The 120,055-nt window shown below is 35.6% G+C and overlaps 1 protein-coding gene across 1 annotated transcript; it reads left to right on the top strand.

The window, feature by feature from the left end:
• The first annotated feature begins 54,296 nt into the window (after nt 1-54,296).
• Nucleotides 54,297-111,895, top strand: MTX2 (metaxin 2). Its single transcript, XM_017675313.3, has 10 exons — nt 54,297-54,542; nt 77,521-77,568; nt 78,548-78,594; nt 98,328-98,400; nt 101,740-101,816; nt 103,070-103,162; nt 103,627-103,665; nt 104,047-104,172; nt 105,222-105,298; nt 111,436-111,895. The coding sequence occupies exons 1-10, from the start codon at nt 54,503-54,505 to the stop codon at nt 111,617-111,619; spliced, it is 804 nt and encodes a 267-aa protein (XP_017530802.2). The 5' UTR covers nt 54,297-54,502; the 3' UTR covers nt 111,620-111,895.
• Nucleotides 111,896-120,055: the final 8,160 nt, after the last annotated feature.

The following is a 120,055-nucleotide window of genomic DNA, read 5'->3' as shown; positions in this document are numbered from 1 at the left end:
TGGCTCCATGAACAAGAACCCCAACATCACTAGCAAACGAAAGACGTGCTAATGTAAAAACCTAAAGCAATGTCACCTATACCCTCAAAAGATTAATTGATATCTTCTGCCTCAATCTCAAATATGGTGAGGCCCAAGACCAGAAGAGGCTATGTCCTATTAGCATGTCAGCAAAAAATAGGAGCAGATGCAGGAGAGTTGTGTTACCTCCGAAGTTCTTAATTATTTTTCATGGCTGCAAAAATGCCCTATATTTATTGAATATTGAATTAGAAAACCTCAGGACCTAATCAGATCAGAGAGATATTTAATCTGGCCACAGACCTCTCAACAAGAAAAATGCCAGTTGTTAAAACTTTACTTGTGGTTTTAAAGTGAAACCATACTGGACATATCTCACAAATAATGATCAATCTCCATTTAAATAGAAATCAAGATTTTCATGGTTTTGACTTCTATAGCATATTTCCAGGACATGTACATGCAAAAAACATACAAAATAGTTCTGTATGATACCTCACTTATAACTGCTTCTGAAATTATACTTGTTATGGGGAAATATAATTTCAACAGAAACTTTAACTAGATTCAATAATGAGCAAAGAGGAAAGAAATCCTAAATATTGGTATGAAAGGATGGTCTATTTCTTAAATTGCAAAATTTTAAACATTATCTCTTCTACTTCTAATGGTCTTACTGATATAATTTATAAATATAAAGAATGGCCAAAGAGTGGTTATTTGGAGGGTCACTGACACTTTTGAGGCATTTGTAGGGGGTGCTAGACTATTTAGCACATCCCATTCTTAGGGGGTTTGTAGAACCTGAACTGCAACTTGTGGGGACCTCTTTAAGAAAAAAGCAACATCAAAATCATAAGTACAAAATTGCCTGGGCACCTCCCAGGACCTGGAAGGGCCAGAGTTAGAGAAGCTTTAGTTTCAGTGGGTTCGTAGTAAATCCATTTCTGCCCCTTCCTGAAACTGGTGTGCCATTCCCATTGCCCAGCCATTGCTTGTAAAATAATAGCAATGATTGCTTTTCTCTACCGTCTTGGAACCAGAATTACTGTTTGCCCCTCTTTGAGTGCATCAAAAAGTAGATAATGCAGACAAGGGCAGACTGGGGCTCTGTTCTATTCTCTGAGCATCACAATCTCACTCTGCTCAATCTGGACTGCTGGCTGGCTGATTTGCTTCATTGCCTCGCAGTGGGAGATCTGTCTCATGCTGGAGGTCCTTTTCTGTTGTGTTTCCTTCTGAGTGATACAAACAGAACAGAAATAGAGAGCTGGAGATGATACCTCCCCTGGTTTCGGTTTCTTCTGTAAAACAAAAGAGTGTTGGTCTGGATGACCATTAAGTTTCCTTATCACCTTCCACAATCCTTTCCTCTGCTGGTTATTATTGAAACATTTACTTAACAATAATATAGCTCTGTGAGATTAGCATCAACAAGAGGCTGTTATTGAAGTCATATCTGAGGCCTTTACAATCTAATCTGTCTATAGCTTTGAAGGTGTGCATGTGTGTGAACTAGTGATTTACTCACTGGTCTTGACCTGATGAACTAAAAAGCTCACAGTGATGATAGGCCCTGCCAAAGTGGCCACTTCCTTTTGAACAGATAAATTGGGTCTGATAAGAGACTTTTCAAATGAGGTGTCAAAACTTCAGGTTCTCAGTCTCCTTGTCCTTAATTCTATCAGAATAGTAAAATAATTTTGAATTCCTCTTCCTTTAAGATATGTGGGATTTCAAAGGAATTACAATGTTCTGTTGAAAAAAAGAGGTGTGGATAACCAACTTGTTCCTGCTTTTCTTTAGTCACCAAATCCTACCTGGTTTCCTGAAAATGCTCATATGTTTTTTCCTTCTCTGCTGGTTTAGGCTTTATCATCTCTCTTTTGGCTGTGCAATAGGTGCCTTGCTAGCATCCCTGCCTCCCAGGCTCCTTCCCAGACAACCCATTTTAAAGCCCCGTCTTCACCATGCTGTTCCATTTTAAATTCTTGGTTGCATCTTGTTGCCTGGGAGAAACTCAAATATTTTAGCTTGAGACTCAAGTCCCTGAACATCTGTGTCCACCCATGCTAATCTCCTACCGTTGCCTGACACAAAAACTTCACTCCATTTAGTGTGATCTATTCATTCTTTCCCCAGGCAAATTTATGCTTTTCTGCCTGTGAAGCTTTTCTCATACTATTCCTCTCTCTTGTACTCATCTCCCACCTTCTCTCTGCCTATCTAAAGTCATCTTTTATGGCACAGCTCGAATCCTATCACCTCTGTGAAATCTTTACACTATCCAAATTGAAAGCGAAGTCCTCTGAGCTTCCGTATCACTTATAGTTCAACATTTACAATCTTCTGCTTTATTAGGAGATCTCTTTCCCTTTCTCTCTCTCCTTGTCTTTCTGTTTCCCTCTCCCTCTCTATTCCTGTCTCCTTTCCCCCCACTCCCATTAGTTCTCTCTCCATGAATATATACGTTCTCTCTCATTGAGCATCTTATATGTAGTAGTGGTCCCATAGTGTACAATATTGCTGAATGTTGAACGTAATTTTATTAGATTAAAGTGTGCAGTGTCACTCATTAACTGCCTCTTCTACTACAACTTATTTGCTAAGTATTCTTTATATTTCATTTTTTACAGGAAAACACAAGCTACTCTTGACTACATAATAAAATAAAAATAGGAGGCTAGGAGGGGAAGGAGGGAGAACTAGAGACTTCCCTTGTACTTTAAGGCACATTCTTTTGATTGAATACATTGTAAATCAATAGAGTGTGAATGTTATCTAAAACAATCCCATTTATCCTTACAGAATATAATTTATAATTCATTTTGCTTGTTGTTTGAGGCTTTTTTCTATATAGCATTCATTACCTGCTACAGTCGCTGGAGTACCTTATGGGAACAGAATCACTGCAGGAGGGTCGTTGAAACCAAACAAGGTCTAGTGTGGGATTTCTTGAGAAAGGTCTGGAGACAATAATTTAGTGGTTAAAAGAGTGCACCTTGGAGGCAGAAAGGCTAGGGGGCAAATCCTGTGACAGATGATTCAGTGTCACTCAGCTTTACATTCCTCCTTTAAAATGTTTCATTGACCCTAAAGAATCCACCCCTAAACTACTAGACCTAATATCTGAATTCAGCAAAGTTGCAGGATACAAAGTCAATACACAGATATCTGTGGCATTCTTATACACTAACAATGAACTAATAGAGAGAGAAATCAGGAAAACAATTCCATTTACAATTGCATCAAAAAGAATAAAATACCAAGGAATAAACCTAACAAAGGAAGTGAAAGACCTATACCCTGAAAACTATAAGACACTCTTAAGGAAAATTAAAGAAGATACCAATAAATGGAAACACATCCTGTGCTCATGGATAGGAAGAATTAATATTGTCAAAATGGCCGTCCTGCCTAAAGCAATCTACAGATTCAATCTACCCTATAAAAATACCTACAGCATTCTTCAGTGAACTAGAGCAAATAGGTCTAAAATTCATATGGAACCACAAAAGACCCTGAATAGCCAAAGTAATCCTGAGAAGGAAAAATAAAGCAGGGGAATTACTCTCCCAACTTCAAGCTCTACTACAAAGCCACAGTAATTAAGACAATTTGGTACTGGCATAAGAACAGACCCACAGACCAATGAAACAGACTAGAGAGCCCAGATATAAATGCAACCATATAAGGTCAATTAATATACGATAAAGGAGCAATGGATATTCAATGGGAAAATGACAGCCTCTTCAATAGCTGTTGTTGGCAAAACTGGACAACTACATGCAAGAAAATGAAACTGGATTATTGTTTAACCCCATACACAAAAGTAAACTTGAAATGGATCAAATACTTGAATGTAAGTCATGAAACTGTAACACTCTTAGAAGACAACATAGGCAAACATCTCCTGAAAATAAGCATGAGCAACTTCTTCCTGAATGCATCTCCTCGAGCAAGGGAAACAAAAGCAAAAATGAACTCATGGGACTACATCAAACTAAAAAGCTTCTGTACAGCAAAGGACACCATCAACAGAACAAAAAGGCATCCTACAGTATGGGAGAATATATTTGTAAATGACATATCTGACAAGGGGTTAACATCCAAAATATATAAAGAACTTACACGCCTTAACACCTAAAAAGCAAATAACCCAATTAACAAATGGGCAGAGGATATGAAGAGACAGTTCTCCAAAGAAGACATTCAGATAACCAACAGATGCATGAAAAGATGCTCATCATCACTAATCATCAGGGAAATGCAAATTAAAACCACAATGAGATATCACCTTACACCAGTAAGGATGGCCAGCATTGAAAAGACTAAGAACAACAAATGCTGGCGAGGATGCGGAGAAAGGGGAACCCTCCTACACTGCTAGTACGAATGTAAGCTAGTTCAACCATTGTGGAAAGCAATATGGAGGTTCAAAAAAACTCAAAATAGAAATACCATTTGACCCGGGAATCCCACTCCTTGGAATTTACCCTAAGAATACAACTTCTCAGATTCAAAATGACATATGCACCCCTATGTTTATCACAGCACTTTTTACAATAGCCAAGATACGGAAGCAACCTAAGTGTCCATCTGTAGATGAATGGATAAAGAAGAGGTGGTACATATACACAATGGAATATTATTCAGCCATTAGAAAGAAACAAATCCTACCATTTGCAACCACATGGATGGAGCTAGAGGACATTATGCTCAGTGAAATAAGTGAGGTGGAGAAAGACAAGTGCCAAATGATTTCCATCATTTGTAGAGTATAACAATGAGGCAAAACTGAAGGAACAAAATAGCAGCAGACTCAGAGACTCCAAGAATGAACTATTGGTTACCAAAGGGGAAGGGTGTGGGAAGGCGGGTGGTGAGGGAGAGAGAAGGGGATTGAGGGGTATTATGTTTAGTGCACATGGTGTGGGGGATCACGGGGAGAACAGTGTAACACAGAGAAGGCACATAGTGGATCTGTGACATCTTATTACACTGATGGACAGTGACTGTATTGGAGTATGGGTGGGGCCTTGATAATATGGGTAAATGTAGTAACTGCATTGTTTTTCATGTGAAACCTTCATAAGAGTGTATATCAATCATATCTTAATAAAAATAAGGAAAAAGAAAGAAAAGAAGAACACAGAAGATAAAATAACCACAGACATTTAATATGTTTAAAGAACATATAAAAAATTAAAAATATGGGTGTGGAATAAGAAATTATAAAAATAAAAACAAGTAGATTTCACAAAGAGAAAAGAAATAAATAAAACAAAATGTTTCATTGACTTGTGAAGATGAATAGAGGTAATACATACAGATTGCTTAGCACAACGTCTGATGCTTAATGAACATTTGCTAATTATTAATACTGGCTGGATCATGAGAGTTGTAGTAGGCAGCTAGTATGGAAAGACGGGTTGAGGGAGAGAAACTTTTGTATAAACACAAACATTATTGAGCTCTTAGGTGCCAGGTACAGATTATTAACAACTAGAACTGAAGAGATACTGAGAAGGGAACAAGAATTTCAGGGCATCAGATTGGAGAGAGTAAGTAAAGGACTAGGGTTATTGATAAAATTAGAAAAATATTGGAGGTATGTGATAACATACTGAAGTAAAATGGCAGTTAGTGGGTACCTGATGAGAGCAGTGGCTGAGCTCTCACTGAATTGAGTAAAAGCCCAAGACCTATAGAAAAAGAGTGGGAAAATAAAGGCTGCAAGGAGCTTTAGACCATTAAACACTGCTTCCAATTTACTGGATTATTCCAGGTAATGCAGAAAACCTAAATCCATCACACTCTGCTCAAATTTTGTATTCAAAAGGACATAAGAATTCACATGAATAGTATTTCGAGTGTCAGATGTTATAAATTAGAATGCAGTGATGATTTATATGAGTTTCCTACATTATGGTGCCTCCACAGGGCTGAATTTATTATCCTTAAAAAGAGAGACTCTGGTTGTAGTGTTTCGTTGACATCAAAGTTTAAAAAGGATCAACTACATTCTTGACTATTGCTGCAGAAAGAAATTCCTCCCTTTATCTACTCTGGCAGTGGGGAATCATGAATTTTCTCAACTGTGCATAAACAAATTACTAGTTCCATTGTAGGTTTATGAAAGTCTGCCCTTGAACTGGAAAAAGAATTTGCTGAGAAAAGGACACTTTGAGGTCTAGTTAATTGCCATTGGATAGTCTTATGTAAATAGAAAATATTTTATTTTTCCTACATGCCTATGACCTAATTGTCAAAATAGTGTTAGTATTCAATTGTGATTCAATAGTGATTACTTTCTAATAAATAAATGTTTATATCTCTTCTTACATTTGAAATCTGAGCTATGTTTCAAATTCATGAAGTGTGTTGGCTTCACTGTAGGGCACAAGAAAAGAAATTACTAGTTCATGAAAGAATTGTAGAAAATATAGATTCCATGTAAATAAGTAAAATGAGTTCCAAAGGACAAATTAAAACTACAATATGTTTTATTCAGGCAAGGATAGCATACTCTTTCTTCCTCAAACTCTTCAGTTGACTTTAAAAGCAATTTAAACTTCCCTGGGTTAACCTGCCAAGAAACCCAATTTATTCCTCTATTTTGACTGCAAATAAAAGCCCACACAAAATCAGAATAATCTATTTTTTCTACTAGCATATGGTTCCTTTGCAAACTTCAAAAACAGCTGTGTTTGTGTCTCTGAAGAGGCTTTGGAATTTGTCACATGATGAAGCTATCCAAGAACTGTCCAAGTCCACTTTCATTGAAGGTCTGTGTTTTTTGGCTTGGCCCTTGATTTTGATTATATAGATTATAAGAAAACATTTTGGTTTCTTAACTGGTCCCGTGCAAACACAAACTATTGTAATTTACATATTTTATTACACCAATGAACTGAATGAACTTCATTCTGAATGAACAAAGATGAATAAAGGTCTTGCTCTACACTTGTCCTTAACTCAGTATGCATCACAAAGACAAGCTAGCCCCAGGTTAGGTTAGCTGTAAATAAAAGTTTCAGATTTTCCATTTCTGCCCCCTTCTAATTTTAGTTATAAAATAAAATCATCACTTTGAACACAGGACAAATAAGAGTTAGCTTAAAGCTTTCTCAGTTAAGATTTTGTAGTGTTTATTTACTTCAGTGAAATTAAAAAACACATTTGGGTTGTTAGAAAATCCAAACTTCAAAATATTTCCCCCTTTTAACTCTTTTAGAGGCTACTTGCTTAGTGTAGGGGAAACAGTTATCCAACTATTAGTTTCATCTGTTTCTCTCTTACGTTAAATTTAATCTCTTCATTTTTAAATAACATGCAAGGTATCTATCCAGTTTCATAAAATGATTTCTGTGTACCAAACTGTCTCTTCATGTGTTCATCTATTACTTCAACAGATGTCAAAAAGAAATGTTCATGTAATGTTAATAATGACTGTTTCTACACAGTAGGATTTTGCTGATTTTTTTCCTTGTAATACTTTTCTATATTCCCTAAAATTATAAAATAATGAATCATTAAATGTAGATATAATAGTTATTACTTTAATATACATGAGAAAGGGAGAAAGGCATTTGGTAATGATAGTCTTTGCATTTATTTTTGCCAATGGAAGACCCCAGAGGAATTAGATAATGCATCTCAGGTGCCCATTCCTGAATAATTAAATAAAAATGTCTGTAATATACACGGTGTACACATGAGTCAGATAAATGATAGATAAGGTCTATCATTCATTTCTTCAACAGGGAATTCAGCACTTGGGTGTCACATATGTTCAATTTTCATCCTACCAGTTGGAAACAATCTCTGAATTGTGCTGATAAAAACAGGATTCATGATTAGCAAAATAATAAGAAAAGAATACTTTTAGCTTAAGTAAAATGGAGAACCGAAAAAAAAAGGAAAACTGTATTTCAGATATTCATTTTGTGTTAAGAGAACTTTATAAAGATATAAGCAAACTTTTTATAGCGATTCATATTCTTAAAAGCTTTACATCTTTTTGGAGAGCAATACCAAAATATTCTTTGATTTCTATCCTTCTTTTCTGTTGTAGAAAGACTTAAAAAGTCTCATAATGGTCTGTGAGATAAAGAAACAGATCTAGTTAAGCCTCTAGGAGGCTTGGTAAGGGTTAGATAACCACCATGAGTAAAATGCTAGTTCTTCCATTGGTTTTATTTCAAAGATGGCTTATTTCATTAGCAACTTGATACTTCTAGGTATGTGCGAGAAAACCTGAACCCTATATACATATATTTTTCTAACCATACTCGGTGTCTTCACTGGACTGAAATTATTAAAATTCTGTGGAGCACCTACAGTGTTGATTTTGGTTGTTTTGGCTTGCCTGGTGTCTACTCCTGCCCCTACCAGCCCTTCCCTTTCCTGTGGGGAAAGGAACAGCTGATTCTCATGTCCATAGTGGCAATGCCATCCTGGAGTCTGGGCCTGGCTTTCATTCAGCACCCTGCCAGCCATGGAGCCTCCTTCAAGCCTAGTTCCCTGGCTTTCCTAGAGGTAACTACTGTTCATCAATCTCCCCGCTCTCAGCTAGCTTAAGTGGGTCTGAAGTTTGCCTCTCAGAGCCTGTATGGATGCACTGCCCTCAAGGAACCTGAGGAAAGGGAGATTAAACAAGTCCAAAAATAACGGTTGGTGCTTTGGAGGAGCTTCACATGCTTAGGACTGTCTCTACACAGCACAAAATGAAGTGGCCGTCTGGTGCATATCCAGTTGTTTTAACAAGTTTGGCAGCCCACTGAATACATAAGGCTTCAAAATCTATCATAAGATCTCTGGAGAAGGGAATTCCACAACTTTCACTGAAAACTCACTGTGAGATGCTTCATAGATGCTGGTAATCGAGAAATGGAATAGGTTTTTTTCTCCACCTCTCATGGTTTCCAAGAATTTCTTCAGCTCCATGTGGGAATTTTAGACTAAATGAGGACAAAGATTCCACCACTACCAATTACTTCTTGCTTTGTTTCATATTTTGATTATTTTTAATCCCTTCTGTTGCTAACCACTTCTGTGCTCCACATTGCACTTTATACACATATTTATTATAGAATGATTGCTGTCTATTGTAATGATCTGCATCCGTGTCTATCTCCTCCAGGGCAGGAGCTGTAATATATTCATCTTCCTAGCTCTGGATTCTCTACCGTACCTGTTTAGAGTTATGCTCATTTTATATACCATAATGAAAAGATTTTTTTAAGAGGAATTATCCCTGTGCTCCACTCTGGTCCTGCTAGAAGGTACTGCCTCCTATGCTTGGGTTAAAATGATGAAGTAAGAGAAGTCTGTCTCTGTGTCTTCTTTTTCTGAGACTCTTTCTGCTGCTACTCTGCCTACCTATACCTCACAGTCAGTGGTGGATTAAGTCAGCTCTAAGCACTAGCTGGCAAAGTTCTATCATAACTTGGTTACACAAGTGGTCACTTAGGATTGTTTTAAAACTGTACACAAAAGTTTAATGCACCTTCTGTATGTAGCCTATCTTTCACAATCAACATAAGTGAAATAATGCTCATTGAAAATGTGTGTCCGGCTCACTGGGTTTCCCTCTGAATGAGAGATAAGATTGTTTTAATATGTTTTAAGCTCCTTCTAACGGCAAGAGTGAGACATGGAGAATGTTACCCACTAAGATGACATAGAGAGCAGTGCTTTAAGACTGACGAAATGGGAAGAGGAAGAAGTCAGTGAGGCCATGTAAGGGTTCCTTGATGAGAGATGATGAAGGCTTGAGGCAATGAAGACAGAAAATATCAAACAGACAATTTGGAGGAAGGGTGGGAAGGGGTTGGTGACCGATGCAAAAAAGGGGAGATAAGACTAGATACAGACCTTACAGCTCTAGGAACAGAAATGATTAAAAAAAATAAAAATATATACATGAATTAAATTTACCATTTTATCCATTTAAAATGTGTAATTCAGTGGCATAAAGTACATTCATATTGTTGTGCAGCCATCATCACCATCCATCGCCAGAACATTTTCATCATCCCGCACTGAAGCTCTGTGCCTATGAAAGGCTAACTCTCCCCCTGCCCCGCCACCCCCCGCCCCCCGCCCGGCTCCTGGTAACCACCGTTCTACTTTCTGTCCATCAGTTTGCCTATTCTAAGTTCCTCATGTAAGTGAAATTGTAAAGTATTTGTCCTTTTGTGTCTGGCTTATTTAAATAAGTATAATTTTTGAAACAAATGCCTTTGCTGTACCTCACTTCCATTATAAGTCATTTAAGGTGAAGTTGTATTTTTCAAAATGACACCAAATTATTTATATGCTTAACTAAAAGTAGCATATTTCTTGGTTTTCTGATTGCCAACTTGTGGATAATCAAATTTCTCTCTGTGTCTGGGGTGTGAGTGGGATATGTGTGTGGGGGGGACTCTCTGCTCCCTTACTGGGTTCCTCTCCACTGCTCAGGAGACCGTGCAGCAGCTGGCAATGCTTCCCCTTCAGATCTTGCTCAAATTCCCCTGAGACTCAAATGTATCTGCCAGGTCTCCATCCCTTTTGGTCTCTGTTGTCTGTTAATAGTTGAAGTATGGTGACAATGGGTTGGTGTGCATTTCCCAGACAGCATAGTTACATTTTAATCAGGGTTTAAAAAAAATAGACTCTCATGAGCCTTAGAGACACTGTATGGAACCTTCAGGATAGAAGTAAGCTGACAGAGGAGTAGTGTGATGCTCATGTGTCCAGGGCGGGCTTGGGGGGCATCTCCCAAGTCTCCTGTGCTGATGATCACCTGGGGTGGCTGGATGGCCCCTGCACAGACCTCTAAAGGTGAGTGGTGGTACTTTAGGGAGCATGAGGCAGGGAGTGGAGGAGGATCAGCTATTCAGAGCACCATTTGGGCTGGAAAGAGCCTTTTTCAGCCCAGTCCCAGAGCATGGGCTTGGAAATCAGAGGAGCCAGGTCAGAATTCTGGCTACCCTCCTTACTGTTTGACCTTGGGCAAGTTATTTGGCTTCTTCTATGCTTCCATTTTCTTGTGGACAAATGAACAAAAGGGTATCTACCTCCTAAAATTGTTGTAAGGACGATTAAATAAAACAAGGTATAAAAAGTACTTGAGGCTATTTTTTTTGGTATATAGTAAGCACTAAATCTACGTTAGCCATCCTTCCTTTTACTCTTGAAGAAACCCAGGGCCCTGGGATACAGCGCTGACAGCTCAGTGTACAGTCAGGGCTACAATAATCAAAACCTTTACAGGCTCATGAGCTCTGGGTATCTTGAAGCCAGGAGGAGGGTAGAATATCAACTCATAATCAAGAGTCTCCCTGTCCAGGTCTGAGGGGGAAAATATACTCTGAAGCCCAAAGAGCTACATTTCATTTTCCCGTAACGGAAAGAAGGGCAGACTTGCTGAGAAGGCAGAGCAGGGCAGGGCTGCCTGCAAGTGAGGTCCATGTTCACAGACTCATGTCTTGTCATTTCACCCTTTTTTTTCTTTAGTAAAAGATTTTGGTTAAAGTATAAATGCCCCTCAAGAGGGGTTACACATTAACTTTCTCTATTATTTATCCACTGTGACATAACAAGTCACCCCAAAACTTAATGGCTTAACAGAGCAATAATCATTCATTAAACCTCACAGTTTCTCTGGGTCCAGAAATCTGCAGTGGCTTGGCTGGGGGGTTCTAGCTCAGGATTTGTTATGAGGCTACAGCTAGACATCAGTTGGGCCACAGCAGTCTGACGGCTTGATGGGGTCTGGAGGATTCACTGCCAAAGTGGCTCACTCACATGGCTGGTGGGTGGCTCCTGCCCATGTGGGCCTCTCTGTGGGGCTGCTTGAGTGATCTCACGACATGACCCCTGGCTCCCTCCAAACAAGCAGTCCAAGCAACCAAGGCAGAAGCCACAATGCCTGTATGATCTAGCTTCCTCAATGACATACTATCATCACTTTGGAATGTTCTGTCTTTCACACAGGCAGCTCTGATACAGTGTGGTGGGGACTACACAGGGGTGTGAAGACCAGGGAATGGGGATTGGCTGGCTACCACACCCATCGTCAGCAACAATCCTAGTTATGAGTTAATCCAGGAATAAGTGAAACATAGAGATGGGACGGGGTCTGGGCAGAGACCTTAAAGTAGCTGTGACTGGGGAGACTGATGATTGTCCCGGTAATCCCTGCCCCTGGCTGGGCCAGCACTTTTAGATAGCTGCTGCAGTTCCTACCAATTATTGTGTGAGAGAGCAAGTTAGTCTCTTCATGTCTTACTGTATCCATCTTTGGAATGGGTTTGACAATATTATTTCATTGGTGGTTGTTTTGAAACCAGGTTTTTTATTACAAAGACACAGCATATTTATTTTCTTGTTATTATTTTGCTTTAAAATGTTCACTAGTCTGTTTCAAAGATAGTATAAAGATCCTTATAGATGCATTAATCAACACATTTACTTTCTCATTTTTCTTTCAATTTTAGTTTTCAAAAATATCCAAAGGCTACATTCATTACAGGGTAATGGACTGCAAAATCTTGTTTAATTGCAATGAACATATTTAGTGGAGTTACAGAAAAAAAAGCAATTCTGTGAATTTCGATCAATTTAAAGGAACACCGCCTCTGGTAATGGGCAAGGGAGAGGTTCCTACTATTCTCCCCCTTGCTCCCCACCTTCCCTCTTCTTTCACTCTAGTTTTATAGACCCTGGGAAAGCAGGAGACCCTGGGTCAGAACATTGTCTATGCCCAGAAGGCCCTGCAGATCTGCAGCTCAGAACTTGTGACTCAGAACTCTTGGGAGATGCATGTATCTGATACAGATGCAGAGCTTTAGGGGTCTCACCACCAGCAAATTCCAGAGCCTTCCTCCTCTGCAGACTGAGAGTGCTCAGCAGGGAGAATGTGCAGGGTACTCTTGGGCCACAAGCATTCCCACTATGATTCTTGAATCATTAATGGAAGAATTTCCCCATACATTTAATCATGATAATTAAAAATAGATAAAGCATACACCTTCAGGAATACTTAATACACTCCAATTTTTCTTTTGGATCCTGGTACCATTACATATACAATTGTATTTAATTCAATCTAACATGATTACTTCAAACTGAATCCTTCTGCTGTCTATTTCTGGTTCCTCAGGGATCCTATGAAAAATGTAAGGAAATTTCTTGCTGATTGGGGAGATATTAAACTGTAACATGTGGCCCACATATGTGATTAGTATTCCTCTAAGGAAAAATGCAAAGGATTATATTTAGAATACAGGGTATGTGTTTAGTGGTTCTGGATGACCCAGGGGGTTATTAAGTTCTTCTTGTGGAATTTTCTATAGTTAAAAGATGAGTCAGGAATTCTGACTGTTCAGTGTGGACATTGTAGCCCATCTGTAAATTTTTGCAGGTGTGAGGTCTGCCAAATTTTCACTATTGTGTTATTTCTTGAAAGCTATTCATGTTGCTCTTCAGAGAAGATTTTCTGAGTTTCAGGGGCTCTACCATATATTTTAGAAGAGTCCTTTCACACAAGTACCTTCTGAAGTCAAAAGCGAATAATTAATGAACAGTCTGCTATCTGCCCCCAAATAAAATGGGTCGTAATAGCATCACCCATTTTGCATCTACCTTAAGTGAAATAATTCTAAATGTTGTTCTTTTTTGTTCTGCTGTTCAGTGCAGTTGTGTTCTTCTACCTCATGTGATCATGGAACTGGAGAATGGAACATGATTTCTGCTGATACTCTCATACTTGCACTGTGGTCCTGAGAGGCCGCAGGCTGATGTCAGGATTTCTTGCTGCCTTGGTCTGAGGCTTTGCTTGTCTGACATCTCAGAAGTTCCCCAGTCCCCTTCCCATATTCTGGTAAAATGTCCTGTACTGTATATGAAACCCTTGCTTTGTAGGTGTCCAACTTAAATCAGTAAAGTCCTGAAGAATGTATGGCCTTCTAGCTGCCTGCACTTGGCTTTTCCACCCAACTATCCTACTCTCAACTCAAAATCAGTATTTCCTGCCAATTTCCCCCTGCAGTAAACTGCTTCTCCTTCCCAGTTACCCAATTGCTGTCACCTTAGTGATTCCTACTTCTCATTTCCTGTCTCTCAGGTCAGATCTCTTGGGAAGGGCAATTTTCTTCATTCTCTTACACATAATCTCTAAGGTTCTTTATTCATTTTTCTCCTCGAGTGTTTAGATTCACTTTCTGCATTCTTCTTCTTTGACATCGCACAGGAAGCTTTGATTATAGCTATTTCCAAGACGCCAGTGTCCTTCCTCAGTCCTGTCATCAGTGATTCTTCAGGAGCCATACTCTCTCTGTGATGCCCATGCGCCGGACTCTCGGCACACCACAACAGCTGTGACTATTTTATCTCACTGTTTAGGGCTGCCTCTAATAAGAATCTATTTAACTCATCTGGCCAGATTTCCCACTTTTGCCTCCCAAAACCGACTTCAGTCAAGTTTATTTCCTTTAGTCTTTTTTCCTTTTTAAAATATTCAGCTCTACTTGCTTCTTCTAATTTTTTTGGGCATTTATTTTCCTTCCTGAAATACTCTTTTTCCCACCTTCCAAATCTCTGTAGTCAGACCTCTGATAATCCTACTTCTTTCTGTGTATTTGAAATCAACAAAAACAGATTGAAACCACACAAAGATGTTCATATATTCTTTGACCCAGTGATACCATTTCTAGAACTGTATCTTGAGAAATTAATAATTAACCAATTAGAAAAAGCTCTTGTGCACAAAGTTTCTCCTCCCATCCAACATTATTGATGATAATATTGATGAACTGGAAACAAACATGTCTAATAATATAACTAAATGAATTCATATATCACTTTATGGATATTTTGAATGCATAAAATGAATATTATAACAACTATGTAGTTATATGAAACATTTTTAAAAACAAAGGTAACTAAACAGTCAAAACAGGAAGTAATGTTGTATGTATATAAACATTTCAAATCAGTCCTTACTATGCAAATTTTAAATAAGCTTGATTGGTGAAAAGAGATAATTTACCACAAAAGACATTGCTGACAAAAGAAAAACACAACTATTTATAAGTTTCTATGTAAATAAATTTGAATTTCTGTTAAAAAGGACCCTACATCTTTTATGTGGCTATGACATTCTAGTTATTTTATACCTCATTTTATCTTTTAACATACCCAGTAAGGCAGGTATTATTGGCTCCATTTTACATATGAAAAAAACAGGCTGGGAGAGGTTAAATAGTTTTCCCCAAGAAATGGTAGGTTCAGGATTTTCACCTGATTCTGCTGTATGATGATCTGAAATAAATTTAAACACATCTTCCTTCCTAGTAAAATGTCCATTATTAAGGACTTGATTATTGAATAATGTGACTATTATAAACCTTGAAAGGTAGGAGACAAAAGAAAGAGAAAGAGACAAGGAGAAATAGCTTTGGAATTCTTTACGTGGACTTCTTCCTAAGGATCCAGTGATATGGATGAAAACATAAACAGAAGTCACAGGACATCACATGACAAAGGCCGTGTTGGTGGACAGAGTGCCTTCCTGGAGCTCTGATTCATCATTTTTAGTGTAACGTTTATGGTTCAGAGGTGAAAATGATAACCAGTTAAAGCGCTTGAGTGATTTGATTAGGATGCAACGCACCCTCAGATTCAGATAGAAGCCTGGGGGCTTCCATCTCTCCACAGACCAGCACTGTGGCTTGGTACGTCAGCACACTTTGGTTCCAAGCAGTGTCTCGGATTCCCAAAGAGGGCTGGCTTTCCAGGTTTGTTTCTGGAGCAGCAGAAGACCCTGTAGTTATCTCCCATGTATGGATCATAAGAGGTTATGAGGTCTTGGCAATCTTTGACTGCAAGTAACACCTTGATCAGTGAAGAATCCTGCAAAGGTAATGTTGGCAAAAAGCTGATTTTGCTGAATTCATGGAGGTGACCATCTGGGGAAGGGTATTTCAGAGCTCATACATTTTCCTCTGGGACTAAGGTATGGATTTCTGGTTAAAGAGGATGGGTGAGATGTTTTTGAGCTTCCTTCATGCTCTTCAATCTATATGGACGTGGCCCAGGTGCTGTGGGTGAAGTGCTAGTGAGAATTTGAATCTTAAAGTGATTTGATTACTAGGTGAACTTTTCTCTCTACCTAAAGTGTACTGTACTTTTCAGAGCCTACGGATATGTAATGCCATTTGTCAAAAAGATGGGGTTCTTTATGCCTAAGGGTATTCAAAGTTTATTTCATATTGCTGTGGTAGAAAAAAGTTTGGTGGTCAATTTAGTTACAAACACCAGGAGATAATTTTCCACACAGTCCATGGAGGTAGTATGAATCAGGGCAATATTGTTTGGCAACCCCTTTGTTGCTAGAGTGACCAAAATGGGCAAGGATGGAATGCACATCTGCTATGAGGGAGGGCGTCGCGGTAAGAAGACTAAAGCTTAGGTACAGTCAACACTCATCAAGATTAAAGGGGAATGAAACTGCCTCTGCCCCGTGCCCTATGCACAGTACAGGCTTCATATCGCATTGCTTTGACTTCTTTCTGCCTTTAAGTCTACCCATACTATATATTTTAACTTGAAATCCACTGTACAAAAATTCTGGAGGGGGGAGTTGTGGGGAAATTTTAACTTCCCCAGATATGGCCGTAGGTTTTGTATATCCCTTGTGGTGGTACCGCATTGGTTAAAATTTATAGTTTTGTGAAATCTTTTCCTTGGCAAAGAATGAGAAGCTCAAGGGTTGGAAGTGACTTGTGTCCACCAGTCATCTTAGCATTGTTACCCATGCCTTGTTAAATAATTCAGTTGTGTGGTGTTTGTTGATGTGGTATTAAAACCCCAAACAGTTTTAAAAATTGAGTCCTTATGTGAGCAGCTTCAAGGACAGGAAATACTGAAATTATCAAATGTCATGGAATGACTAAGAACATTCCCACCTCTCCTATCTTAAGATCTTAACTCCGTGGTAGAGAAGAGAGGACTATTGGATTTTTTTTCTTTGTTTCTTTTTAAAAATACTATTAAGCCTACTGCAAATCTCTTTTTATTATGGAAAATTTAAAACAATATGGATTCTAAGTTTATCTTAAGAATTCTACTCATTTGGGTGATTTTCCAAGCTAGATAACTAGTGATTCAACCCGGACATTTTCTAGCTTATGTTTTTGCAAAAAGGATTTAGCATTTTACTTTTGATGTACATCGGATGAGAAACTACAAGTGATATGCCTAAGTATGCTATCTAGGGATTCAGTGATGGAGAAATTTGGAGTTTATCCTGTCATAGTGCTTGTTACATGAGTGGTATTATTTTTAATAAAAATATGACTTTTGGAGATCATTTTATTTTCCCTTCACTGGGATAAAAGCAGCATCAGATGAGTTTCTTAAGATTGTGTAGAAAAAACCCTATTACTCTATCAGTGACCTTTGGCAAGCAACTGCTCTCTTCAACTGCTTATATCTCTGGAGTGTTCGACTAAGTTTCCTTCTGGTCAAGCCATCGACAATTCAAATGTCAAACAACAGGCCATTTTTCATCTTGAGATAAGTGTTTCTCCAATAAGATGATCAATTAGTCTTATTCACATTACAACACACCTCCCCAGGTATTTCTGTGCCCTACAAAGATCTCTGTAGGTCCTATTGCTTTCTTATTAAAAAACCTCTTCATTTAGATTTTAGGGTATTAGAACACATAATCAATCGAAACACACCTCATGTATGGCCTATGTGTATTGACATTTTCATTATACCAATGCATCCTCCAAAGGTGGTATTATGGGGGAAAAAAACACAGCTCTCTTCTCAAGTCTTTCATAGAAACTGTCCTGCTTTTGATAGAAACAAAGTTCTGGAGGTGGTCTTTTTACTGAAGCAAAACTTACTTAATTATAATTCCTGAGGATTTTTTTCACTTGGAAAGAATGCATTTCATGAAATGCTATATAAGAAAAATTCTAAAATTGTTTGTTTTTTGCTAGAAAGATAACAGATGCCACACTGTCTTCTAAATAAAAGAATACTGTGGAAACATTAGGTGTACATTTTGAGAAGAATTCTTAGAGCATCATTACATGTTTTAGAAAGTTTTAACTGCTTGAGTTGTGTAGATATAGCCATCACCACTACTTAAATGCAGCCAGATTTTAAATAGGACTCCTGTTTTCCCTTAGTTTCTTGTTAATGTAACATCATTCACATCTACCCGTATTTTTGAAGTTATTTTTACATTACAGTTGGATAATTCACTAATCCTACCCAAGAGATAACTACGTTTTAAAGACACCTATGCATGCTCTCATTTTTAGAGATCTTACTTTTCATGAATGAAATTTAAAAAGGCCCTTTCTGAGAATGTTACTTGGGAGCTCAGAGGGCTTACATCTCTGAATATAATTGTTCCAAATCATTTTTGAAAGCACAATAAGCATACTACATGTGTATGTGTATGTGTGTCTATGAACAGAGAGAGGGGAAAATAGTTCCATGTCCAGAATCAGTCTTTAGTAGCACACTTCAGAAATTTAGAATATTTAACATATTCAAAACAACTGGCTTAAAATAATAATAAAATGCTTTCCTACATTTGAAAGTGAAACAGCAGTTTCAATAAGCTCTATAAATAGACCAATCTTCATTGGTTTATTAATTCTTTCTTTCCTATGACAAGCCGTGAGAAGCACCTAATCTGGGCCAAGTAATGTACAAGGCCCTGGAAATTCAAAGATAAATGACTATCTGTGCCCTCCTGGAGACTTTTTCCTCCTGGAGTTTTAATGTTTAATTTTGCTCATGCTTTTATTAGGAAAGAAAGCAGAAGAGGAGGAAAATGGTTGTCTAAAAAGGGATGGAAGCTTGAAGCAGAAGCTATTATTCAACTTTTTTTGGGAGATTCTGAACTCATTCCATTAATATAGCAGTCTCACTTCTCCAACTTAACTAAAACACACACCCCTTTTGTCTCACACAGAGGTTAAATGGTGACAAGAGAAGAGCTTGGGACGTGCAGTTGGTTTTGTGCTCGAATACTAAACCTTCTACCAATTTGATTGTACCTTTCTTATAAGTTCACTTTATTAGCCGCTCTCTGGATTGGTTTCCTCATCAAGAAGGGGAATAAAAATATCAGCTGGTTCTTGCGAAGGGCTGTTTATTTTCTAGTTCCTTCCTTTCCCTTAAAGCAGTGAATATCATTGATCTGAAAATAAGGCTCCACACAAAATATTTAAAATAATTTGAAACCTGGGAATTATATCTTTTGAATGATATAGTATAATTGCTAACCTTGATGTTTTATAATGTGCTGGAGTAAAAATGATGTCAGGCCCCCAACCCCTTGGTCTGGCTCTGGATGCTTGTCTGGCACTGGTCCAGACTAAATATAGCAAGTCTTGCTCCTTGGGTCAAGGTAATTTCTAATCCCTAGGTTGAATGAGCAAATCTTCCCAGACAAGATTTAATTCACAAACGCATTTAGGTAGACACTGGATATATCTAACAGTATATTATCAAGTGAAAACAGGTCATCAGCATTAGCAGGGCTAACTGAGAAGAAGCTTGCATTAGGAAGCCAGCAATTGCCCCAGGAAATCCTGCTGGGGATTGACTAAACATAATTGTTAATTGAAAAAAAATTTTTAAATAGGGTATTAGGGATATCTTCTCCCACTGATAGTTGCACATAATTCCCCAAAGTGTTAATGGAAGCTCAGCAAGTACATCATCAGAAGACTCTACCTCTTAATATCCATGCTCATCTGTCAGTCTTCATTCACAGACTCTTGAAAGGGGATGGAAAAGGAAAGAAAATCCCATGGATTTTTCAAGTAAGAGGAATCCATCTCTTTACACTTACCAGTTCACCACACCACAGTGTTAGCATTAAACTGGCAGAACTTTGGAGTCACATGTTCCCATGCTTGAAGGATGGATTTTGCTCTCTTCACCTTTCTAGAATAGATTAATGCAATTTCATCTAACATACACCACAAAGGACAAGCTTTAAAAAACTAGGCTCCTCTGATTTACATGGGCATTAAAGGACTTCTTTTCTCTTTTTTTGGCCTTGGCCAAAATGTCTCTGAAGCCTTGAACCTAAAGTTGAGAACAGATTTTATGTGTAATCAGCAGAAGTTAAAGGTCTTAATTTTTCCATTCATTTTGATTGAAGTAAATAAACATATGTTTTCCAATTTCTTCACAAACTGAAATCAAGTGCTGTAGTAGATGAAAGTTACAATTACGACTCAGTGTGAAAAGCCAGTGAGAAATTTAAGACTGCTGTTTCTGAGACTACTTCTAATTATTGCAATGGGGGGCTTAGGCTGCTTTCACAGTGGTCCTGTAAGCCAGGCCCTGAAGAATCTTTTACATTTCTATGCAGTCCCTCCTAGCAAGACAACTGTTCAATCTAACTGAGACTAGATAAGCTGTGCTTTAGCCATTTGTCTGGCTGTGGCTTGTGTTAGATTTCTATTTCTGCCTTAGCAAATTATCACAAACCTAGTAGTTTAAAACAACCCAGACTTATCATCTTAGACCTCTGGAGGTCATCAGCCTGATGTGAGTCTCACTGGCCTACAATCAAGGTGTTGGCATGGGGAAGTCCCATTCTAGAGGTATTATGGGAGAACCCATTTCCCGGACTTTACAGCTTTTAGATGCACTTGGGCTAGTAGAAATTGCTGAATCCTATTCCCCATGAATAATGGGTCACTGGCTGGATGATTAAAAAAAAAAAAGAGCTCTTATTTCATGGGTCTTTTATTTTAATGACCTCTGTGGTAAGCAGCCTTTAAAATGGCCCCAGTGACTGCCGGCTCCTCAAGTGTGGACTGGACCTAGTGACTTATTTTCAACCAACAGAATATGGCAAAAGTGATGAGTTTTTGGTTCGAGATTAGGCTACAAAAAAGACTCTGGCCGCCATCCTGCTTGCCCTCATGTGTTTGTTCTGATGAAATCAGCAGCTGTGTTTTGAGCTGCTCTGTGGTGAAGCTGTAGGACAAGGAGCTGACGTACACTTTCAGGTGGCAACCAGAGATCTGGAGCCCAGGTCCTCGGCACAGTAGTTTCAGAGGAACTGAGTCCTGTCAGCAGCCACCTGAGCGCACTCCGAAGTGGGGCTTTCCTTGGTCACGCCTCGAGCCAACTGTTGTTCTTGAGGCTGTGTTCTTGGCAACTGCTGTTCTTGCAAAGTTGTGCCTAGATTCCTGTCCCACAAAAACTGTGGAAAAATAAATGTTTGTTGTCTTAGGCCTCCAAATTTTGGGTTAATCTGTTTCATAACAATATAAAACTAAAACAACAATGAAATGGCATTACCGAAAGTTTGGAAAATAGTGGGGGAATCACCCACACTTCTTTCATTCAATCATAACTATGGCTTTAACTTCTGCATGCTTTATTTCAGTCTGCATACATATGTACACATATGTTTATAGTGCTAATAAGCATAACATGAATAAAAATTTGCATCCTGTTTTTTTCATTTAACAGTAAGCAATAGTATTTATATGTTGCTATAAAAAATCTTTGTGCTTATAATTTTTAATGGCTGCATAATATTCTCTTAAGTAGAAGAACCATAACTGAGCTAATTTCCTCATTCTCTGGGCTTTTCAGTTGCTCCCTGTTTAATTTGCAATTAAAAATAACGTAGCACCCATCATCTTTCTGGATGTGGCTCTTTCTGTCCTTTTTTTTCTCTTACCACTTTAATTTTCCTCATGCCATTCTCTTCCTTGATACGTCTCTCAATTTGCTGTAGTAACTCCTCAGATGATACTCAGTGGTCAACAGATGGCACAATTTTTGCATCACTTCATGTCCAAAGCTATCTTTATTTTTCTCTTCATTAAATATTAATTTAGATGGCTATTGATTTTTGGTTGAAAATTGCCATGCCCAAATATATGGCAATATCACACTGAAGAAAAATTCCATCTCTCCAATAAGAATATAGTTTCAAAGTTTCCAGCTAATTTAAATATACAATTTATACATAGAAACAAAATAGGTAATGCTTATTTAGAATACTCAGTTTTGTCATTAACTTTGTAAAACAAGCATTTAAAGCAACATTACAACATCACTTTTTGAGTCTGAAATATTGCTTTCTTTTTTTCTTTAGCTTTCTATTGTGGTAGAAAATACATAACATAAAATTTATCATTTTAACAATTGTCAAGTGTAAAGTTTAGTGGCATTAAATACATTTACATTGTTGTGCAGGCATCATGACCATCCATCTCCAAAGAGTATTGTGTTTCTTTTGCAGTAGGAAAAATTCTGTGTGACTGCTGGGACAGAGTGTCCAAATCATACATTCTTTCAAAGTTCAATAATATTGTGATGTCTGAAAGCCTGGGCTCTAGAATTAGATAAACCTGGATTTGAATCCTGAATTTGAGTTATTTTACAACCTTGGAGTAGTAATCTAATTTCACTAAGTCTCAAGTTCCTCTTCTACAAACTGGGGATAAAATGATGGCACATAATAATACCTAATACCTAATAATAATTGGTATGAAATTATAAGTATACAGTACTTAGTATGTTGAGTGGCACATAAACCCATTATTTATTTAATAATATGTAAACATATGAAATATGTAAACACCTATTATTTATCATCATCACCATCACCATTACTATCATCATGTTCTCAATCCTATAGAATCAATTGTTGTTTGAATAATGTACCTTCTGACATTTTACTACTTCTTTCATATATTACACTGTAAGGAGATTTTTAACAATGTTTGTGAACAATATTTGTGTTTTGAACAAACTGTACACATCAAGATTGTAAAAGATGCTTAAACTTGGAGGATTGGCTTTTTACTGAACACAGAATTAATGGGAACGAATATAAAACAGAGAGAGATTGAAATTTTAAACAAGTGAGTAAAAAGAAGCAGGAAAGTTCCTGGTTATTAAGATATGAAGGAAGGTTATTATAGAAAAAGAGGTGGTTAACATACAATCAAGAGCTGCATATCCCCACAATACTCTCCTGAGTGAAGAGTAGATACACAAGAAAGCCTAGTAACAGAAAAAGTACTTTTCTCAGCATCACACAGCCACTTACTGGCAGCCGTGGGATTACAATATAGGCTCCTGGTTCCATGATTCTATTTGCGTTTGGCTCACTGCATTAATCTGATTAAGGACTAATTCTAGAAGAAGGTCCTTTTTACTTGAAATGAATGAGTCTTAACACAGAAACAGACTCATGGTGAAAGGATAAAGCACAGCTGTGCTGGAGAGCTGCCATCTGCCCCTCAGGTCCATGCCCACCCTTCTCCAACTCATTCTGAGTCAAAATTGCCCTATAGAGATTACATCAAAGGGCTCTCTTGCCCTCCAGCTTCCTGCTGGCACTGGCCAAGGAGATTGGAGGAAGGAGAATATTTGTGGTTTCCTTCCTGAGGGGCTTCATTTGGCTGGCAGTGCCCTGGCTCCTGTCTGGCATGCCTCTGCACAAGTTTGAGGTTCCAGTAAGTTCTCTGTTCCTTGTTACTACAGGGTGGTAACAGCCCTGGACACTGCAGTCCTGTGCCTTGTGGATTCCCTATATTCTGGTCACAGCTTTGTAAGTAGTCCTTTTACCTCTTCTCAGGTGATCCCATTTCGAGTACGTCATCTATTTTCTGATGGAACTCTGACTGATACACAAGCTTTATGGCCACCAACCAGAATTTTTGGGGAAGAAAGAGGAGGCAACCTGGTCAAAGAGGGATCTGATTTTTCACCACTCTAGACTGGGTTTGGCCCATGCTAATGGCAAAGGAAGGTTAGTGGAGTTATTCCAATAGCTATGTGTATCTAAGAAAACTAGATCCTTCCTCCTGCAGTGTGGATAAAGTGAAGGTTCCTGTTGCCAGGATTCTCACCTGGCCCTGGTCAGCTAGCTCACTACACACATGTGGGCAATACGGTGCTATTGACTGTAGATAAAGAGCTCTGCCTAGTGCTCTGCGACACAGTGGCATGGCTGCAGGAGAGCAGAGACCAGAGCGGTGGCAGCGCTGAAGACGGAGACTGAGATGGCTGTGGGAACAGAGAGGCCCAGAGGCAGAGACCGGCTTGCTGCATGCAGACTCACTCTGAGTGGCTGGGATTCTAGTGATTGACCTGCCGCCATGTGAATAAAGTTGGGTATAAACCCTTTTATCCCAAGAACGTTCTACTGTCATTTCTTTGGTGTCGTTGAATCCATAGTGAACTTGTCTGGGGCTGAAATCCACTGGCAAGACAGATTGGCAGAAAGCCAATAACTGATCTTTGTAGCTATTACTTTAATATTTGCAGCTTTTATGCTGTTTAAATCTTTTTATAACTGATATGAATTAACTGGAGTTGTGAAAAGCACAACTTTTCTTAAGGAATCTCTAGAAGAAGGAGCAATAATTTTCAAGGTAGAGAAAAAAGTGTGGGTAATGATTGAGTTCCACCTAAGATGAAATGAACCAGGAATCTATAAGAAAATGTATCAGAATTAGATCTAGCAGCAAGTAACAGAGATGCAAAATAATAGTGGCTTTAATAGGATAGAGCTTTATTTCTCTCCATGTAAAAGTCTAGAAGTAGGCAGTCCTTGAAGTCATCAGGGATTCAAGCTCTTCCTGTCTTTTTGTCTTAATGCCTTTAACACTATGTCTCATGGTCCAAAGTAGCTGCTAAAGCTCCAGATGTCGCCTTTTAATTACAGCCAACAGCAAAGAATATTTTATACATGTATCTTGTTTATATCGTACTAGATAAAATTTAGTCATATGGCCATGCCTAGATGCTAGGGAAGCTGGGTAATATCTTTATAGGAAGTGGTCATGTGCCCAACTAAAAATTAGTATTACTGCAAGGAAGGAAAGAATAGATAAATATGATATAACTGGGGACTCTTGGGGGCAAAATGATCCACAAATACTCCATGGAAACAAATCCCAAAGAATTTCTGCCTTCTGACATTTAACAAATAATTAAAAATATATGTTAAAACATTTTCAGGAACATTTTTATAATAGAACCACAAACACTAAGAACCTGGTATTAGAAGCACATCACAAGTTATTACTCTTTGTATGCGTGTTGAGAATGGAGAAGAGTGACTGAATGTTAAAAACAAAGACCTCAGAGACTTATGGATAAATGGACTCTAGAAGTGTAACAGCAACCTGGCACACCTTGAGGAGTGACTTTGCTCATTGTCAGCGGGGTAACTCCAGATCAGAGATTCAGACTTGGAGAGTTTTATTTTGGTCAGATTCTTACATGCAGCACTTCCGTACTTAGATTTTTAAATCTATGAAACTGAAATTTCAACTCAAAAGCGTAACAGTGTTTTTCAAAGGAGCATTTTTCCTCTCAAATGAGTCCTTTTCAACCTCTTGTAGCCATTTCCAGCAGCAACGCTCTATTTATCCAGGGGTTCTCTAAGTTGCCTTAGTGTGTTTAACTTGGTGTTAGGGCCATGAAAAAGGGAGTTCACTGGTTTGTGTGGAAAAAGAAAGCAAAACAAAACAACTTTCTCTATGAACCCCCGGATCACTCACCATGGCATTTGGGCCCTGCTTGTTCCCTCTGGAGAGCTTTTAGGTCCACATTCCCTGAGGTCAGCGCTCTTTCTCTTTTCGCTTAGTAGCCTCAGCAGCCAGTGGGGTTGCAAAACAGTGGCTTTATAAGAGACCAGAAATAATAGTGGCCTTCTCCAGTAAATATTTGTTGAAATAATATGATGTTTCATCAAATATAATGACAGAAAAGCACATAATAAAAATTAACAACACAGCTTTTTGTTAGTTCTGGGTCATTTCTAGTAGTTCCAAGAGAAAAGAAAATCCACAGCAAGACAGCACTACGAAGTCTTGAGTTTTGTAAAGAAGTGTTGAAGGAAAACTATTTATTTGACAACTGCTTTTAAAGTGTGAAAATCCACAGCTGTAAACCACAAGGAAGCAAAGAAACTCTAATCTGCAAGAGCCTCAGCATTTTACCATCCTGGAGTTCAGGACACATGATTATTCCTTCTGCTACTTCTGTTTGCCAGTTCTGCCCATTTGCCAAAGTAAAGATGTCCTTTTTTCAGCCAAACTTCAACTGCAACAGGGAATTGATGACTTCAGAATGGAAGACAGATGCTTCCTGCAGGAGGATTCCCAGGGCAGACAAAGAATATGTAACCAGGATTGGTTACAGAATTTGTGAGGCTCAGTGCAAAATGAAAATGTGGGGCCCCTGGTTCAAAAGTCAGGAAAAAAGGGCCCTTAAAGGCATACTAAAATATAAAGATTTTTCCTTTGTTCCACAGCCTCCCTCTTGACTTGCCATGGTGTTTTTTATTTGTTACTTAATGGTGCTCTAAGTAAAGAAAATTTAGAAGTTTAAAATTACTGGCATGATTTTTATCACTCATGTTTTTATTGTGGAATTTCAGTTTTAAATGTAAATATGAGAGCATTTGACTTGTATGCAGGATCACCACAATTATAAAATCTGAATTTTGCTGCTTTTACATGCATATATATTTTGTTCTTACTAGAACACTGGAAAGCTGCAAAAAACTACCTCCCCTGCTTTTTTATTTCACTTCCTGATGCATGCACATTCTACCAACACTATGGAAGCCAACAGCTTCCATAAAATGCTTACCTTGTACTTGGCTTTGCGTCCTTCTGAACTCCTGCCCTGGGCTTGCTGAAACTCTATGCTCGTGCAGCATTAGGAAAGCTATGTGCAGATGGGGTGGCAAGGAATGATGGACACACACGAATTGGGTGTCTCTGCTCATGCTGTGCTACACTGTCCCTTAGGACTTTACTTACAAACCACAAGTTCAAAGATAAAAATTATTCTGAATTGCAAGACAGTAACATAGAGCATTAAACCAAGTGTGGCCCTCCTGAACGTGGGGCCCTGTGTGACCCCACAAGTCACACACCCATGAAACCAGGCCTGATGTAACCAAAGTAAGAGCTATCTTTTCTCTTCTTTTTCAGTAGTTTGAAAAATCATAATAATTGGCAGAGCACAAACAAAATGAGCACATGCCAATAAGGGCAATATTGAAAAATTAGAGTGTAATGAGTAACTCAAGCTTGAGATGAATCTTGAAATATCTTCAGAGTTAATAGGAAACAAAAGAACTTGTAGTCAATGTTCAATTGAAAGTCATCTTAACACAATATTTACATAGCTGTGTGGAAAACTAGCAGATTAAAAAATTTTAAAGGAGGAAACATTTTTGTTTATTGCTGGAAACCTCACTAGTTTTAGAAAATAAAGGTTAAAAATTACAGAGAGGTAATATTAAAAAGCTACTCACACAATTTTAATATATTTTGGAAAACTTGTTGCATATATCTATAACATAACCATTTTACCCTAATTCAGGCAGACGATGTAAGAATAAGCACCAATATTGTTCTTTTCTTTTCAGGCACTAAAATTTTGTATCACTTTGTTAAGGAGAGACAGCCCTGTAACAGTCCCAAGGGCAAATCCATCTAAACGTCTTCAATTTGAAGGACTTTAAAAAACAATGATAAATAAGCCATTAATTCATTTTCATTTTAATATACCATTTTTCATATTAGGCTGAAAATTTCTGCTATATTTTTAAATGATCAATAAGAATATAAATCACTGTTAGAATTATAGGGAAAAGCATATTTGACAAGAGGGCTATGATTAAGTTCTATGAACACACAGTTTTGTGAGTATAGAAGCGTTGCTGCAAAATAAAGAGCATGTATTATTTATATATGTATATCATTATATTATATATTCACTAACAATTGTTTGTAATAATAACCAAAAGCCAGATCCTTCCTATGCTTAAAATAACTTTCCCAAACACGCACTCACACCCACACATACCCTCCCACCCTCCTATACCTTATGATTATTCATTGAACATTTTTGGAAGGACACTCAAGAATGTTGTATCAGTTAGGTTGTTTCACACCTTTGGGAGTGAGACAAATTGCTGAGAGGAAGAATTTTACCTTTGTCCATCTTCTGTATTATTTGGATTCTTTGCCATGAACATGATTTTATTACAGTATTTTTAAAAATGGCTAATTGAAAAGGGTGGTCATTGAATGAGTATGCACTAAAGCCTGTACTACAGTCAACCGGTACACATTGTACATATGCATCTCTACCATGTTTTCATTTAATTCTCAAGTTGGTTGGAGCCACTCTCTAGCCCAAGGGGAATCTTTGAATTAATAATGTCATCGGAGGCTTCCAGAGGAACAAGCGTCTGCAAAGAGAGAGGGGCTTTTTGCAATAGTTGGGCTTAATTGTCAATCATGAGGATGAGCAGTATCCACGAACCTTTTCTGACATATGCTGGATGTAAATGATATTCTTTTATGATTTTAAATCTATTTTTATTCAGATGGAAAAATTCAAACATACACAAAGGTAGAGAGAAAAGGGTCTCCATGTATCCATCAACCAGCTTCAGCAATGGTAAGTTCATGCACAATCTTGTTTTGTTTACACCTCCACCCACTCCTTGTCTCAATTGAATTATTTTGGAGCAAATCAAAATATATCTTTCATCATAAATATTTTAGTGTGTATTTCTGTAAGTGCTTTAAGAAGTGTAATCACAATGCCATTATGACATTTTAAAAAATCCTGAGGAATTCTTCGATGTTGTTAAATAGCCAGTTAGTTGTTAAAATTTCCGATTGTCTAATAAATGTGATTTTTACAGTTATTTTGTATATAGATGATAGACTGTCTTTTAGTCATAGGTTACCTCTACTTTTTTTTTTACCCTTTTATTTGTTGGCGAAACCAGGTATTTTGTCACAGAGTTTTCCGTAAGCCTGGGTTTTGTGGATTGCGTCTCCCTATTATTGTTTAACATGTTTTCAATCTCCTGTACTTCTTATAAAATAGTAGTCAGATCTGGATGCTGAGTCATAGCAGGTTCTATTATTTGGGAAGACTGTTTCCTAAGGGGTGGCGGGCTCCCTATGTGTCACATCAGAAAGTACATAGTGCTGGGTCGTCTCTCTTTTCATATCAGCACAGATCAATAGTTGAGGGGCTGTCAGCATAGCCCACTGCTATAGCCTCCTCACTGGTCTCCCCACTTTGCCCCTGCTCCCACCCCATAAGGGATGTTTTCCACGGAGAGACTGAGCTGTGTATTGGCTGGGTGAGTCTGTTGATCTTGGCTGAGCTTGGCTGGATGATTGCACTTGGCTCAGCGAGGGCTGGCGCATTAGTTGGCCAAAGTTGTCTGATGTAGGATGGCCTCCAGTGGGACAGCTCGCCTGCTCCTCGAGTCTCATCCTACAGCAGGCTAGCCCAGGCGTGTTCTCATGGCGATTAGGGGCGTCGAAAAGCCTTCCATATTTGAAGTCATTTGACTCATTAAAAAGATCATTCTTTCTTTGCAAAGCAAATTCATCATTAGACTTCCAATTAGTTTTCAGTGTGAGCATTCAATACAGACACAATATATGGTAGTGCTGACCTTTCTGAAAATTTGGCAGCTCATCTGGTCTCTTATGTAATAGGTTAAGGTTTATTAACATTTTCAAGTCCTTGTACTTTATAGACTTTCTGACCTGATTAAAAAGCCTTTATCATTTTTTCTTGAGCTTGTCAGTTCAATCCACACCAGAATTCTTTATTTCCTTTAATTTTTCTCATTGACTCTTTCACTTCCTGCCCAATTCTTCTTCTCTTTCTTTTGACAGCCCGTGCAGACTTACATGCAGTCCTGTTTTAGCTACACTGACCTATCTATTCAGTTTATCCTTGGGAGATTCAGGAGAAACCTGTTGCAGCTAGTGTTTATAAGTTTTTGTAATGTTTACTTAACATATGTTACTTTAGGAGATCACAGTAGGCAGTGACTGAGTTGAAAAAGAAGAAAAAATAGAGGGTTGGCAAACTCAGGCACAGGTAGATGGTATAGTCACACTGGAATGATGCTTATAGGAAATGAGGACTATTCCCCCACAATGTTAGAAGAAGTTCTGCCAAATGATTGATTTATTCAATCATTTACAGCATCTTGGGTCTCTTGAAGTATACAAACAATACATATGTGTATTTTTTCCTTGATTTAACCAAAAATCCAATCAATACCATGTATTTTATTTATTGCCTTATACTCTTCAAATTATTTAAAAAATAGTAGTTCATTTAATATTGAGAAAGCCTTGTGGCATACTTCAGGAAGTATTTAACTTAGAGGTAAAAAAAGCTAAGGTTCAGGAAGACAGCTTTCCTCTAGCTAGCATGAAGCAGAAGTCTAAGGGAGAGCACACAAGCCTAACTCTAAGGCAACTCCTCACTTATCCCATTTGCAAGGGCAAGATAACTTACAGCCTATACTTGAAGGATGCTGTGTAATAAAGCACTTTACTGGAAAGTAACAACTGAAAGCTTCTGATAGATTTTGCTTAACAACACAGAGATCTATGAATGTCAAAGAAGTAGAAAATAAAAGGAAAAAAATCTTGAATCAGAGCTTAGCCAACCTTATGTGGGACATAAGGACAAGCTCAACAACAATTAAACACTAGTAAGAGCTTCAGTGTCTTGAATTACAAAGACCTCTTTTATGGTGGAACTACAAAAAGCCCACTTGCATACCATTATTATACTCATTTAAAAATATCAGTTTAACACTGCTTATCAGTTTTAAAATATTTCTTGTCTTAACACTGTGGTCAGTACTTCCAAGGAATGCAGATGAAAATAAAGTTTGCCCTGGTAACTTTTAAAAAAGACAGTAACCTCTTCTGAGTCACAGACTACTTAGGGATCTTTCGAAAGCTGTGCATTTTCTTAGAAAATGCACATTTGAACATACACTCAAAATTTTGCACTTAGTTGTTGGATTTTTTGTGGGTTTTCCAAAAGCCCTTCCATGGATCCTGTAGGGGTGAATTATGGAGTTCAAATGCTCCTGAAGCATTGGGAAGAAACTAAGGGAAAGATAGGTCACATACACCCCTAAATAATGCTATCTGATCTTGACGAATTGACTCAGCATCTTCAGGACTCAGCTTTCTTATCTGTAAAAGACAAAAGAAGCTGGACTAGATAATCTTCTGCATATAACTTCACTTTTTCAAGAGCTAACAATTTGGGAAGATCAAGTGGGTGATCACAAAAATATTCATGGCAATATTTTTCCCATTTATTATGAACAATTTCAAACAAAGAGCAAAATGGAAAGAATTTTATAGTGATCACCTGTATTTCCATCACTTAAATTCTACCATTGTTTTATCACATATTTATCTATGTAGCCATTCCTCTATTCAACCTTCAATTCATCTTTTCAAATACGCATTTCAAAATAAACTAGACATTCCTACTTTCTGTCTAACTCTTCAGCATGCATATCACTGAGTTTAATATTTGTTTACAGTTTTCTTATTTTGATGTGAAATTTACATACAAAGGAATACAGAAATTAACGTCCACATTTGTTGAGTTTTGACAAACTGCAGTCACTTTTTATAACTGGTTCGTTGTTATACTCCAATTCTCTTGTCTCTTCTCTCTTTATGGTGCTCACCTGGAGACACCAAAACCCTGCTTATATCCAGCTCTCCGACCAGTGAAGATTTATCTGTGCTGTTGAAATAGACCAGACAAAAGCACTATGTTGACTGTGTGTTTTAAATTCATGATCACTAACATCAAGTGGATGCTTTATGCTTCCCAGCAGTTAGACTTCCCAGCATATTAGCTCAGTCCAGTCTCCCATTCTTCAGGCAAGTGTTCCTCAAATCTGTGGTGAAGGGCCAGCTTCTTATAATTTTAAATCCATCTTGGAATAATACTTTTGCAAAATACAACTAAATGAATTACAAGAAAAATGAAATAAAACAAAGACATACAAAATACAAGTTCCAAATTATTATTATTACATTTAACAGTCTTAAAATTACTCTGCCAATTCACTGTAAAAGCTTCTGAATACTTACTCTTAATTTCTGTATTTATTTTTTCAGGGGGAGATAACAAAAGAATTTGTGAAAAAGCACTGGTCTACAGACTATCCCTTGAGTTGCATTGCTCTAAATGAGTAGACAATTTTGTACCTTTTTCTCTCTTTCAGCCTCCGTCACCTCCTTGCCCTTTCTCACTCTCAGCTGATGACTTTGCTTCAGCCAGACACTTGAAGGAATCAGGAGTGAAGTTTCACAGACTCTCACCATCCTGTCGGCTCACCGGCCTGTATCTGTGCCCATGTGCACCATCCTTCCTCATGTCACTCTGGATGAATTGCCATGTTCCTACAAAGGCCAACTCTTTCCCATGTACACTGGGGTCATGCCCTCTCAGCTCAAGGTTGTTGCTCTGGCAATTCTCCCTGCTTTCTTGCATCATTCTCCCTTCCTCTCTTTACTACATTTTTTCCATCAGTATACAATCATGCTATTAGTTTTCCCATCTCAGAAAACTTCTCTTGGCCGGCCCTCCCTCCCTATCCAGCTACAAACTTAATTCTCTGTCCCTTTCCTGCAAAACTCCTTGAATTATTATTAGTACCAGCCATTTCCAATTTCTGTCCATAATCCTCTCTTGGACCCATGTTACTCAGACTGCATTGAACCTGCTCTTTTTTTCAAGAGCTATTTGAAATGGCATTGACATTCCCAAACCAATAGTCATTTCTCAGTCCTTGTATCTCCTGTGATCTGTTGGCAGCATTTGACATTTGATGGTAGTGTTCCCTGAAATACTTTCTTCTGTCTTCCAGGAAGCCATCCTGATTTGCTTTTTCTCTGACTTTTCTGACCTTTCCTTTTCAGTTTCCTTTGGTACCTCACTGATCTAGAAATGTTGGAGTACCTAATCCTTGGACCTCTCCTCTTTTCTGTCTACACTTATTCCCTACATTACCTCATTCAACTGCCTGACTTTAAGTACCATCTATAGACTGATGAATCTCAGGTTCCCTGAACTTTTCCCCTGAACCCCAGATTGCCTGCTTATCATCTCCCACTGAATGCCTAATGAATCTAAGCATCTCAAACTAAACACATGCAAACATAGCTCCAGATACTCCCTTTTGCCCCCAAACACTCTCAGTCCTCTCTATTTTAGTTAATAGCAACTCTATCCTTCCACAGCCCTAAAATCTTGCCATCATCATTGACATCTCTTTTTCTCACACCGCACTTCTAATCCTTCAGCAATTCTTGCTATCTATCAGTTTGCAGGAGACTCAAATGATGAAGAATTTTTGCAAAAAGATGGAAGAGTAATGCCTTTTAAAACAGAAACAATAGGAGAATGCCAATATGGCCTTTGGGCACACTGAATAAGGGGAGTAGACAATTAGCAGCCTCCACTCCAGAGTGCTGCAGAGGGCAGCTGGGGCACAGAAAATTCTCAAATTTTTCATGGACAAGACCTGGGTCAAATTTTGTGAAGAGGCTGAGAATGAGAGGAATTTGCTAACAATGGAATTACTGTTCCAGAGGGCAAAAAAAGGAGAAGGCTGGGAAGATAACAGTGGAAGGATACATCATCATCATGTAATCTAATATCCCATCAAAAGGATAGTAAGGTACACATATGCTTTAGGTGCGTCCTTTAAAAAAAGAGCAGTTTCAATGCAGTGGTGAGGTTGAAAATCTGCCAGATGTGTTTCCAAGAGAGAAGTAAGAGATGGCTGGTATGAACAATTAATTCATTGGGTGCATTGGACTGGACCCTGACATCTTGAGTGCAATATACATGTGGCAATGTTAACTTCGTGATGTTATGCCTAGATGAGGTATTCAATAATGCTCCTAAGTGTAGCTAATTTGTAAGAATTGAAGTAAAGGGAGAAATACTGTGTGATTCCACTTATATGAGGTACCTAGAAAGTAGAGTGGTGGTTGCCAGCAGGGAGGGGGCAGGGGAGTCAGTGTTTAGTGGGTAGAGAGTTTCAGTTTGGGAAAATGAAAAAGTCCTGGGGTAGTTGTGACTGTACTTCATGCTACTGAACTGAACACTTAAAGATGGTTAAACTGCTAAATTTTATGTTATGTATATTTTAGCACAATAAAGAAAAAGAGAATTGAAGCCGTGTGCCTTTTCACACTTACTAGCCCAAGTGAGTTCAGAGAATGTCCACTGCGTACCCTAAGAGGGGTCTAACACTGCGGAAAGGGTTCAATCCACTTCCTCTATTTAATCCTCCCTGCAGCCTAAGCAGGAAACTATTACTATCTCCATCACAGAAGAAAGAAAACTGGGCCAGAGCACATTCTTAAAGTCGGATAGCTGTTAAGTAAGGGAACTGGGAATTATATCCAAGCATATTTGTCTCCAGAGTCTATGTAATTTCTATGTCCTAGCTGCATCACACTGAAATAAGGGAGATGTAAACTCTACTTTCCAAATGTTCCTTAGTCCACATTTTAAGCATGTGGCACAATAGTGGACCACTGTCAAAAAAAAAGCAACAGAGGGTTAAGGCAGCTCCTTTTCAATGAAAGCCATGCCGTGCTCAAGTTGAGAAGTCAGTGGTGAGAACAGGAGCAAACTCCATGAGAAGTGAGGCCTTGAATGAAAGGACACTGTTCTGGGGGAACACCAAGGACTCATCGGCACTCATAAGGTCTAGTGGCCATCTCCACACACACAGGTGAGAATTGCTGCCATGGGGCATTGCCCTCTGGATAATGCACAACCAAAAATATCTGCTCAGAAGCAGAATGAAACGTTCTATATCTGAAATTTAGAAATATGAATATTTCATAAATACAAGGCATTAAAATGATTTAGATTCCACAAAGCAGTCTGGGAACAGGACCAGTTTTATCAGATGGGCATCATAAAGCTCACTGATGGCCCAAACAACAGTGCCACAGAGGACTTGGTGCAGACCACTCAGGGACTCTTTGTATAATGCCACCTTGAGCTTTTGTTTCTTTTCTTCCCCCACCAAATCTATGTATGTATCCTATTGTACAGAGAACTTCAAAAGACTGAAGTGGATCACTGCAGAAACCTCAGATTGAGAATACTTCAGATATTTCCAAAACACATCAGTATAAAACATCTGCACTGTAAATTAAAGATGCCAGTTGGGCTGCCAGTAAAGGCAAAGTTTAATATTCCCAGATGTCATTGTATGTATCTATGAAACGTTGGCTGAGTAGGGTATGCACATTTGTACATCATGGTATTTTTTCAAAATGTTAATCTATTCCCTGGAGATATAACAATAGCAAGACTGAATAAATTGTCTGAAAAGTAAAATTTGTGTTTATTGTTTTTACTGTTAGTTTAAAAAATGGGGGAATGGAAAGAGAAGGAAAGCTAATTCCTCTATTGGATGGTATTCTTTCTTATTGAGGTAGTACCTCCAATTCTTTTTTAAAATTGAAATATAATTGGCACATACCATTATACTAGTTTTAGGTGTACAACATAATGATTTGATATTTTATGAAATGATCACTGAAATAAGTCTAGTCACCATCTGTCATTTTTTCTTGTGATGAGAGTTTTCAAGATTACTCCCTTAGTGACTTTTAAATATGCAATACAATATTATTTACTATATTTACCTTGCTGTGCATTATAGTTCCATGACTTATTTATTTGATAACTAGAAATTTGTACCCCTTGATCTTGTTCACCAATTGGGCCCACCTCACAACCTCCCTCCTCTCTGGCGACTACCATCTGTTCTTTGTATCTACAAGTTTTGTTTTGTTTTGTTGGTTGGTTTTATTTTTTAGATTACACAAAAAAGTGAAATCATATGGTATTTATCTTTGTCTGACTATCTCAGTTAGCATAATACCCTCTAGGTCAATCCATGATGTCACGAATGACAAGATGTCACTGTTTTTTTTATGGCTGAGTAGCCCCACTGTTATTTTTGCTTTTGTTGCTCTTGCTTTTGGAGTCAGAACCAAAAAATCATTGTCAAGACTGATGTCAAGGAGCTTACCACCTATATTTTCTTCTAGGAGTTTTATGGTTTCAGGTCTTACATTAATTCATTTTGAGGTAACATTTGTGTATGGTGTAAGTAGTCCAGGTTCATTCTTTCGCATGTAGCTGTCCAGTTTTCCCAACACCATTTATTGAAGAGACTTTCCCCATTGTATATTCTTGCCTCTTTTGCTGTAAATTAATTAACCATAAATGCACAAGTTTATTTCTGGACTCTATTCTGTTCCATTGATCTGTGTGTCTGTTTTTATGCCAATACCATTATGTTTTGATTGCTATAGTTTTGTAATATAGTTCAAAACCAGGAAGTGTGAGGTTTGCTCTTTCTCAAGATTGCTTTAGCTGTACAAGATCTTTTACAGTTCCACACAAATTTTAGGATTCCTTGTTCTATTTCTGTGAGAAATGCCTTTGGAATTTTGATAGGGATTGCACTGAATCTGTAGATTTCTTTGGTTATTATGTACACTTTAACAATATTAATTCTTCCAATCCATGAGTATAGAATCACTTTCGATTTATCTCTACTTCAATTTTGTTCATCAGTGTTCTATAGTTTTCATTGTACAGGTCTTTCACCTCCTTGGTTAAGTTTATTCATAGGATATTTTATTCTTCTTGATGCAATTATAAATGGGGCTGTTTTCTTTATTTCTCTTTCTGATTGTTGTTTGTATATAAAAATGCAACATATGTACATATACATAAAACAACAGACATATATAAATCATGTCATCTGCAAGTAGAGTTTTATTTCTCCCTTTCCAATTGGGATGCCTTCTATTTCTTTTTCCTGCCTAATTGCTCTGGCTGGGACTTCCATTACTATGTTCAATAAAAGTGTAAGAGTGGGCATCCATGTCTTGTCCCTGATCTTAAAGGAAAAGCTTTCAGCTTTTTACCATTGAGTAGGATGTTAGCTGTGGGCTTGTCATATATGGTCTTTATCATGTTGAGGTATATTTCCTCTATAGCCACTTTATTGAGACATTTTTTAATCATAAATGAATGGTGAATTTTGTCAAATGCTTTTTCAGCATCTATTGAATTGATCATATGATTTTTATACTACATTTTGTTAAGGTGGTATATCACATTGACTGATTTGCAGATGCTGAACCATCCTAGCTTCCCTGGAGTAAATCCCACTTGATCATGGTGTATGATCCTATTAATGTATTATTGAATTCAGCTTGCTAATATTTTGTTGAGAATTTTTGCATCTGTGTTCATCATATGACAACTTATTAATAAGTATAGATATGAAGTGGACAGTTATTTATTTTGGCATTGATTATTCCCACGACAGACCTATGATAGAAAGCAGTTGAAACTAAATATGCCCATTTACCTAATAAACTCTTTTTGAGGCATTGATATAGCATGCCATGTTATAGCATACTCCATTTAAAGCATCCTATATTTTAAAAATATTTAATTCTATCTAGGATGTTCAAAACAAAATGCAGGGTGGTAATTTTATAACGTCAAAACAACACCTACATCACAGAAGTATTTTGGAGGATTAAGTCATTCATAGCATCCCTGCCCTTGTGAGAGTTCATAGCAAGGATAGAATAGTGTAGGCAGTTTCATTATGGATGTTTTCTCCTACTTTACTCCGTTTAGAGTTGAGCTTCAGTGGTAATACAGAATATTTTCAAGTGCAAAGTTATTTTGATTAGCCCAAAAGACAGCTTTTATCCATCACTGTCTAGTTCAATTAATCAATAGGTTTTGAACTTAAAATATCATTATTGAAAGCAGAAAAGTAAAGTCATCAAATATATATGTCCTTTATATAGGTAATATAAGTCTCCAAATACTTTGGCATTATGCAAAAATCTTCAACGTAGGGGGCATTAAACTAAGGTTCTATTGCTAGCCAGTTGTGTAACCTTGGAAAACTAGTTTTGGCTCTTTGAAACTGTTTCTTTATTTTCCAAATAACAAACTTGGGTTAGACTAGTTTTTCTGGCCTACTTCACTATCAGAGGACCTCATTTTACTTGCTGTTGGGGATTCCTAATTGGGAACCTTCAATTAGCTTTGGTAATCAATTTGAGGATAAATGTACAATGTCTATTAGATGTTAGGATGGGATCATGGAATTTCCAAAGTTTCCTTCCAACTCCAACAGTATATGATCATGACTTATTTGGTGCCTATTGTTCAATCATCAACAGCAATGAATTATGGGGTGCCTATTATTTTACCATATTGGGCTAGGAAAAAGAGATACTTAAAAGCTTAAGAGAATTTCTCTTCAGTCAGACTGGGAAGACAGGTAAGATAAATAAAATTAAGGACACAAGGTACCCATGTACTGGGTGGGAATGATAATCTAGGGCCAGAGTGCTTAGGAAGGCCTTCATGGGTGGCACCTGAAAGGGATTAACAAGGTAGAAAGGTGGAACTATGGGAAAGAGTGACAAGGTCTTTCCAGGCGGGATACATGGAGTTATCAGAAATATGTGAGCAGGAATATTCAATGCTATCTTAGAATAATGAGTAGGCCAGTTTGTCTGGAAAGATCTACATTATTGTTTAATGAGTCTTTAATCCCAAATTGTGTTTAGCAGCTTAGCTGTTATTTTAGCAAATCTGGTAGCTATCATTGCTATATTTAGCCAGTCTGTGGTACATCAGACTGTCCAACTGTTTACAATTACTTTTATTAACCCTAGGGAAACTATTGATCTGTCTCAGAATCTAACACTGACACAGTGGAATAGTCGACAAATATTTATTGAAGCCATATAGTATGCAAATCATTTTGGGGTTTCAAGCTGGATTGGAAATGTTCTTGTCCTAAGGGAACAGAGTAGCTGCTATTACAAAATGCCCTCAAGGAAAAATCAAAATAAAATATAAGACCATACAGCCAATTTAGCACTTTAAAGAATAAACCTTCAAGCAACTTATACTTACAGAAATGATCTTACCCATACCCATGATGGGAATTACTACCTTGGTGCACTGATAAGTCTAAATCTCTAGCTCTGGTCCAGGCCCCTTTTCATCCCTATGAGGTCTAAGATAATATTTCCTTTATTTTTTCACTCTGCAGATTGTCCTACAAGCACACCCAACTTTATGCTCCAATAGAATTCATAATTAGAATTCATAATCTCTCCTCAACACACCATCTCTCTCCAAATAAAATATAACAAAAGCAGGACCCACTTTCATTGTCACTACCATCTCAAAAAACCAGCCACCAAAAACTCCAAACCAAACCCATCCTTTCTGTGGCAATTCCCACCTAGGCAAACAGCACTACTTGCCACTACCCAGGGACCAGGTCAGTAACTCTGGTCCCTGGGAGAAAGGCATGAGATGAGGAGGGATTACATATATGATGTAGATAGGGATGATTGACCATTACGAGGCTAAAGGACGTGTCTCTCTTGATCACTATATTTCTACAGTATCTGACACTTAGTAATTATCCAGTAAATGTTTGGTAAACTAAGTAGAGCTTTTCCAGAAAGTGAAAATTATTGCTTTGTCAAAGGGATGGATAAATTGATATTCATCTTTTTTATTTTTCTGGACAGTGTAAATTTTGACCCACAGATTCTTAAACTGGTATTATTAGTACTTTGGTTCAGTTTCATCAAGGGCTGAATAGACTTCTGCTTACTAGCTTCAAAACCTAACCAGCATTTATTATCAGACTTCTGAGGGAAGTTGTAATAAGAGTTTCAACCGGCAAATTTACAAAGATACTTTTGGAACCCACCTTACTTGTAAATCAGGGATTCTCTGTATTCTATAAATTCTAAGTGAATGTTTCAGATCCTAGACACCGACCGTGTGCTAAAGAGGGCAAACTTGTTTTCAGGTTAAGTAAGGGAGAGAACTTTTCAAGACAGCAGATTTATACAGAACCTTTAGAATGGACAGGAGTTGAAAATGTAGAGAGAAGGAAGAAGACATTCCAGATGAGAGGAAACTTATGAACAAAAGCAAGAATTAGCAATGAGTACAAGGGGATAGTGAGTAGATGTGTAAGTTTTATGGGGAAGTATCAGAGATATGTAGAAAGTGTGTTAGAGCAGCACTTCAGGAGGATTAATCTGGTGGTGATCTGTGGCACGACTGGGAGCTAAGAGAGGCCAGAAATGGGAAAATCAATATAGAGTCTATCATGAATCCTGGCATGAGATAATGGCCTAATCAGAGTAGTACTGGATATACAAAAACTACGGGAAAAGATAACAGGGAATGAGTGATATTTTATTATTTCACAGAGCAGAAATGATATTCTAGGCTTTCTGATTTATAACAAATTCATAAACTTCAGTAAGATATTCTCTGAAATACATCATTGTAAGGTCTTGTATTATTGTATTACTGTTTACATTTAAAAAATTAAATGATATATAATCACACTGATAGAGTTACCAGTTGAATTTTTCATTATTAAAAAGGCACAGTGACACTTCTATTTCCAGCAAAAAATGTGGATTAGATAACCTGAAGAAGTCTCTCATTACAAGATACTTCAAAATCAGGATTAAATAAAACATCCCTATACACCAAAGGTGAAAAGTAAATCGAGAAAAAATACGGTGTGGTTGTGGTGGAATGTGATATTAGACCGCCCCGGAGAACTTGTTGTTTTTGTTAACCTAGAGCCTTGGGTTGATTACCCCGTGCAAGAACATGAGAGGTCTTGGGCCAGTGTCACATTAGGCACCTCCATAATGCTGAAACCCCCTAAAAGTCATGCCCTCAAAGAAAGCTAGCCTAAATCTGCCTCCTAACACAGGGTGGCAACCAGGAGTCACGACTTTTCACCTATGCTTTGGGTGGATTGACACAGTATCCACTTAGGTTTAATAACCCCAAGCCCTCATGTAGAGTTTTCATTTGAATTGACACCATCAGTAGGGGTCTGGGATTCCCTCACACTGAGAAACAAACCAAAGAAGGTGGTCTGGGCTAGGCTAGCATTACTTCTGGATTGCTTAGTAGAAGCAAATGCAAAAACTTTCTGGGGAAAATACTCTTAGTTGCACATAATTTCCACAAAGGAAGCTGCACAGATAAAAGTAAAAAATACACAAGAAAATAATCTATTATCAGTTAGAGTCAGCAAATACATCCAATAGCATGATTAGATCCCAAGAACTTCAGTTAATGGAAGCATTGGACATATATCACAAAATATATGATTTATGCAACTGTAGACATGAAAGAAAAATAAGAACAGAAGAACAAATTATAAACAAATTATAAAAAGTATTTTGAGGTCTTATTCTGGGTGAATTGTTTGGGAATGGAGAGTGATTTGGGCACAAGTAGAGGTTAAGACTAATGGTTAGGAGTTGTCAGCACTTCAAATCATAATGTCCATTGGACTGGTGAGAACTTCCATCCTATTCCATTAATGTGATATTAAAAATGTCAGATATTTTGGGTGAGGTCTAGTGGTAGGGATCTCCATGAAGTCATGATAATTTACATCAATGGGGGAAGAATGGTGGTTGTGAGATTTCTGACCAGTTGGAAGCAAGACCTCAAGGATCAGGTAGAGTGTAGGGGTCGTGGTGATGGTGGTGGTGGAGAGGATGGTGGGTGTGGAGGATGGCTGCTGACAAAGATTAGGGTGGTTGTTAAGACCCCGGTCAAGAGGGCTTCAGTTTAGGAAGGTATATATCCTAGGACAGAAATGCGTTACAAAACAAATTGGGAAAGCAGTCCTGTAAGGAAGATTAGGCACATATGAAGAAGAGAGGAAGCAGAGAAGTTGTGCTTCAGGGTTTGAACTATGGGTGCCCTGGATACCAGACTTAGAATGACAAGACTAATCCCAGACCCTACAAACTGATGGGAATGGGGTTTCCAATATGCTGCTAGGCTTGGTCAGAACTTGCTCAGAACTTGAGCAAATTTAGGACCTAAAGTTGGGTGAAGTTCCATGAGACAGGCACTGATAGATCTGATTGTATTTATGTAGCCACTTATCTTTAGACTGTGGCATCTTTAAGCCTTTCAGACTTAAAAAATGAAGACTCTTACACTAGTATTGGGTAATAAAGCAATTGCCATTCCCTTTAATTTACTACAAAATATCACGCAAAATATTTCCTCTTGCACACAATACAGCTTTTATTTCAGTTAATGCTATATCTCAATGAACAGATTTTTAAAATTAAGGCATTATTGATAGACACTCTTATGAAGGTTTCACATGAAAAAACAATGTGGTTACTACATTTACCTATGTTATCAAGTCCCCACCCATATCTCATTGCAGTCACTGTCCATCAGTGTAGTAAGATTCCACAGAGTCACTATTTGCCTTCTCTGTGCTACACTGTCTTCCCTGTGACCCCTCACACCATGTGTACTAAACCCCTCTATCCCCTTCTCCCTCCCTTTCCACCTGCCCCTCCCCTTTGGTAACCACTAGTCCCTTTTTGGAGTCTGTGAGTCTGCTGCTGTTTCGTTTCTTCAGTTTTGCTTCATTGTTATACTCCACAAATGCGGGAAATCATTTGGCACTTGTCTTTCTCCACCTGGCTTATTTCACTGAGCATAATGTCCTCCAGCTTCATCCATGTTGTTGCAAATGGTAGTGTTTTTTTCTTTCTTATGGCCGACTAATATTCCATTGTGTATATGTACCACCCCTTCTTTATCCATTCATCTACTTATGGACACTTAGGTTGCTTCCGTATCTTGGTTATTGTAAATAGTGCTGCAGTAAACATAGGGGTGCATATGTCTTTTTGAGTCTGAGAAGTTGTATTCTTTGGGTAAATTCCAAGGAGTGGGGTTCCCGGGTCAAATGGTATTTCTATTTTGAGTTTTTTTTGGAACCTCCATATTGCTTTCCACAATGGTTGAACTAGCTTACATTCCCACCAGCAGTGTAGGAGGGTTCCCCTTTCTCTGCATCCTCGCCAGACTTTACTGTTTTAGTCTTTTTGATGTTGGCCATCCTTACAGGTGTGAGGTGATATCTCATTGAGGTTTTAATTTGCATTTCCCTGATGATTAATGGTGTGGAGCATCTTTTCATGTGTCTGTTGGCCATCTGAATTTTTTCTTTGGAGAAGTGTCTGTTCATATTCTCTGCCCATTTTTTAATTGGGTTATTTGCTTTTTGGGTGTTGAGGCGTGTGAGTTCTTTATATATTTTGGATGTTAACCCCTTGTTGGATATGTCATTTACAAATATATTCTCCCATACTACAGGATGCCTTTTTGTTCTGTTGATGCTGTCCTTTACCGTACAGAAGCTTTTTAGATTGATGTAGTCCCATGTGTTCATTTTTGCTTTTGTTTCCCTTGCTCGAGGAGATGCATTCAGGAAGAAGTTGCTCATGTTTATGTTCAGAAGATTTTTGCCTATATTTTCTTCTAAGAGTTTTATGGTTTCATGACTTACATTCAGGTCTTTGATCCATTTTGAGTTTACTTTTGTGTATGGGGTTAGACAATAATCCAGTTTCATTTTCTTGCATGTAGCTGTCCAGTTTTGCCAGCACAGGTGGTTGAAGAGGCCGTCATTTCCCCATTGTATGTCCATGACTCCTTTATTGTATATTAATTGACCATATATGCTTGGGTTTATATCTGGGCTCTCTAGTCTGTTCCATTGGTCTATTGTTCTGTTCTTGTGCCAGTATCAAATTGTCTTGATTACTGTGGCTTTGTAGTACAGCTTGAAGTTGGGGACTGTAATCCTCCCAGCTTTAATCTTCCTTCTCAGGATTGCTTTGGTTATTTGGGGTCTTTTGTGGTTCCATATGAATTTTAGAATGGTTTTCTCTAGTTCATTGAAGAATATTGTTGGTATTTGATAGGAATTGCATTGAATCTGAGATTGCTTTAGGCAGGATGGCCATTTTGACAATATTAATTCTTCCTATCCATGAGCACAGGATGTGTTTCCATTTATTGGTATCTTCTTTAATTTCTCTCATAAGTGTCTTGTAGTTTTCAAAGTATCAGTGTTCACTTCCTTGGTTAGGTTTATTTCTAGGTTATTTTATTCTTTTTTCTGTAGTTGTGAATGGAATTGTTTTTCTGATTTCTCCCTCTGCTAGTTCATCATTAGTGTATAGGAATGCAACAGATTTCTGTGTATTAATTTTGTATCCTGCAACTTTGCTGAATTTAGATATTAGATCTAGTAGTTTTGGAGTGGATTCTTGGGGTTTTTTATGTACAATATCATGTCATCTGCAAACAGTGACAGTTTAACTTCTTTCTTACCAATCTGGATGCCCTTTATTTCATTGTGTTGTCTGATTGCCATGGCTAGGACCTCCAAACTATGTTGAATTAAAGTGGAGTGGGCATCCTTGTCTTGTTCCCGATTTTATCAATGAACAAATTTATCCATCCAACTCTTGGCTATCTGGCTTCCACTGTCACTATCATTTCTTTTAAGGTATTTATTAGGAGAAGCACATTTTCCTTTGCTAATAAAGTGTCTTTTGAGGAGGGATTTTTTATTTTTGAAATTAAACTTTAAGTTTTGAGTTTGGAAGTTTTCTGTCTGAAAGATGGAATCCTAGTTTTCCTGTCCGTGGCCTAACTGCCTGCCTTTGTTGCTGCCCATCTCCAGCTTCAGTCCCCATGAGCCCTGGCTGGAGCCACACCCTTCTGGAAAGAGCCTGCAGCTGCTGGACTCCCGGGGTGGAGGATCTGCTTCTGAGAACCACAGTGTCTTTCTGACCTTCCTGGGTCAGACCTCTTGGGAACTGTGCTGCCAGAACTGCCTGTGAGTTTCCAGTAGTCCTGGGCCTTGCCATGCAAATGGCTCTTTGTTCTTCTCTGCTGTCAATGGAGTCCCTGTCTTCCCCAGCTCACCCTCTCACTGGCTCTAGCTAACAAATGCCTGCTCTAGAGCAATTCATCATACTGTTCAGCTGGGGTTGTGGTGTCACAACACTAGGAATACTTTGTGGCAATCTTCCAGAATTAGGAAATTCCATTTTCTGTAAAATAAAAGTAAAATTCTTACATTCTGTATTTGATGTTGAGGGCAGAGAAGAGGCTAAGGAAAATTTTTTTTTACAGTGTGCTTCACAATTTCTAAAGTGTATTCCAAGATACATTTCATCTTGAGAAATCCTTTTGGAAAAAAATGATTCATTAAGGAAATTTTAGGTCAATTGGTTAAAAAAATGTGTATAAATCTGCATCACATTCTTTCTTATGGAAATTCATATTTCATGGAAGCATGTTAATAGCTCTGAGAAACCTGTTTAATTTTGATTAATCCAATGTTTCCCAAACTTTATGACCTCCATTACATTTTTTGAATAATACATACATCTTCCAGCACTAGAATGCTGGAGACCAAGCTTTGGAAACACTAGAATTATCTGCACCTACTGACATTTGCTTAGACTTCAATGTCTTTGCAGCTCCTGCCACAGAGGACCACTTTTGTTATACAGACCTTTCTTCTTCCTCGGCCTCTCTGATCACCCTTATTCTGATGTTGCTCTTACCTCCTCTCCTTCTCCTACACCGGGATGTCTCCAAGGTTCAGGCACGAGCTCACAGTTCCTTTTTTATAACTGTTTCCTTTGGGATCACATTCCATCTTGTGGTTTCAGTCCCGTATGTGGATTTGAAAAAAAATCAGTCCCTAGTATCTCTCTTAGCATTAATTCTGCATCTCAAGATGACTCCAGAACATTTCTGTCAGTCCCTCCCTGCCTCTGACCTGCAAATAAGGGAGGAGATGCGATGAGATATGAAGACCTGAAAAGACAAGCCAGGGGACTCAAGGCGTAACAGCACAAGAGTGGTGCTGAGAGGGCACCTCTCATATTTATTGATCACATAGTTGTTTAATAACAGTAGTATTCTGAGTTAGTGATTTCATACATACATAATTATTAACTAATGCCACACCTAGTGTTTAGCTGCCTCCAGTTTGCTGGGACACAACGTTGTCTAAAACATAAGAACAATGTAGGAACAGCCATGTCATGGAAACAGATCTTAGTTAAGATACAGCATTCCTAAGCATGCATCAGAGGTAACAGAAAAAGGCATTTAAATCACAGAGAATTAAAATGTATTTCAAACCCACAATTTCACTTACGTATTCTGCTACCACCTCAAGTTCAACATGTCTATGCTTCTCTTCCCACAGTATGTACCCTTTTCTGTACATGTACAAAACAATAACCACATACAGTTCATGAAGTACATAAGTTGATACTAAAGTTCATGTGCAAAAAGAAACATGCACGAATATCCAGGATAACATTAAAAATGAGAGAAAGGGTTTGAGGAAAGTGACCTACTTCATGTAAAAAGGAAGATTTTAGGAAAATCTCCTACAAATTTGTCTGCTCATTTGTGAAAAGAAATGCAGGAGGATAAACCAGAACTAATGAGATTGGTTACCTACAGGGAGTAGATGGGAAAGGGGGCAAAAGAATGTGTAGCTGAAATGAGCGGGGAGTGAGACTTCCTTGGGTATCTCTTTTGTATTATTTTAACTTGTAGAACCACTGTAATGTTTCCCAGGCTCCCCCCACAAATAAATAATTAAAATCAGCCAGGACTTGGGGAAACTTCAAATGGGAAATGAAGAGTAAAAATTGAAACTAAGTGCATTAAATAAATAACATAATCACACTGAAGTTGGTGAGGGAGAAAAGAACTAACCTAGCTAACCTTGGAAAATAGTTTTCTGACTATGAACTGTATGGCTAAAGCTCATAGTCAAGAACTGAAATTTTGGAAAAGATACAGGAATCAACTTGAAAGATATGCCAGTAGTCAAATCTGGGGAAATTTGAGCAACAAAATAAACAATGATACTTTTGGATTATAGTTAAAAAAGTAAAATAAATATCCATGAATGCCTACTGATATAAACAAATGATCAAATAAAAAGGGGAGAGAACACAACTCTCTTTTTTGCCATAGGATTCTAATTAATAAGTGTAGAAGGAATGATAAAAATAGAAAAGTACCATTAGGTAAGCACCAAAGTAATGATTACTGCAAGCAAGAATCATCAGTGGATACTAAAATTAGTGGACAAAGTATGATCAGGAACAGGATTTTTCATAGTCTCAGAGTGTCTCCCACAATGCACTTACTAATCACACAAAAAATTGTAACTATACAGTAGAGAAAACTCACAGACACTACTTTAACCAAGTAATCAAATTTAACATGACCAGTAATAAGATATATTGGCTTGTATCCCTGCTGGGATTTACAAAATGGCACAGTATCACTTCTGTGGTATTCTTGCCAAAACACATAACCTCAGTTCATCGTGGGAATATCAGAGGAGCCCAAAATGAGAAACATTCTACAAAATTACTGCCCAGTATTTTTCAAAAGTATCAATCTCATGAAAGACAAAGGAAAAGAAAAACCAAGAAGCTGTCACACATTGTGGGACACTAGAGACATGACAGCTAAAGGCAACGTGGGAGCCCGGACCAGGGAAAACCAAGTTGAGGAGAACACTGGAGAAACCAGGATAAGGTCTGTAGATAAATTGTATCACATCAATGTTAATTTCTTTGTTTCAGTAATTTTATGTTATATTTTACATTTACAAATATACATACATTTTACAAATAATACATTTGCAAATATGATTTTTCTTTACGCAAAGTACGTAAAATGGGAACTACAATTTTGCCACTTTTCTGCATGATTTTGAAAATTATTCAAAACAAAAGTTAAAGATAGATAAGGTAGGAAACAACTACAGCTATTAGGAGTACACACATTCATACTCATGAACTGAAATTTTGACAAAATGCTGGGGAGGCTATGATGTTCATTCATGTACTTTCTTTAGCATGCTTTCTTCCTGCAGCATGATCTGGCAGGGCTGGTAAGTTTAAAATGTTTTTTAGCATTCCATTCTTCTACTAAAAGTCTTGTCTTGCTGTTAACTTTGCTGTAAACAAATACATCAACATGATAGTGGGCATTAAAGAAAAGTTAAAAAGATAACATTTTTAGTTTATCATAAGATAAATATACAGACTACTTATATGACCTTTGAATTGTTGTTAGATACCAAAGTAAATGTATTGTTAATATTTTTAAAATTTATTCTCTTAGGTATCATCTTTGCTTTTCATCTGTCTTCATCTCATTTTGAGAGACTGGGATGCTTTGTTTTTCATATTTGTGCTTAGGTATGTGTACAACTACACTTACATGTAGGCAAGTTCTCTTTGCTTAGGTGGGGGGAGTTGAGCTACAAATCCTCTGGAGAAAACTGGATGAGGGAATCCTGTGTGGAGAAATTGAATTCTCTTATCTTTTTTTAAGCTACTGAAAGGCCTTCTTATTGAGTTTTTAATATGTTCACCTTAGATTGCAGTTTAGATGCAACTAATGTGCTTTCAGTGCTCCACATACAATTTTTTTTTTTTCCTGAATTGGGGTAGTAGTCTGATGATGCTACTAGTATTATAAACACAACTTCAAACAAAGCAGAGGCAAAAATTTTTGTGATTTTTATACTTGGAATTAGGTTCCTTACTGACAGTAAAATACAGACAAATGTAAATAGAAGATCTAGATAAAATTCATGTGTGTTCATGTAAATGATTTGGTTCAACAGTAAAGAGAGGAATATTCAGTCATTTATAAAACACTTTCTAGAGAGAAAATGGGAGCCATTTCTCTGAAAAGGAAGAGGTGTTGCTATACAGTATTAGTTGTTTCTATTCCTTTTGAGTTCCTGTGTTTTTTTTTACTGAGATGTGGTTAAAAAAAAAAAAGCTGGCAAGATACCAAACATATCACCCTGATATTTGAACTGAACAACAGCTTAAAATGGTTGCTTTTGCCATGAACAGAAGCATGTTATTCCTCTCAGAGACTGTGAGATTCAAGCATGTGCCCAAATAAGGTTGTGCATTCCCCCTTGGAACAATAAGATATTTGATTTGACTTTGGGCTACTGAAGGTGTTCTTCACACCAATTACTTTTCAGAAAAGCATTTGATATTCTGGCAAGGGCATTTCACTTATACTGAGGAGTTCTAGCTATGGTGACACAGCAACACAAACATTTCTTAGGCAACATTGCCTGTGACTTTAATGGGTTTGGACACTCTTTCTTAGTGTTTATCCCACTGTGTTGAGTTGTCTTGTTTGCTTGTTGGTCTTCTCTATTGGATTATAATTCAGAGTTGAGACTGGATTTTGTTCACCATAGTATCTCCATGATCTAGTTGAGGGCCCAACATTGCAAAAGGGGATTCAATAATTACCTGATGAATGAATGAATGAGTGAATGAATCTCATGCTCTAATATAAATTCTAATTTGAAAAAAAGGCAAAGGAAAATAGTGGTGGCCATATTGTTTGACATAACCTTTCAGATGCCGCTTTACGCCAGAGACAACCTGCATCTCCATCACGGGAACCTTTTTCTCAAAGCGGCTCCAAGTGCTCCAGAGTCCTTTCAAATGTCTTCTGTTGTGGGCCCATCTCTTCACCAGTTGTTTGTGAGATATATGCTGTAGATGCTGCTGCTCCAGTTTTCTTAATCGCTATCACCAACTCTTCAGCTTTATTTAAGGGTTATAAGTTAAATATGATAACTTAGGTAGAGTTTAAAACCAATGCCAAACCATCATCAAAAGCAAGAGTGTCTATAATCGATATATAAAATTTGCCAGTTTCTCCCTGTTAACACATCATTCAGTATTAACCAGTAGGAGTCACACAATGAAATGTGCTTGTCCATCTGTGTACAGTCTTAAATAAGGACATACCATCAAACAGTTATGGGTTTTGGATGTTTTCTCTCCGCACATGTTTATCGCTCATTATCACTGTGGGAGTGAATCTCTGCCCTGGAGCTGCTTTAATATAGGTTCTTAGCAGTATAATTAAGGCTAATGAGACCTATATCATACAAGGCCTGGATGTAGATGTATTAAAGTCACCTTTCAAGAAGCTCCACCCAGTGTATAAAAGCACTTTCTAAGTGGCAGAAGTGGCATAAAAGTATTATAGAAAGTTTAGAAGACAGCAAAAAGAAAAAAAAATCAAATCCTACCCCCTTGATAAAACAGCTTTATCACATTTGAGAAATCCCACCTAGTTTTTTTCAAATACATGTTTTTGCATAATTGTATTCACAGTAAAATACATCTCTCATTCTGCTGTTTTTGCTTAACATCGCATCATTCTTGTTTTCCATGATGTTGTATTCACACATTATTATTTATTTATTCAGAAAGTGTATATTCTTGTTAGCCAGCTTTGGAAGGGTAAATGTACAGCAAAGGATGAGACAACTGTGTGTGGGTTTTGTTTTGTTTTGAAAACATGTTAAGTTTACTGCTATAGTGATTTAGGGTTGCGTTGGTTCATTATGTGAAAACAATTACTTTCACATAAATATAATAATATAATAAACATATATAACTAATAAAATAATTCAGTTGAAGGCATCTTCTGCTCTTTTTTTAGTTATAACAATCATCTGAATTTCTTTCCCTTTTCCCTACTCCGGGGCTGTAGTTAAAGCATCTTTACACTTAATTCCCACTTTATGGAAGTGCAAAATATTAAATGAGCTCTTGTTTTAAAACAATTGGTAGCCACATTATCGTACTGTTGATTCTTACTGCAAACTGTAGTACTATGGTTTTGGCTGCCTTGAGTCCTTGTCACATTTTCCTTTTTGTAACAGGTCTCATTCCTCCCGGGCTTGGTTGATCACTGAACCCATTCACTTGGACAAAGTATTTAACCCAGAGGTGAAAACATCTAAGCAATTTCAATTCCTCTCTGGGATTAACATATGGAAGTTGAGGCTGCCAAGCTAAGAAGACGTCAAGTTGGTGCTCCTGGAAGCTATTTTTCCTGTCACTTGGGAGAAGGTGCATTCTCAGTTAAAAAGAATAAAGCTGGACAGAGATGAGCAGTGGAGAGACAGAGTGGAAGCACTAAGGCCCTTCATTCAGTTCTGTGAATTACCCTGCTATCTTTTCTGCCACTGAGGCAGTAAACTTAAACTTGCTTAAGCTACACTTACTTGTGTTTTTATAACTTGAATGAATTCAGTTCCTCTAACTGTGGATATTTATCAGACATCAGTGAAGAACACCACCAAAAGATAAATTTAAAAGACTCAGCTTCCAATAATAACACAAAGCTATGAATGTGAGGCAACATACATATTCTGCTCAATCTAGCAGAATATTCTGGAAATTCAGCATTTTAATTTCTTTTGAAAAACAGTTAATATTTGAAGAATCTTGTCCAACTATAAAGAATACTGTAGATGTTTCCAGAGCATAGTCTAAAACACCTGTAGTTGATGTGAGGGTGTGCTAACCTAAAATACAAGAGGGTGGGATCAGAAAGTGAGAAAAAGGTAAGAACTTACTAGTTATGGATTTATGATTTCTTAGGAGTTAAACAAAATGGAGGAAAGAAGAGTTGAGAAAACTAAGGATGAATGACTGCTTTATTTCTGTACCTTTAAAAAAATATTTTTGTAAACCCCAAATGTCAGATTACTTGTGTTGTCTACAGTTGCATCGTTTTTAAGAAGTAAAAACTGTTAATGGATTTACAGAAAAGCTCTGGGGTATAACTTGTTACCTTAGTATTTTTAAACTGTATTAACACTGTGTTTGGATTAATTGAATTAATGATAATTAATTCTGTTGATGGGGGTGAGGAGGGGGAGGATTAACTTGAGCACAGGGATTGAATTTATTATATCAGTGTCAAATAAACAGTATAATTTTGAAGGAATCCCAGCCAAAAATTTTCTCTTCCAGGCATTTTTTAAAAAAGAAAACATTTACATTTAAAATATTAACATTCTGTCAGAGAAAAATGAAATGCAGATAAAATGTCTTACTATTTTAATCTTAATAAAGTATATATTCATCATAATAGCTATGTATTTTCTATTTAATATAGTAATGTAAGATCTAAAGACATGAAAATCTTCCTATGAAGGACAGTTTTGCCAGAAAAGTGATTTCACTAAGGTGAACAATAAGGCTGCTGACAACATGCGTTAATATTTTATTTTAAATAATTGTGCAGTTATCCTTTTAGTAACATATGGATTCCCTAGCACTTTTGTTTTATAACTTCATTTAAAAAAATCCAGTGGCTTATTTTCTTCAATTTCCTTTAACTGTGGTAATCTTAAACAGATACTCAGTTTTAAATCTCCCAGTTGTTCTAATACAGATGCATAAATATGTTTTCTCCAGTTGGCTCTTTATTCAAAGACAGCTTGTTTGTGGGTACCATCAGGACATCTGCATTTTACTGGATTTAATTTTTGGTAATAAAGAACTCCCACATTATAGAATCTTTTCAGCCTAAATTAGCCTGTGTGGGAAGCAAAGAAACCGTCAGTCAAGGAGGAAAAGTGAATCCATATGGCACTGATTCTGTTTCCCTGGCTACAATGATGAAAGGGTATAGACAGAGTATAGGCAGTGCCCCCAGCAGATCCCTGTTTCTTCCTCAAAATCTTGCTACAACAGACTTGGTGTCAGTCTCCACTCAGAACCTTTGAGCTCAGTTCATCCAAGTGCCATGCATCAGGCCATAGTACTTAACCGAGTTTCTGACAGCACATTCTCCTTTGCTCGGTTGCTCTTGGATGTACTCAGCTCCTGATTTTTGCCTTTTCCTTCCACTTTGGGGTTCACCTGTGTCCCTTGGACTTCTTGGATTTTGGTTTCCCCAGTCTAATTCTCAGTACTCTTGAAGGACTTTGGTTTAGGTTCCCACACAGGCACTGTGATAGAGTCTTAAGAAAGACCCCACATGTATCAAAAGTAGGTAAACATTTTATCTTCAGCTTTTTAAAGGGACAAACCAAACTTGGTAATAGAATTTAAATAGCTGACAGACCTTCTGCACTTTTACAGGTTATATGTAATTGTCCACTGTGCAGAGGACAGAAATGTCTGTTCAACTGAAACCAAAATATCTGGAATAGTTAATTTCTTTTGCTCAATATCACTCATGTGATGATGAAGAGGACACAGTATACTCTGTATTGTCAGTGTTACTTCCCTCAGGACAAACAAGAAAAGCATATTTCAGCCTCTCATCAACTCTGAGTCTCAGCCAGCAAGAAAGAGCTGCTTCTTAAGGAAGTGTTTATGTCCACGTAAATCCTTGGGTAAATTTAAGTTTCACAAGTTTCCTAGTTGCAGAAGGTGATGCAAATATTGATAAGACTTATACTTAAAAAAACATTATCTACAGTAGTAGGTAGAATTCTGACCCCTGCCCCAGCACCAATATGTACAAGTTTCTAACCCTTGGTACCTGTCAATGTGATCTTATTTGAAAATAGTTTTTGCAGATGAAATCAAGTTAAGATGAGGTCATACAGGATTATGGTGGGCCCTAACCCAGTGAATAGTGTCCTTATAAAAAGAGGGAAATTTGGAAGCAAACACATGGGAGAATGCCATGTGATGACACAGATGAGTGATTTCACCTCTCTGAATATGTTTCTCATTGCTGAAAGGGGGTGTCTGCCCACTAGATGATCTCTAAAGTCTGTTTCACTTGTTAATATTTTGTCTCTAAATCTGTAACATATTCTGGTTTTTAATTGTATATGCTGAATTTAAGAAGTTTTAGGTCAAGAGGTAAAAAGTCAGTTTGGGATTTGGTATCTCCTTCCTGCTCCTCTCACCCCCAAAAGGGTAGAAATATGTTAAACAATAGTCTTATTCTCCAAGATGAGCTTCATTTCAACCGTACAGGGCAAACTATAGCTCAGCTTAGGCACTGCTCAAGCCTCCTTCTAGCTGGCAAGCCTGTTTGAATAAAGGAATAATTAAACACTAATGTCTGTCCATGGACTAATCAACCAAGCAGTATAGTGAAACAGAGGAAATTAACGTGGATTTGAATATGGGCCTAAGCAGATTCCAGAGCAGTTCATTTAAACTTTCTAAGCCTGCTTCCTTCCCTGAAATGGCGATGATAATCTCATCTTATTGGGTTGGTGAGAATGAAATGAAGTAGAATGCAGTATAAATACTTTAAAGTGCCTGGTTTCTAGCATACGATTAAAAATGCTACTTGCTTACAGAATTCCCGCTTACAGTAAGGGCACTAAAAACCTCCGCTGTCTCCTTTGCCCCACCTTCCGCTCCCCTCCCCACCCCGCTAGGCTGGAGGCCGGAGCCCGGAGACGTCGGGAACCCAGCACGCTACGGTCGCTGCTCCGCAGTCGGACGGGGCCCAGCAGTCGCGCGCCCCACGCGCCACGGGCGGAGGGAGGGGGCGGGGCTGGCGGAAGCGCTCGTGCGCCGCTGTCAGCTGCACCGGAAGTTCCTGGCCGGGCCTGGCGGTAACCTTGGGGTCTTCGCCTCCGCCGCCGGGTTTGCCTCAGCTAACCCGGGCCTCAGCAGGGGCCGGGCCTGTGAGGTGCCGCGAGCGCCCGGGTTGCGGAGGCGGACACTGAGGCCCGCGGGGTGTAGGAACCGTGGGCGCGGGGCTACCTGACGACATGTCGCTAGCGGCGGAAGCCTTCGTCTCCCAAATCGCAGGTAGCGCACGTAGCCGCGGACTGCGGACGGAGCGGGGTTGGCGCTGGGCGGTCGCGGGGACTGCGTGGGGTTTAGGGCTGCGGCTTTCCCCCAGCCTTGCTGCATTAGATACTGAACCCAGTCCTGAGGATGTAGGCGGGCACTGTGTACCAGCCTCATCTCACGGATTAGAAAACCGAGGGGGAGACACTTGGCTAAGGTCACTCTGCAGGGCGGGAGTCCCGTCTGCTTCTCCTGGTTGGTGCTTTGTCCAGCTTCCCATTCGGTCCGGAGGGACCGGGGTACATGGAGGAGGCTGTGGGTTGGTATGGCGGGGGCGTGGCCACAGGGCCGGGCATCTGAAGGCTTCCGTGTAAGAGTGGAGGCCTCGGAGGCGGGACCTGAAGTTTAAGGAGATTGTCCCTCATGATACTTTCTGTCACTTGTTACCTATTATCATTGTTCCGAAGTTCTTGCCTCCTCTCCAAGCAGGCAACACAGTAATGCCATTTGCTAGGTCTCTAGGATGCAATGAAACACCTTTAAATCTGCATGTACTTTTGAGAAACACCTTTGATTTAATGGATTGAACACGACTGATGTAAATAGATTTGTTTTCTGTTATTGAGGTTCTTACTGTAGTGAAAGAAAAAAGTGTTGAGAAAGTGAGCAGGTTAGACATAGGGTAGGTGAAGGTTGATGGGTGAAAGTATTTAAAATACATTGTTTTCAGAAAGAGAGGGAAGCTTCCACTAGTTTGCAATTTTCATGTAGGTAGGAATCACACTTATTGTGAGTAGCCATCAGTTGGTGCTCAGTAAATATTTGTGACTTGAATCAATAAATAATCTTGAATTTTCAAACAGTGATTGTTTATATTTTTAGTATTTATGTTAAAAAAAGATAGTTGATTTAATTTAGATTGCTGTTAAAAAAAAATCAACCATTTCACAGTGTATGCTAATACTGGTATACTGTATGCATGTGTCCCCATGTGTGATTTCTTCTGAAGAAGAAATGATGAATGTCTTTTAATAAGTTTAGAATTTTGCTTCCGTTAGTGAAATTTAAGAATTTCTAGGAATTTTATCTATGTGCCATCTTAGCTATTTGTAATGATCTGTTACTCTAGGAGGAGGCATTTAAAGATGGATAATCCAATAAATGGGGTTGGAACAACTCCTGAGCCGTAATGCCACAAGAATAAATTCCAGATAAAGATCTAAATGTAAAATAAAAACAAAAATAAAATTGTAATAAAATAATTAGGAGAAAATATAGGAGATTATTTTAATAATCTTAGGTAGCAGAGGAGGCCTTAGCACGATACAGAATTCAGAATCCACAGAGAAAAAGTTGGCAGACTTGATTACAGAAAAATTTAAAAAGCTTTGTATGATAAAAGATGTATGTTCTACAAATTAATAGGACAGACAACCCAACAGAATCAAGGGTAAAGGATAGAAAAAGGCAATTCAGGAAAAGGGAAATGCAGATTGACAATGAACATATGAAAAGATGCTGTCTGTCACTACCAATAGATAACAGTGTTTCCACTTAGATGGGCAAAATAGGTGTGGTAATTTCTAGTACTGAAAAGGGCTTGGGGAAAACAGTTCCCTCAAACTATTGACGAGTCTGTAAATTGTTACTACTTTTTGGGAACTTAATATAGCAGTGTTTATTTAGATACCATCCTTTGACTCAAATCCTTCAAGAGATTTATCTGATAGAAATATATGGACCAGTATTTAAAGAAATATGCAGCGATCTTAATTGTAGTGTTATTTGTAATAGTGAAAATCAGATCTGTCCTAAGTATGTATCAAATTTTGGTATGCCCACATTATTACTGATCCTAAAAATGAAGAGGTACACCTGTTAAATATATTGGCTTGAAAGCTATGATTATCTTAAGTAAAAACAAATTATAGATAATATACATATTGTATGAACTCACTGTTAAGTAAATAAACCCTATATAAACATGTGTTTGTTTATGGAAGCAAAGAAAAACAAGAACATTCAACTGATTAGTAATTTCAGGGTAATAAGGGCAGGGTGTTGGTGGAGGGTGGAGGAACTACCTTCCTGAATAGTTTGAATTGTTACAGTGAGAATATTTTACTTTTGTAATTTAAAAAATTTAAAAGATTGAATTTTGGGAAGCAGTGAAAAATGGGTGGCTAAAATAACAATTTATATGAAACCCTGTGTTTGATTTATGAATTAAAAGTGACTCATCCAGTTATTCAGAGTATTCTATTTCTGGCAGTAATACAGTTTTCTTGGAGGAGGTCAGTTTGAAGAGATTAAGATATGTATGTATGTAATCCTATTATAACTTAATAAATATTGTGAATCTGTGTTTGCAGTTGAGAGCTCTAAGTTTTAGTGTATTTAACAATTTACTTATTATTTCTTTCAGGGCGTGAGCCAATACACTGATAATTCTTTTGGAAACATTTAAAGGCATCTTGTATCTATCTGTGATACCTCTTGAGAGCCTTATTCATAAGGATGTCTTTTTGGAAGACTTCTCTGAACTCCCCAGTTTAAACGGACCGTTTCTGCCTCTATACTACCATTATATCCCCCACCAAGTTTTCTCAGTCCTTACTCCTTACTATGGCTTAGTAGCTTGACCTCTTCATCTCCATTGTTGCTATTACCTTACTTCAGGGCTTTGTCATTTTTCACTTGGATCACTGTAGTTGTCTCTGAATTTGTTTCCCTGCTGGCCTTTTTCCAATACAGCCTTCATACTGCAAGCCTCAGAGTCTTTTTGGGTTTTTGTTTGTATTATTTTATTTTAATTTTCCTAAGTTGCAAATGTGACTCCTCTTGTTTTAACACCTTCATTAGTTCCCACTTGTCAGTAGATGGAGTGAGTCGTCTAAGACCAGCATAAGTTGGTTCAAGTCCATCTCTCCAGCTTCATCTCTTGTCATTCCTTTCCTTAAACTTTTGCCTTTGTAAGCTGTTTATACTGTCCATATTTGGCACATGTTGTCCTCTGCCTGAAATGTCCATTTTGCTTGGATAACTCGTTTGTCCTTCAAGGCTCTGGGCACACTTTAACCTATAATTCTGCCTCACATTTTTACCTGTCAGATGAGAAAGGTTCATTGTTGTTGTTTTTCTGATAGTAATACTGATAATGGCCATTGTAGAAAATGAAAACAATCCAAAAGAATATAAAGAGTAAAGAAAAGAATCACCTAAAATCATAGCACCCTGATTAAAACTTTAAAATCCCATTCTCATCACTAAAACTTTGGTAAACAAAGCTATCTCATTCTCTCCCTGTATTAAAAAAATAACATAAATAATATAAAATATGCATACTTTTTTGGTACTCTGTCATAACATTGAGATCTCTTTTTGTCTCTGACTAGAATTACACATCATTTTTAAATGGTTGAACAGTATTTCATTGTAGTGAAGAAATCAAAATATACTTAACCTAATCTTACTCTGATGGGTATTTAGAATGTTGTATTAGTTCAACAAGAGAAGTCGAAGTACAATCTTGATCTCTAGCTGAAGCTCTAGCTCTGTATCTATAACTATACACACATGCACATTGTCTTGCCAGTGGGTTTCAGCTCCAGGCAAGTTTGCTATGGATTCAGTGTGACCAAAGAAATGAACAGCAAAACGTTCTTGGGGTGAAAGGGTTATATCCAACTTTATTTCCCGGTGGTAGTTCAGTCACTAGAATCCCGTTCACTCAGAGCGAGTCTGCATGCAGCAAGCCAGTCTGCGTCTGGGTCCCTCTGCCCGCACAGCCGTCCCACACAGCTGTGCTCTGGTCCTCTGTCCTCGGCTCTGCCACCACTTCAGCCTCTGCTCTCCTGCAGCCTTGCAGCCCTGCCACCGTGTTGTGCCCAGAGCACTGGGCAGAGCTCTTTTCATAGAGTCAACAGCCATGTATTGCCCACAGGTGTGCAGTGAGCTAGTCAACAATGGCCAGGTGAGAATCCTGGCCACAGGAACTCTCATTTTATCCACACACATACACAGGGAATTGGCTTAGCTGTTGTTGCAGGGGGTTGGCTAACCAAGTACCAAGTCTACAGGGCAGGCAACCAGGAAGGGGAGATCCAAGAGGAAGAGGGGCTCGTGCACCAGGTGCTGCTTGTAGTGTCTCAACTCAAAGAGGTCCTCTCTGTCAAAGGTTTTCCAACTGATTAAATCAGGCCCACTCACGATGATTTCCCTTTTGCTTAAGGAAAAGCCAACTGATTAGGGGCTTTAATCATATCAGCAAAAGCCCTTCACAGCAAGGTCTAGATTACTGTTTGAATTAACTGGGAGAAGGAGTTTCCTACAAAATAGCTGATGCCTCCCTTTTGTCTTTCCAACACCAGCCAGAGAATAACCCTTGTAGCTTGTCCTAATCAGGAACAGTAGGAAGGGAATTTTGGCAAATGTAATTCACTCTACCCAAGTTAATGCATTCTAAAGTCATCACAGGTATATATGATACTCCTCTGATGTAAACATGCTTGCATACTGAGTATTTTCTTTGGATAAATTTGTTAAAGTGGAAGAGGACTTTGTTCTTTTAACTCAGTAATATGGAAAAGAGTGGTTAATTATGATTTTGATTAATAACTTAGATGTGTAGATGATTTAAAACCTTAAAAGAGGGATAAGAGTAGTCCTGGATATTGAATGGTTTTCAAAATCTTTTATAACAGCCTGTGTATTTTAAACTTCTTGCCTTTTTTATTTGTTAATGGCAAGACTTGGCAATACATTACTTAAGTTTCTGCTTTTTAAAAAAAGAATTGTTCATGGTCAGTGGGTATGAATGTATCCTAGGGAAGGATTGAGTAGCTCTATTTGGATGTGTGGCCACATTTGGAGCGGTCCTGTACCCGGCAGGATGGAGTACTGTGGTGGAAAGGCCTAAACTCACTCATCCCTGTGCCAGGAGTGGCACAGGCTTTAGGACTCCACTCAAAGAGGGAGAGATGCTGAGCACTAAACAGCAGGAATTCCCTACAGTGTTCTTCACTTCCTTCACTTTCCATTTACACTTCCTTTGGACTTTGGAATGAGAGCAGACCTGGGTTCTTTCTTAGCTACTTGCTATAAAATGTGTGACCATGGGTAAATTACTTGGCTTTTTAAGCCTCAGCTTTCTTACTTTCAGAATGGTGATGATAATTATAGGTTAAAGATAATAAGTAAAGATACAAAGTACTTAGCATTGTGTCTGGCATATCATAAGCATTCAAAAGTGTTCATTAATATTATTTTTAGCTGTTTACTTACCAGTTTTTCTGTTCTAGTAGATGTTACCTGAAACTAACTTTTGCCACTAGGTTTGGTAAAGCTTTTGAAGGTTGTTTATAAGTAGAATACTGTGGATAAAGTGAAGGTTCCTATGGCCAGGATTCTCACCTGGTTGGCTAGCTCACTATGCAGGTGTGGGCAATACATTTATATAAAGAGCTCCACCCAGTGCTCTGGGTGATACAGTGGTACAGCTGCAGGGCTAAGGCTGCAGGAGAGCAGAGACTGGAGTGGTGGCAGCGCCCAGGACATAATCTGAGACGGCTGCAGGGGTTGGAGAGGCCCAGAGGCAGAGACCAGCTTGCTGCATGCAGAGTTGCTCTGAGTGGATGGGATTCTAGTGATTGACCTGCCACTGTGGGAATAAAGTTGGTTATAAACCCTTTCACCCCAAGAATGTTCCATTGTCATTTTTTGGTCTCATTGAATCTGTAGTGTACTTGCCTGGGACTGAAACCCATTGGTAAGACAAATACATAATTTATTTCAGTAATATAAAACATCACAGTTACCAAATTGTTAGGATAACTCCTATAACAAATTATTCTAAGATACTTATTTCAAGATTACATGTTTATCTTAATTATAAATAGAATCTTTGGTATAGGTACTCTGTATATATACTCTTGAGTCTTTTTCAATGGAGGCTTGTTTGTTAGACATTGCTGAAGAGCTCTATCCTTAAAAACTTAGCTAATAATTGGTTACTGGTAATAACAGGAAGTGTCCATTTTTGAGTCACTGTGCTAGGTGATATGTATACATAATTGCTAATATTAACAATTTGATCATTTTAGGTGTTACTCTTATTTTATAGATGAGGAAATTGAAGCTCATTAGGTAATAGAGTTTAAAGGTAGAAATAAGGTCATTGGAATAAAACAGAAGAACTGAGTTCTAAGCTGAGCTCTGTTTCTTGGTCTGTGACTTTGGGCAGACCTTTCTAGGCCACAGTTTCCTTTTTTGGGAAAGAGGAATAATGTATTTTATAATATATCAAGTGCCTACCAAGGGTGGTACATAATAAATGTTCAATGTGTGGTAGTGTCTGTTATTTTATTGACCAAGAGCCTTTGAGGATATTACCAGTGTAATATTATCCCATTACCATTTGGAGAGCATTTTGTCTGAAGTGTCTACTTTTATCATCTCTTATACCATCTTTTCTGAATTGCCTTATTTCTTCACCAATGCCCGGCTATATTTTAAGCATATTAGTTAATTTCATCATACTGTCAGGACAATATCCGTTCTGTTCTTTATTTAGAAGCTCAGTAAACTATATAAAGGATGAAAAGAAGTCTTGGAATATTTCATTTATCTCATTGCGGTCTTGTGGTGCTTAATTATTTAAATTTATTAATAACTTCATTCCAACAGTAGCACTAATTTATAGTATGATCTGGGAAAGTAGTTTTAATTTTCTTGTATGCTTTATTAATATTCCATACTCTGAAATTACATGATTTTTAGTTTTTAACTTAAAAGGTTTTAGTAATGGGTGCCCTATAAAATTTGCCAGTCTTATTTCTGTGAAGTCTTTTGAGTTATTAATGTTAGCTCAGGCCTTCCATATTTTAATGAAAATTGAAGTAAAACATCATTCAACTTAACATTTTTCAGATATTTTTGAAATTTCTTGATAAGCAGTTATCAGATGGACTGAAGATCAAATGGAGATGAGATATTAACTTTAGGCATTAAATTTAGGCTTCTCATTTTTTGTTCAAAGACAGAAGTTATAATATTCAGCAAATCCAACTATAGACATTATGTGTAGAAGAGATGTATTTGTCTTGCCAGTAAGAGAAATGCATGTTTTAATTTTTTATTGCTTTGTAAATGATCCTCTATTCGTGAATACTTTTCTTATTTTTGTATGCTCTATAAATGAATCATGGTTTTGAACTTTTCTACATCAGCAATAAAAATGAAATTTGGATAGTGATAAAGGTAGTTCTTTTCATGAAAACAATCAGTTTGTCATAGCAATTCCCTTTAACTATAACTGTGTTGGCAAAATAGAGGCCATAAAAAGCATTTTATTGTGCTTATATACTTAGCTGTGTTTTTGTGTTGATGTTATAATTTTATCTCTAAGAACTTATATAAACCAAAAAAGTTTCCTCATGACTTAACCTGCCTTTGGATTTTTTTAATGTTTTTTATTTTGTTATCATTAATCTACAATTACATGAAGAACATTATGTTTACTAGGCTCCCCCCTTCACCAAGTCCCCCCTCAAACCCCATTATAGTCACTGTCCATCAGCCTAGTAAGATGCTGTAGAACCACTACTTGTCTTCACTGTGTTGCACAGCCTTCCCCATAACCCCCCCTACATTATACATGCTAATTGTAATGCCCCGTTTCTTTTCCCTGCCCTTATCCCTCCCTTCCCACCCATCCTCCCCAGTCCCTTTCCTTTGGTAACTGTTAGTCCATTCATCAGTCTGTGATTCTGCTGCTGTTTTGTTCCTTCAGTTTTTCTTTGTTCTTGTACTCCACATATGAGTGAACTCATTTGGTACTTGTTTTTCTCCACCTGACTTATTGCACTGAGCATAATACCCTCTAGCTCCATCCATGTTGTTGCAAATGGTAGGATTTGTTTTCTTCTTATGGCTGAGTAATATTCCATTGTGTATATGTATCACATCTTCTTTATCTATTCACCTACTGATGGACATTTAGGTTGCTTCCGTTTCTTGGCTATTGTAAATAGTGCAGCGATAAACATAGGGGTGCATCTGTCTTTTTCAAACTGAGCTGCTGCTTTCTTAGGGTAAATTCCTAAGAGTGGAATTCCTGGGTCAAATGGTATTTCTATTTTAAGCATTTTGAGGAACCTCCATACAGCCTTCCACAATGGTTGAACTAATTTACATTCCCACCAGCAGTGTAGGAGGGTTCGCCTTTCTCCACAACCTCGCCTACATTTGTTGTTGTTTGTCTTTTGGATGGTGGTGATCCTTACTGGTGTGAGGTGATATCTCATTGTGGTTTTAATTTGCATTTCTCTGATGACAAGCAATGTGGAGCATCTTTTCATGTGTCTGTTGGCCATCTAAATTTCTTCTTTAGAGAAGTGTCTATTCAGCTCCTCTGCCTATTTTTTAATTGGATTATTTGCTTTTCATTTGTTGAGGTGTGTGAGCTCTTTATATATTTTGGATGTCAACCCTTTATCGTATCTGTCCTTTATGAATGTATTCTCCCATACCGTAGGATACCTTTTTGTTCTATTGATGGTGTCCTTTGCTGTGCAGAAGCTTTTCAGCTCGATACAGTCCCACTTGTTCATTTTTGCTTTTGTTTCCCTTGCCTGGGGAGATATGTTCATGAAGAAGTCACTCTTGTTTATGCCTAAGAGATTTTTGCCTATGTTTTTTTCTAAGAGTTTTATGGTTTCATGACTTACATTCAGGTCTTTGATCCATTTCGAATTTACTTTTGTGTATGGGGTTAGACAGTGATCCAGTTTCATTCTCTTACATGTAGCTGTCCAGTTTTGCCAGCACCATCTGTTGAAGAGACTGTCATTTCCCCATTGTATGTCCATGGCTTCTTTATCGAATATTAATTGTCCATATATGTATTTGGGTTAATATCTGGAGTCTCTATTCTATTCCACTGGTCTGTGGCTCTGTGGTTCTTGTGCCAGTACCAAATTGTCTTGATTACTGTGGCTTTGTAGTAGAGCTTGAAGTTGGGGAGCGAGATCACCCCCACTTTATTCTCCATTCTCAGGATTGCTTTGGCTATTCAGGGTCTTTGGTGGTTCCATATGAATTTTTGAACTATTTGTTCGAGTTCATTGAACAATGCTGTTGGTAATTTGATAGGGATTGCCTCGAATCTGTATATTGCTTTGGGCAAGATATGCCTTTTGATTTTCAAAAAAGACTTTTGTTGTGTATATTTTTCTGAGTGAATATAGTATCCACAGATATTGTAATAGAATCCCCCCCACCCCCCATATCTTATTTTATTACCTGGTCAAACTACAACACTAACTGGAACTTCACATAAACAAATCTCCTAATTTGTTAGACTTTAAAAGGCCACCATTACCCCAGCATTTATTTCTGTAAGGTAATATCGGCAACTGATGCTTTAATGATCTGGCCTTTTGTTAACTTCCTTTTCTTTTGATTATTAGCCTTTTTGTTATAGCAAAATGTTTTGGCATCATGAATCATAAGTAATGTTTCTGATTTTCTTATTTTATAAAATAAAAAAGATTATGTGTCAATAGAAATAATATAAAAATAAAAATTACTGTCTTGTCATTAGACATTGTTATTGTTATTTTTGGTAGTCATCAGTTTAATATTCTGGTTTGGCTAATGGACAAGGACTAGTTGTGTAATGTTAATTATTTAAGTGTTAATTGATATTCTTTAGTTGAGATTGTGAATTATTCTTTATGTATTTTCTTAAACAGATTTCTTCTTGTCATATACTTGTACTTATTTTCCCATTCTGTCATTTTGTTGCTGTTTGGAGAAGGTAAAATAATTTTAATATTAAAGTAAATATCTAGAAAGAGAGATACTGTTTTAGAATTATGGAGTGCAGTTTAAAGACAAATATAAAGTATGCTCCATTAATTATTCTTTTGGATTATCTTTGTATTATAGGAAAATTACTGATAAACTTTTTATAAAAAGTTCATGGTAAGATTTGAGTTTAGCTGGCATAATTCAGTCATTTTTTTTCTTAGATTCCCTTTTTTCTAATTTCTGGAATAATGTAGCAACTGCAGTCAGACCAGTTTATGATGGTGGCAGGCCACTGTGGTCACTCGGTTCCAAATTCTGGGGACTAGAGGCCAGAGAGCAGTGTTGTGGTCTGAAACTGGAGAGAGAATTTCAATAAGGAAAAGTTTCAAGGTAATGGGCTAATGAAATGGAACTGACTGGAGGGAGGGAAGATGGAAATGTCAAATCTATGCCTGAAGCTGAAGCAGTGAAGTAGAATTTATAATGTAACATGGTCAGGAGTCTGGTAACTGATTTAGATGAGCAGAGGGAATTCAGATTAATCAACATTTAATTCTGTCTTTAGTGATAATCTGTGTCTAGTAGTAACTATCAAATGTAATTATTCAGTTATTTTTTGTAGTATACAAATCACACCACAGTTTAAGGGTGTCAAACATGATCCAGGGATCATGGATCTGTGGTCAGTAATTCTGACAGGCCATCATAGAGATGGTCAAAATGTCTGGATTGTCATCTGTAAAAACTCAAGTGCTGGGGATGATCGATCCAGCAGTTGAGGGCATCTTCATCAATGTATCTGACAATTGATGCTGACTAGCAGCTCAGATGGTGTTGTCTTCTGGACTGTTTCTACCATGGCCTCTCCATATGGCTTGGGCTTCCTCAGAGCCTGGTGGGCTCAGTGACTCAGTTCTCCAAGGGCATGTTTCCAGGCTAATAGGGAGAAGCTGCATTACCTTCTATGACCTTGCCTTCTCCCATGTTCTGTTGATCACAAGAGAGTTACAGGTCTGCTTAGATTCAAGGGGAGGAGAATTGGACTTCACCTCTTGGTGGGGTTGGGAAGTTGGTGAGGTTCTAGAAGAGCTTGTGGGACATGAGATACTGTTGTGGCCATCCTTAAGAAATATCTGCCTCAGTAAGCAGGTGCTAATATACTGGTGCAGAGGGCTCAGCTGAGTCTGATTTAGAGCTGGGAATTTACTAGTCCCATTTGTGATCTAATAGAGGTTTCTGAAATGGGATTGGGATGATTGGGAGGTGAGGTGGGGGGAACAGTGTCTAGGGGTGGTAGGGTAATATTGCACATTGCTTCAGTTATCTCTGGAGCTCGCTAACACTAGTCAGGTTTACCTTGCATTGCACTTCCAAACCCACATGCACATATTCACACACACATTGTCTTTCTGACCACCAAACGCCAAATACGTGAACGTTGAGGGTAGCGCTCAGGCAAGTGTATTTTTTTTAAAACTGATTGGGCTGTGCACTTCTGGTTAGAAACCACTGAACTATTTGGAGAAAAAGTTCATGAGTTACACTGTTGAATTTAGTACACATAGTTGAGACGTTGTCATTCCTTAATTTGGTTTGATGGTTTTCTTTCCAGAGTTCTAGTGGTTTTTTGCTGTCAGATATCTTTCAGGTTTTAGATAGCAAAGTACCTGCTTGATTTTCTAAGGAATACATTTATTTGTTAGGTTGAATACCTAAAAAGGGGTATGTCCTATAATAGAAATGCTAATTTAGGAAAACATTACCCAGCATTTTACCTCCCTTCTCTCGAACCAAATTAAGGGTGTTAGATTTTGAGTGAACATCTCAATTCTGTCTGTCCCTCAACTTCTGTCTGGCATGCTTGTGGTTATTTTTTGGACCTAGTTCAGATTTCATCTCTTGTGAATTCTTTTCTGTCTTCCTCAGGCAGATGTAGTTATTTCAAGAGGATTCCTCTAGTGCTTTATATGTACTCCTGGTTTGGTGCTTATATTAATAATAATTATTGTTTGAGTACATTCTTTGAGCTAGAGACTGCGTATGACACTTTCATAATTTATCTAATTTTATTCTCCCACCATTCTTACGAGGTAGGTAATATTTTCCTGTTTTACATGTTAGGAAATTGAGGCAAGAAGACATTACGCAAATTGGCCAGGGTCACTCAATAAGTTGTAGTGTTGGGTGGGGAACCCAGGTATGTCTGACTTCAATACCTATGTTTTTTTCCCTGCATCACCTATTTTCACTTACTGTATTTTAAGTGGTTATTTGTATCTCTGTCATCTCTTCTTTCCCCTCCCCCTATTCCCTCAGACAATCAACAGTATTCTTCGAGAGCCATGACAGTTTTATATTCAGCTTTGTCTTTTTATTATAGTCCCTGGTACATTTTGGAAGTTTAATAACCTCTGTTCAGTTAAATGCCTTTTATATTTTAGCCTAAGTTATCGGCTTGTTGGTGCTGTGAATTTGTTTTCTTGACCCTTGTTAACCTCCAGATGTTTGTCAGTTTTATGAAATTGATACTTGAATATCATTTTGAAATTGATCTCTTGTTTCACATATATAGGTTTAGATGGTTCATGTTCAAGTCTCATAAAGAGTAACTTAATTTTACTTTCCTTAATGATTAAATCTAATGGAAAAACTATCATTTAACCACTTTGGTTCTAAAATAAGTGAGGCCTCAATTAGCTAATCTTAAAGGCTTATTCAGGAGCACTATAAAATGACAATATGTTACAAAGGCATGTTTCAAACATGGCTTTAAGCTGTATTCCACAAATACTGAAATAGATTGAGACGGGTCAAAATCTTTTTGAGTAAAGTTAATCTGCACAGATCCTCATTTCCATATTCTCTGAGGCAAATGAATGAAAGAGGTGAAAATAACTTAATCTTATTTGGGGTTCATTCCACCTCCTGGGGATAGCCTTTCGTTGTGTTGTTCAGAGATGGTCTGCCTCGGATCTACTGGGAGTGCTTGTGGCAGTTTTGGATCCAGGTCCTCATCTCCACAGTATCAGAATCTTTGAGTTTAGGGTTTGGTGGAAATACACAATTTTATGAAGTATCTCATGTAATGCTTACACACTAAGGGTTGAGAACCACAGCTGTAGGATGATTATAACTGCTTTATTACTAACAATTACTACCCAAGAATGTTTGTTTGTGGGCTCTGTAAGAGGTTAGCACACAGTTGTGTGCTCACTGACTTCAGAGGCACACTACCTGGGTTCAAACCTGCTTTTATCACTTACTAGCACTGTGACTTTGGGCAAATTACTTATGCTTGTATCTCAGTTTTCTTATTGTAAAGTAGAGATAATAATAATAGTGTCTATCTTATAACATATCTCGGTATGAGATAGTTAATATGTCAGGACCTTAAGTGCACAAAAATGCAATAGGAATCTTTTAAAATTTTCTACTAACCTCAGCTTTACTGAGGTATAATTTACATACCCTTTTAAAGTATACAATTCAGTGATTTTTTTTTAGTATATTTACGAAGTTGTAATTATTACCTTATTCTCATTGTAGAACATTTCCATCACCCCAAAAATTTATAGTTACTTCCCAGTCCCTTTCCCAGTCCCAGTCAACCACTAATCTACTTCTTGTTTCTGTAGATTTGCCTTTTCTTAACCTTTCACATAAATGGAATCATACAGTATGTTTTCTTTCGTAACTGGCTTTTTTCACTGGGCATAATGCTTTTGTAGTTCATCCATGTTGTAGCATGTTTCAACACTTGGTTCCTTTTTATTACCAAATAGTATTCTATGGATATCACCACATTTTGTTTATCCAGTCACGGGGTGACGGTCACTTTCTGACTACTGTGAATAGTGCTGCTGTGAACATTGGTGTACAGATCTTTTATGTAGATTTTTGTTTTTTTAATTTCTCCTGGGGCAATAACTATGAGTGGAATTGTATAATCATATGTTAATTTTGTTTAACATTTTGAGAAACTACCAAACTTTTTAAATTCACACCAGCAGTGTGTGAAAGTTCCAAATTCTCCACATCCTCAAAATCTGTCGTCTGTCTTACTGATTGTAGCCATTCTAGTGGGTGTGAAGTGGTATCTCATTGTGGTTTTGATTTGTAATTCCCAAATGACTAATGATACTGAGTTCTCTTCATGTGCTTCTTGGCCATTCATCTATCTCCAAAGGAATGTCTATTCAAATTCTATGCCCATTTAAAAAAAATTGGGTCATTTGTCGTTTCTGTTACTGAGTTGTACGAGTTCTTTATATATCTGGATGTAATCGTAGGGAATGTCACTTGCTTTTGCTGCCACTCTCCCCAAACACCCCCAAGTCATCATCTACCTTAGATAAGCCATCTGGGTAGTGTTTGACCAGAAGGAGATAGATTCTTACTATTCTCTACTGCCATTTGGGCCCCGACTTCAGTTTTGAGGGGAAGTTCTGCCCTCTGTTAGTTTGTCTGTGTTTTCAATCTGTTCTGCTTTCTAGTCTCTCCTTCCTGAGTGGTGGGTGTTAGAACCCATTTGCTGGGATATTAATCCTACTGACTAGTTCATTCATGTGCCCTCGCTTTGTGTTAATCTTTTGTTTACCATTTTGTTACAAATGAATAGGTGGTTGGAGGTTTTGATGAGGGATTTGTGAGATATGATAATGACTTACTTGCTGTAGGCTCAGTAAATTGGCATTCATTTGGCATTCTGGAGATTATATACTCTTGAATGAAATTTTTTCTTAGTTCTATAAAACATGTAACCAAACAGAATTAAGTCTTGCTATGGGTATATCAGAAAATCTTTATTGTCATAGTCAGATACACTCCAGTACTTGTCAGAGTTTTTAACTTGAAACATTAGAAAGTAACAAATATGGAGGTAGGTCACATGGTATCATCAACATCTAAGTGCCTTAAAGACAGTCACTTGATTTTCTTTATAATTTTATCTTTAGTGCTTAGAATGGTGCCTGACACATTGTATTCTGTTGGGGTGATATATTCTGTGAATATTTACTGGATGAATGATAAAACAGATTCATAGAATGCGGTTACATTTATTTTCAAAAGTGAGGGCTACATACATTTACTATACATATTTATATATAACACATAATAAAGAATATATAGTGGATTCTGATGTCAGTCAACAAGTGTGTTCTCTGTAAGAACTGATGATAATTTGTAGCCAATGGAATAGTACTGCTATGAATTTTCTTCCAAAGTCTGGGAATCCTTTGTTTTGTCTTATACTTCTCTAGTTTGTCCTAGATATCTGCTTCTTGCTTTGGTGCCGTTATTTTAGTCTAAGGCAGTCTTTAATCTTTGTATCTGTACTTGCTTGCAGTGTATTCTTTAAGTAGCTGCTGTGATCCGAATGTTTGTGTCCCCCCCAAATTTATGTATCAAAATCCTAACCCCCAAGGTGATGGTATTAGAAGGGGGGACTGTTGGGAGGTGGGCTCTGCCCTCATGACTGGGATTAGTGCCTTTATAAAAGAGATCCCAGAGCGCTCCCTAGCCCCTTCTAGCATGTGAGGGCACACTAAGAAGTCAGCAGTCCAGTCAACCAGAAAGGGCCTTTAACAGAACTTGACTGTGCTGGCATCTTGATCTTGAACTCCAGCCTCCAGAACAGTGAGAAAAGCCTCCAGAACAGTGAGAAATACATTTCTGTTGTTTATAAGCCATCCAGTCTGTGGTATTTTGTTATAGCAGCTCTTGCTATAAGCCCTAGCTATAAGATAGTTGCCTTATAGCTAAGTTACAAAATGTTACATGCCAGTTTTTTAGGTTTATGGAAATGAGCATAGCACTGTACTTTTCCATTCTCTAATATGAGCCGCTTTCTGACAAGAACATTGATCTCTGACTATTGAGGTGATAGGAGAATGGTTTTAAACTCATTTTGTGGGAAGAGTCACTTCCTGGTTACACATCCTATATAATGTCATTAAACATTACTTATGAAACAGTAACTCAGGGGTATCACTGTTTAATCATTTCATGATCAATATTTTCTGGGATTGAATTCTATTATACTTTGCATGTTGAATTGCTGTTAAATCTAATATGTAGTTCTTAAAATTCTAGTTTTTATAAAGTCCCATGTCATCATATTTTAAGTCTGAACATCTTAAAAATATATTTTAAATGAACTGCCTAAAACTTGATAGGTTTTGAACTTAGTGTCTGTATTAACATCATGAGATCATCAGTATAGTATTTATGTCAAAGTAGTAAATTTATTTCCTTCTTTTCTCTGTGTGTCTTGCAGTTACTTGTCCATGTTTAAAAGCTGCCAAATGCTCTTTGAGCATTTTGCTATAGTAGTAGTATTTGCATTTACACATTTGGCAGAAAGCCATCCAAATTTGGAGATAGGTACATGTTTCTTACTCCTTTTGTGTAACACTGTCTGCATAGTCTTTGGAAGTGAAGAGATGACATCTATGAGTTTTTGAAATCTACTTGCCTAAGGATAAACTGGGTTTGACTTCATTAGTGCACAAATGATAGGTTTGTGTGAAGTTATTATAGCATTAATCAATTTGATGGATTGGAAATATGACAGTACTGAAGTAGCGTGTAATATTAGTGCCTATTATTCTACAAATTATGTCTTCACCTACATTCAGATGCCAGAGGACTCATGTACATTAAGAATGCAGAACTTAAAAAAACAGCAGAGGGCACCTCTTTTCTTGTCCTCTTAGATTAGATTATGAAGAGCTAGACTTTGGAATTAGACTAGACCTTTGGAAAGGTCATAGCACTTTCATACTGTGAAACACCTGAATTGAATGAAATAGATAGATAATCTGCCTTCCAAACTAATACTTGAAAGAATACTGCATATAAAATGTAGAGTCTTTAAGGGTCCTAGGGATACGCGTATGTGAATTTATTGGCTAGTAATCATTTCTCTAAAAATTATAACAGATCAGTAGTAAAGAATATTGATTTCTTTTTGTTGTATTGGTTGGTAATGCTTAAAAATAGGTTCTTCAAGTGTAATTAAATGAGAAACAAATATTTATTTTGGGGGGCTGTGGCATTGCTCTACCATAGATGCATTTCGAACACTTATTGACTTATGTATGCATTTATTTATCTTATGGCTTTAAAAAGTCCAAGAGTATGCATCCTCTGTCTCTCTTTTCTTTAAAACTTTGTTCTCTTTCACATACTTACAAGAGTGGAGAAATTTTTCTTCAAAAATTTAAAAATGCTCATTTGAATTAAAAAACTCTCCATCCCATTAAAGATTGAAAATTTAAGAGGCATCTCCTTTGCTTCTGGTCATAGAGATACTAAATATAAGACAGCAATTTTGCTGGGCAAAATTAGAAAATAGGTAAAGGACTAAGTGGGTAAAAGTCTTTTAATGATGTGTATTAGAAACTTTTTTATGAGGTGCTCTGATACTTATTTTTAAATGTTCTTTATATCTATAAATTAGGAATATATTTCTTCTATATAAAAATTACAAAAACTTCCATGGATTTTTTGCTAGGGAATAAGAAGTCATCCTACTTTTAAAGAATGAGTTAATGTAGGTCACTAAGAGTATCTTAGAATAAGTTATTGCTTTGGTATGAAAATGATATAGTAGTTTCTTTTTGTGAAATAATCAATTTCTGAAAGGTGGGTAGTTTTACTTTGAAACTCTTGTAATAAAGATAATAGCTTTAAATGATACTTAGGCAAAAAATTTAGATTTTTCTTACTTTGAATTTCATATTTTGGCATATATTATTATGAATGCCATATTCAATTTGGAGCAGTTGAGAAGCCAAGTCTTTAATAAATAATCTTGGGACCATAAGAATTTTTCACAGTTTAGGAACTTGCTGCATAGAAAGGGAGATAAGATACTGACATAATAATAGATAGAGTAGAAAGTAATATATAAGACAAGTACAAACTGCTATGGACAGTATAGATAAGGAGAAGTTAGATTTGTTTAGTTACAAAAGCCTTCTTTATGGAGGTGGCATTTAAACTTGGTCTTAAAAGGTATTGGATTTGAGTATATGGTGCTGAAGGAGTGTATTCTGGACAAAGGGGAACAAGTTGAGCAAAGACATGAGGTAGGTAGGTAGGCAGGTACCCCCCACCCCCCTTACTATTAATTCCTGTGTGTTCTTTTCAAGCTTTCTCTGGTAAAAAGAAAAATGACTTCACTAGAATAGAGGAGTAGTCTTCTTTGTTCAAGTGTATGTGAGTGGCTGGGTTCCCTTTTAAAACTTCAAATGTTACTTAATTAGACCAGTATTTTCCAAACTGGAGTTTTATGTATATACTCTATGTTATACAAGACACTACTTTCAAGTACAGGAAGAAAATAGTGGAACTTGGATTTGAGGTTTTTTTTAACTCTTTCTCTTTTAGTGTATGTTTTATAATATGCATGATTTATTAGCTCAGGAATGCCAACTATATGATTTCTAAATCTGTTTGGGCCTATATGCTCAAATTTTTTATTGATAGTGATATGAGATTTTAAAGTGTGGTGATCCCTGGGTTAGACTAATAGAATGTGGAAAGGAGAGAGTGAGGTGACCTGTCAGGTGATTGAGGACCTTTTGTTAGTCTTAGGAGTGTTAACAGCAGTAATATCTGATGAAACCTATATATTTAATATAAAATATAGAAACATCTGGCCAGGTTTTGGGTCAGTGCATAGGTAAGTTTTATAGAATTAGACTCTGCCAACTATCTTAGGCAGCTGTTAATACTTTTACCATTGTATGATTGGTTGGAGTTTTGAAGTTCTCTGGGTAAAGTTTCCCCCTTTTTCTGTGTTTCTCATCTTTTCTGCTGCATTTTTAGCCTATATGGTACAGAGACTAGTAACAATAATGATAGTGGTAATAATACAGACATTTATTTAGCTAACATTTACAGATGCCAGTTGGGTACTAGGTTCTAAGGATGAAGGGGTTAGCAAAAAAATCAGACCTGAACACTGGATTTATGGTACTTACGTTCTAGCGGGAGAGATAAACAATCAAATAGTCCTCATATCTCAAATTGATTTTAAAATGTTGGCTGTGATAAATGGTACAAAGGAACGCACATGTTATTCAGGCTCGTAAAGAGAGTGTTTGAACTACTCAGGAAGGTCAATGAAGGCTTTCCTGAGGACAGGACTGGCCTCATAATTTGTAGGGCCCAGTGCAAAATGAAATGTGAGGTCCCTTGTTCAAAAGAATTCCAAGACTGTGAATGCAAAACATTAAACCAAGTGTGGAGCCTTTCTAAGTGTAGTCCCTGTCCAACTACACAGGCTGCAGGGACATGAAGCTGGCCCAGGCTAAGGAAGTGCTACTTGTGCTGAAATGTGAGGATGAGGTAGGAGGGGGAGACTGCTCTAGGGCAGAGGAAACAGTACAAATGAATCTCTGGGGTAAGAAGGAATGTGGTGCATTTGGACACTGGGTAGAGGCCAGTGTGGCTGGAGTAGAGAATAGGTGAAGTTGGGGTATGATGAGGCCAGAGAGGCAGAGGAGGTGATGTGTTAAGGCCAAGTTGAGGGTTCTGATCTTTATTCTAAGAGCCACACAAATTGTTGTGTGTTAAAGCAGAGAGTTTACTTTTGATGTGCTAATAAGACTATTACCTTGCACCTTGACAGCATTGGATAACTTCTCTCTCAATACCTATATCTTGTCAGCCTCGTTTTCAGAAACTTTTAGTCTCACCTTCTATATTTATTCTAAGCCTGGCCCTTCCCTAAGGCAGGTTTAAAAAGAAACTTCACATCAGGGAGTGATACACATTGAAAATAAGGTAGGTGAGTGAGTCATGAAATTTCTCATGACTGGACTGATAATTGAATTAGACCGCAGTCTAAAACATTTTAGGTCAACTGAAGTAAAACTTGGAAGGGATGAAAATGTCTTATTAGTGTTTTAAAAGGGTTTGTTTTAAGTGATACAGGTTTTTAAGGTCTGTTGTCAGCACTATGATTTTTAAATTCTTAATCTCCTTTTCTTTTATGCATAGTCAGGATCAAATGGCTTATTGACTGTCTGATCTTGGGAAGGGGGAGTGAGGAACAAGTTGTATTTTTGGACTTCGTCTTGCATATAATAGGCATTCTCCATTAAAAAGGCTTTGGTTATTATTATCCAAACCAAAAAGCAGGCATTGTGTTTTGTTATGTGTGGATAATAATGTTCATGATTCATGGGCTTGCTTACTTAGGAGGCAGTTATTGAGCTTATTTGCTAGAAAGATGCCTACATGGTTGATTTGTAGATCCATTGCCATGTCACACAACTCAGGACTTTTCAGTTTTGGCACTCTACTGAATAATATGCTACTCATTTCTTCTCCTATGTCATGTTTAGAATGTACTTGAGCTGGTTCAGGTAAGTGATGCGCTTAAATCAATGATGTTTGTGTACTCCGAGCTGCTCATGGATGAGATGGGCCTCTGCTCATTCCCTGCATACTCCACTATTCCTTGCCTCCTGGTCCGTGGATACACAGGCATTCCAAGCTTCTAAATAACCTGGTTATTTAGGTTATGTAGGTTTATATCAGCCTACTTCCCTTTACTTTTTAAGTGACAGGTTCTATTTGTAAAGATAAAAAGTCAGATGTTTTGGCAGTTACTTTTGAGAGCTTAATTTCTTTTTTTTTAAAATTAAGGTATCATTGATATACAACCTTATGAAGGTTGCACATGAGCAACATTGTGGTTTCAACATTCACCCATATTATCAAGTCTCCACCCCCACTCCATTGCAGTCACTGTCCATCAGCATAGTAAGATGCTATAGAGTCATTACTTGTCTTTTGAGAGCTTAATTTAAATGATTTCTGAGTTGGAATGTAGTTTGTATTTTGGATGAGGGAAAATACACTCCTGTCACCCCTTTTCCAGTTTTAGATTAATAACAGAGCTTTTAGTTTTTGTAGGCAACTTCTTTATTCGTACTTGGAGTCAGGTAATATGCTGCAAGATTTCTTTTGTTTTCACATATGTCTGTTGTGTTAGATCTGGAGAATCTGTTGTGGTCATGATAAATGAACTCTTTACTGGAATTACTGAACACATGAACTGCTATTCATATGAGAACTCTGCAGTATTTGCAGCGCTGTGAATTAGCTTCTGATTTATCAAAGAACACATTTAAAACTATATTTATGTATTTAATGCTCAATGTTATGTTCTTCTATTGTTTTTGAAAAGTCCATTGTTTTTGAAAATCTGTAGTCCATGTCTCGTATATATATAAAATAGCTAACCAAAAGTTAAAATTGCCAGGTTTAATTAGACCACCCCATTACTTTAACATAGTTGATAATAAATACTAAGTTCAGCAAAACTTTGATTAGCCAGAATGTTTAGGGAATAGGGCAGTAGGTTTAATCAATATCTCTTTATTTCTACACACAAATAGTGAGCATCAACTGTATGCAAAACATGGTGCGGTATGGCATACACAGATGCATACAACAGATCTGTGCCCTCAAGGAACTTAGTTTCAATTATCTTTAAAATTTTTAGTCCTATGCTTTATTGTTTTAATAAGATTGATATAATGCTAATTGAATCTTTGATGATACAGGATCTTACAACGAATGAACCTCATTGTATTTTTTCTCATGTAGATGTAAATGGTGTACATGTGCTGACCATACAATTTATTCTAAAAGGTTATTTTTGAGTAATTTGCTGATGCCAGCTTGTTTTTGATCCCTTGACTTTTGTTTTAAAAACTGTTACACAGGTTAATTGGGTTCTCATTGAAATTTTACTTTGTTAAAAAGTTTACAGTAACTTATAATAAATATTTAGTTTCACTCCCTCTTTCGTAGTTAAGATGCAATTCACTTGCCTTTACATATATGTAATATTGTGGGTAATGGCATCTAAAACTGTGGATGTTCCATTATTTGCTTGATATTTTCAAGGGATTATCCCTATGTATGAGTTTAATTTTATGTAGCTCAAACCAAACTAAACCAAAAATATCAGAATTTATAATAATGTTATGTTCTTCTTTCATTTTAAAGTATAAGTAAATGCAAATTATGGGTATCCCCTCCCCCGCTGCAACTGTTTTAGTGCATCTTAAATGATCAGGCTTAAGAAAAAAATGCTTCACAAATATAAATTTCTTTTAAAAAAATCAGCTAGAATTATATATTAAAAAATAATTTGTTATGTCACAGAGACTGGATTGGTTTAAACACAATAAGAAAAATACCAGTTATTATCGAGTATGTATTTCATTTACTTTCTTGCTAAAAGCAAATATAGTTACTGTGTTAGAATTAGTAATTCTGTAATTCTAATTATGGCTTTTACAGAGAACAATTTAACAAATGATATTTTGTATATTCTGTCAGTGGAGGCATTGCTTCTTAAGTGCAGTTGATTAGACAAAATTTAAATCTAGTGCTTTTCCCAAGCACTGGTAGGTTTCTAAATCTTTTGGTTCCCTTTGTTCCTAGAGTCTTTTCTGTATGAAAGGTTGAGTGTCAAGGTCAAGCCTGGCTTCTGGCCTAAAATTAGCTTTACTAGCTTTATACCTGCTGTAGGTACTTACTGCTTCTTGTACTATTTCCCTTTGTTTTTACGGAGTGGGGGGGTGGGGCCTAGATAAACTGCTAGAATATCCTAGAATACAACTTGATTCATCTGTTTGTTTAAATATGTCTGGTTTATAAGGAAAGATGCAGAGCCTGATACAGATATATTTGATTATTTCATAAAGTGTTTTTGTCTGTTTAAAAATTTACTTTGTTGAAAGTTTATAGTAAGATGTTATAAATATTGTTTCACATTTTTTTGATAGTGAACAGAAATTCAATCTTTTTTTATATGTATGAGTAATATTTTGAATATGTCTGTGTCTGAAGGAAGCTAAAGGAATAGTAGCATATAGGCTATTTTAGTTTTTAAATCCTACTTTTGATTGGGCAAGATGTCTTCCATCTCCTTCCCATGAAAAAATAAAGCACCACCAATGACCCAAACATGAATTTAAAACAAATTACCTAACCTACTTATACAGGTTACCATAGAATCTAAGGTAGTATAATTAGTTGCCATATTTAAGGTAACCTTGAAGTTTTTTAGGCAAATGTATGTGCTTATTTATTCATTTGGTTACTGGTTTATTTTTGCTTTACATGCCTAATTATCACTGCCTTGTTTCTGCAGCTGCAGAACCTTGGCCTGAAAATGCTACATTATATCAGCAACTGAAAGGTAAGTACTTGTTCATAATTAAAAATGGCTTTCTATCAAAATATATATATTACCAAAGAAACTTCTCAGTAATATAATTCATTGCAAAGAGAACATAAAACATAAAAAGGGATTCTTTTGTATAATTTGTATAGGAGATTTTACCTTAACTTGTATCCGCCAGTGTAAAGCAACTACTCATGGCATATAAGGTCTTTAGTTTATTATTGACTCATTATATTGGCTGCTGTAGGCAGTGTAAAATGATGTGGTTGCAGGAGCAGTTGGCAGATTTACTGCACCAGTAGCTGACACAGCAGATTTTTGAAGTCCTGTGGTAAAGTGGGCTCTCAGTAAAAAGGAACTGTTAAAATGTATAGGCTAGGATGGTTCAGGCTCCCTTTAGCAGCTCTTCATATATCATCAGATCACATTATGGACCCCATTTGGGGCTCAGCAGCCTGCTGCAGTTGTCAGAAGACTGCAAAGTAATGAAGACTAATAGGCAGCCGCCTTAGTCTTCTAAGCATGGAATTTTTATTGCAGCAAACTTGTCATCTTTCTTTTGTGTGACAGACCTAGACACACTGTATAATATTAACTGCAGGCTGGTTTTATATGATTTTGAATGCTTTCACTTTTAACTAGAGAGAGTTGAGCAGATACTCGTTCACTTAATTTTAATGAAAAGAAGAGGGATGTTTCTTAAAATCTTGAAAAATGAATTTTTTAGATCAGTGATTTTAATTACATATTGTTAATAAGATGTGATAAATGATCAAATAGTTTTAGAGGAAATAGTCATGTTTTATCAGGATTTACATACTATGATAATTTATCAAAATTATGATTATACAATAGTGGTGATATAGAACTTCAAAATTAGTGAAAGCTATACCTTTTGTTTTTTATAAAGGAATAGTTTTTTAGAATAAAAATATTTGTATTTTACTTGTTTAGCAGTCATACTTTTGACACATCTCTCATTGTATTTTCACAGGGGAGCAAATTTTGCTTTCTGACAATGCAGCTTCTCTTGCTGTGCAGGTAAATGTATAAATATTGTAATATTTTTTTACTTTGAATTGCAATAATTTTTTTCCTCTTCAGACAGTCAGAGGCTGTATGTTTTGTATTTTTCTTTGTGATTTACCATTATCAATATAATATCTCTTCTCTGAAGTGTAATTTTATTATGTAATATTATTCAGTTACTTGTCAGTGTATCAAATAAACAAAAATCTTAATCCTTTTTAAAAAAGTCACTTATATGCTATGAGCATTATCTTTCTTAGTAGTTGTTTTACTTTTGGCTAGATATGATAGTATTGATTATTTGGGATGATACGTTCATTCATGGATACAGCATTATTTTGTAACTTAACTTGTATAGATTTATTTACCACATATATTTAAGCATCATTCTCTCATTGTACTCATTCTAGCCTTAATCCATTTGTTAATCTTGAAGCAGACACATTCTTCTCTAACCATTCCTTACATTCTTATTGATTACTTTATTATCTGTTATTTCCAAAATACTTATTGACTGCAGTAACTCTTCAGGTTGTATATCACAGTTATGTAATCCAAAAAAATTAGTGGCTTATAAACTTTAAATTGCACTCTAGGAAGAATAGGATACTTGGGGATTGTTTGATTTAAAAAAAGAAATGTTTGTGTCGATTGTAGAATTATTATTCAAACATTTAGCATGTTTAATTGCTCTTATTTAGTTAGCTTATATAGTTTAAATTAAGAGGATTTTATTATGCAGCACCTAAAAGATAACTTAAGAGAATTCTCAGACATGTGACCTTTACTGGAGGTGAGATTGTGAACTTCTTGAAGACAGAAAGGGAAGAAAAGGAATTGTGAGCTTTTGCTGTGTTCTAGGCATGATGCTAGGCACTTGTTCATCTCATTATTTTTTATTCAATTTGATATCTTATGGGCCTAATAACTATGTCTGATACATAGCATGTCATGCAGTACATTTTTGCTTTGTTTAAGGCAGGGAAAAAAGAGAGAGATGAAATGTATTTGGACAGTAATTTATTTGAGTATGAGTATCTTTAATTTCTTTCTTTTAGAAGATTTATGTCTTTTACCAAGAATATAAATTATGTTTGTTTTATTTGTTTACCTTTATTTTACCTTTAGGCACTAGTATTGTAACTAGTATATTTTCTCTCATTTTAACTTTTGAGAAACATATTCTCAGTTGTTTATATGTAACAAATAAGGACTTAATATTGCTACATGACAATTTTTTTTGTAAAGTAAATAGAATTTCAGTTTAGCTTTCAGATACTAATAATGTTACGTTTAATGTAGTGCCTTGTGTATAGAATGTACTCAGTAAATGTTTGTTGAATGAAGGGTTTGTATGTATGGTAAAAACAATTTTGCCTGATAACTAATAACACAAGTAAATTATTTGCTGTGTATAAAGTAGTATTTTCAATTTTTATGTCTTTGAAAAAATAGTTTCAGGGCACAGTGAATATTTTGGTTGAAGCACTGATTTCTTAAACCCTTTTTTTAATTGTATTTTTTTGAATAACTCTTTCAGGATACTGATGAAAGCTATAGAACATTTCTCCATAAAACATTCCAATGCACATACACAAAAAAAAAGCATACCCAGGCTCTTCTACATATGGTTCAGGAGGTTTACTGATATCCCTGTAGAAGCTATCTGGGGATCTCTTATAAAGAGCCCCTAAAACTAAAGAATAGTAATTTAGGAAGTACTGAAGTAATTTTCACTAAATAATAGGAAGTTATTTTATGTGGAATAGACCAGTGGCTCTTAACTGAGGGAAACTGCATCCTCACAGAGGACATTTGGCAGTGTTTAGACATTTTTGGTTGTCACAGCTGTTGGGGAAGGTGCTACTAGCACCAGGGATGCTGTTAAACATCTTTAAATGCAGAGGCCAGTCCCCCACAACAAAGAATTACACTGTCCCAAATGTAAATAGTGCCAATGTAGAGAAACTCTGGAATAGATGATTTATCTGTTTTTCAGCACACACCAGCATATCAGTGTATTACTGTTAAAAAAAGTTAACAGTTTAAATAATCTGGAGAAGAGAAGAAAAAAGAAATCTTAGTGTGTGCTTTATTTAGCAACTCAGGTTTTTATGGCTTCTATTAATTAGTTTTTTTCCCACCATAACATCTCACATCATAATGGTAATTAGAGTGAAACTAGAAAAAAGAACTTCTTAAAATGCAGAATTTTGCTTCACCATTTCATTTTTTTGTTATCCTACATATGTCACTTAGATGATAAATTAACCAGCATATATTAAAAATTCTTGGTTTTGTTCAATATTCTTTGGCTTGACAGCTGATAGTAGCCATGACTATAAATGTGACTTCCAGATATCTGATGTAAACTTTATGGAGTAATTTTCTTCTATATGGTAGACCAATATCCATTTAAAAGAATCAGTTAATGTATAAAATTGAGCAAAACAGTGTGACAGGTATCCATAAACTGGATATTTTCTAGAAGATACCAGATAATTAAGCATCAGATATTTTAATAGTCTGCTAGTTAAGCCATCAGGAAATTTAAATCTTACTTACCACATGCATGGCCTTGGCATTTATTATACCTCTGAAATGAAGTGGTTATATCTTTTTTGATTAAAGGGACCTTTATGATTTCAGTTTAAAAGAAAATTATTTTTTTTCCCCGAGGCTGTTATTTCCTCTTAGAGTTGCTTTTCTTCCCTCCTCCTCAAAGTATTGGTAATACCTGAAGTGTTTGCCTGGTCATAAAATAATCTTGTTTGTTAAGTATAGTATATATAGGGTGTATACACACACACACACTCACCACAGTATTTTACACACACACACACACACACAAAGAGAAAGAGAGAGAAATCTTTTATCCCATAATACTTCCACTTGGAAGGACTTAAGCTTGTATTGATTGGGAAAAGAACTTTGATAATTCTGTTACTACTTTTCACCCCCTAAAGCTAAACCACTGTTCAATAGGTACATAATGTATATAAGGTTGGCCACATATGTAGTTTAAAGTTTTGCAGTAGCTCCACTAAAAAAGTACAATGAAACAGGTGAAATTAATTTTAATAATATATTTTATTTAACCCAGTGTATCCAAATCTTACCATTTTAATGTGTAATCAGTACAAAATTTATTAATGGGATGTTTTACATTTTTTAATACTAAGTTCAAAATCTGATGTATGTTTTACACTTACAGCACATCTCAGTTTGTGCTAGCCACATTTCAGGTGCTCAGTATTCATGCATAGCTTGGTGGCTCTTGTATTGGACAGCACGTGTCTAGAAATACAGTATGAGCAAATATGTGAACTCCACACTTTTTCTGCAAAAAATGTTTTCTTTGATTTTCTTTCTTCTTTTCTGATTCTGTATATGTTGTCCTCTGTAGCAGATTCCATAAATTATATGGGCAGTTGGTCTCTTTTCCAAATATATATATCTTAAACATTACTCTTTGTTTCAAGTTTCCTCATCTGTAAAATAGAAATATGATAGAAGCTACTATGTTGGGTGTCATGTGGTTTGAATGTGTTAATATATTTAAAGCATTTATAAAGGTGCTTTGTCTGTCGTATTACAAATATGCAGTGAATGTTGCTTATTATTTACAATATGGCTATGAATGTTGGTTATTATTTTCTTCTCTTCTAATTTGTTGACAAAAGCACACATAATCAGTTTCAGCAGGAGGAAAGCCTGCAGACCCTATAATGCCTAATAAGTGGAAGTAATTAAAATAAATAATAGGTGTTAAGAATTTTGGGGGCACATTTGAATTTGTGTGAGCATTACTAATAATTATAACCATTCTTTTATGTACATCTAAAATATTAATGTTGAATCCTTTAATTCTAAAAATATCATTTTAATAATACTGAATAAGGTTTGTTTTAAAATTGAATATTTATTGGATGTCTTTATTATATAAGGCACTCTACTGAGAGCTTCTGTGTGAAATATGGTGTTCAATCTTTACCATAACTCTAGGGTACTATTATTAACCTCATTTTAAAGATGTAGAAACTGAAGCTCAGAAAAGCTCTGTCCAAGATCCTATAGCCCACAAGTTGTGGAGGTAAACATACAACAATAGCATTAGTTGAATGCCTACCATGTGCTCATCACTGTACCGAGCACTTAATTCTTATTAATTCACTTAATTCTTACAGCAACTGTATGAGGTAGGTGCTATTTTAATCCCTATTCAGCAGATAATAAGAATGATGGTAATAACCATAGATAAAATTTACACAGCACTTGATTCCTGTGCCAGGTCTTGTTATATGTACTTTAGGTGTCAGATAATCCTCAGCAACCATCTGAAGTAGGTAGCATTATTATTCCCATTTGACAAATCAGGAAGCTGAGGCGGAGAGGTTAAACAAATTTACATAAGTAGTACTTGGCAGAGTGGGAATACAAATCCAAGGAGTCTGAGTTGGAATCCACACTCACATAACACTTTGCTGCATATCAGTCCAGTCCAGTGATACAGATCTTTGAATTTTTATGCAACAATAAGTGGACATTTATTAAAAAATAATTTCTCATACTTCCTAGCAAATTATACCTTATAATTTATAGATTACATTAAGATATGAAAGATAAACATGTCTCAGCTTTTGAACCTTTGAAATGTGATAATAGCGGTCTTACCTATATTATGAGTTATTGTGAAGCTCACATTAGGTAAAAAATGAGAAATTCTTTTGAAAAAAGTGAAAGTAATGAAAATATAAGGTGATGTCTATTGCTGAATTAGTGCCTATTTGACTTCAAAGATTTATATACATATTTTGTGAATGTCTTTATATAATGTTACTTTCTAGTCAGATTTAGAAACGATTTTTGTTTAGTATATGTGAAACCAATTTAAAAATGAACCTTTTTCTTTTTTGTATAGCTTAATCTAAATATTATAAAAGTTTGAATTTATATTTTAGAGCTGTCTCAAACTGATCATCATTATTACAATGCTACATTAAAAAGTAATCTTACTTTTTACTTAGTTTTTGCTTACTTGAAGTAAGAATGACATTAAGGGAAATATCACTGTTCTGTTTAATAGTCTCATTTTCCTCTATCCTTTGTGAATAATATCCCAAAAAATAAACATCAGAAAGAAACTAAAATTTTTATTTTAATTTGATTAAAAATTTTAGTTTTTTTCTGAATGTTGTATCATTAAAAAAAGTCAGCATTTTTATAGGCCCCATTCATGCTGGGCCATGTGCACTAACATGTTGGACCTGCTGACAAATTGTTAGCTTACCCTTGCTTTTTCCTTTAAGCCAATGATGCTTTTTAAGGTGGACATATTAATTAGTGGTTAAAAAATAATATCCTAATGTAGTGATTGGGAAAGAGCAGGAGAGAGGAGTATTCTTTACTTTGACTAAAGGTCAGTTTTTGCATTAGAGAAACAACTGTGTTGTGAAAATGCAACTACTGTACTCTTGTCATGTCAATCAGATTCCCACAGTAGACAGTTTACCTACAGAACTTTAGAGGAAATGATTTTGAATTTTCAGTTTGGTCGGATACATTTTTGCTTTAAACAAGTTGTTCATGGTTACAATTTTTAAGTATCAATTTAAACTTGATATAAATACAAGTAGGATGTCACATGGTTTTTATATTTTACTAGAGAATTAATAGAATACTGTTTCATGAAAAACATTTTAAAAATTGACATAATGTAAAGTTTCATAAGGTATAAAACTTCAGTTCTTCAAAGTTTGTTCATCTCTCCAACTTTGGTTATCCTCTGTAAAATTAGGCTTCTGTATTCATTTTTGGGATTAGGAGAAGGAAAGGAAGCTAAGGGGAAGAGATAATTTAGCGAACATTCATTACATAAGGGGACTCAAAATCCTCTTCAGTATTCTAAAATGAGCAAAATGGAGGCTGCAGATGTTTCCTTGATATCATTGAATTTAAATTCTTCAGATTGAACATCTTATATCACCTTTTATGTATGGGAAGTATTAAAGCATTTTGGTGATTTGTGCTTATAACACCTGAAATTATTTAAATATATAAAATGTGATTTCTGGAGGAGATAACTGTGAACTTAAGTTGAAAAAAATTTAGTAGATTAAAAATATTCTCCATGTTAAGTACTAATTTCTCAAAACATAGATGGTATGGTGTATATAAAACATTTAAATTAGTCATAGGAGTTGTGAAAATGAAGGACATTCAAATTAGAATTAGGTGACTATTAGAGTTGTCAGTTTTAATAATGAAATAATATAAAATGGTTATACGAAGGCAACGGTTTGCAAACATAAACATCTATTTAACTTAGCAAAATGTACACTCCTGTAGTTCTCAGAGATTGCAAGTTAGAATGTCAACCAAATACTTTTCTGTAGAAATAGTAAAAATAACAAGCAGGATTTTAAAATTTGTTGCTGTTAAACAGAACAATAAAGTCATAGCAGTAAGATGAAAAAAATGACAGTCTATTTTTTAAACAGAAAAAGGCTAGAATTCTTCATTATTAGATATACAGTATCAACATAATCGATCTAGCAACATTATATTTGAACTGAAAATACACTTAAATTTGAGGCCATACACTACTCTGTGTGAGTGAAACATCTTTCATATAGTTCTTAGATGAAATTATCCTTGAATGAATAGCATCTTCATTTATCTTCAAACCTCTTCTGTGCTTTTAGTGTATCTACTGTTTCAACATTCTACAACAAGAATTACATTATACCATTATACCAGAGTAGTTCTGCAGTGTGAAATAAATTGGTCTGGAAAATGAACCTGGCTTTGCTATAAATTACATTCCCAGGTACAAAAGAATTTGTTATTTTGTTTAAAATAGTCACAAATATAATTAAGGTCTTAATTTATGTTAAACTACAAATATGGCTATTACTTTAACGGGATTAGGAACTTAATCTGTCACTTCAAGAATGATACCTAACACTTTTCCTTTGTAACCTTAGACACACTATTTCAATTACAGAGTCTGCAGCTGTTTGATATAAAAATGAATTATTTTGTAGGTAGATTTCATGGTTTTTAATTTTAAAATGTGCCTCTTCAGTAAGGTGGAAAATAATTCTTACGTTGTCACAGATTTTCCTTTGTGTCCTGGTAAAACAAGATAGGAAAGAAAATTCACAACTGTTTTCATTTTATGTCCTGAAAATGGCATTGCATGCTTTAGAATAGTCCTTAGTGAATTGTTACATAGAATATTTCAAATTTAATTATGAGTTGAATAGAAGCTTTGTCCTAAAGAAGAAAACCTGAAGTCTGCTGTCTAAAGATAACTTAACATTGTTGGACTAAAAATGGCTTGTTCCCTATTTAGAATTTAGATACTTTGTTAATGTGATTTGCATACATTTAGAAGCTATGTTTATAATTCCTTAAATATAGTATATATTATACTTTTATCATGATATTAAATGTAAAGCACCTAATCTTTTAAAAACTTAAGGACAATTCTTTAAGATTTTGAATTACTTTAATATTTTCATTGTCAAGCGTTGATTTTACCTTTGATTTTACCTGTTGATTTTACCTTTAATTGGGTAATTAAATTAGATTCTTAGGTTACAAGAATTATTCCTTCTGTGCCTATGACTTTTATAGTTCTTTTGCTTAATTTTGACCCTGTGACTTACATTTATTTATATTTAATTCTAACAGAGAAAACTTTTACCTTTTTCTCTTCTGGTTATCTTTTTTGTTGCTTGCTTTCTGAACTTGTTTTTTCCCTCAGCTGTCAGATGTCAGTGTGTCTAAAATTGAGTCAAATATGCCAGGAGTAGTTTTCAGGTGAGAGTCGTACCAAGGAAAGTCATTTCTCTGATGTGATTTGTCTGTGCGTGTGCTATTATAGCATTTCATGTTTTTGCTAATACATTTGCTGTATTTAAAGCTTTTTATACTTATTGCATTTTCATTTCTGATGATTATTGTATAGCTAATTTAAAAAAATTGAATTCCTGTTACTGTTTTTCTGAAACATATCTGCTTATTGATATTTGTAACTTTATTGATTTTTAAAAATATCTCAGAGTTTAAGAGGAGCTATATTTAACTTTTTAATATGGTGAGCTTTGGTCCCATAAAATAACAAAATGCCAATCTTTGTTGTAGCTTACTAGTTTTCTATGAACTTAGGTATATTTGTATTTATTATTTTGAATATCTGTGGCTTATTCATTAGACAAATGTTTATTGAGAACCTATTGTCTGCTGATTATAAAAGTAGTGAACAAGATAGACATGGTTGGTGTGTACTAATGGAGCGTCTGTTTTGGAGGGGGAGGCCCTTTATCAATTCATTGTTCAGTTTCTCTTTCACCTGTGTGTATGACTTCAAAAAATTATTCACAAAGTAAATATCTTTATTTAGTTGATTTTGCCTTATTGAAAAGATTTTATATAAGATACATACTGAAAACATAGTCATCATATATTTACTCTTTATTATTCTTAAAAAAGGATTTTGGTTATATTCCCTTATCTCTGATATATCCTTTTACTGTTTATTTAGAGATTTTTATCTTAGTGTACAACTTTGCTGTTTGATAATAATATAACTAAATTACAATACAGGCATACCTTGGAGATATAGGTTCAATTTTAGACCACCACAAAGCAAATATTGGAATAAAGTGAGTCAAATGAATGTTTTGGTTTCCCTGTGCATATCAAAGTTATGTCTACATTATACTGCAGTCTACTATAAGTGTGCAATATCGTTATGTCTAAAAAACAATATACATGCCTTAATTTAAAAATACTTTATTGCTAAAATACGCTACCGTCATCTGAGCTTTCTGTGAGTTGTAATAATTTTGCTGGTGGAGAGTCTCGCCTCAGTCTTGATGGCTGTTGACCATCACGGTAGTGGTTGCCGAAGGCTGGGAGGCTGTGGCAATTTCTTAAGACAGCAATGACAGTTGCCACATCCATGGACTCTTCCTTTAATGAATGATTTCTCTGTAGCGTGTGATGCTCTTTAGTAGGATTTTACCTGCAGTAGAACTGTTTTCAAAATTGGAGTCCATCTTCTCAAACACGCCACTGCTTTATCAACTAAGTTTATGTAATATGCTAAATCCTTTTTTTGTTATTTCAACAATGTTTACAGCATTTTCACCAGGACTAGATTCCGTATCGAGAAACCACTTTCTTTGCTCATCTATAAGAAGCAAGCCCTCATCCTTTAAAGTTTGATCATGAGATTGCAGCATTTCAGTCCCAACTTCAGGCTCCACTTCTAATTTTAGTTCTCTTGCTGTTTCCACCACATCTGCAGTCACTTCCTTCATCGTTACTTCCTCAAACTGATTTATGAGGTTTGGAATCCACTTCTTCCAAACTCCTGCTAATGTTGTTAATTTGACATCTTCCCATGAGTCACAAACGTTCTGAAGGGCATCTACAATGGTCACTCCTTTCCAGAAGGTTTTCAATTTACTTTGCCTAGATCCATTAGAGGAATCATGATCTATGGCAGCTATAGCCTTATGAAATGTATTTCTTCAATAATAAGACTTGAAAATAGAAGTGACTCCTTGATCCGTGGGCAACAGAATTGACATTGTGTTAGCAGGCATGAAAAGAACATTATTCTCATATATTTCTATCAGAGCTCTTGAGTGAACAGGTGCATTGTCAGTGAGCAGTAATATTTTGAAAGGAATCTTTTTCTGAGCAGTAGGTCTCAACATTGGGTTTAATATATGAATCATGTTGTAAACAGATGTGCTGTCATCCAGGCTCTGTTCCATTAAGTGAGCATAGGCAGAGTAGATTTAGCATAATTCTTCAGGGCCCTAGGATTTTTGGAACGGTAAATGAGCATTGGTCAACTTAAAGTCACCAGCTGCATTGGCCCCTAACAAGAGAGTCAGCCTGTCTGTTGAAGCTTTGAAGCCAATCTTTGACTTCTCCTTTCCAGCTATGAAAGTCCTAGATGGCATCTTCTTCCAACAGAAGGCTGTTTCATCTACATTGAAAATCTGTTTTAGTGTAACCACCTTCATTAATGATCTGAGCTAGATCTTCTGGATTACCTGCTGCAGCTTCTACATCAGCATTTCCTGCTTCACCTTTGACTTCTGGTTACAGAGATGGCTTCTTTGCTGAAACCTCATGAACCAACCTCTGCTGGCTTCAAACTTTTCTTCAGCTTCCTCACCTCTCTGAGCCTTCATAGAGCTAAGAGAGTTAGGGCCTTGCTCTGGATTAGGTTTTGGCTGAAGGGAATGTTGTGGCTGATCTTCTATCCATCCACTAAAACATTCTTCATGTCAGCAATAAGGCTGTTTTGCTGTCTTACCATTCATATGTTCACTGGAGTAGTGCTTTCATTTCTTTCAAAAACTTTTCCTTTGCACTCACAACTTGGCTAACTGGCATAAAATGCCTAGCTTTCCGCTTGTCCTCGGCTTTTGACAGTGAAATAAATTTAAAGGCAAAAAGCATCCATTTCACCTGGCTTATTTCACTGAGCATAATATCCTCTGGCTCCACCCATGTTGTTTGAAATGGTAGGATTTGTTTTCTTCTTATGCTGGATAATATTCCATTGTGTATATGTACCACATCTTCTTTATCCATTCATCTACTGATGGACACTTAGGTTGCTTCCATTTCTTGGCTGTTGTAAATAGTGCTGCGATAATAGGCCTTCAAGCCTCCTCACTAAGCTTAATCATTTCTAGCTTTTGATTTACCATGAGAGATGTGCATGTCTTCCTTTCACTTGAATACTTAGAGGCCATTGTAGGGTTGTTATTTGGCCTAATTTCAATATTGCTGTGTCTCAGAGAATAGGGAGGCCTTAGGAGAGGGACAGAGATGGGAGAACAGCTGGTCGGTGGAGCAGTCAGAACACACGTAACCAACATTTAAGCTCACTGTCCTATATGGATGCAGCTTTGATGCCCTAAAACAATTAAATTAATAACATTAAAGATCACTGATCACAGATTAGCATAACAAATATAATAATGTAAAAGCTTGAAATATCACAAGAATTATCAAAATGTGGCAGATAAAGTGAGCAGATAAAGTGGCACGGATAGACTTGGTCAACACAGGGTTGCCACAGACTTTCAGTTTGTAAAACATGTATTATTTGTGAAGTGCAGTAAAGTGAAGTGCAATAAAATGAGGTACACCTGTATATAATTGGTTTTTTGTTTTTCTGTTATGGATGTGTGGGGAGGATGAGTGGGAAGGGAGGAATAATGGGAACAAGGGCATATAATAAAGAATATTATATTTCTTTAGAAAATCAGACTTGAAGAAACTAGATCTATGTAATATTTGAGATGTTTTGTTTGATTTGCTCATAAATGTTATTCTGTTTAACTACTTATATTAATTTTAGGACCTGCATGCTCATTTTAAATCTGATGATTGGTCCATAGTTGCTGAGCTTTTAAAGGACTTCTGCTGACAATGACTCCTTCATGTGTTACTTCTCAGTAAATTTTCAGAAGATAATATTGCTCTTACTGGATGACTTCTTAGCTTCTTAAAGCTTCTTATTTAACAAGGTGTTAAAATGACTTTTCAGTTTTTAAACCTGATGGGCTATAGATACAGGGGACTGAAAAGCCCAAAGATCAAAACTGTCCTTGGTTGTGTTTTTATTTCTGCATAGTACCTGTAGCTTTATCCATTTCTTAATACCTTGATATTACCATACTTACAGAAAAGTGTTGACAAAGATTATATTAATCTGAAGGGACTTCTGACATCTTTGTCCACAAAAGAGATGGGGTGGCCTTCAAGATTGGGCTTCTTACTGTTTCATTTGGTGCATATTGTCTTTTTTTTTGTTTTGGTATCATTAATATGCAATTACATGAGCAACATTGTGGTTACTATATTCCCCCCAATATCAAGTCCCCACCACATACCCCATTACGGTCACTGTCTATCAGCGTAGTAAGGTGCTATAGAATCACTAGTTGTCTTTTCTGTGCTACAGTACCTTCCCTGTGCCCCGCCACAACATTATGTGTGCTAATCATAATGCCCCTTGTTCCCTTTATCCCTCCTTTCCCACTCATCCTCCCCAGTCCCTTTCCCTTTGGAAACTGTTAGTCCATTCTTGGGTTCTGTAAGTCTGCTGCTGTTTTGTTCCTTCAGTTTTTTCTTTGTTCTTATACTCCACAGATGAGTGAAATTATTTGATACTTGTCTTTCTTCGCCTGGCTTATTTCACTGAGCATAATACCCTCTAGCTCCACCCATGTTGTTTGAAATGGTAGGATTTGTTTTCTTCTTATGGCTGAGTAATATTCCATTGTGTATATGTACCACATCTTCTTTATCCATTCAACTACTGATGGACACTTAGGTTGCTTCCATTTCTTGGCTATTGTGAATAGTGCTGCGATAAACATAGGGTGCATATGTCTTTTTGAAACTGGGCTCCTGCATTCTTAGGGTAAATTCCTAAGAGTGGCATTCCTGGGTCAAATGGTATTTCTATTTTGAGTTTTTTGAGGAACCTCCATACTGCTTTCCACAAAGGTTTAACTAATTTACATTCCCACCTGTAGTGTAGGAGGGTTCCCCTTTCTCCACATCCTCAGCAACATTTGTTGTTGTCTTTTGGATGTTGGCCATCCTAACTGGTGTGAGGTGATATATCATTGTGGTTTTAATTTGCATTGGTGCATATTGTCTTAGGTAATTCAGTAACCCTTACAGGAGATTCCAAATGAGAAATATTTTTTGGAATTTAGTATAAGAAGTTTACTTGAGGAATGACTCCATTCTTTTTTGAAGACTGCACATACTCCATTGATGGATTCACCAGTCTGTTGAACCAGTTTCTCATTGATGGATATTAGGCTCTTCTTACAGTTTTTATTTTGCTACTATAAATAGGGCTTAGGTGTGAATATCCTTATATATATCTAATATCACTTTATGAAAATATTTCCATATGATATATTTTTTAGCAATAGAATTGCTGGGTAAGAATATGTGGATTTAGAATTTTGATAGGTGTTAACAGAATGCCCTCCAAAAGATTACATTGATTTATACCCCAACTAGTGGTTGAGTATAAATTTTGTGTTTTGAATTCTGACTAAGTAGCCTTTGTTTTGAATCAGAAGTTTCTGTTGCTTCATTAAGAAAAACTTACATATGACTAGAACTAGGTTTACTGATTTTTTGACTTCTCTACTCTTTATTTTGTAATTTGATGTCATCATTCTGATTTCTTATGTTCTGTTCATTCTTTGTGCTAATAACCATTATTTGCTAGTTATATACCAGCATATAACGGGAAATTAAACCAATAAAAGCTAGTTTTAGAATTAAGAGGAACCTGAAATAAAAAGCAAGAGGAATCAGAAGCCTTGCCACTATGTTACTGAAGAATTGCTGTACTAGGATCCCTGTCTGTACTTCTGCTGTTCTGTTAGCTATAACATTTGAAAGGTTTTCCCATACTTAGCTACTGTTTTTATAATCTAATCAAAGCAGTGCTATTTTCAGGTACAGTAACAACTTTTGAATCTAGGATTTAAGAGTTGAATTGATTGCTAACAGATTGCTGTTTCTTTAGACTTATGATTGTACTTTCAATTATGTGTAAATGAGACGTATTTCTCAAAACCAGCTATTATGAAAACTCTGAGCCATAGTTCCCAGAAGATATGATCTAAAAGTAATTACTGAAAAAATAGAATTTAGAATCTTTGGAATATTGTTGGTATCATCCTCTTGGACTGTTTCTAGAATTTCTCTGATTTAAAAGTTCCCAGTGAATGCTACTTCTAAAGAATTTAGAGTCAAAAATGTATAATTTTGTACTTATTTTTTCCTTTCTCATAATAGCAGTTGGTGACATACATCTTTTTTAGCTTGGAATTAGGAATTTTAGAGTCGAATTTGCTACACATGTTAATGGATGCTTGAGTTGTTCCCAGTATTTGATTATTATGGATCAAGCTGCTATGAACATTGTACATGTATATTACTGGCTCTATGCCTTGTTTTGTTTTTGGTATATCTCTGGGAGTAGAATTGTTGGCTGATAGGGAAAGCTTATGCTTAGTAGCAGACAATACCATTTTCAAAGTGGTTGGCTTAATTTGTACTCACACCAGCAATGTATGAGAAACTTAACACACACACACACACACACACACACACACACACACACACACACGCACGCATGCATGCGTGCGCACACCAGTACATTGTTCCATTTTTACCTTACTCCAAATTCTGATAACCAGAGACAATCATTTTGCATTCTTTTAGCTGTATTATGTTCCCAGGTGTTTACCTCTGTATTTTGAAGATGTTAGTATTGTTACTTCATTTTTTTAATTTTAAATTTATCTATTGAATTCCACTATGAAATTCACCTCTTATAACAGTCCTCCTCACTCCTTCCCCATCTTTCCAATAGTTCTCTAATTTTTTTGGTTAATTAATATTTAGTGTTTGTATTATAATTAGAATGTTAATACTGATCTCAGCTGAGTGGCTTTCTGTGTACTATGAACATATTCTTTGTACGTGATTTTTTTTTCCCCCTTCAGGTAACTGCTTTATTTAATTCATTTGGGTACTTTTCTCTCCTAAATTCTTTGACTGAACTGTGAAACCCCCCTTTATAATGGTCAAATGTATCAGGTCCTTCTTATTTATTTTTTTTAAGTATTATCTTTGAAACCCCTGATGCTTCTACTTTAATTGGAACATTTCTTGGCTGGCTTCAGAGCTGTTTTCTTAAGATATCATCCAGGATATTCTTTCTGCTTTTCTTTTATTTTGGATTCCCTATTTTCAGGATTCCATGTTCTTTTTTTCTTTGTTTATTATTTTAATTTTGTGTAGCATATTGTTTTTTAGCTTCCTGAGAAAGGGTATATGGGAAATAAAAATTTAAAGACCTTGCTTGTGTGATACCAGTTTTCTTCTGTTTTCATATTTGATAGATAACTTGGCTGCTTGTAGAATTTTAGATTGGCAAGATTTTTCCTTAGAATTTTGAAGGCCTTGTGATAATCTGGCTTCTGGAATTGCTGTTGAGATATTTAGTGTCATTTATTTGCTCAGTTCTTTGTATGCTTACCATCTTTTCATTTTTGTTTCTTTTCTTTCTTCTAGTCTCTCCCTCCCTCCCTCCCTCTCTCCCTCCTTCCCTCCCTCCCTCCCTCCCTCCTTCCTTCCTTCCTCCCTTCCTTCCTTCCTTCCTTCCTTCCTTCCTTCCTTCCTTCCTTCCTTCCTTCCTTCCTTCCTTCCTTCCTTCCTTCCTTCCTTCCTTCCTTCCTTCCTTCCTTCCTCCCTCCCTCCCTCCCTCCCTCCCTCCCTCCCTCCCTTCCTTCCTTATAGGGATATTTGTTATACCCACCTCATAGGGTAAAGCAAGTACCTGGCACATAGTGCTTAATAAACATTAGCCATTATAATCTTTCTTTGAGGTTGTCTTCTCTGTGTATTTTCTGTTTCCTCTCGATTCCTTTTTTTTGTGGCTTGTTTTGGCTCTGTATTTTATGTTTGAAGCTTTCCCCAAGTATCTGTTGATCTCTGCTAACAATTCATATTTAAGAGTCAGGCTAATGGGTTGATGAGGGACTTTTTGATACGTGGGCTTCAGTGTAGACTGATTGCACAGTAAGCTGCCATTTTTGTTGGCCACTATCCCACCCCATCCCCACCCAAACCATAGGTATTTGTAGGTCTTCTCTACAGAGATACATCCCGGAGGGACTTAATTTGGCTGCCAGTGTTTAGGAGCTGAGAGAGGGAGAGGGTTGCTGGGGTCTCTTTAGTTAGTGTGTATACTTTATCTTAACCTTCCTCTTTTCAGTGTGACCCCTACCCATTGCCCTCTGTTGTGTTTGGTCTTGATGCAGAAGTCTCTCTCGTAGGCTTTTTCCAGAGAACGGACCTCTGCCTCCTGCCAGATCGAGGGCAGGCTAGTTGTCTGATGCTTATACATACTTTCATCCAACCCTATTTTTAGTGCCCTACCTCACCTCTGCCTTCTGCAATACTTGGTGACTCCAGTTTTGGAGTCTTCCTACTTTCTGTGATGCAAATGTATTGATTTTCTCCTCTGTGTGCTCTTATCTGAGGTTGCAGCTGCCTCTGCCCTGCTAAGTCTGCTTTCCGTCTTACAAAAATGGGTTGACATCTTTGGTTTGCTTTGTTCCCCTTTCCCATTCTTTGTATCTTTCTGAGTTTGTGAGTTTTTTATTTTTTCACTGTTATTTTAGTAGATTTTTTTTCAACAGTTGTAGAGAAAAATGTGTAAGTTCAATCCTTCACATTTAACTGGTTATGATTTGAAATTTTTTAAGAATAAAAACTATATCATTATTTTACGTATCCTTCCCCTTTAATGAATATTTGACATTATGAGTTTAATTAGTTTACTCAGTATGTTAAAACAACATCAAGTTTATTAAATACCAGGTTCTTAGAAGTCAGGTACTGGGTGTGCATGTATGTATGTACCTGTGTTTAAAAAATTCCCTACTCTTCATGTGCTTAGGTACTCAATAAGTTTATATTCAAAGAATAAATGTATTTATTGGCTATAGTTTTAAATTATTCATTCTTAAGTTCTTACTTTCCACATGTTAATAAATTTACCTGACCATTTCATCAATTGGAGTTGCACAACAAATCAGTAAGCCCTATATTAGTTCTTCCTGAAATTGAAAATATTATGGTATTTAATGTGTCACTGTCATAAAAAATTGATCACTTGGGTGGTCGGTGGACACTATAGTATTATGCAGGTTGTTTCTATAATATTTAGATTAATCACTTTCAGATAATGTCAGCCTGTCTTGCTGAGATGTCTTTTATATGCTGATTATCAGCTCGACCTTTCTCCATGCTGTCCAATAGAACTTTCTCTGATGTTGGAGATGTTGTTTGTGCTGTTCAGTGGACATGGTAGCCACTAGCCACATGTGACTATTGAGCACTTGAAATGTGACTAGTGTGACTGGGGAACCTGAATTAAAAATTTTATTCTACTTTAATTCATTTAAATGGCTGTAGGTGACTAATGGCTACCATATTGGACAGCATAGTTGTAGATGATTATCTGATAGGATGCACTAAGCTTTTGATTTTAAGTATTTTATGTGGTCAAACACTTGAAATAGTTTGGAATAAAGTATCCAACGGAGCAATAGGAATTGACTAAGTTATCCTCTTTTTTTAAAAATTGTAATTAGAATTGCATTATTCTTTGGATTTATATAAGAATAAAAATATGCAGATTGCTATTTCAGAATTGAAAATAAAATGTATTATAGATTGGTGTGTCATGCCTTTTATTTGAAGTATTTAGGGTACAGAGAAGAGATTGAAAATGGAAGTGAAAGGTGAAAGTACTATTTAGAACTGCTTGGAGATTTTTTTGTCTTGTAAAAGAAAAGAGAAGTACTGTTTGAATCAAAGCCTGGTTTGAATTTTGAGTTTTTATATTCTTGAAAATAGTCATGATAATGTTTTGTTTTGCATTTTTAATGTTTGGATGGAAATACTTTGTGACATCAGACTTCTTTGTGAACTACAGATTTATTCAGAAAATTTGTTTTGAATCAGGGATGAAGAGTAATTGTAGTAACTGCTGTAACATTAATCTTTGGCTAACTAGAATTAGTTATCATGTCATCAAATATTAGATAATATATGCCAACAATTGAGGTCTGTGGTAAGTTGAGTGTCATTAAGTTATTGGTCAAAATTAAGTCAGTTGTTTTTTTCTAGAAGTATAAAAATTACTGGACCAGAAACTTGGCTTTGATTGCAGAGTATTACAATTTTGCTTAATCTTTTTTAATGAAACACAGCTTTTTTGAATAATGATAGTAAAGTTAACCACTATACATGTAGTTTAGCAAAATATATTTACTATTTTACATAGTATTATGATTGCTAACAAACAATTGAATGTTACTTAGGCCTTTGAGAAGATACATTAAATAGTTCTTTCAAATTTTTTTTGCTGTTCTGAAAGCCTCCATCCATCCTCTCTAAGTCCTTCATTTTCCCCAGGTGATTTCTCCTCCCATCTCACAGAATGGGGGCACTCCCTCATTTTCTTGTCCTCATTTACCAGCTTGCACTCATCATCCCTGATTCTGACTGCCCCTGGCACTACAGCGCGAAGTGTTCTGTTCCCTGACAGAAACAAGATCTGTCTACCTGTGCTCTTATCCGATTTACCTTATTATGTATGGCCATTATGTATGTCAATTACTCTACCTATTGCTTGTGATTTCCACCTATTGCCACTTTAAAAAAAAAATTTTGTTTTAACAAGTTCAACCTCTCTCCATCATTGGATACAGAGACATATGTAATCCAAAAGAGCTCCTCTAATCCCTTCTTCCTTTTCTTCTCATCCAGTGTTCTTGAAGGAGCTGTTTGTATTTATTCTGTTTCTTAGTAGTCTGTTTTAACACGCCTTCCACATGATTTTCATGCATGCTGATGTTTGAGAACCACTACCCTACTCTGTATTTGTGAGTCAGTCATGAAGCCTACTGTTGTTATAATTTGGGAGCACAGGTTATAGTATTTTGAGGCTGTTAGTGTACAGTTAGACACAGAGGAATAAACTTTTGATTGGGTGAGGTGGTGTTTAACCTACAGTGGTAATTGGTGAACTAATTAGGATTAGATTTGGCTGTCAGTGATAGAAAACCCAAAATAGCAATGGCTTAAAAAGATAGAAGTTTATTTCTTTTTCTTGTGAGCATAGGTAATCTAGGTTTGGTGACTGCATGTTTTATCAGAGATCTTGGCTTCTTTACTCCTGATGCTCTACCATCCTCAACACTCAGCTTCTACTTCTTGGCTACTTTTTGGCTGCTGTGGCTTTTTTTCAAGTCATCCTGTCATGTTCTAGTCAGCAGGAAGGAAAAAAAGAGAAGTCACATCCCTTCCTTTTAAAGCAACTTGCTAACAGTTGCCCAGAACTTTTCAGCCCTATTGGCCAGAACATAGACATCGGTCACTCTCAGTTGTAAGGGAGTCTGGGAAGTAAAGTTCTTATTCAGGCAGCATGTGAAGATATAACTCGTGATTTTTTAAATTGATTGCATAAACTCCGTGGTTTGAATTTACCGTAAATGATTTACCTGTTCCCTATTGTTAGATATTTAAATTGCTTATAAAGTTTTTATTATAAACAGTGAAAATAAACAATTTATGACTTTAAAAAGTGTATTTAGTGAGCATAAAAACTACGTATTAGGATACTGAGTGTTATTGGAGAGAACTTTGAAATAGTAGAAATAACATTTTGAGAGTTTTCCCCTAAGGCAAGAAAGATGATCTTGTAAAGAGTAGTTGAATTAAGTAATGGTTATGAAATTTGGACTTTAGTCATCTTTTAATGAAATTAAAGCACTATATAGTATTGCTGACTTCATAAACTAGTGCAGTAAAATAAGTGTGTATAATTTACATTTCCTTCCTTAAGAATGTATAAATGCTTTACATTTTATACACTTACTGGTGTCTAAGTTATACTGATATTTTTAGTAGTGAAATGACATTTTATTTATGTTTGGAATACAAATATTTCACTTTAAATTGATTCATTCTTTTCCAATAAAGGACTGCTGTCTGAGTTGGTAAGTTCAGAAAATAAGTAAATAAAAAGTTGTGTTCAAATATGCATGTACTTTTACTGGGCTTACTGTAATTCTGTTGATTTACAGGCCTTTTTGCAAATGTGCAATCTGCCTATTAAAGTGGTTTGTAGAGCAAATGCAGAATATATGTCTCCATCTGGTAAGTGTTTCTTTTTCCTTCTCTATTAATATTCGGCTTTGATAAAATCACAGTGGTAGTCCAGTGCACACCTAGATTTTTAAAATGCCTATATTTAAAAAAGATTTTCCCAAGAATTTATAAAGTAACAATTGCAAACTTGATACTCTTGGGGTGAGCATATCTACTCATTTCAACTCTGGAGATAGTTACTAGACAATTATGGGAATTATTCTAAATAGTAAATATTAAAAAAGCATGTAATCTCAGATTTTCCTGGTTGTATTTACACAGGACTGTTTTTTTTTTTAGAAAATGAATTTTAATATTAATGAATCCATTCATTATTAAACACACTTTTCTGAATTACATTCTGCCATTATACTGATGGAAGAAGAAATTTTATATACTTACTAGCTTGTAATAGATCTTAAAGTGTATCATCTCTTAATTTTTTTGGTTCTAATTCTTTTTGTTTTAGCAGGTTTTCAGATACATTTTATTAAGATTTTATAATAGCCTTTCTGCTATTTTTTGTCATATTACCTTTCCTGTCTTATATTAGCAGATTAAAGTACAGTTTTAAGTAAATGTGACTCATAATTTTTAATACACAAAAATAGTGCCATAAAGCTGTTAAATAAGTATTTAATAGAACTGGTATGGATTATTGTAATTAATGCTTTGCTGGAACAATAGCAACACATAGAATCACTCCTTTATGAATAAATCTGTTGTATATAACTGGCACTTGTATTACATTGCTTTTTGGGGAGACATTTATCTGTCTTTTCATTGTGATGATAATTTAGTAATGACCTGTGTTAAACATTTTTTTCATATTAAGGGTGGTATTCTTAAGGGTGGTAATGATGTCAAAAGCTGTGAAGATACCCTTTACATACACACTGCAAAGTCTGTATGGAATACATCTACATTTATAAGTGTGTGTATGTACATTTTAAAACATTTCCATGAGAGAATTTCTAGACTTATAAAGGTAGATATATTTTAGATTGACTCATTTTGTGTTAATTTTGTATATAGTTTTTATAAACTTCACTGAATTCTGGTGAAATGAATTATATTGGGTCCTATCCATCCTTTTCCTCTGTGTAGTCATACAAAGAAATGTAGATATAAAAAGGTCAACAGTCTAATACTAAATTTAGTATCTTTGGCAAATAAGGAGAAGCCATATAGTTCATCTACCTGTTTCCTAAAATGACTGTACTGGACTTAGTATAGTGTACTTAGGTAGATAGATATCTTCTTTTTATAGACTCCATGAAACAAACAAATAAATATTATAGAGACTACAGTATATACATACATATATTCATACTTGCATGCATACATTCATAGGGGGAGTCTCCTATAGGGAGGTGAAAATAGTACTTTCTGTCAAGGTATTTAATTTTCATCTTATCTCTAGTATTATTCTCTTAGATCTTATGATTTGGGTTGATCAGGAAATGTTTTATTTTCTTGTTTGATCTTGTGGAAGATTTTTGAAGCAGAAAGAATCATGGGGTAGTCAAAAGACTGTCTGAGAGGAAATTTTTATTCTAAAACTTTTGTAACTTTGTCACATATTAACAGTTACCTTGGGAAATTCCACGTCTCTTCTTTGAGACTAAGACTTCATCTGTAATGTAAGGTAGTTGGATTAGATGACATCCAAGGTCCTTTCTATTTCTAATATTCTCTGAATCTATAAACTTGTTTGGCAACATCTTAGTTTCTTTAAATATAAAAGAAGTTCTAAAAATGATTCTTTTGCCTAAAATAAGAAACAGGCTCTCAGTTTTCTTTTATGGCCTTTGTTGCTGCCAGAGAATAACTGTCTCACTGTGATTTTGCATGATATGTGCAAACAAGGATATAACATTGGCTCCATGTTGTCAAGCTAGTGACAGAAAGCAATTCACTTCTAAACTGTTGTTTTGATATTTATATATCTCTTTATATTTAGAGACATCTGAGTAATCAATTGATGAGCTATATTATTTCCCTGTCTCACAATCTATGCTAGAAGTATTTTTAAGAAATAAAATTCAAACTCTTTTTTCCAAGAACTCCAAACTGGTTATTGAAATTGAGAAATACACTGCTCTCAAAATGTTATACCTCAAAATGCCCTTCAGTCTAGGCATTCATTGACAAATAGTTTCCATTCTTAGATCATTTTATTTTGGCAGACCTATACTATTTCTCACAGTATAGTAGTTACAAAGATTTTATCCCAAGTTAGAACATGGTATGACCTAATGCTTATCCATGTTAGAAATTTTCTTTTTTGCAAGATTTAAAAAGCAGTAGAAGAAAGGAATGAAGAATTCAATGTTTTTATATTGGTAACATGGTAATATCTTCTAAATACATCTATTGAGTTGTGTTCCGAAAGGCTTCCCTTTCCTTTGTAATGCATGCTGTCCTGTGGATGCAGATAAAGCTTTTGTTGGTGCTCTTCACCTCATTCATTACCTTCTGGGTGACTAAGCCCAGAAGGAGTGAATCTATTGAAACGGACCATGAAAGAAACCTGCTGTTAGTGTGAACTCTTTTTGAACTAGGTCTGACAGCAAGTTTCATCCTCTACCTTTTGGGGGTAAACTTCATTGCTATTTAGAGATGACTTTGTTTTCATCTTCTTTGATAATTTGATCAACTATTAATATTTATAAAAGTGAAATATTACTTTTTTATATGGCATTTATTTAAAGAATCTGTTTATACAACTTGTTCTTTTTTCTCATGTGTTGGGAACATACTTTGTATTATAATTCATAAGCCAGTATACCTTCAGAAATTCTTAATTCTCTTAATTCGTGGTATTTTTTAGTCTAAGACATTTAATCAATGTACCATTATGTGCTTAAAATATTGACCTTAATGGGTATCTGAGATGTAAAGGTAGAAGATGTAAAAAAGAAGTCTTCGTAAATGTAGTTTAAAATATGGATCGACTCATTGTACTCTGAAGAGAAGGACCAGTTAAATTTCTTTGAAGTCTATCAGTGGTAGTGAACCAGCGTATGGGCTTGGTTCATATAATCTGAATAATTAGTATTTACTGCTATATGAGTGGTTTGTTAGTATAGCTCTGAAAAGGGAATAAAGTGTTATTATATATCTGAGAACTCTAGAAATTAATCTCCTTGTTCCTTTTTACTTTGTTTTAAAATTAGTAATAAGTGTTTGAAAATTTGCAGAATTTAATATACACATTCAACTGTAATTAAAAAAATAAAGAAATCACTGTATTAAAAAACATACACAGTTTTGTGTTAATTTCCTTTCATTAGCAAAAACAAGTTTACAGAAAGCTGTTTTCACACATTTTTTTTTCCTCAACAGGTAAAGTACCTTTTATCCATGTAGGAAATCAAGTAGTATCAGAACTTGGTCCAATAGTCCAATTTGTTAAAGCCAAGGTAATAAAAAATATATTAAATACATTTGATCACAGTTACCCCTAAATAAGTCATTCATCATTCTTCAGTGTGTCTTAACATTTACATTGATTTTAACCTAGTTTTATAAAATGCCAATATAAACTACTGGGGAAATATTTCTAAAGTATAAGATTTTTTTTCCTATAATGTAAATGAATGGCCAAAGAGGTAATTTGATTTTTATAAAATGGTAGATAATTTTCTAACTTTTGCTTATGAGAATTTTGGACATTAGTGAGAACTGGTAGGTGTTATAAAATGTCAGGTTAACCTTTGAGAAGGGAGATACAGAATATATTTAAAAGTTGAATGTGTTAGTTTATCTATTTGAATTATTCAGAGTAGATTTTAATGGTTATCTAAGGACAACCCCCATTAACATTTTGGGAAATATCCTTCCAGACTTTTCTCTTTGTACTTAAAGAAAAATGTAGATCATACTATTATGTGTTATTTTTTAACCTGCCTTTTAGAATCATCAATATGTTTAGAAATTCTTCCATGCTAATGACTGTAGATAATATAGATATGCATCATCCTTTTAAATAGTTGTATAGTATTCTATTATGGGTTTTATTTTTATTAAGTCTTTTTGATGGACAGTTGTTGCCAATTTTTTGTTGTTATTGAGTGCTTTGATATTCTTGTATATATACCTTTGTACTCTTGTCAGAATATCTCTTTAGGATAAATTCCTAAGAGTGATATTATGAGATTATAGTGTATGCATTTTTAAAATCTTACAAAAGATTGCCTGATTGAAGTAAAGATTATACCATTTTATGCATCTACTCATTACTATAGTGTGTTAGAATTTAGAAATTAGTGTCTCTTGCTCTACACCTTTATTAATATTTTTTTCATCTTTTACCACTTTATAAGCAATATACTGTAATCTTTTGGCACTTATTTTATTACTAATATGGTTAATCTAAAAATCATGGTTTACTGACCATTCTTTTTTTCTTCTTTGGTGAAATAATTGATAATGTAATTTTGTCCATTGAGAGATACATTTTTATAATGACAAATACTACTTATTAGCATTTTAAAGCAATAGCAGAATATTATTATTTTATATAAAATTATTTTGTTTTAGGAGGCATTTTGGAAATTAATCCATTGGATATTTGCACTAAAAACATTAATGTTATATTACTTGGTAGTAAGATAACTGAAAGTTTTTGTATATTTAATATGATGCTTTAAAATTTTTTAAAAATTCCCTTTAGGGCCATTCTCTTAGTGATGGGCTGGATGAAGTCCAAAAAGCAGAAATGAAAGCCTACATGGAATTAGTCAACAATATGCTGTTGACTGCAGAGGTATAGTAGAAAATAATAGGCCTTGATAATCCTTCTTCTGTGTTATTTTAAATTTACTGAGAAATAGGAAAATAGTCAAGCAATTCTAGGGCTTAGATAGTTATCTAAATTATTGGACATCATTATCTTTGAAGAAGTTGCCTGACATTTTTAGTTTTAGTTCTATTTGTAAAAAGTAATGATTCTTGCCCACTCATTATTTTGCTTTGGCTTTCTGAAATTTATTTAAATAATATCTGTAAAATATTTTACTGGTATTAGAAATGTATAAGAAATATTTTTATTAAGTACCATCATTAAATTTAATGAATCTGTATAGCAACATTAGCCAAGAAAAGAAAACCCTTGCATGTGTGACTTTTATAAAGTTGGCTTATAAAAAATTACCATGGCAAGAAATAACTTCCTTTATCCATTTTCTCTTTGGTGTTCTGAAGTTTTAGTGACTGTTCTTTTGTTCCTAGTTGTATCTTCAGTGGTGTGATGAAGCTACAGTTGGGGAGGTGAGTGGTTCTGCAGCATTTATCTTAATTAAAATTTAATGAGAAAACACTTTTGCTCAGAATTGTAAGTCCCTGCTCATAAATGAAACATTGTGGTTTATACCATTAGTGATAGAGTTTTTCACTTACTTTAATTTTGCTTGCACATACGTTTTAGGGAAGCTATCTGTCATTGTTTGATATAACAGGTTTCAAAGTACATAAAAGTTTATATATTTTTAAAGGGAATGGTTTAAAATTTTAATTTTTAGATTGCAAGCTATGTGTTTTTTCTGACTGTTTCTGTGTTTTCTGAAAATACATTTCCCTTAGAATTCTACTTGAAAAACACAGTTTGTTTTTAGAAAGAATCATGTTTTTAACACAATTTTTTTGTTTTAGATTACTCGTGCTAGGTATGGATCTCCTTATCCTTGGCCTCTGAATCATATTTTGGCCTATCAGAAACAGTGGGAAGTCAAACGTAAGATGAAAGCTATTGGATGGGGTAACAAGACTCTGGACCAGGTCAGTTCAGATTGAAGCTGACAAAACTGTCAACTTTAATACATTACAATTTATGTTTTGTATTGACAACCCTTTAAAAAAATCCCAACATAACAAAATAATTAACAAAACATTTGTTAATATTTTCTCTGACATGAAGTAGTTTTGGTTTATAAAAAATTACATGTGCTAGTTGTCAAACAAATTATATAATATAGAAAAGTTCAAAAAAGAAATAAAATCATCTGAAATTGTACCACCTAGAAATTGCCATTGTTAACTTTTTGGAGAACATTCTTCTGGATGCCTCTTAATAACATTTTCCTTAAAGGGGATCATATCAACCTGCCACTCTATAACCTGATTTTTTTTTTCCCATTCAATGAAACACTGTGGTCATCTTCTATGCCAATAAATATAGATCTGCAGTGTCAGGGCTTTCAAAAAAACCCTGTTAAATACAATACTTTTCCTTTGGTCTTAAATTTACTGAAGTAGCAAAATTCAAAAATGTATATCTTGTCAGGGTCATGAGTTTGAGCATCATTAAGCTAATTAATGTCTCTTTCCAAGGCATGCCTAGTCCTAGCCAGCCAACTCACTGATGTGTGCCACTGGCCACAAAGGGAATTGGGTAAATGAATAGGGATGGAGTAAATACAATCCATCTCCACGAGTGGGAAAACAATTCAAATACTTTTATTCATGGTGGGTCAGCAGTGTCATCTTTATAAAGCAGATTTTTAAGTATATGTAAAGTCCTTTGAATATATGGATTCAGGAAAACATTTGTAGGGAGTAGTTTTGAGATATAAACTTCCTAGATAGTGATCCTTATAAGTAACTAAAATATACTTGTATTTCTAGGCAATTCACTCTCAAATTTTCTATTTCTTGTATAGAAAGTATTATTTATGTCCTCTATGTGCTTTGTAGTCTGATTTAAATATATTTTAAAGGTTGCATAAATTTATATTTTTGTCACAAACTGTAATATAAATTAAGCTTTAGACACATTTTATTGTTTTGCTAACTTAAACATTTGTCTTTGGGTTTGTTGCCTGTGTTAGGCCTTAGAAGACGTAGATCAGTGCTGCCAGGCGCTTTCCCAGAGACTGGGGACACAACCGTATTTCTTCAATAAGCAGTAAGAAGTTTTCTTTTCTATATTGTTAGGTCACAAACTTATTTTATTACAGAGGAATTATTTTATTAATTATTTATCAAAACAGTTATATTTAAATTCATTTTTTTCCCTCATTAAACATTTACCTAGCACTTTTTGGGTGTCAGGTACAATGCTTGGGTCTGGGAGACTAAGATTTCTAAAATGTGGTCCTTGCCATTAAGAATTTCTCTTAAGGACAGACATATAAGCCAGTCATTGTATGATATGATAGAGGGTATCATATATGATATGAAGGTAGTTCAAAGTGCTATGTATGGCACTGTGAAATCTTGACAAAATTCTGAACTTACAAAGTGCTATTATAATGTGAAGTATAACCATACTTGTCTGAATAGGGTGATACCCCAAGGACTAGAAGAGTTAATCAAACTAAACAATAGAAAACACTGTTGGATGGGCAAGCACTGTTACAAACATATCTTTTAAAAGTTAATGGAAATATTTTTAAAGCACAGTAATGAATATGAAGGATATGGATTGAATATATGTATGTAAATTGAGTAATTCATGTTTTGTTAAGACAGTTTTCTGTAATTTGGAAAACAGTATCTAATGTAGACACAGAATGAATTTTCCTTTTTTTTTTAAAGTTAGAGTTTTAATATATCAGATTCACCAATCTTTAACCCAGTTTAAGATGGGCTTAAATTAGAATTTTGATCTCACTGGTTTGCTTAGAAATTTCAACCTCTCTTGGCTTTTTAGTAAAAATTTCTTCCTTTTAGAGTGCTAATTTTTAGAAAGCTTTATTTGCTATTATTTATCTCCTTAGGCATTCATTTCCTATAGCCATATCAAACATCTTTTGGTAGAGATATTAACATTTGTTGCAAAAATGACTATGATGATTGCTTGGACATATTTAAGTTATATTAATATATACTATAAATAACTGATATTAAAGTAAAATTTGGGGTCTGTTGATCTCTGAAGCAGAAAGGTCATGGAGTTCAAACCATGAAATCCTAATAGGTAAATCTACCATTATGTTTTTGTTTCTAATGATGTTTGCTATGCAGATTCTATTTGTTTAGTCTCTTAACACAAAAGAAATGTATTCAAATGTTAGTAGCTTGTGTTTCCTTTTTTCTCTGATATAGAAATTCTTAGGAGTTGAAAAGGGCACAAGGGGTGTGTTTTATTAAGTACATCACTCTGTTAGGAGGTAGTTTTGTTAGGCACACTGTCTTAACAGAAGGCCAGAAAAGTATATCTATTTTTCTTCTCATTTAAACTCAAATGTCAAAGACTTAGTAACCAGGAATCATTATGGCATGTGATTCAGTGGATATCAAAATATCTTTTGATAATCAAGTATTTTGATATTCAAAAAATATTTTTTTCCTTGGTATAATATATTTAATCTCGTACTGAAATGAATTCTATTCTTGGCTCTAACACATACCAAGCTTCAGCAGGTCACTTTATTTCCGTGTATCTTCCCCTTACCCTCTAAAATTAAAATTAATGTTTCTCCTAGCCAACCTTCTGAGGATGTTGAGAGGACTTATGAAAGAAATCCAGTAGCTTTACTTGAAAGAAGGGGAAAGAGTTTTGAGGCATATCTTGTATCAAGAATACTAATTGGGAAAAGAGGACAAGGAAGCTAACTGGAGAGAAAAAGTAAAAGAAATATGGAAAAAAAAAATAGAACTAATACAAGATACTAACCTTGGTGGCCTTTTTATCCTTCATAATCTACAGTGTTGGTAGCTTTTATATATTAAAATCATATTTCTGAAAGGCAGTTAAGTAGATTTTGTACTACCTGTTGCATAAATGCTGTCTTGCTGGTATGGTATCTGTTAAGACACCCATGCAAATATTACTAGGTTATTTGTCCCTTTCATCTGTTAAGTGTGAACTTAGAATGAAATCTAAAACTTTTCTTAAAGTGGTATTTTTATGTTACCTTTTAATAAAGGGGAAGAAAAAGTAGGAAAATAAATATTTTTCCTTAATGTAATCAGGATAGAAAGAGTTACACTAAAGTATTTATGAGCTCCTTGCAGATTTTTGTTTCTGAACAAAATTTACAGCTAGATAAGCAGCTCAATAAATATTGGTTAAAACAAGATTAAATTGAATGAGAAATTAGAAAATGAGTTAGATTTGAATAAGAAAAATACTGCTGTTTAACCAGTGAAGTAAATGGTAAAATTTGAAAATATACTTTCATATACTAATGGGAAAGTATATTGAAGAAATAGTGCAAAAATTATACCTGTGAATCTTAAGATGAAAAATGCAGGGGGGAGTAGGATTTTATTGAGGTTTGTTCAATTAAGAAACTACCAGTTGAGAAAATTAAGGGGAAATTTCTAAAAAATATCCAAAGGCAAATAGAGAAAAGGTTGATGACAGGGGCCTTGATTTACAAATTTGATAGTCCTAAAGATCAGTGATTTGTACATAAAGAAAGGATCTCTAGCCTATTTCTAGTAGTATGAAGACATGACAAGTTAATAATGTAAGGGAAAGAAAAATTAGGGAACACTCAGACAAAATTAATGTTTTTGAAACTAGACTGACTATATAAGTATCAGAATGAAATATAGACTAATAAAGCAAAAAAATGAATGTAGAAAAATTTTAAATGGAAAAGTATATGTATATCAAGCCATCATGTTGTACACCCTAAAGTTATACAGTGATTTATGTCAAGTATTTCTCAATAAAATTAGGGAAAAGAAAGAACAGTAGATAACCAACAGAAATGTGGAAGGAATGACAATACAAGATAAGAAGGTATCAAATTTCCTAGAACTTTAAAAATATATTTGTCATCCTGGAATATTTTTCTAATAAGAAGTCTATAAAGATAAATGCAATAATGTATACAAACGACGTTAAAGGTTTTAGAAGGAGAGTTGCTATTATCCAGATTACAATCTATAAACTAATTAGTAAGCAGAAAGATGGTAATGTCATTATTTTCTCTTTGTATAGTATAGGAAAAGTAATTAAAACTGAAAATATGTCTTGGCTTGATTCACTAATTTAGTAGAGATATTGGGTAAAATGTATTTTTTTGTCCTTGTCTTAACATAGGAGCTGCAGATATTTTTCTGAGTTCATTGCATTTTTAGTCAGATTTATTGTGGTATAATGTACATATAGGAAAATTGACACCTTTATTATATGTATAGTTCTGAGTTTTAACAGTGGTATACAGTTGTATAATTACTACCACAAGTGTACTTTAAAAGAGAAAAAAGAATTATGGGAATTGGTAATTTATAAATGTCAGAGTTAATGAATATGAAAATTTGTAAGGATATAAAAAGCAAACATTAAAAAGCATGTGTGTGTTTTGACTTAGTAAATTATATTCTGCTTCCCACTAGATGTTCTAAATTAACTTGCCACAAAATTTCTATCTTTATATAACATCTGATCAGTTTTTATATGCTCTTTATCCACATATAATATAGTGCCTTTTAAGTTACATGGATGTATATTTGCAGAAAACATTTTGACCATTTCTAGGGTGCTTTTAGACTATTTCTAGTTTGAACATACCTTCATACTTGAATGCATTCAGAGCCTTCATTTATGGATAAAGGATGCTTGTCTACACTGCTGAAACTTGCATTAGGGAATACATTCACCTTTTGTAAACTCTGGTAGAAGAAGCAAAAGGTAATTAACTCTAAACAAGGATTAGGAAAATAAATTCTAAATTGGTGAGATAAGATGTACCTTTTAAGAGATATGTTTAGGGATATGAAGAGTTGGTGTTTCTGTTATGTCTCACAAAGTGCCTCTGCTCTTCATTTATCCACCTTCTGCATCCTTGGTTCTTTTCAGGTATCCACTTGTTATTGATTCTTCACCTGTAATGATAGGATCAAGGTATTGTTAAGTCCAAAGATACATGTGATTTTTTAAAACTGTCCTGTTGGTTAAACACTGGACATTTAACTTCATGAATGTGTCAAAAGAGGGAAGGCTTTGAAATAATATGAATGACTACTATTGAAAAATTAATGATCCTGCACACCTTAGTCAGGATGCTTTCTTTTCTATCTCATTCATTCATGCTGCAAATAGGGATTCAGTTCCTTAGGTACTTTGCTAAGAAGTGGGGATATAAAAATATAGGCAATGTTACCTTGAAAGAGCTTGATGTACAATGAGGGGAAACAGTTAACTAACATAGTTATAGTGTGGTATGAGAAATGCATCACCTTTTAATGATTCATTCCACACGTTTATTGAGAACCAGCTTTGTGGCAGGCATTGTTCTAGGTACTGAGAACAGAGCAAGAAACAAGTAGACAAAGTCATGGTGGAGGGAGACAGTTAACCACAAATATTAGATGGCATTAAGTGCCACACGGAGAATTAAAATAGAATGATATGATAAGTGATTGCACACCCACTTTTGTTTGGGTGGTCAGGGAAGCTTTAAGATGTGTCACTTATTCTCAAAAAACAAAAAGGAACCAGCAATGTGAAGTCCAGGGAAGAGTATTGCAGGCAGCAGGACAAGTTGGGTCAAGGTCCTAAGATTGGTTTGGGTTTCTTATGTTTGAATGGAAGAAGCAAGGCCAGTTTTGGTTGTGTTGAGAATGGTAGAAGATGAGGCTGAAGAGGTAAGTAGGGGCCAGATTATCTAGGTTTTGTATGCTTCAGGTAAAGAGTTTGGCATGTTAGTGTAAGTGAAATGGAAATTTATTGGAATATTTTATTCTTGGAGTCGTACGGTCACATTAAAAAAATCTCTCTTTGACTACTATGTGGAGAATGAGTAGAAGCAGGAGCACGTTAGGAGGCTGTTTCAGTGTTGTAGGAGAGAATTGCTGATGGTTCAGACTGGGAGATAATAATGGGGAGAGAGGTCAGTGGCGGTATTCAGGACATATTTTGGTGGCTTAGTCTCACTGGACTTGCTAGTGGATGTGGGAGGATAAGAGAAAGAGGACTCAAGAGTAACCCTGAGATTTTTCGCTTGAACAACTGGGCGAATAGTGGTGCCTTTTATTTTGGGAAGATGGTGCAATGAGCAAGTTTCAGATGCTTATTCAGCAGTCAAGTGGAGATGTTATGTGAACATTTGAATGTATGATTCTGGAGTTTCAGGGAGAGACTGGAACTGGTAATAAATATTTGGGAATTAGTGACATAATGAGGTATTTAATGCCATGCAACTGCATGACATCATTCATGTATAGTGACGAAGGCCACATAGCTAATAAGTAAGTAGCAGAATTAGGATTCAGGCAGATTGGATAGACCCCAGAATCTATTCTGCCAAATCAGATTGCTGCGACTCACTTTCACATTTGGGTGGGCTAACATGATTTCTCAAAAACATCACTATGAGACTGACAGCAATAATTTGTTCATAATTATGATGGTGTTTTCTCCTTTTAGTAATGTTGTGCTATTAATTAATATGTAGATTGGTATGTTCTGTTTATAGAACATTTCATTTCAAAATGAAAAAAAAATTTTTTCCAGTAATTTATAATTAAAGGGGAAGAAAATCCTAGAAAATATTTTTTGTTGCAGCCATCCTTATGATTAATCTCCTTCAGAAAGATAAGTTACTTTAAAAGTGGTAAAGTTAAAATTTAATCATACTGGTTATATATGTGACTGAGTACTCAGGTATCATTTCATTTTCCCAGTACCACAGTGAAATACTCTGTACTGTGGCAGCATTTTGTTTATGCAACTGTTAAAGCATTTACTAAATTCTGTTGTGGTAATTTATATTTTGTGTCCCTGTCTCAGACACTCTTTCTTGTTTTTATATATATGTCTAGCATCTGGTACAGTTACTGGCAAATTGGAGACCTGCAGTATTTATTTAATGAATAAAATGAATGATTAATTGTACAATATTATTTTAACACATTTAAACGATACTACTTCAAAAGCAAGTCACACAACCAGAAAATCATAGTTTAAAAGTGTGTTTTTTAAAAATGTAAGCTCCAAGTTAAAACAATAAATTCTATTAAGTTGTAGTGGGATTTATTTCTTATGTAACTTTTTCTTTTAAATAGGTGAACAAAATGTAAAAAATAGTATATATATACTAACAAACACCGTTCATATTACTCTGATTTCTACTTTTGTTTTAGGCCTACTGAGCTAGATGCACTGGTATTTGGGCATTTGTATACCATTCTTACCACACAGTTGACCAATGATGAACTTTCTGAGAAGGTGAAAAACTACAGCAACCTCCTTGCTTTCTGTAGAAGAATTGAACAGCACTATTTTGAAGATCATAGTAAAGGCAGCTCATCTATCAGATTGTCTTAGAGTTATGTGTTAATTTAGTTACTAAAAAAACTTTTGAAATATATGTTACTTGAATGATAAATACTGGTATCAGAATCTTAAAACCAAAAACATTGCTTTTGGAAACTTCAAAACAAATTCTGTAATGTATCCTGAATATGTACTCTGTACTATCATTTGTGTAAACATTAAAATAATTCTGTATGATTTCATTTGATATGTTGTATACTGTGTCTTGAATTTTTGTTTTCTTAAAACATGTATACATATAAAAATAAAATAAAGCTCTAAAAACTATGGCTTGTTTACTTACTTACTTTTGATCTTTCTGAAAGCTACTCTCCAAGCTTTATACATGGAGTAAACAGTGTCTTCTCTAGGGCAAGCAATTTGTGTTCTATACTCTCAAGATTACTTTTCCACATACACGGTGAACTTGGTCACTGGAAGAATGTTCTTAACCAGTAGGCAGTTAGAAAATGTGAATGGTTACAAAGTGATTAAATTCTGGAACAGATTACCATTTAAGAGCATTCTTCATATCTAAACTTAATTGAATTTAAGAACGTTTCATATAATTTACATTAGATAAAGGGATAGTTTGAAGAACCTTGTTTTTTAAAACTTTTCTTGAGACAAGGATATTTTAATAATGCTGTTCTATTTATTTTGTGGGGAAGGGAGGATAGTTTTCACAGACATTATCAACAGGAATTTAACATAAAACACTAAGGATTGTCTATTGTCTTCCTTTAAAATTTTCTGATACTTAATGTAAAATCAGGGATACTACAAAGAGTCAGATTAAGAGTTATTTCTTGAAAATGTCTAGAATAATAGTTCTTTTATATTTTCTTTTTATGTACTAAGCCTTTTAAACTCATTTAATCCTTATGAAAACACTATGAAGGCTACCCCCAGTTCACAGAAGACGGTAATTTTCGCAGAAAAGGGTAATTTTCACAGAAAGGGTGTATATCTTGCCGAAGATCATAGAGTTAGTAAGTGGTAGAGTAATAATTCAAACCCAGGCAATCTAGCATCTGTTTGGCTCTTAACAAATGCTGCATTTTATTTTTTAAGCTTAAAGATTTATGCCTTAGGTGGTCTTAGTCTAAATCCCACATAAATTTTGGGTACTTTCTTTAGAGTTTAGTGCTATTTATTGTAGCTTTCCTCAACTTTGTAATGTGTATTATTAAAATAAAAAAATCCCATGGTGGGGGCTTTGTGTCTTTCCTATGCTTTTGCATAATTTTTGTGACAGGTATTTTTGTGTGTATGTTTTGTACTTAATGATGCTTTTTTCTTTAACATTACTGTAATATTCATTTACTGGAACAAGTACCATTTATACCTCAGTATATAAAATCTAGACTTTTTGTTTATAAAAATATTACAGCAACATGGAATTCAACTGGTTGTATTTGTAATATGAGGAACACTGGGAGATAATAATGCTTATCCAATTTAAGATACTCACTGTCTTTAAGACTTACTGTCTGTATGTCACTCAGAGAGGTCTTGTTTCTCGCCAGTGAATGAATCGCCATCAGAGCAGAATCCATTAGAAAACAGAAACCTTGATATCCCATTATGGTGGTTCAGTTACCTGTTTTTATCTTGTAAATTTGGATTCATAAAACAAAGTCACAGTAGCTGAAAATTTTCATTAAAAAGCTAATTTGCTGAGCAAAGAATTTAATATTTTGCTGCCCAAATACTTTAGTATGTTCTGAATTTTAACATAACTAGCACAATCCCTTATTTAAATTAAAATTTTAATCATAGGTAGTGAGACACTTTAAGTCAAGACAGCTACATTTGATGACTTCTGAATGATGTGCATATTGAGTTTAATGGACCTATCTTATATGAACCATTCAGAAGTCCAACTTGTTACTTTTTAATTGATTTGAATATTGGACAAGTAACTATTAGTTCACTGGGCTCCCTAAATCCAGGCAAAGTAGAAATTATATGTCAGTTTGAGAGATTCACTAATAATATGTCTTGATTCTTTTTTGATGAGCAGATAATGAGTAATTTTTCTTTCTGTTGTGTATGATTGTCATTCAATGAGGATGGGTAAAAAAGTGTAGCTATACATTAAGGTATTTCAAGATACTACATTCTAAAGTAAAATTTAAAATGATGCAACTTTTTAAAACAAAATTTCTTGTTTTAAAGTACAACTTGCTTCTAATGAGATAATTTATAAATTTTATTGAGTCTTAAATAAAAGGAATTATTAAAAAGTTTGATTATATCTAGACTGAGAAAATATTTTCCTAATCTATTTTTAGGTTCCTAAGAATTGGGATCTCATTTCTATCTTTAATTTTTTTATACTTTTATCAAGTTGTGATAATTGAATGTAAGACCGGTAGATTCTCTGGAATTGTCTACTTAGACAACCCTGTTTTCTGTGAATAGAAATAATTTTATTTAGTTCTAATTGTTAAGCATTTTGCTTGCCACCTTTTTTTTTTTTTCTTCCTTTATTGCACTGAGTAAGACTTCTAGTTAACTACAGTGCTGAAGAGTGTGATAGTGTACATCTTTGCCTTATTTGTGATCTTGGGAAAGCATTTAGTCTTTCACCATGAAGTATGATTGTAGGTTCTGTAGTTGTCCTCTATCAGGTTGAGGAAGTTCCTTTCTACTTCTGGTTTGCTGCAAGTGTGTGTGTGTGTGTTTAAATTATGAATGAATAATATATTTTATCAAAAGCTTTTCCTCTGTTGAGATTGTATCTTTTCTTTAGTCTGATTTACATTAATTGATTTTCAAATGTTGAATCGGTTTTAGTTTCCTGGGATAAACGCCCATATGGTCATAATATATTATCTTTTTTATATATTGTTGGATTTGATTTTCTAGTATTAAGGATTTTGTGTCTATATTCTTGAGAGATGTAAGTCTCCAGTTTTCTTGTAATTCCTTTGTCTGGTTTTGATATCAGGTTAATACTTTCTTTACTGAATGAGTCAGGAAGTACTTTTTCCTCTTTTGTGTTCTTGAAGAATTTAGATCTGGTATTATTTCTTCCTTGAGTGTTTGGCAGAATTTGTCAATACAGCTATCTAGGCCTGGAGGTTTATTTGTTGGAAGATTTTAAACTTAAAATTTTTATTTATTTAATAGATTTAGGACTAATCGGGTCATCTGTTTCTTCTTGTGATCTTTAGCATGTGACTTTCAAGGAATTTGTCTTATTTTCTCCAAGTTGAATTTATGAGCATAGAATTGTTCTTAGTATTCTGTTATTATCCTTTTAATGTCTCTAGCATCTGTAGTGATGCCCCTTCTTCTCCATATTTGTCATTTGTTGTTCTCTCTTTTTCTTGGTCAATCTAGCTAGAGGTTTATCAATTTGATTAACAATTGATTGTTTTCCTCAAAATCCAGCTTTCAGTTTTATTGAGTCTTTTCTGTAGTTTTGTTGTGTTTCTTCTTGGCTCTTAGCATTATTAGGTTCTTTCTTTTACTTGCTTTTGGTTAATTTGATGTACATTTTGTAGTTTCTTAATGTGGAATCTTGCACTGATTTGAAAATTTCTTTCCTAAAATAAGCATTTAATACTATAAATTTTCCTCTAAGAACTACTTTGAAGGAATTTTGAGATACTATGCTTTTATTTCACTTAGTTTAAAATATTTTTTAATTCTCTTGTGATTTCTTTTATTCATGGTTTATTTAGAAGTATATTCTTTAATTCAAAAATATTTGAGGGTTTCTCATATTCTGTAATTGATTTCTAGTTTAATTCTATTTCTAGAACATATTTTATATTTTAGTTCTTTTAAATTTGTTAGAATTTGCACTATAGTCTAGAATATGTTTTATCTTCTGGAGTGTTCCATGTGTAGTTAAAAAGAGTGTGCATTTTGCTATTGGATGGAGTATTCTGTATAAAGTTGGTCTAATTGGTTGATAGTGTTAAGGTCTTTTATATCCTTAATTTTCTGCCTTCTACATTATGAAAAAGGTGTGTTCTACATTGCTGAGAGAGAAGTGTTGAATTATGGTGTTTTTTTCCTTTCTTCATTTCTGTTTAAGTTCTTTATCTCAAATGTATTTTGAGATCTATTATTAAGTGGATATATATTTACTATTATTAGTTTTTCTTGGAATAATGAACTTTTTATTGATAGATACTACCCTTTTTTATCCCTGGTAATTTCTTGCTCTGACGTTATTTGAAAATAGTTATTTCATTTAATTTAGTTATTTGATACAGCTACTCTTTTTCTTTAATGTTTGAAGGTCTATGTATGTTTATTATTTTACTTTTAGCCTATTTATATCCTTTTATTTAAAATGTTTTTCTTATAAATAGCTTAGAATTGGATCTTGGATTACCTGGCAATTTCTTTCTCTTAATTGGTTGTTTAGGGTGTTTACATGTAATGTAATTATTGATATAGGTAGATGAAAATGTATCATCTTGCCAGGTATTTTGTTTGTCCTGCTTTTTCAATGTCCTTAATTCTTTCTTCTTTTGTATTAATTGAGTTTTTAAGTGAGGCCATGTTATCTCTACCTTATTATTTGTACCTTAAAAATTTTTTAATAGTAGTTACCCAGGGTTTACAATGTATATCTTTAATCAGAGCCTCCGTTCAAGTTATATATACTACTTTACTCCCAGTCTATAGCTCTTGTCTTTTCATTTTCTCAGAGGTATCTTTGGAAGAGCAGAAATTTTTAATTTCAATGAAGTCTTTATAGATTATGCTTTTGTTGTCATATCTAAGAGATTTTGACCTAACCAAAGTTTAAAAAATTTGTGTTCTCTTCTAGAAGTCTTATTGTTTTAGTTTTTGTATCATTTACGTCTATGATCCATATTGATCTAATGGGGGTGAGATACAAGTCTAAGTTCTTTACTTGCATATGGATATCCAATTGATTTTCTTTGGCATCTTTTGTTCCATGTGAGAAATAGGTGTGAAAGATCCAGGTGGGAGTTACGTGCGTTTCCTGCAACTGCTGTTCTTCTCTCCAAAGGACCACAAGGGACATTTTCTTAGATTCCCACTGTGTTTCCAATATTTTTTTTGCAAACTTCATGTAAGGTCTTTCAGGAAGAGCCTGAGAGTGTGAAATCCTCTTTTGTCTATGGCCTTCCAGGTTTTAATAGTCTTTTGTGAGCCCATACTCAGTGTTTAGCAATTGGTAAAAAATTTTAGCGAAGTTCTTACATTGTCCAGTAGTGTCTGTGTCAGGTAAACAAGGGCTATGTCCATTCTCTCCTTAGACTTTGGGTTCTCTCCTAGGGTCAAGTGAATTGGCAGGTTGGTGTTCATCATTATTTTAAGGGTGGAAGCAATGCTCTTTTCAATTTTCTACTGTCTAAAATGGGAACTCTGGAAATCTAGTTTGCTTTTTATTTTGGAGATAAATGCTCACTTAGAATTAAGGTACTGAATTTTTAAAGAGGTTTTATGAAAAATTTCAAACATACAAAAAGAGGAAATAAAAGAACTCCCATGTACCTATTACCACTACCTTCCTTCAGCTTAGGGCAGTCTATCCTATTTTTTGTGTGCTTTATTTACTTAATATATGTTCATAAGTTCATATAAGTCTCTTTCTTAAGATGTATGCAAACATGTTCTTTTTTCTTGCTACTTTGTTATGTAGATCATAGCTACACCTAGATTAAAAAATAGAGCATTACTATCATCTTAAAAGCCTCTCTGTGACACTGTTTTCATCTAATCCCCACCACGGAGGGTTGCCACTACCCTGAAATTTATGTTAATCATTCCTGTGAAATTTTTGCTTTATCTCTTATATAAATAGAATCATACTATATGCATTCTTCTGTGTTTTGCTTCTTTCACACAGTTTTTTTTACATTTCCGAATTTCGTCCATTTGTTGCACCTAGCAGTAGTTAACTATGTAGTACTCTTCAATGCAAATAACAATACTGTAGTTTTGCTCTCTTATGGACATTTTGGTTGCATCTAGAATTTTACTAATATAAAAAGTGTTGCTTATGAACAATCCTGTACATATGTCCTGGTATAAGTGTGCAAGAATTTTTCCAATGTAGATCCTTGGGAGTAACTGCTGGGTTGTCAGGTATGTCTATATTTAATTTTACTAGGTAATTCCAAATCATGTTCCTAAATGTTTATGCTTATGCTTATCTACCTTTGTCAACAGAGTTATTAGACTAATTTTTTCCAGTGTCATTTAAAAAAAATAAATTTTAGGTGTATGGCTTTATAATTTGACATCTGTATACACTACAAAGTGACCATTGCCTTCCAGTGTGATTTTAATTTGTATTTTCCAGGTAACCAATGAGCTGAGTATATGTGTATATGTTTATTGGCCAATCGGTCCCTCCCTTCTCCTCTCCCTCCCTCCCTTCCCTTCCTTCCATCTGTGTGATGACTACCCATAGTGGCTTTGCGTATTTTTCTGTTCAGTTGTTTGCCTTTTCTTAGTGATTTATGGGAGTACTATTTGTATTTTAGATATTAATGCCTACTTGGTACAAGTGTTACAAAGATTTCCTCCCTAATTTGTGGTCTATCTTTTCACTCTTTTTATGGTATGTTGTAATATATAGAAATTCTTAATTTTTACATAGTTGAAGTGATGATCAATCTTTTCTTTTATGATTTGAACTTTTTGGCTTTCTCTATAAAGGACATCCCTCCCAATCTTTATGTATATGTTAGGGTTCAGTCTTAAGAGTTCTGTCATTCTTGGGACTCCAAAATAAAAAGTTTTTCATGGGAAGTGATGTCTACATCCTTGTGACTGGTTTATTTTCTGTATTTTAACCCATCAGGTGGACATAGTCTTGGAAACCCCTGTGGTCATGGTGGCCCTGTGTCATGGGGCAGGTAACTGAAAGCTAAACCCATTGTGTGATTTTGAGCAAAGTATTTGTGTATTCTCACGTTCCCCTTGTAATTTTTTGCCTACTTTACCATCTGAGGGGAGACCTTTAAAACTTATGTCAAATGTAATAATCCCAGCAAAGAACACTTTGTGAAATTCCTAAGCACATTCAGTTTACTTTTTTGCCAAATTTGTGGAGGAAGACAACAAAAAACTGACATCAGATAAAGGGGTTTTTAAATTAAATTAAAAAATTTTAAACCCCTCTATAAAAGTTAAGGGGGAAGAAAGCCAAGTCTTTTAGGTACTGGTTAGCATGAAGAATTGATCTACAAAGGACTAAGCTCTGCTCACCTGGCTCCTGTGTTCTCTGCAGGGTTTTTTAATGATAATTTATGAAGATTCTATTAGTAAATAGATCTAAAACATTAAGAAGCAATCATCATCATCATCGCCACACCAGAAGTCATGCTAGATAGTTTAAGCAGGAAGGAATTTATTACAAGATATTAAATGGCTTACAGAAACAAATGTTGAGAAAACAGCATGTACCTTGAGGAATGACTCCACAGAACTGGGTCACCAATGAAGCTCTTGTTTTAGTGTCAGGATAATGCTGGCCTCAGAAAATGGGTATGAAAGTGTTACCTCCTCATTTTTTGGAAGGGTTTGAGAAGGATTGGTGTTAATTTTTCAAATGTTAACAAAATTCACCAGTGAAGCCTGGTCCCATTGGGAGATTTTTTGATTACTGATTCAATCTTCATACTAGTAACCAGTTGATTTAGACGTTCAATTTCTTACTAATTCAGTCTTGGTGAATTGCATGTTTCTAATAATTTTTCCATTTCTTGGTTGCCATATATTTTTCATAATAGCCTATTAAGATCCTTTGAGTTTCCGTGATCTCAGTTGTAATGTCTCCTTTTTCATTTATAATTTTGTTGATTTGGGTCCTTTCTCTGTTTTCCTCCATTAGTCCAGTTAAGGGTGTCAGTTTTGTTTATCTTTATAAAGAAACAACTATCTGGTTAATCTTTTCTATTGTTTTTCTGTTCTCTTTTTGATTTTTTTCCTATCTAATCTTTATTATATCCTGTCTTCTGCTAACATTGGGACCAGCCTGCTCTTTTTCTAGTTCCTCAAAGTATAGATTTAGACTGTTTATATGTGATCTTTCCTACTTTTTAATGTAGGTGTTTATTGCTATGGACTTTACTCTAAGAACTGCTTTTGCTACATCCTACAAGTTCTGGTGTGTTGTGTTTTCATTTTTATTTGTCTCAGAAAACTTTATTTCTCCTTTAATTTGTTGTTCCATTGGTTGTCCCAGAGAGTATTGTTTAATTTTCATGTGTTTATGAATTTACTAGTTTTCTTCTTGTTAATTGATTTCTGTTCTCATGCCACTGTATGATATCAGTCTTCTTGAATTTGCTAAGACTTGTTTTGTGGCCTAACCTGTGGTCTAACCTGGCAGTGGTTCATGTGTGCTTGAGAAGAATGTGTATTCTGCTGGTGGATGGGATGCTCTGCATATGTCTGTTAGGTCCATTTGGTCTATGGTATTGTTCAGCTCTGCTGTTT

Source organism: Manis javanica, chromosome 12 (genome assembly GCF_040802235.1).
Source record: "Manis javanica isolate MJ-LG chromosome 12, MJ_LKY, whole genome shotgun sequence".
Taxonomy (NCBI): domain Eukaryota; kingdom Metazoa; phylum Chordata; class Mammalia; order Pholidota; family Manidae; genus Manis; species Manis javanica.
This window is presented reverse-complemented; position numbering and strand designations above follow the sequence as displayed.

What these genes read in the sequence shown, in the direction of transcription:
- MTX2 (XM_017675313.3), top strand. Translation starts at nt 54,503, where the DNA reads ATGTCGCTAGCGGCGGAAGCCTTCGTCTCCCAAATCGCAG. An exon ending in CAGCTTCTCTTGCTGTGCAG is followed by an intron (nt 78,595 to 98,327) that starts GTAAATGTATAA and finishes GTTGATTTACAG; the next exon opens with GCCTTTTTGCAAATGTGCAA. An exon ending in ATGAAGCTACAGTTGGGGAG is followed by an intron (nt 103,666 to 104,046) that starts GTGAGTGGTTCT and finishes TTTTTGTTTTAG; the next exon opens with ATTACTCGTGCTAGGTATGG.